Genomic DNA, 142,375 nt, shown 5'->3' with positions numbered 1-142,375 from the left:
GTGGAAATAGACACAAAGAAATAGTGAAGAAAATAGCAACTTAAAAAACAGAATTGGCCTAATGATAAAAGAAGCACAAAAATTCACTGAAGAAAAGAACTCCTTAAAAAGCAGAACTGACCAAATGGAAAAAGAGGTACCACAGCTCAGTGAAAAAAATAATTCCTTAAAAATTAGAATTGTATAAGTGAAAGCTAATGACTCCATGAGACATCAAGAAACAATACAACCAAGTCAAAAGAATAGAAAAAATAGAAGAAAGTGTGAAACATCTTATTGGAAAAACAAATGACCTGGAAAATAGATGGAGAGATAATCTAAAAATTATTCAACTACCTGAAAACCATAATCAAAACAAGAACCTACATTTCAAGACATAATTAAAGAAAACTGCCCTGATGCCTTAGATCCAGAGGATAAAACAGAAATTAAAAGAATTCACTGGGCACCTCCTGAAAGAAATCACAAAATGAAAACTCCCAAGAATAGAATAGCCAAATTCCTGTTCTCCTAGGTCAAAAAGAAAATACTGCAAGCAGCCAGAAAGAAAAAATTCAAATATCATGGAATTAGGATCACACAAAATTTAGCAACTTCCATGTCAAAGGAGCAGAGGACTTAGAATATGATATTCCAGGAGGCAAAGGAATTAGGATTACAACCAAGAACAACCTATCCCGCAAAACTGAGTATAATCCTTCGGGGGAAAAGTGGATATTTAATAAGTAAAGGAATTTCAAGCATTCATGTTGAAAAGATAATTGCTGAATGGAAAACTTTACATTCAAACATAAGACTCAAGAGAAGCATAAAAAGATAAACATGAAGAGTTATCATAAGGGATTCAATAAAGTTAAACCATCTATATTTTTATATGAGAAGATGATGCATGTAAATCTTGAGAACGTCATCATTATTACAGCAGTTAGGAGGAATCTACATAGACAGAGAGCATGAGTGTGAGTTGATTATGGTGGGATGATCTCAAAAAAGTGAAGGGGTGAGAAAGAGGGATGCATTGAGAGAAGGGGAAAGAAGGAGGAAGAATGAAGGAAATTTTCCCACATGAAAGAAGCTTGTAAAGAAGAGCTTTTGCAGTGCAATGGAAAATGGGGGAGCAGGCAATGCTTGAACTTCACTCTCATCAGAATTGTTTCAAAGAGGAAATGTATACATACACAAACACATACATTCAGTTGGGTACAGAAATCTACCTTATCCAATAGGGAAAGAGGAGAGGAAAGGGATAGGGGAGGAGGATGATGGTGATAAAAGGGAGGATAGATTAAGGGACAAAATGGTCAGAAGCAAAACAGACTTTGGAGGAGTGACAAGACAAAAAGAGAAGATGAGATCTGGAAATCTGATCCCATTTTCTCTTGATCCTACTTACAAGTAACTGATTTTGTTCAAATAACTGCTTTTGTCCTATAGTTACTTAAATCATGGGTAATAGGGTATGTTCAGAAAGGACCAGTAACTTTGGTGTGATGACTGCCAAGCCCTTTTCAGGACTCTTTTTACCTTTGGTGTTCATCTATTCCACCCAACTCTTTACATGTGGCTCCAAGAAGCTGCAGCATGCACAGTGGCCACACCCTGGTAAACCATTTCTGCAGACAGGCCAAACCAGGTTGAGGCTAACCAAGGCGTCTCAAACCCATTGGTGAGTTAGGGGAGTGTCTACTCCAACCATGTGGATACTTCCCCTGGTGGAATGGGCAAATGAGAACAATTTGTTCCAACAGACATGAAGGCAGCTGAAGCAGGTGATGTGGAGTGCTTAGAGCTTGGTAAGACCCCAAAGATGCCAAGGTCATCCACTGCATCCTGAGCTCATTCTGACTCTGTCCTGCCATTGGACTACAATGACTCTGGAGGAGAGAGTGAGGCTGATGACTTTGTGTAACTCTGCCTCAATTAAATCCAATTTATGTATGAATCAAAAGATATCACCCACACCATTTTACTATTATGCCTCGAAGTCCTGTGGCAACAGGCAAGTGATGAAGCAGCAGGGGTGGATACACTGGGAGCTGTTGTCACAACCCTCCACATGGGCGAGCCAGACCATAGGGTCATTCTTCTCACTGGAAGCAGCATTGGGACTTGGCAGGGTGTCTGATCGCATTGCTCACCTCCTGGCACGAGGAAGGGGGCTAGAAAAGCGTCCTAAACGTTGTCTGCTTACCCAACCCTGGCCTGATTACCATGGCAGGTGGGGAATCTCACCATGTAGTCAAAAGACAAAAAAATGTACAAAATGTACAAAAACATCTGCAAAGATGATTCCACTCACTATTAGCACCTGGAACGTGTGCACAGTAATAGACAACACAAAATCCAGTAGACCTGAAAGACGAATTGCTCTTGTTGCAAGAAAACTCAACAGGTATCGCATCCAAATAGTAGCCCTGACTGAAACAAGGCTGGCAAATGAAGGCCAGCTTCCTGAAGTTGGAGCTGGATACACATTTTTCTGGAGTGGCCACAGTGAAGGGGAGCACTGTGAAGCTTGAGTTACTTTTGCAGTCAAAACTAATCTAGTCAGCAAGGTGGTATGCCTGCCAAAAGGACTGAAGGACAGGCTCATTGCAATACTATTGTCACCTGCAGGAAAACCATGCCATCATCATCAGTGCCTATGCTCCCACCATGATGAACCCTGATGAGGTCAAAGAAAAATTTTATGAAGACCTAGAGATCCTTATCATCAACGTACCAAAAGAAGGCAGACTTATAATTCTGGGGGACTTTAATATTAGAATAGGCTCAGACTATCAGACTTGGCAAGGAGTCCTACGGAGGAATGAAGTTGGAAACAGTAACAGCAATGGCCATTTACTGCTGAATACTTGTGCATCGCTTGACTTTCTCATCATCAACACTGTTTTCCATTTACCTAAACACAATAAAACTTCATGGATGCATCCTTGCAGCAAACACTGGCATCTAATAGACTATGTGACTGTAAGAAGAGACAGACAAGATGTGAGAGTAACAAAGGCTACGTGTGGTGCAAAGTGTTGGATTGATCATATTCACATTCATCCAAAGTGCCACCCCCAAGATAAAATGACTACCAGAAGAATAAATGTGAACAAATTAGAGCTCTTCTCTATATGTGAACAGTTTGTTGCTAACTTGGAGGGAAAGCTGAGCCAACACACAGTTGGCAACAGTGGAACAGAAAAGGAGTGGGCAGCTCTCAGAGATTTAGTGTACAGCACTGCATTTGCTCATGTGGGTCAGAACACTTGCAAGCACCAAGACTGTTTTGAGGAAAATGAAGAGGAAATTCAGAAACTGCTAAATGAAAAATGAGAACTCCACAGGATTTACCTGTAGGATAGTTTATCCGTCTCTAAGTAGACAGCATTTAATTCCATCAAAAGCAAAGTACAAGCAAAGCTTAGAGAGATGCAGGATTCCTGGCTCTGTAACAGGACAGATGAAATTCAGTTCTATGCTGATAGTAACAATCCAAAGTGTTTGATGATTCCCTGAAAGCTATTTATGGACCAAAAACCTATGGTGCATCACAACTACTCAGTGCTGATGGAGCCACATTGATTAGTGATAAGGACATGATCTTAGAGAGATGGGCTGAACACTTCCATAGTGTTCTTAACAAACCATCATCAATCAATGCTGAGGCCATTAACCATTTACCTTAGGTTGAAGTCAATCCCTCCTTAGCAGAACTTCCAACTGAAGGGGAGGTTTTGAGGGCCATTAGGCTACTTTCATGTGACAAAGCACCTGGTGCTGATTCTATTCCAGATCAGATTTGCAAGGTGGGGGGGAGACCATTGCTCATACAAAAGCTGACTGAAACTTTCTAGGTTATATGGCAAGAGGAGGTTATCCCCCAGGAGTTCAAGGATGCCTCAATTGTCCATCTCTATAAAGGTAAAGGAAATAGATTGTCCTGCAACAATCCCGGGGGGTTGGGAGGAGATCTCTCTCTCAGTCATTGCTGGCAAGATTCTTGCTAGAGTCCTCCTTAATGGACTGATGCTTCACCTGGAAGGTGGTCATCTACCTGAGACCGAGCGTGGTTTCAGAAAGGTTGAAGGAACAATCGATATGGTGTTTGATGCCCAACAACTACAGGAGAAACGCCAGGAGCAGAACAGAGGTCTGTACACAACATTTGTAGATCTGACCAAGGCCTTTGACACTGTTAGTCATGAGGGCTTATGGAAAATTATGTCAAAATTTGGTTGCCCAGAGAAGTTCATCAATATTGTACTGATTTGTTTCACAATAGCATGTGGGCCCGGGTTCTGGATAGTGAACAATGTTCTTGTGCCTTCCCAGTCACCAATGGAGTGAAACAAGGCTGTGTGCTTGCTCCTATGCTTTTGAGCATGGTATTTTCAGCCATGTTGTCAAATGTTTTCAATGATGATGAACATGGCATCAAGTCAGCTAGTGTACTGATGGTAAATTCTTAAACTTTCTGAAAAGGCTATAAGCCAAGACTAAAGTGGAGGGAGTATTGGTGCATGATTTTCTGTTTGCCAAAGAAAAGTTTGGCAGAGAAGAGGTATTAGACTGACTACTAAACTGAAGGTCGATAGAGCCATTGTGATGACCTCGTTGTATGCCTGTGAAACATGGAAAGTCTACCAGCACCATGCCAGGAAACTGAATCGCTTCCATTTGAACTGTCTTAGGAAGATTCTGAAGATCACCTGGCTGGATAAGGTACCAGACACTGAGGTTCTTGCTTGAACTAAACTGCCAAGTATTCAAACTATGCTTCAGAGAGTACAACTCTGATGGGCTGGCCACCGCTGTTCGAATGCAAAACATATGCTTGCCAAAAAGACTTTTTATGGAGAACTTTCATGGGGCAGGCAATCACATGGTGGCCAGAGGAAGCGATACAAGGACACTTTCAATGTCTCTCTCAAGAACTTTGGATTTGATTGTGCAACATGGAAGACACTGGCACAGGCCCACTCAGCATAGTGTGCCCACACGAGTAAGGGTGTTGTGCTCTATGAGCAAAGCAGAACTGAAACAGCACAAAGGAAACGTAGGATGCGCAAATTTGGAGTAACCACCCAAATGTTCCCACAGACTATCTGTGCCCAATCTGTGGTAGAGCATTCCAAGCTCGTATTGGTCTGATCAGCCACAGTCAGATACACTGAAACTTCACTTTATCTTGGTGATGCCATTTTGGTCCCCTTTGAGAATGAAGGACAACAGCCAGCCAACTTAAATCATGGGTTTTTTGTCTGTGAACTTAGTTCTGAGGTTAGTTGCCTTGTAATGTATTAAGTTTTAAAATCTAGCTCTTGCTTCAAGGAATTTTAGGGAATGTGGGTGAAAGAAAGGGACACAGGCCTGATATTTTTATTCCACCAAGCTATCCTTCAAGATGTCTGGTTCGCTGTCCAAAAGTCTGGACTGCTGTCTTGCACTTGGACTCAAAAAATGAGGACTTCTTAGTTTCAAGGGGTGGGGATGTGGGGAGGTTTCCATTGCTAGCCCCCCATTACCAAACTTCCAACCAATCATATTGTTCCCTGTGCCTCAGCTTCATAACCAATCATGTTGCTGTTAGTCTTGTGGCAATTAAAAGCAAGAACTGTAGCTTTAGAGATTCTCCTATAGGGTAATGGACCTGATTTCACTTTTTGAAACTCAATTCCTGCAAAAAAAAAAAATAGAAATATATTGCTAGTACTTTTGGGGTTCTACCATCAGTTGGTTTCGTAAGATGAAATCCAAAATATCCTGAATTTCCCAGGTGGCCTTTTACTGTGTGCACAGGTTTTCCCCTTCAATCCCCTTACTTCAGGGGATCTCTTTGAAGTAGATGCATCTACTGGACGAAATGCTCACCTGTGAGAGTAAAAGTTAGAAAGCTGTGGCTCAAATACAGATAAATAGAAAAGAGAGAGTCAAATAAAAGCTGGAGTCCCAACGGAGAACTCTCCTTGTGGAAAACTCTTGATGTGGGCCTGATATAGGGGAGGTGTTTATTAATAATCTAGAGTGCAAGGTTCTCATCTTTTCATAGTGACCATAAATGTGATGATTAAAGAGGCTCAAGAAACATAATTTCTGGGTAATTTAATCATTTTATCAATAAAGCCAATGTTATTAATAAAAGGGTAGTTATTTGGCCATTTCTCTTAAAGTATAGAGCAAAGACCATCATGCAGGCAGGCTCACAGTTTATAGACCCTTCAAAGAGCAGGTATTCAATGACGGGCTTTGAGTGACTTTTTGTCACCCTAGGTCAGCAAAACGTATCCCTACACCCAAACCACCCACAGTCCTGTGAAAGACTTAGCTGCTCCAATTAATACAAAGGTACAAGACAATCCCAAAGGGCTCATAATGAAAAAGTACTACCTATGTCCAGAGGGAGATAACTGATGAACTCTGAGTGCAAAGTGAAGTATAATTTCCTCACTTTCTAAATTTATTTTTCACTTTTTGTGATATGGCTAATATGAAACTATGTTTTACATGATTTCACATGTAAAACTGATACTGCTTGCCTTCTCAGTAGGTAGGGTAGGAGCAGAAGGAAGAGAATCTGGAACTCAAAATTTAAAAAAAAAGAGAGAATGTTGAAATAAAGCAGTAGCTAGTAAGAAAAAATCCTAAAGAATTAGTGGCTAAAACAGTAAAACTTTTATATAATTTCATTAAAGAAAATTTCAACAATGAGAAAACATGCCAAAATGTTGGTGATGCAGCCACTTAGGGAAAATGTCTCTAACATCTCTAAACACTTATTAACAAAAGAAATAAAAAACAAACCAATCAACTGGGGATGCAACTGATGAGGGTTGGAAGGGGGTGGGGGGTGAGACTCCCAAAAAGACCTGAGTACCAGGGGCAAGTTTCCTAGAATGAAATCATGGCCTCAAGCATTCTTGAGGTCAAGGTAAAGATTTATTATGCTTTTCAGCAGGCAAGAGTTCTTAGGGAACTTGCAACCTTAGAAGGGTACAGGGTAAAGTTTATATAGGATATTCTATAGTAAAACATGTGCCAAATATACTAACTAGGTGATTCAGGGTGGGATGAGAGAGTGGTTAAGGAATGGCTAGTCCTTAAAGGAACATGCATTTTTGGAACCTGCTATGAAGGTATATTATCCAGAGTTCATTGGGAAATAGACCAAGGGAAGGGGCCTACATGGAGGTGTGACTTTAGGCCTGAAATGTCACTAAGTCAACTAGCCGTCAGGACTAAGGAATACCAGGCTGCTCTCATCAATGTCTTGTTAGACAAACTAGATGTAAGGGAGTTTACGTGTGTCTAAGTCTAGGATACATATGATTGGTCAGTGAGTAGTAAATGTCATTATAACCCAGTACACAGCCAGTTCAGCCAGGACACGGCTGGTTCAGACTACTAAGTTCTACAGGTGCAGCTGGCTACTGTAGCAAGAAGGGAAATAACAGTTATTGCTGGGGTAGGCTGTGTCTTTGGGCTGGAGAGAAACTGCCTGGGATAGTGTTTTGAGGCTAAGGAGAAATGTGATTTTTAAAGAGAAATGTGTTTTTAGAATTGGGGTCCAAGCACATGCATCCAAGCACCCCATTACAACCAAAAAAAAAAAACCCAACTCTAGAAAACCAATAAATTTTAATTCTAGATAAACTCCAAAACATAAATTCTGATCATCAAAGGAAAAAGCAATAGAATTGAAAGCAAAAACCCATTAAATTAACAAAGTTAGATTTTTAAAAATAGAATACATAAATGATCAGCTAATTTGATTTTTAAGATAAAGGAAAACCAAATTACAAGCATCAAAAAGGAAAAAGAATTCACAACAAAGGAAGAAGAAATAAAGGAAATTATTAGTCAGTCTAGTCACTCAACCAAATGCCAATAAAACAAATAACAATGAAATTAATGCATATTTAAAAATATAAAATATCCATAACAAGAAAAGAATTTTAAACTACTGAATCTCAGAAAAAAGAAACTGAATAAACTATAAACTCCCAAGGGAAAAAACCCCGGGATCATATGGATTTACAATCAATTCTATCAAACATTCTTCCAATTTCAATATTACACACATTGTTTGCAAAAATAGGAAAAGATCCTATAAAAGTCCTTCTATTATAAAAATATGCTCTTGATACCTAAACCAGGGACAATAAAAACAGAGAACTAAAACAATAAACCAGTATGTACCCATCAACACAACAACTTTAAATAAAATATTAGTGGAGGATACATCAAAATATAAAAAAAGATTATGTGATTAGTTCAATATTATGAAATATAAACACATAATTGATCATATTAAAAACAATAAAATCATATGATTGGATTAATAGGTGCAGAAAACATTTTGACAAAAATATAGTTCCCACTTCTATTAAAATTATTTTTTTAAAAATTATAGTAGAAAATGGCAGAGTAGGTCAGAAAATTTCAGGCTCTCAAGATCTTCTACATAAGAAGGTTGAACATAGAGCCAAGAAAACAATTAAGAGTAGGGACAGAACTGGGATCCGCTTATGACAATCAAAGAAGACCAGAAGAAAAATCTCAGGACTAGATTTCCTCCCTGTGAAGAGTAAACACTTCCACACTAAGGTCAGCTTTAACAACAAGCCACAAGGTCTGAGGTTAGCTGGGTTGGGATGCTGCCTCACCATTCCACAGGAACTTTTACCCCTGAGGACAGTGAGGGGAGTTGAACATCTGACCTGGGGAAGATCGAGGGGACCTCTGCTGACAAGGAACACCAGACCCAGATGTGCTGCAGAGAGCTGTGGTGTGGGAAGCAAAAGGAGTTCTGTCTCCACAGGATAAAACTCCACCCAGCTTTGAGTGATAGCAGAATGTAAGTCTAGCCAATGAAGAGCGAGATGGGAAATTCAAATTGGGAACAATATAAAAAGTGTTGCATTTGTCTGAGCAAGCGTTCTCTCCGTTAGGGAGGACCCATTCACTAGAAATGTAGGATAATTGTTTAAAAGAAAATGAGATTTTTTTTCCTGGCTTCACAGTGAGTAATGTTCTTTGTTTAGTGAGCATATTTCTTACAATCTGGGGACTCGTCCAGGATCTAGCATCAGAAATGGGGAACCCCACTATGGAGAATGGCAGGCACCCCATTAGTATCCAATGGCTGGAATATCCACAGGTTGAGTCTCCCCTCTTCAGACTGCTGTCTTCCCAGGACTATTTTTGGAATCACTGTGAGCCGAGGAATGTGAGTAAAATAATAAGAGACATATAATTGCAGCAATTCAGGAGACCTTGTACATAGGTCAAAGTGAGAAAATTGACTATTTAAGTATCACTTTGATGGTTGGAGTATCTTACAGGTCTGAGAGCTTCTGTGGTAAAAGTGAGCAAACTGAAGGAGGATGACTTATCCAGGTCCTGTGAAGAAAGAAGGGAGAAGCTACAGTGAGACTGTAAGATAAAAAAGGTCTCATTCCAGAGAGGTAGGATGAGAACAAGGAGATAGTCCAAAAATAGTCCCTTAGTGGAGGGTGTGGAAATATCTTAGCATGTCTGTGGTGCTGGGGAGGCAGAGATCTCAGGAAGGATATCCTTTTGAAATTGGCTAAAAATCAGAGTAAACTACAACTCTGAGTTTTCTTCTGACTGGTCTGAATTAGAATTTTGTAAATTGGTTTTCTCCAGTACGCTGTCTTGTCAAATGTCTTGTTTAATGTCTTGTCTCTGTGTTTGAGAAATGTTTCATGTTTTGTGGTGAGAAATTTCTAAGGTCTTTAATTAGAGAAAGAGAATATTGGGAGAGAACTTCTGTTAGGGGTGTAAGCTCAGTTTCATGAGGACAGTCTTGGGCAGGTTAAAGTGAGGACCTCTAAATCTTAGAGTTCTCATGAGGTCCCCCAGAGAACAGCTGGGGATTGAGGCGAGAAACACAGGCTATCTTGTGTATTTCCACCTCTTCTCAGTTGGAAACTTGCTGGGGAGAGCATCCCACCCTTGAGATTGGCCTGTGGTCTGAGCACACTTGTTGTTGACTAGCTAGGGGCTGAGAGCAGGCATGGTATTCATATGCAAACTATGCGGCTGGGAGAGCTTAAGTAGGGACAGGAAAGCCTGAAGGCATTCTTTGCATTGAGGGGCCCTTAGAGGGAAGAGGGTCCCTCCCCTCTTCCACTCCCATCCTCTTGCTGTATGATCCTTGCCCCTTGGGAGGAGGAGGATTCCTCTTTCCTGAGGAAGAATTCACCCTGCACATGTAACCAAGGCCCTGAATAAAGCCTAACCCTTGTTCGACTCTGGAAAGTCTCTTCTCTCAATACGTTTATCCGGTTGGCCACCGAAGACCAGTGAAAAGGTAAGAAGGCTCGGGTAGTCCATCGGCCTCTAGGCCGAAAAAACTCCCATCTTAGGCTTTCAATGGAAGATTAAGATTCTTCCTTTTGGGTTTCAACACTAGCCAAGTTGGGATGCCAGACTAAAAGTTAATAATAAATAACTGGCAGCCTTTTAGAGCTGATAAAGAATTAGAACCCAAGCAGCACAGAAGAAACAGAGAGGGAAAATAAGGTAAATTTGCAAAATAAGGGGAGAAGTGTGGTTCTCTTGGTGTACAAATTGTTAGGCATTTAATTTAACTTAACTCCTAGCTTTTTTGGTTTTTTTAAGGAACAGAGAAACTGGATGAAATTGGTAAGTGTTTAATTTATTTGAAATATAAAAGAATTTGGGTGGGACAGCAGCTAGTCTATATGCCTTCAGGATCATGGGTCACTCCCTCCTCCCATCTTACTTCAGAAGATTTGGGCATGTTAAAGAGTACAAGGTCAGGGGCACTGAAAAGGAAAATTTGTAATGATGGAAAGTTAGAAGTGATTATGTCTATCCCCTTCTTGGAGGGATCTATGGGAGAGTTTTATTGACTTCAATATTGGTGTTGATTATGGCAAAGATATTGGTTCAATTAATTATTAAACTCCAAAGGTTTCTGCTTGGGAGGAAAGCAGGCCACACTTTATTCAAATTCCTTAGGCCTTTTGTTTGGGCTCAAACTTTTTTAAAAAACCTGAAGGATAGGAGTTATGAGTTGAGATGCCTAAGTGGAGGAGGGGTTGTTCAGAACTGGAAATATACAGCCATGTGTCTTTTGGGGGAAAATGTACAAATTTGGATAATATTTCCTTGTAAAAGGCCAGAGGTATTGGACTTTAAGATACATATATGTATATATGTAAATATTAATATATATGATATATATGTAATTAAAATACTTACATATTGTTATTTGGCCTTACAATTGTAAAGCATTTAACACAAGTTCCCTATTCTTGATGGCAAATTCCTATAATCAAAAGTCTTGTAAGCATAATACCAGATCTATTAAATAATAGCTTGGTGGAGGAACATCTGAAGTTATATAGTAAGACTGAATTATTAGGCTTAGGATTTTAGCTCAACAAACTATTTAGCCTTGACATCTGTTACCGGTATTCCTGTATAAGTTAGAGTCCTTTAATTCTTAGTAATAGTATGGAGATAATTAAGTCAAGGGCTTGTGAAATCAGCATATTATTCTTTTTTTGCCTGAAACTTTTAAATAGTATTTTATTTTTTCCAATTACATGTAAAGATATTTTTTTTAACTTTTTTTAACATTAACATTAATTTTTATTTTTTAAATTTATTTATTTTTAGTTTTCAACATTCATTTCCACAAGATTTTGAGTTCCCAATTTTCTCCCCATCTCTCCCCCTTCAAAACACCATGCATTCTGATTATCCCTTACCCCTATTAGCCATCCCTTTTATCACACCCCTCCCTTCCCTTCCCACACACCACACATCCCTATCTTCTTTCTTTTCTTGTAGGGCAAGATAGATTCTATACCCCATTACCTGTATTTCTTATTTCCCAGTTGCATGCAAAAACAATTCTCAACATTCATTCCTATAACTTTGAGTTCCAAATTCTCTCCCTTCCTCCCTCCCCACCCATCCCCACTGAGAAGACAAGCAATTCAATATATGTGTAGTTATCAGCATATTATTCTTGTCTCTATTAATGTTAAAAGAAGAATGGTTTGTGGTCAAAAGTTGTATAGAAGCATAACACGACCAGAAGCTGGAACTGTTTTATGACTTGATATGTACTACAGCCTGCTATTAAATCTCATTCTCCTGACAGGGGAACAAATAATAGACAATTGGCCAAGGTTCCAATTTTGATTTTATAAGGATAGCAGTTTTGTAGGAGAATGGACATCTGGGTTTCTATGGGAAAGTGATGGGAAGATGCTGTGCTGAAGACGGTTTGATGAGCATGCAAACTAGAAAATTGCATCAGATGTATAAGATGGAGCTTCTAAATGGACAATTCATTGATTTACCTTTTTCTTTTGAGTCTCTGTATATGTAATTATAAAAGTGGACTGCCCCCTTGTAATTTGTCAACTCCCTTTGAAGGGGAGATAGATAAGGGGATGAATTCATATGGAAAAAGAGAGTAAGGGAGTATGAAAGATGTAGAAATAAAATTTGAATAAAAAAGGGGGAATTTGTGGGAAACAAAAGGAGGGATTCTGTTTCCACAAGATAAAACTCCACCCAGCTTTGAGTGATAGCAGAATGTAAGCCAGAAGTTACTAGTTCTAATCAGAATTTTGACCTAGCAGAGCCATGCTTCTGATGAAGCATGCTTACAAGCTGTTTGAAGGGGAGCCCATCAAGAAGGAGAACATGAAGCAAGAGGTTCAGGAGAATACATCTAGCCAATGAAGAGTGAGGTGGGAAATTCAAATTGGAAATAATATAAAAAGTGTTGCATTTGCCTGAGCAAGTATCCCCTCCATTAGGGAGAGACCTGTTCACTAGGAACGTAGAATAACTGACTAAAAGAAAATGAGAATTTTCCTGTCTTTGCAGTAAATATTGTTCTTTGTTTAGAGTAAGCACATTTCTCATATTTAGATAAGAAGAATTCAGCACATGTCTGGTGAATACAGAAGCAGTGGGACTAGCCTCTGCTGGCTGTGGGCACATACAGGAGGCTGGAGGTCTTGGTTCAGGTCAAGGTCAGAGGGGAGAACTGAAGAGGATCAGAGGCATCATTTTCCATAATCTAGAACCAGAGGTGATTATAAAAACTAAATTATTGCCAAAAAAATGCATAGGCAAAGGAGAAAGAATCCAAACATAGAGAGCTACTATGGGAATACAGAAGACTGGGGTCCACGTTCAAAGGAGTACACTGAAGCAAATCTTTCCCAAAGAGTAATGCTAAATGGTCACCTGCCCAAAAAGAATTCATTGAGAATTCAATTGAGAAAAGACTTTAAAAATCAAATGAGAGAAACTGAGTAAAAATTAAAAAGCAAAATAAGAATAATACAAGAAAAATAAGATTATGAAAAGAAATTCAACCAATTAGAAAAAGAGACCCAGAATCTTAAGGAAGAAAATGACTCCTTGCAAATCATATTGGGCAAGGGAAAGCCAGCAAAGTTATAAGAGATGAAGGAACAAAAACCAAAATATAAAGAATGAAAAAAAATAGAATAAAATGTGAAACATCTCAAAGGGAAAACAACAGATCTAGAGAACAGATCAAGAAGAGAAAACATAAGAATGATTGGACTACCTGAAAGTTCTGATCACAAAAAGAATCTTGATACAATAATACAAGAAATAATTAAAATTGTCTGAAGCATTAGAACAAGAGGGGAAAGAAGAAAGTAGAAATAGAAAAAATCCACCAATCACCACCTGAAAGAGATCCTACAAGGAAACCTCACAGGAATATTATGGTTAAATTCTGAAACCCCCAGATCAAGGATAAAATAATACAAGCAATAAGGAAAAAAATTTACATATGATAGTAACACAATTAGAATTACACATGACCCAAAGCTGGCTATGCTAAAAGGTCGCAGGTGTTGTAACGCTATACACTGAAGAGCAAAAGAATTGGGCCTCCAGATGAAAATATCATACACAGCAAAGTATAATTCTGAATGAAAAAAATGGACATTTGATCAACTGTCAGAGTTTCAGGATTCTTGTTAAAAAAAATCTTGAATTCAATAGAAGATATGACATACAAGAGACAAGAAAAATACAAGGTACATATCAATGACCAATTACAAGGAACTAAATAGGAATAGCATGTTTACCTTTTATGTATGGAAGACATAAAATCTATGACTAAGACTGTTATTGGTAATTAGGTAGCTTATAAGAAAGATCCAGGTAGACACGAGTATAATATGACTTTAAAAACTAAAACCTTTCAACAATAGCTAAAAGAGTAATTATCTTCTACAAAATGAGGTGCGAGAAGAAGAACCAATACAGAGTAGATGGGGGTCGGAAGCCGTTAGTTCTGGAAACCCACTTTCATCAGGAATGGATTTAAGAGGGGAAAATACATATATATATATCTGTAAGAGTATAAAAGTCTTCTAAATTCAAAAAGAAATAAAACTTTAAGTGGATAGGGAGTGGAGAGAGGATAAAAGAGATCTTTAGAGGGGAGGGTGATGGAATAGATTAAAAGGTGGGGTATAGAAGACTGTTTAGATTTAGGGGAATGGGAGGATAAGGGAGAGAGTTTTAGAGGGAAAGGGGACAGAATAGGTAAAAAGGGTGTACAAAAGGGTGTTCAGATTTAGGAGAATGGGAGGACAAGAGAGGGATTGCTGGAGTCAGGGTAGGTTAAGCAATAGGAGGGTAGCATGTAGAGGTAAAGTGGAGGAGTTAGGAGAGATAGGAAAAAAGAGATATGCACAAACATAAAACAAGATTAGTATTAGAATCTCTTAGGGAGAGTATATATTTATGTATGTATGTATATATGTATATATATAAATATGTGTGTATCAATACCTGTATATCCATATCCATGCTCAACTGTAGGCTTGGGATGGTAGGGAGGTGAGAGGAAAGGGGAAAGAACAAAATAAAAAGTGCATGGCAGAGAACAAAAGAAAACCTACAAGAAAGCAAGGCAAAGATGGACAGCTTTCAACACAACACACAGTATTTAACATGCAGGCTTTCTTGAAATGATAAATTATTGCTATATATTCTGAATCTTCTTCTTTGTTCTGTTGTGCACATGACAGGTTTTTTTCTTTTCTTATTTTATTCTTAAATTTATGTTTCTTTTCCTTTTCTTGTTGTGTATTTAAGTTTCAATATTTGTCTAAAATAAAAAAATTTAAAATTTAAAAAAATCATAGGAATAAAGAACCTTTCTTTAATAAGTATTATCTACCTGAAAATCAAAAGCCAACATTATATGTAAATAGGAATAAATTGTAGTCCGTTCCAATAAGATCAAGAATGAAGCAAAGATGTCTACTGTCACCACTATTAGACATTCTAGCTCTAGTGATAATATAAGAAAAAGAAATTGAGTGAAATAACAAACAAAAAGATAAAAAAATTGTCACCTTTTGTAGATGATATGGTGGTTTATTTAGAGAATTCTTAACTATTAACTAAAAAATTAATTAAAACAATAACTTCAGCAAAGTTGCATGATATCAAATAATCCACATAAATCATCAGCATTTCTGCATATTTCTAACAAAATCTAATAGGAAGAAATAGGAAGAAAAATTCCATTTAAATAACTATGGAGTTTTTAAAATACTTGGACATCTAGCTACAAAGCTGTACAATAGGAACTACCTGAAGACAACTATAAAACACTCTTTACAGAAAGACTGTCCTAAATAATTGGAAAAATATTAAATGCTCATGAGCCAATATAGTAAAGATGACAAGACTACCTAAATTAATTTACTAATTTAGTATCATACCAAACTACCAGAGCATTACCTTACAGAAAAAGAAAAAAATGATAACAAGATTTATCTAAAGAAATTTTCTCCACAGACCAAGTCACCAAGAAACTTAACAAGAGAACAAACTTATGAATTAACTAACACTAAAGAACAATAATCCCTAATTCGTTCAACTCTGATAGGCGGCACAATCCACCAATTTATGCTCTAGGAATCACCCTATAATTTCTCTGTTTATGTTACAGTATCTACTTGCACACCCTGCTCCTGCCATCACCCTATCATTCAGTGGCAACAAACAGCAGTCCTCAATTCTGCCCCCTCACAAATATAGAAGGGGAAGTGTAGGATAGTCATGGATAGTATGCCAGGGCAGCAGTGCTCAGCTAGAGCACTAAAGAACAAAAAGAACTAGGGCAGAGCATTAGCATGCATGTGGCAGTTACACCAGGCTTGAAGCAAAGGGGACTGGCATACATCTGAGGCCAGGACACCAAAAGCCCTTTGGGGGATGAGACTGAGGCTAGTGAAAAGTGAATCTTCTAATATGGAAAAAGATGGCTTTGATATTGAGCCCACTGGGGACTTGCCATCAAAGGACAAGTCAAAAAGTGAGTGATCAGGTAATATAAAGGTAGAAAAAATTCAAATTACCAAAAATTTTAGGCGAAAGAAAACTTAGTTTAGGCAGATATATCAACAGAGAAGGTAACAAAACAGAGAGGGAAATGGCCATCAACACATCTGAATGACTGAAAACATCTCTATCTAAATACTGCAACACAATGGAAATTGAGCCAATTATCTGATAAAATACAGAACCCTGTGACCAAAAGAACATAGAATGAAGCAGGATTTTTCAAAATAAGTCAAAAGGGAACAAAAGGCTGAATTTATGGCCTTCATAATAGAAATAATTAGGTTAGAAAAACTTGAATCTATGGTGTTCTCCCTAAAGAAGTATAAGAGAGAATAATTGATTGAAAATATAAATACCCTGAAGTGAAAGACAATCTAGAAGAAGAAAAATCAATAATATTAAAAATGTACTCTCAATAGAAGCATAATGTACTAAATTTTGAATACAGGATAAGCTGAGACAACTTAAGAATAATAGGCCTCATGGAAGGAAGGAAAACGTGTATATTAAGAACCTACTATGTGCCAGGCTTTGTACTAAGTACTTTACAAATATCTCATTTGATCCTCACAACAATCCTGTAAGGTAGTTGCTATTATTGATCCCCAATTTACATTTAAGGAAAGTGAGGCAAAAAGAGGTTAAGTGACTTGTTCAGGGTCCCACAGTCAGTAATTGTCTGAAGCCAGATATGAACTTAGATCTTTCTGAATCCTAGCCCAGTTCTCTATCCTCTTGGACACGTAACTACTTTTACATGATAAATCAAAGCTCAAAAAAGAACATGACAAATAAAAAAAACCTGAAAACCATAATGCAAGAAATAATATAAGAAAACTGTCCCAAACTTCTGAAAACAGAAAACAAAGTGCCAACTGAATGAATGGGTCAAAAAACAAACACAGAAATAATAATTATATAAACGGCAATAATAATGAAACAGGATGCCAAAAGTTCTGAAATGCTATCCTTTGGGAAAATTATATCTCTAAACACAATGTGAACTAAATAGGTATTAAAAAAATAAAAGCGAACAAATAAATAAATCCTATGTAAGCACAAAAGAGAATATATTGACAATTAAAGAAGAAAAGAAGCTGGAAACTAAAAAGACTAAAAACAGTTAACAAAACTAAAAGCTGTTTCTTTCAAAAGATTTACAAAATTGATAAATATTTAGCCAACTTGATTACAAAGGGGGTAGAAAATAAAATTAAATAGCAATTGAATAACATGAAATCACAACAAAAACTGAAGAAAGAACCTACTACGCTATCATATGCTAAAGAAATAGAGGAATAGTTTTTAAAATATAAGATACCTAAGTTGATAGAACACCAAATGTAGAAATGAAATAATCCAATCTCAGAAAATGAAATAGAATTAGTTATAAAAGATCTACTATGGAAAAAAAATTTCCTGATCCTCACATATTTCTTAACAGAAGAATTCTATAAAACCTTTAAGGAATAATGAGTAACAATACAACACAAATTTTTCTCAAAAATGGAGAAAGTACTCTGTCATACTCTTTTTATTAGGCAATCATAATTATTCTAATACCTAAACCAGGGAAAGATAAAACAAAGAAAGAAAACTTTAGAACAATAACATTGTCACGAGACAGGAGAAAGAAATCAAAAGCATAAAGATAGATGAAGAGGAGATCAACTATCTATATCTACTGATGACATTATAGTTTACTTAGAAAATCCTAGGGAATCAAAAGATATTGAACCAATAACTTCAGCAAAGTTGTAAGTTACAAAGTAAGTCCTCCAATAAATAGTATTTCTGTATAATAATAACAAAATCTAATTACAAAAATAATAATAATTAGTAATAACATAAGTTATTTAGGAAAGAACTCCATATTTAAAAAAAAAAAATCTATCAGAAAAACTAGAAGTCTGGTAGACCAACATCTAATATCATGTTACAAAATAAATTAAAAATGTATGTATGACTTTAATATTATAGATAATAATATTTTAAAAAACTAAACAGGAGATCACAGATACATTATTTTAGTCAAACAAAGGACAGAGGCAATTACAAAAATAGACATTTTAATTACATGAATTTGAAAACCTTCTGCATAAACAATAACAATACATTTAAGATGGGAAGAGGAATGCTCTAATGGGGGAAAAATCTTTCTTTGAAGTTTTTCAGATATGAATTTGGTATCCACAATCTATAGACTACTAAATGTTTGCGTCTGTATGTAACCAAAAGCCATTCTCCAATCCACAAATGGTCAAAGCATATAAAATAACAGTTCAAAGGGGGCATCCAGCAATGTGGAATGGTTGAACAAAAATTATGGTATATGAATGTAACGATGCCATAAAAAATAACAAAAGGGATGGTTTCAGAGGAGCCTGCGAAGGTCTCTTTGAAATGATGCAGTTAGGTAAGTAGAACCAGAACACAGCATGTAAAACCAAGCAACAATGAAAGTCCTAAGAATCCTGAGGAGCAGCAACATTTCCCAGGGATCCCTGTGTCAGCCTGGGAGCCAGGGCTTCCTTCCCATGACCTATGTCTTCTGCCCGATGCCCATATGTGGCCTCTCTAACTGAAATTTCCCAGGGAACCCTGCTCCTGGCCTAGGATCTGTAAGTCCCTCACTCCTGAGACTTCCAGGGAGCAAGCCACTTGCAGCTCCAAGGCCTTCTTCTGTGCTCTGAAGGCTGTTCAGACTCACTCAAGCTCTCCTTTCCCCTGCTCTTTCCTGCTGTGAGACAGGTACTGGTCTTCACAGATTACAGTATGACTATGTGCCACAAGTTGGGATATGAAAGAAGTCTACGATTATTTGCCTCCCTCAATGAACCTCTCTCAAGCCACTAATATGCCTAGATTCCCTTCTCAATGAGTAGTATATTCCTTTGAGACTTCCTCCCATTTACACTGTATCTATCTTGCATATACCTTGTTTGCAAAATATACAGTCAATTAGACTGTAAGCTCCTTGAGAATAAGGCTGATGTTTTTGTCGTTCTTTGTATTCCCAGTGCTTACCACAGTGCCTTACTAATGCTTGTTAATGATGAATCCAGAGGACCAACGATGAAAGATGCTACCCACCTCTTGACAGAGGGGGGAGAGACTCAAAATTCAGAATAAGATATACATTTCTGGACATGGACAATGTGGAATTTGTTTTGCTCAACTATCTATATTTGTCATAAAAGTTTTGTTTTCCCCTTTTCCTTTTCTTCAGTTTGGGAGTGGGGATAGTAGGGAGAGAAAATAAATGCTTGTTAGTTGAAAAATAATTTGTTTTAAAAGGAAAAATAAATAGGGATTTGACCCAGAATAAAGATCATGAAAGTGTTTTATGAACTACTATATGTAAGCTTAAAGATAGATACAGTTTTAGCCTGGTATTCTGTCTCTTTGAGGAACACAGAGAAACTCTCCTCTTGACCCCACTTCCTGCTTTCCTTTCTGGCTGGAATGGTGGGAGAAAGGAGATGCTAGAGAAGTATGTTCCTGCCTCTCTGTTTGACGTTCTTATACCTTTATTCTTAATTATTATTAGTGTATTATTATTATTTTATACTATATAATTATTATTATATTATTATTTATTATTGTAAATATTATTAGTATATTATTAGATACTATTTATTGTTTTGAGAAACTTGTAATTTCATTCAGTGTATCAGAACCTTATTTTAAATTATGTCTTAATATCTTAGAAAGTTGCCTTGAGCCATAAGAAGTTTAGAGAGTTGCTGGGACCACAAGGCTGGTCTGGTTGCTCAGTCAGTAATATCAAAGAGAGAGTATGAAACCATGTCCTGACTCAGCAAGTTAACACTCCAGGCACCATGCCACACTGTGTTTCAAAGCATTTATCTACTATGTGTCAGGAACTGTAGTAAGTTGTGGGGACACACCCAAAAAAAGCAAAACAAGCCCCTGCCAGCCAGGGAGCTTACTTCATGTTGGGGGAGAAAACATAAACAGGTATAATCAGGATCCATATAGAGGTATATACAACATAAAAACAGATTAGAAACAAGGAAACCTTAGAGGGGAAGGTCCTTGGGAAGGCTTCCTGTAGAAGTTTGTGGCTGAGCTAAGTTCTGAAGGAAACCAGAGATTCTAAGAGGCATAAGTGAGGAGGCAGACTCCAGGGCAAGAGCATGGAGATGAGAGGCAGCTAATAGCAATGACATTAGTGTAGCTCAATGCTACAAAATTTAGGGAAATTTAGTGGAAGACCGGGAATACAGGAGAGAGCCAATTTACAAAGAGCTTTAAATGCCAAAGGAGTTTATTTGAATCTTATTACAGTGTACCACTATGAAATGTAAGATGTGAAAACTTCAAACAAGCATATGTAAGTTGGAACACAAGAAGTTGTTCGTGGTGAACAATGACAGCAATGATTTACAACACAAAACCTACTTCATTCTAAACTTATCATTTTAGCATTTATTTGAACCCTTTCTTATTCACTTTTGTCTTCAGTTACTCCCCAACCACAGAGGCAGCTTGGTAGTGCAGTGGATCAAGGGATGGCTCTGGAATCAGGAAGACTTGAGTTCAGATGGTTACCTTCTGGGCAAGTCACTATGATGAGTTTAGGGTGCACCCCAAGAATGCTGGGGTGCCACCTAAAATGATGAGGAATGGATGTGTGGGTTCTAGTGTCTTGAAAGAATTCAAATTCACTTGAGCAGTCTCCAGAAAGGTTCTTATCAGGGTGACACACCCAAGCAGACTTGCTCCCTTTTTCCCCCTATGAATTGATCGGTTTTGTTGAATTTTTTCCTCTTATCCTTTAAAAACATTTGTTTTAAGGGACAGCTCTGGAGAAGGAGCTGGGGAATTGAATTTAGGCAATGTAAAAACAAAAGATGTAGATAAAAATCTATTTAAAAGGAAAAGTAATCACATACCTTTTAAAGGAGAAATCCACAATTACAGAGAAATGGGGAATTATCTCTTGGAGTTTTAAGATTTCTTTGCTGCAAAAAAGTTGTTAATTCAAAGCATAGTAATTAAATATACTGTTTATGTGTTAAGCTATGATATTTTTGGTTGCATTATGCTATATCTTCCCATGTCACTAATTTGAGGGTCCTGGTGCAGATTCTTTGCTAATGTTCCCTGGTAAGTTCAGGGTATACTCCAAGAAAGTTAGGGTGTCACCTGAAATGATAAGAAATAAGACAGGTGGATCTTTCAAGACAGGTAGCTTGAAAGAAGTCAAATTCACTCAATCTCCAACTTAAAGAAAGGCATTTATCAGTGTGATGCACCCCAGGGGGCCTGCTTCCACATGGAAGGCAGAATCTGAAAAGGCTCTACTCCATGTGGGGGGCAGAGCATAGGTGGTGGGCCCTGTTCTCCTAAGGAAGGCAGTGACCCTTTCTGTAGGAGGCAGAAGCGATTGGTCAGGTTAAAGGTCTGGTTTAAATACAATTTGGGGGACTAGGAAATGCCCAGGTAATCCAGAGGTGTCTTTATCATAGAGATAAGCAAAGAAAATAGGAAAGGGGGAGGGGGAGAGCTGTTCTGCAATATCAGGTAAGGGGGTGCTTTGTGAAAGCACACAGTTAAGTCTACAGTGGGAGGCTTCAATGCATAGTGTTCTTCGATCTCTTTTCTGACTGGTCATATCCTGCATCTAATATTATATCTCACATTCTGCACCCTGCCTGCTCCATCTGCCTTGAGCACTTCTGTTTACCTCACCTCACTAACTAAACCTGTCTGCCTGAGTCTTCTCTACTGTAAAATGGGGGTAATAATAGCAACCTAGGGTTGTTGTGAGGATTAAATGACATCATAAACTTTAAACTTTGACTTATAAACTTTAAGTGCTATATACATGCTAGCTATGACTTTTAGTTGCCTTCTTATCTGGTCAGTCTCTTCACTATCCTCTGTAGAGGTAATCCCACCTCAGAACTTTTGCTTTTGTTTATTTCTTAGTAGCACTTTGAGCATTTATCTTTGCTCTTTCAAAACTCAAAAAAATCTGCTCTCCATATTTATTTACTATGACCCAATTGTTAGCTGATACTGAATTCATATAGTGTGCTTCTCCTTGGCCTTCTCTTCCTTCTGTAGGTATTCCTTCTTTTTTGTCTCTATGTTATTGGGGAGGAGGGCATCACCTCCATGATATCAGGATCCTCCTCAAGAGGAAGGACAAAAACAACTCCCCTCCTTCCTTTCTTCCCTCCCCTCTTCCTTCCTTCCTTCCTTCTCTGGCTCTCATTCATTGACCAACAATAAGTCCCAGATCCACTTGGTCATTGTTTGGGCCCTGATTGACTCAGCATGAATGTAAACAGGAATTGTTCTATTTTGGCCACAAAACCTAAGGGTCTTCCTCTCCCAGTTTGATTTTTTTCCCCCTCTGGATTTAGTTAAAGAGGCCATTCTTTGCCTCATTAAATTTTTTTTTAAATCTATCCTTAATCACTGAATGGGTGTTGCCTCAGTCCAACTGAGACCTTAACACCTTAGCTTTAAAAGGCCCAGTAAGGTCTGATGTGTATCTGCCACATAGCTCCAGAGGAGAAAGTGAGGTCGGTGACTTTGCACAGACCTCCCTCACTTAAATCCAGTCCACTTGCATGTCATGGCATCACCTCCATGATGTCATGGCCCTCTTCCAGAATGCAGGCCAAACAACAATAATCTTATCACCTAAAGGCTTTTTTCCTCTTAAAAGTCTTCTAATCTGATCTGCTCACTTTCTGCCTCCTCTTAATAATCTTTTTCAGTGTTGTAAAATGCTTGGTTGTTGTTGATTTTTTTAATTTGATAGTTCTTAACATGGCTTTGGTAGTCTTTCACTGATACATGCTCTTGGCATATCAGTTGAGTTTCACCATGGCCTCTCACATTTTTCAGTAGGTTCTTCTTAAGTAAATTGTGGTGAATCTTTAAGAACTCTCTCCTTATTGGAAGAGATGATGTCCTGACCTAGTGAGGGGTGGAGCACAGTTGGCAAGAGCAAGAGAATACTAGGCTTCTTTGATCTTTTTTGAACATTGAATTGCTTCAGGTGCTCTGGGCTTTCAGATTGAAGAGAGAAAATGGAAGAAGCCAACCCCTCTTCAGGTTACTGGGTAGACATGAGAGAAGCTGGCAGTCTTCATTACGTTCCTGTTGCCAGTTAGCTATTTTGATTTTTATTAGCACTTTTATGATCCCCTTAAAGCAATTTATGCACCAAAAACCTATGGTGCATCACAATTACTCAGTGCTAATGGAGCCACATTGATTAATGATAAGGACATGATCCTAGAGAGGTGGACTGAACACTTCCATATTGTTTTCAACAGACCATCATCAATCAATGCTGAGGTCATTGTCCATTTACCTCAGGTTGAAGTCAATCCCTCCTTAAATGAACTTCCAACTGAAGAAGAGGTTTTAATGGACATTAGGCTCTTTTCATGTGGCAAAGCACCTGGTGCTGATTCTATTCCAGCTGATTTACAAGGTAGAGGGACCATTGCTCATACAAAAACTGATTGAAATTTTCCAGGTTATATGGCAAGAGAAGGTTATCACCCAGGAGTTCAAGGATGCCTCCATTGTCCATTTCTACAAAAGTAAAGGGAATAGATTGTCCTGCAATAATCATGGTGTGGGGGGTGGGAGGTGTTCTCTTAGTCATTGCTGGCAAGATTCTTACTAGAGTCCTCCTTAATAGGCTGATCCTTCACCTGGAAGGTGGTCATCTACCCGAGAGCCAGTATGGCTTCAGAAAGGGCTGAGGAACAGTTGATATGGTGTCTGCTGCCTGACAACTCCAAGAGAAATGCCAGGAGCAGAACAGAGGTCTGTACACAACATTTGTAGATCTGACTAAGGCCTTTGACACTGTTAGTTGTGAGGGTTTACGGAAAATTATGTCAAAATTTGGTTGCCCAGAGAAGTTCAACAGTATTGTAAATCAATTTTATGATGGCATGTTTGTCCAGGTTCTGGACAGTGGACAATGCTCTCATGCCTTCGCAGTCACCAATGGAGTAAAACAGGGCTGTGTGCTTGCTCCCATGCTTTTTAACATGATGTTTTCAGCCATGTTGTCAAATGCTTTCAATGAGGATAAACACGACAACAAGGTCAACTACTATATTGATGATAAGTTCTTCTATCTGAAAAGGCTACAAGCCAAGACCAAAATGGAGGGAGTGTTAGTGCATGATTTTCTGTTTGCAGATGATTGTGCATTCAATGCAGCCAGTGAAGTTGAGATACAACCAAGTATGGATCAATTCTCTACTGCCTGTGCTAATTTTGGCCTAATAATTAACACCAACAAAACACAGGTGCTCCATCAGCCTCCACCACACCATCCATACGTGGAACCATCGGTTACAACAAATGGAGAAGTTTTGAATGCTGTGGATAAGTTCACTTACTTTGGTAGTGTGCTTTCCAGGGATGTACACATTGACAATGGGGTTGACACACGGTTTGCCAGAGCTAGTTCGGTGTTTAGGAGGCTCTGAAGAAAAGTTTGGGAGAGAAGAGGTATTAGACTGACTACCAAACTGAAGGTCTATGGAGCCAACGTGATGACCTCAATGTTGTATGCCCATGAAACATGGACTACCAGTTACCAACACCATGCTAGGAAACTGAATCACTAGCATTTGAACTGTCTCAGGAAGATTCTAAGAAAGACCTGGCAGGATAAGATTCCAGACACTGAGGTCCTTGCTTGAACTATGCTTCAGAGAGTGCAACTCTGATGGGCTGGCCACGTTGTTCAAATGCAAAATGCTTGACAAAAAGACTTTTTTGGAGGACTCACATGGGATAGGCAATCACATGGTGGTCAGAAGAAGTGATACAAGGACACTTTCAAGATCTCTCTCAAGAACTTTGGATTTGATTGTGTGACATGGGAGACACTGGCACAGGACCGCTCAACATGGTATGCCCACAGCAGAAAGGGTGCTGTGCTCCATGAGCAAAGCAGAATTGAGACAGCACAAAGTAAATGTAGGATGCACAAATTTGGATTATCCACCCCAAATATTCACATGGACTATCTGTGCCTAATCTGTGGTAGAGCATTCCAAGCTTGTATTGGTCTGATGAGCCACAGTTGGACACACTGAAACTTGAGCTTATCATGGTGATGTCATTTTGGTCCTCTTGGAGAACGAAGGACAACAACCAATACCACCAATTGTCAGTTAGTTACATTAGAGACTTTAGGTAATTTTCCCACCAAGTGAGATTTGAGACTCTGGTTTGAACTGCATTACTTCTTGCTCAATGGGAAAGCTCCTTTGCTCTGTATTATCTGGTATATATCCTCCTATATATACCTTCTCTGTTTTCTGTTTTGCTATGATTTTGGATAAATGGGTTTCTTTGCTATTCATTATGGAACTGGCATTTGGTGTGAAAGTCTTAATACAGAGATTAGGATTTCTCTCCCTACCCCCAAAATGAGAAACAGCAATCAGAAGTTGATTGAATCTGATCGTATCTCTTAGACTAACAATGTTTAAGGGAGCAGGCAGATATAGTTCTAGCTGGGTACTCTCTATCTCTGAGGAAGGCAGAGTGGTTTCTGGCTCCAACCTTCTATTTTGTCTCCTGACAGGAATGAAAGTCTACCTTGGAAACTGATCAGGAGAGAAGAGGCTAGAGATGTGTATTCTGCTTCCCTTGAAGCCACACAACACTCCAATGCTGTAGGTTGGGGGAAAGTCTTGCTATATGCAGTACTTTTTTTATACATAAATGAAATCTCTTTGGATTTCTAGCAATGCACATTGGTTAGACTGAGTCCCTTCCCCAGAAGGAATTTATGAGTGTAACTCCTGACACCAAGGATTTCATCCAACCAATGTGCTGAGCCTTATCTTGCTTACTTGTGATTGAAATATAGTTATCCACTGAAGTTTCAATATATCAAGGGTTGGGATAAGAAATTAATTGGGTATTTTTGGGGAGTTCTGCAGAAGCAGTAGGTGACAAAGTCCAGCAGACAACATAGAGAATATGACCAAATACTTACAATAAGGTACTGTAAATACCCCATAGAAGAAAAAGAGAAAATTAAGATTTCTGGTACAAAGAAAGGGTCAAAATGTTTTATGTAGATTTTCCAGATCATGGAGATACTGTGCCCCTACACTCTGCAAGTGGAAGGGATAAATGTAATCAGATGTGCTTGGGGTTTGCTTAGCCTAAATTGATACAGTTTAAAAAAGCTTCAATCCTTTGTTATCTCAGTATAAAAAGAACAGCCCCTGTGAATTAGTCCAACCATTCTAGAAAGCAATGGAATCTAAGATAAAAAAAAAACTGCCAAACTCTTTGACTCAGAGATCCCACTGGTAGGCATATATATCAAGGTCATCAAAATCAGAAATAAAAGTCCCCAAAGGAAAGTATATGTAGAAGTTCTTTTTGTAGTGCCAAAGAATTGGAAGCAAAAGGAGTACCGATTCTTGGGAGGATAGCTGAACAAATCATGGCATATGGATGTAATTGAATACTATTGTGCTATAAGAAATTATGAATGTGATGGCTTGAAAGAAACCTAAGAAGACTTGTACAAATTGATGTAGAACGATCAGAACTAGGGGAATGATATACAATAATACTGAAAGACAAATAAGTTTGAAAGAATTTAGTACTCTGATCAATGTGATGACCAATCACAATTCTTAAGGACAGATGATGTAGAGGGAAAGCAGAGGTGATGTGAGAAGAGAAAGGTTTGCGTATTCAAAACAAACTGCAAAAGTGAAATCAAATTGGATATGGGTGGGGTGGGGATGGGGTGAGAGATAGTGAGGAATTCAGGATAATTCCTAGGTTATGAACCTGAAAGACTGGGAGAATGGTGTTGACTTTTGTGAAAGAAGTGGGGAAGAATTTAGGGTGGAAGATAATGAGTTTGGTTTTGGACATATTCCATTTAAGATATCAGCTAGAAAAGTCTTAAAGGCAGTTAGAAGAGGGCCATAATGACTCCTTGCACTGAGGGAGCAGGCTTTTAGGAGACTCTCTCCACCTAGGAACTGAGATAGTTGCAGAAGTTCAAACATAAACTTGAAAGTCTTGAGCAAAGGCTCTTGAAGGTTTCGTAAACTGGACCTTGCTGTTTGTAGCCTCCTTGTTAATGATTCACTGAGGCATTGAACGAATGCCTCATTTTGTCCTAAGAGAACCTAAACTAAAAGGGGAACTGGGTTAGAGGCAAGCTTATGCTTATTTCAATGACAGCCCATGAGCACCAAAGAATGAAGATTAAACATGCTACTCATTTAAAAGACACATGTAGTTTTGGACACTGCTAATGTGGGAGTTTATTTTACTTGACTATATATCTATTGAGGAATTTTTAAAATTTGTGTAATCTTTTGGGGGGAGGAAAAGACAGATTTATTAAAAAAAAACTTGTTACTTGAAAAATAAAAGTGACAATCAGAAAACATATATGTTATATATACTATGTAACATGTAAGTTTTATTGAAAGAAAGCAAAAAAAATCCAAAATAGAAACCTTAGAAAATAAATAATACCTTCCAAAGATCAAATTAAAGAGCAAAGATAACATTAAATTCACAGCCACGTACAGTGCTAAGCATAAGCTACCTTCCTTCTATGTTTTTTGGGAGGTGATGTTGGGTAGTACTTTAGTTAGTTTACTTATTGCTCTTTTGGATCACTGGTGGTGTGGTTCTTTCTGTAAGAGTCTGTTACTCCCTGGGGGGAAGTTTCTCTCACCCAGTCACACAGTAGTCTTTTGTCTAGGCTAGGGGGCATAGAAGAATGTCTTTGTCCAGTAATGTAGGAATCTGTACAAAAGTAGAAGCCAGCCTTGATTCAGTACGTGTAGCAGAAAGAACAGTATACTTGAAATCAGAAGACACAGGTTTTAACCCTAGCTCTGTTGTTTATCCTTTGTTCTCAAAGAGGACAAATGTGTGATGATTTGACCTGCACATGAACCGGATTTAAGGGAGTCAGAGCTGCAAAAAATTCTCAACCTTGCTTTCACCTTCAGTGTCATCCAAGTCCAGAGGCAAGACAAAAATCAAGATGACTGGTGATGGCCCAGGAGGCAGAGGGTGACCTTGCCCTTTCCAAATTACGGACTTTCCCAGCTTTCACTTTGTCTGAAGCAATGCTCATTCAATGACTAGGACTAGGTAAGAATTGAGGCAAAAGTTGGCCCAATTTACCAACACAAAACTATCAATCTGGGAAGGGAAGACCCTTAGAGTTTTTGGCCAGAATAGAAAACAATTGCTATTTATACTCATTCTACGCCATCAAAACCTAAAACATGAGGCACAAAGTTGGGGGCTATTTTTAGCCATTCAATGAGAACCAAAGTGATTTGGGTTTAATGGCTAGTCATATAGCTCCACTAGAAATATAATAGGTTTTTTAAAAGCCTGTTTTTCCAGAGTTATTGTTCAAGAAATCATAAGCAAAAATTGAGGACAAAAAGTAAATTGTCCAGCTTTTTGAAAACAGAAACAATAATAGAAATAATTAAAAAAAAAAAAAACTAGGCCCCCAAATCCCAAAATGTCGTGCTGTTTTTTACTATCTGTATGACTGATCTTGACAAATCACTTAAACTCTCTAGGATTCAATTTCCTGTCCCTAAGACTCCTCACAGCTATAATTTATATGATCCTAGATGTAGAAATACACATGTTGAAGCAATCAATAAAGATTTAAAAAGTGTTAGTCTTTATGTTGATCAAAATAAGGGTAGACCTTCACTCAATAGTAATTACTATATTAATATATTTAAACATCACACAACTTCAGTAGATATGTTATCTCATTCATATTGGTAGACTGTACATGGATGCAAATAGCAATCAATCTATTCCTCCTCACGTTTGTAAGTGTTCTTGTCCTCCCAAAAATCTGCCACAGGGGTTCACCCAGTGTTCTCTAGATCTTTCTTCGTAATCTATGTTTTTACTGATATTTTCCATTTCTTACATCACTATAGTATTCCGTGTAACTTTCTCTCTGAGAGAGCCATCCCATATGACAAATAATATATTTTGGAGAGCGGGGAAAATCAGCACAACTGGTAGATATATTGAAAAAGTCTGAATAGGTGCATTGTGTAGCACCTATGGACCTCCTACCTCTAGGAAAAGATAGGTCATGCACTGCATCCCAGGTCATTACCAGTCTTCTTGTCTTTTGTCTTGCCACAGGACTGTGAAGACTCTGGAGGAGGGAGGGAAGCTGATAACTTCAAACAACTCTGCCACTTAAACCCAATTTATACAAGAATCAATTATCACCCATACCATTTTATAGTTTCTACCTACCCTCAAAGTCCTGTAGTAACAGGCAAATGACAAAGCAGCCAGCTTGGACACAGTGGGAGCTGTAATCATAACCCTACACATAGGCGACCTAGGCCATAGAGTCACCTTCTCAGTGGAATGAAGTAGCAGTGAGATCTGGCAGTACCCTAAGTGTCTGAGCAGCTTTTTTGAAGGACCACATTGCTAACTTCCTGGCATGACAGAGAAAGGGATAGGAAAGGTGCCCTAAAAATTATCTGTTTTATCTAATCCTGGCCTGCTTACTGTGGAATGTGGGGATCCCCTTCTGTGGTTGAAACAAAAAAATGTACAAAAACTTTTGCAAAGATGATTTCACTCATCAGAAATGTGCACATGCTTATGGACAATATGAAATCCAGTATATCTGAAAGATGAATAGCTCTTGTTGGAAGCAAACTCTGCAGGTATCGCATCCAAATGACAGCTTTGAGTGAAATAAGGCTGGCAAATGAAGGCTAGTTTCCCAAAGTTAGAACTGGATACATGTTTCCTTCTGGAGTGGCTGCAGTGAAAGGGAATTCTGTGAAGTTGTTGGTTTTGCCATCAAAACCAACCTGGTCAAGGTTGGCTGTCTACCAAAAGGAGTGAATGACAGTCTCTTAACAATGTGATTGCCACTTGCAGGAAGTGCCAGGCCACCATTTTCAGTGCATAGACTCCCACTATGATGAACCCTGATGACATCAAAGAAAAATTTTATTAAGACCTGGAGACCCTCATCATCAATGTGTTGAAAAGGGACAAGTTTATAATTCTAGGTAACTTCAATGTAAGAGTAGGTATAGACTATCACGCGTTGAGGGGTCCTTGGTAAGAATGGAGTCAAAAACAACAACACTATGGTCACTTACTACTGAAGACTTCTTCATCTCATGACCTTCTTATCACCAACACTTTCTTCCATTTACTTAAATGCAATAAAACTTTATGGATGTACCCTCACGGCAAACTGGCATTTAAGAGACTGTGAATGTGAGGAGAAGAGACAGCAGGATGTGATGGATGGGCCAGAGTGCAGGACTGATCATGAACATTTTCTCTAAGCTAAATATTCACATTCAGCAAAAGTGGCAGCGCCAAGGTAAGATGCCTACCAAAAGACTTAATGCCAATAGACTGGAGTGCTCCTCCAAATAGGAAGAGTTTGTTGTTAACTTGGAGGGAAAAATGAGGTAACATATGGTTGGCAATAGTGGAGCAGAAAAGGAGTGGGTGGCTTTCAGAGATTTTGGTGTATAGCATCCCATTTATTCATCTGAGTCAGAACACTCAGAAACATTAAGACTGGTTTGACGAAAATGGGGAAATTCAGAAGTTGCTAAAAGAAAATAAGAACTCCACAGGGTATACCAGTGGGATAGTTTATCCATTTCTAAGAAGGCAGTATTTAACCCCATCAAAAGTAAAGTTCAAGCAAAGCTCAGAGAGATGTGCTCAATAATATGGCAGATATAATTCAGTTTTATGAAGATACTAATAATCCACAGCATTTTTATGATGCCCTTAAGGTTATTTATGAGCCAAAGACTTTTGGTCCATCTCATTTACTGAAGTGTTGATGGAGCCACATTGGTTAGTAAAAAGGGCATGATTCTGGAGAGATGGGCTGAACACTTCTGTAGTATTTTCAACAGTGTCATCAATGCTGAAGCCACTGACCAAAAATTTATCTAAGGTTGAAGTCAATCCCTCCATAGCCAAATATACAACTGAAGAAGAGGTTATGAAGGCCATTAGGCTCCTCTCCTGAGGCAAAACACCTGATGCTGATTCTATTCCAGCTGAGATTTACAAGATGGAGTCCACCGCTCATACAAAAGTTGATGGAAAATTTCCAGCTTGTATGGCAAGAAGTTACCCCTTAGGAGTTAAAGGATGACTCCACTGTCTATCTCTATAAAGGTAAATAGACAGTCCTGTGACAATTACAGGGGTGTCTCTTCCTTGCCAGTCTACCTTAATACACTGATTCATCACCTGGAAGATGACAATCCACTTGAGAGCCAGTGTGGCTTCAGAAAGGTCCAAAGAATATTTGATATGGTGTTTGTTTCCCGACAACTTGTGGAGCCAATGTGATATTCGCAGTGCCTATGGTGCCCACGAATATCCCAGAGCAGAAATACAACCGACTATCCACATGGAAGACAGAACCAAAAAACATTTATTCAGACTCCAGAAAGCCAAATCCATCACAGTAACAAAAATCTATACACAATAACAATGCAGAGAACAACCCCATCCCCAAGCCCTCCCCCAAACCAGCTCCATTAAACAATCACAGGTAGGCCCCCTTAAACAAAATCACAAACAAGCTCTTTGACTCACGCTAGCCAGTAGCCTGCATCCTTCCTAGCTCTGACTGGATTCATGACCAAATTTCCCTCAGATATGCTCTAGTTGGATCTTCCTGTTCTACCCATTCAGCAAACTCCTACCACCAGAGGCTCCATGTGACCCAGGCAAGTCACATAGGCCTGTTAATGAATGGGAAAGATCTTCCCATTTAAATTACCATTACACAACTCCAGAAAAAATGCCAGGAGCAGAACAATGGTCTATACACAATGCTCCTTTGATCTGACAAAGGCCTTTGATACCATCAGTTGTCAGGTCTTGTGGAAAATTGAGGCAAATTTTGGGTGCTTGGAGTTCATCAACATAGTCAATTACTATCTTGACCACCTCATAACTGACTGTTAGTGTAGACAAACAAATACAAGGTAATCTGATGGAGGGAGGAACCAAGAGGGTGGGTTCCTATCACTCAATCAATCATTGATTTCACTGACTCCCCATCAGTCCCCTTGATTCCAAATGACTCCCAACTGTGCTCAACAAAAACAGTTCTTGCTCTCAAAGGGCTTATCATATACATGTAAATAAAAAGATACATATATATAGAAGGTAATTGTAGAGGGAAAAGCTCAAGCAGCATCCAGGACGTGTAAAAAGCATTTGAGCTGAATCTTGAAAGAAGACAGAGGTGCCAGGAGGCAAGGGGAAGAAGAGGGAGAACACTTCGAGCTTACGGTAAAACACAGAACAAAATGTGAGGAGCCTGGAAAGGCAGGAAGGGTGCGGTAGAGCCTTAACAGCCCAACGGAGAAATTTAAATTTGATCCCGGAGGTCTGCCAAAAAGCGTTATTCAGTAGCTCTTACTGTGCTAAGTGCTGGGGATGCAAGAAACGGAAAGACTCGGGTCCTGTGAATGTGACAGGCCTGGAAAATCCCTGGCCATAGGACGGATTGGAGAGGATCACGAAAGACTCTGGGTAGAAATCTAGGGGATCTACGAGGCAGAGGTGAGGAGAGCGCACTCCACGCGTGCGATACTGCAGACAAAAAAGCAAGCTCGCGGGGGTGGGGGATGGGGTGCCGCCTACGGCGGGAGAGGGGGCCAACTCGAGGGATCCCTCCTTGAGGCACGTCTAGGTCCCTTCCGACCGTTATCGTCCACAAAGGGACAACCATAGAGGGTCCCCGAAGACACGCGTGTGAGGGCCAGTGGGTGACACTCACGGGGTAGAAGAGCCAAAACGAGAAAGGGGCGCTACTGATGGCTGACCCAGGCTCTCAAAGTGGAAGACAGGGATCTGCAAACACTCCCAATCCGAGCTCAGTACTCGAATGACCACGGCCAGGGCCACACTCGGCCTCCGCGTGACCACACCGTCCCACGCCCCAGGGAAGGCACGCTCCAGGTGCGCAGAGGGCGACGCGCCATGAGTCACGCTTGGGTCCCTGAGCGCGCCTCGCTCGTTCATGCACTACGCACGTACGTACGTGCGCATGCGCTCTAGCACCATTGAGCGGCCCGTGGCCCCAGCCTTGTCCCGCCCCGCCCCGCCCCGCTCGGCTCCTTCCACCCTCCCCTTCCCCCTTTTTACTTCTTTCCCCTTCCCATTCCTTTCCTCCCTCCCCCTCTTCCCAATCTGTGATCTCTGTCCTTCCTCCACCCCTCCTTCCTCTCTCTCCCTTCCCTCCCCTTCGTAGCAGGGCCTCTCCCTGGCCTCTCCCGCCCCTTCCCCTCCCTTCCCCAATCGGCTCTCCTCTTCGTCCTTCCTCCTCTTAATCCTTCCCCGCCCCTTACTCTTTTCTCCCCTCCCCTTCCGTCTACTCCTCTCCGCCCCACCTTCTCCTCCTTCCCCCCTTCCTAATTTCTCTCTTCCCTCCTCCTCTCCTCTCCCTCCGCTCGTCCCTCCTCCTCCCTCCCTCCCCGCTCCCTCCTCCCCTGAGGTCTTCCTCTGCCGGACGAACGGCGTGTTGCTGCGTCATCGTCAGTGGCCGGTTTGAATGAGACTCAAGAGTCGCGCCGGAGCCGCCGTCGCCGCCGCTGCCGCCGCCGGATCTCACGCCCAGCCCGAGCCTTACCGCCGCCGCCGCAGCCTCTCCTGCCCCCAACTCGTGTTCCTTCCCCTCCTCAGTAGCCCCCAGTCCCGGCCTTCCTGTGCCGCCGCTTCCCTCAGCCATGCCGCTCTTCTCAGGTGAGCTCCCGCCGGGGCCTCTTGGCTTCGCCTCCACCCCAAGGCGGCTCCCCGGGGCACTAGGCCTCCCTTGGGCGGAGGCCCCCGCTGAGCCCGGACTCTGGGGTGGGGGAGGCGTGTGCAGCTCCCTTTGCCGGGGCCTCCTCGCCTCGGTCCGGGGCCTAGGCAGCCGGTCCGGGGCCCCGGCCTGGGGGGGTGGGGACGGGGGGAGGGGAGGCCGAGGTGGGGAGGGAGCGGGCCTGGCCTCCCCAGCGAGGTGACTTTGCAGAACGCTCCTCGATGTCCGTCACACCACACACACCACCCACCCCTGGACACACACACCGCCCGGGGCCGTCGCGGAGGGAGCGCGGCTGCGGCCGTAGGGCTGAATCCGCCCGACCCAGCGAGGTTTTGGGCGTGCCGTGGCCGCTGGGCGTTTGAGTTGGCCCTTCCTTGAGCCCCCGGCCCCCGCAGCCCCTCGGGGCGCGATTTTCAGACCCCCAACGGTACGTTCCTGCTTCATTTCTCGGTGTTTCCTCCTCCCTCGGTCATTGGCCAGACCTCCTGGGGGATAGCCGTGGTCTCTGCGGGAAAACCTTGCTCCTCGACCCGGTGACCCGGGATACCTTATTTTGTCAGACTCGGTGTTTACCTTGGCACGTGCCAAACCAGCCTCATTTAAAATGGCAGCAAGAAAAGTTTATGTGGCTTCTTGCTGATGGTCTTGGGTCCTAACGTCTTATCCATTTGTGTCTCCCAGAATTTTAAGAGTTTGGCCTCCCCTTTGGGAAGGTAGGATCCGAGGACCCTCGGTATCAGGGCCGCCCCCTGGAAAAGGTGGGGAGGTAGGAGGGAAATGAGCGTGAATGGGGGAGCTTGACGTGGCGGTGCCCTCACCAGGGAGCACAGGTTGTGGCCGGCCTGTAGTGCTGCCCCCGAGCCAAAGCGGGGTTTGGGTCCAGTCTTCCCGACTAAAGCCACCTTTTCTCCTATTGAATCACTTAACTGTATTTCTTAGGACTTCTTAGGAGCCCCTTCTTAGCTGTAGTAACTTAAATCTCCACATTATCGAAGACATGCTGATCAGAGGACCTGGCAGCCTCTCAGGATCACTGTGTGATAAAGATTGTCATTCTCTGTAGAGTGTGATCGTTGGGGGACTAGTAAATTAAGTGGTACGGATTCTCCCGTTCCTCTCCTGTGTCACCGTCATTTCTGTGCATTGTACGTCAAAGTACTAGAGTAGCATCCCGTGCTGGAAGTTGTTGAAAAGGTAATAACAGAAACTGAGATGTTACTTGCTCTTGAACGTTTACATACAATATCTTACTGAAGCTTCGCGACAACCTGTGAAAAAGATAGAATTTTAGCAAACTGAGACTCAGAAACAAGACTTTTTGCCCATGGGTATAAACCTTTCTAACCCTGCTTTTTCAAGTCCAGAGCTAAGTGCTCTAATCCAATAGTGCTGCAAATCTGTTTTCCTTTTTTCTTTTTAATTAGGGTGTTCTTAATTTAATAAAGCTTAATAATTTTTAGTGACCAAATCATGTGCTTTGAAATCTGTTTAAACCTGTTTAATTCCAGTTTCAAGTAAGAATTCTGAATTTATATAAAGAGGTAAATACAAATTTTTTATAAAATCATTTATTTTATAAGTCTAAGGGGAACTAAAATGAACAGACACTTTTTAAAATATAATTGCTCCAATTTCAATTTCCCCTAAAGTGAAGATCAAATAAAACATTTTTGAGGGACTAGTTAGTATATTCTATAGAAAAACTAGTATATATCTGGCAATTGAAAAATAAATGCTTCTTTGTTGGTTTGTTTTAATCGGCAATTTTTTGCTTTGTACATAATTTTGTCATTTTAAATTTACATTTTCAAGACATTTTTTCAAAGTATTTTTTTAAGGTCATTTTACACCCTTCTGACTCTCAACAGACTTTTTGTAGAGGTGTGAACCATTTGAGTTCTTTAATCGTTCCCCTGCACCATTATTCTTAATGATCTAAAATATCATATAATATTACAACTGTATAAAACCTGCTTTCTCCTAAGAGTTTTCCTCTTTTACTCCCTCCTTCTCATCCTTGCTATGATTCCTCCCCCAACAATATCTGCTGTCTCCAAGTATCATAATTTGCAAGAGTATTAGAAATTTCTTTGGTAAATATTATGATGGATTGAGTTCTGTGAGAAGGTCAGTTTAATGCAGATAAAAGAGTACTAGACTGAGTCAGTAGCCCCAGATTTTGATATAGGCCAGCAGTTCTCAAACTGTTTCATCTCAGGACTCCTTTTATTTACAGTCCCAGGAAAGCTTATGTGGGCATAGGCTGTGTGGACTTTGGGCTATTTAAGCAATCTGGTTTTGAATTTTCTTGTCATTTTTCTTTTTGCTCCAAAATTCTGTGCCATTGTGAATCAGTACAATTGTGTTTTCACTTACAGTTAATGTAAAATGGGGAAAAGAGAAATTTGACGGTGTGGAACTGAATACTGATGAACCTCCCATGGTATTCAAGGCTCAGCTTTTTGCACTGACTGGAGTCCAGCCTGCTAGACAGAAAGTTATGGTGAAAGGAGGCACTCTGAAGGTAAAAGTCAATAGTACTGTTTTTTCCCAATACATCGTAACAATAATTAGTGTTATTGGTTGATACTTGGAAACATTTCTTTGGTATTTATGGGTATTTGTTATATATTTCATTCTGGATGTATGTGTAAAATGTAATCTCCATTCTGGATTTATGGTGATGGTGAATAGGATTATAGATAATCCCAAATATATCATACAAGTATTATTTTGTAATTTTAAAAATTAAAATACATATCATCTTATAGAAAAATTATTTTAATGTGTTTTTTGCCTAGTACTAAAATTGATTTACCTTTTCTAGACCAACAGCCACAAAACCATGGAGAAAAAGCAAGCAGTACTTGCAAGACCTATGAAAAATCCATATGAGACTTTCTCTGTCGTGCATATCATAGCCTACCCATTCCTTTTTATCCTTTGTGATTCTTCCCTAAATAGATAACCATTGTACCCAGAGGACATTCTTTAGGTGTCTTAGTGGTTTCTGGATATCAGTGCAATACTTGGACTATAGTCTGTATGTGCTGTTTCTCCCTTTTACTACATGAACAGCTCACCTCCTTTTCAAATCATAAATATTTTTATGTGACTTCTTACCAACAGGTCATTGTTGGTAATATGCTGCAGCTTATTTACATGTGAGTTATAATATTTTAGGTATCTTAGAGCACATGTTTTAGTCAGCATAGATGTGATATGGAATAGTACTTACTATTTCTATTATTTATTCTTTCTTCAAGGAGTGCACATAAATTGCCATTTGGTGCTCTTGGGCTGTTGGTTAGCCATCTTTGCTTACTTGACTATAAATTACATGGTAATAGTTATTTAAGTAGAGGAGGTGATGATGTCTCAAGAAAGTTGAAAGTAATGTTCAAAAATGTGGGTCGCTTCTTAAGTATGTTAGTAATATATACAAGTAATGGAGGGAAGCTCTGATACAAGATAAATAAGATGCACTTTCTCTTCAAGGACTCTGCAGTCCAGATAGTGATTTCTAACGTCTGTGAACAAAATAAAATTTTAAATCATTGCAAATAAGTGCAGATTAACATAGAAAACTGAGTATCTAAGCACATTTGGGAATTAGAAGTTTAAATTATTTTCGTATTAAAATCTGAACTGGTGTAAACTGTAGGGCAATACATATATATTGGTTGGGAGAAAAAGGAAACTTGTTTATTTGAACTTTTGATTTTATTGTGTATGGAACTCTCAGTAAAGAAATTCTTTCTATCAGTGCATATTGGCAACTCGTCTGCAACCTCATAGTCCAAGTTGCTTTTGCCATCTCAGAGGTTATAAAAAGCTTGCCTAGGATCACATGGCCAGTACTTCTGTTAGGTGTCAGAGAGATAACTAGAATCCTTCACCATGAAGCTAATTCTATCCACTATGCATGACATCATAATATATAGTGCTTTACATAGGGGCAACTAGATGGCTCATAGAATAGCTAGGTGGCACAGTGGATGGAGTGCCAGAACTGGAGTCAAAAAGATGTCATCTTCCTGAGTTCAAATCTGGCTTCAGACACTTACTAGCTGTGACCTTGAGCAAGTCATTTAACCTTCCTTTGCCTTAACCCAGTGGAGAAGGAAATGGCAAACCACTCCAGTATCTTTTCCAGGAAAACAGCATGGACAAGTATTGGTGTGCTGTGGTCCACAGGGTAATAAAGGTTGGATACAACTGAATAATACAAGGGGATGGATACGTGTGTGTGTGTGTGTGTCTGTGTCTGTATCTGTCTGTGTTCGTCTGTGTGTCTGTCTAATTGGCAGAAACTCCAATAAATTCATGAACAGTGTTTATGTTTTTATTTCTATTTCAAACTACATTTTCTCTTTTAAAACTAGAGAATATCCTTAGACCTTTGAAGAAAATACAGTAGTGGGAAACAATATGCTGTAAACTTGAACTTTTTAATAGCTACATGGTTTCTATTGGGAATATAGGAATTCAAGAAGGAATTGAATATATTTTTTGGTAATAGTGTATTATTGAAAGTGAAGTTAGGAGTGTTAAGGGTAATATCTTAGATTAACTCATGTTTTCTGTACAGTAGATCCCTTTGTGTCAACGTATGTACTGACTAATTTCTTGATTAATGCTGTGAACATGTGAAAGAGTTCAGCTTGGTTCCCAGAGCTATATTTTTAGTACTTAAGAAATTAAAACATATTTGGGGGGGTGGGAGGAAAACCATATTTTTATTTGCTGAGTTCAAGGCAGAGTCTTTTAAATAGTTAGCTTTTGGAATGGTACATTTAAGCGCAATTCATTAAATGCTAATTTTTATTTTTCGTGTTGATGTGAGCCACTTACTCGTATGAACATCTCTGGACAATTTTCATTTAAAAATCTTATCTCTCAGTTTTCTTAGCATCAGTGTCTTTGAATTCTTGGTGCTATTAGAAATGCTGAGTAATGCTGAGTTCTGTGTAAGAAGGCAGAAGAAGAGAGATGTTTATATTTGAGGAAGGGGGTAGAGGAAAGGAGATGTTTGGGTGAATAGAATACCATCTCTACTTCTATAGGTTTTTGCTATTTTGTTTTAGAAAATCCACTTGTAGAATTGATAGCTAACAGTCAGACCAATACTTTAGGGATTGAAATTAGTTGGATATTGTGATAGACATAGATGCTAAAAATTAAAAATAATTATTTTTCCTTTAAAACAGGATGACGATTGGGGAAACCTCAAGATAAAGAGTGTAAGTACTAATAAGATTTCATTTCTTAAGAAAAAGCTATTTCATCATTAAACAGATGATTGAGATACAGATATGAAAGAAACAATAAGGATCATTTAATCTAACCCCCATATTAAGAAATCGAGGTCCAGAAAGGTCAAACAATTTGCCTAGTTACAATACTTAATGGCAGAGCCAAGATTAGAACCTAATTTTCTGGTTCTGTTATTTATTATGTCTCTTCAGTTTAGTTTTCTTAGAAAAAGGCAAAGAAGAAATAAAGAAAATAGTAAAATGCATTTGTCAGAATTTCTGTTGTACTTTGTTTTATCCTTATAAGAGAAAAAAGGTTACCTAAATGTATAATGTAACTATAGACTTGATGGATTTCTAGTACATACACCTGATATGCACACAGTCCATGTTTCCTTATAACCCTGCCAAAATCAGTTTCCTGAAATGTTAGAGATCCTTACTGTGTGGGGAATAGAAGGCAGAGTAACCTACTAGCAGTTGTGACAAATTGGTTAAAAAATAGAGAAAAATCTAAGGAAATGGAATGTTGTTGAAGTTTTAAAAGTTGATAATTAGATGCAGAGATGTAAAAAGGTAATCTTTAAATGCATTTTAAAGAGTAATGATATCAGATATCGAGTATGATTTCTTAATCACTGGTTCATTTATAATCTCCACCCAGATAACTTTGAATATATCACCCCTAGGTTCTCTCTTGAACTCTAATCTGGTATTATTATACCAGCTGGCTATTGTGCATATCAAAGTTGATGTCCTGAAGGCATTTCCAACTCTGCATGTCCAAAATAGAATTCATCTTTGCCTATAGCCTCCTCTGCTGAAGTTCCGCAATTATTGTAAAGAGCAGCATCATCTTTCCAGTCACTCAAGTGCAAAATCTTGGTGTGGTCTTTCCTGTCTCACTCATTCCATGACTACTCAATTGCTAAATCTTTTTTTTTTTTCTTTTTTGTATTTCCACAACATCTCTTGTATATATCTCCTCTCCATTCAAACATCCAACAATCTAGTTTAGGCCTTCACCTGAATTATTGCATTGACCTTCTAACTGATAACTTTATGTCATCCGTTGACACTTCAACTCATCCTCTGCACTGCTACTAGTGATTTTCTAAAATTCCAGAATTGGCCATTTCACTCTCTTAATAGAGAGTGGCTCCTTGTTGCCTCTTGGGTTGATTATAAATTCCTCTTTGACATTTACAGCTCTTTAGAAGCTGACCCCTTCTTACCTTTCCAGTCTTGTTATGCTTATTTCCTTCCATTTTTCTGATTCAGTCCTATTGGCATTGTCTGAACACTCAGTGCTCAATCCCCCGTCTACATGCTTTTTCACCTTACTGCCACCGTAATCCCTCCTCACCTACACCTCTTGGAATCTCTAGTTTCCTTTAGGACTTTGCCCAAGCACCACTTTTTTCATGAAGCTTTCCTGGTACCTTCAGGCACCCACTCCCAAAACTACCTTGTATTCATTTTGTATTATTCTTTAAATAGTTATACTGTGTGTTTTCTCTCCCATTGGAATGTAAGCTGCTTGTGGTTAGCACAGTGCCATAGTGTGTTTATTGATCAGCTGAATCAAGTTTATGAGATTGAGTCAGGAGTGTATAAATAGGATAAGTTATCATAGGAAAAATGACATTTCCTATTTCCGTATGGTTACAAATGCATTCATTTAATGTGGTTGAAACACCATATTCTCTAGGATGAATTAGGTGCTTGTTTATTATGACATTAAGTGCTCTACAGTTAATTTCGGTTCTGCATTATGGCATGTAAAACTGAAGAAATACTTTAGAAAGTGATGACATCTGGTATTTAGTTTTTTTTTAAAGTTTGTAAAGCACTTTATATACCTTATTCTGTTTTAACTTCATAACAATTCTATGAGATGTTTACTCTAGGAATTATATTGCCCATTTTACAGATGGAGACAGGCTTAGAAAGGCCTATTGAGAAAAGCTAGTAGTTGTCACACTTAAGATGTGAGCCCAGGTTTCTAAATAGAGCACAACTTTTCAGTCCACCAAACTAGGTAGATTGTCCACCATGAGGCAGATTGTAGAAAATAATATTTATTTATTTTTTAAAAAAATAAACAGAATTAAAAAATTTTTTGATAGATAATACAGCAAGCTTCTCTCCAAGTATCTTAACTCTTGATTTGATTTACCTTCTAGCTTTAATTTGAAACATCTGTGTTTGTAATTTGGTCTGAACCTTTGACTTCATCAATGTCTGGAGCTCCTGCTAAGGAGCCTGTCAACAACCAGTGCGTATCAGCACCTGTTTTCCACTTTATATTCTTATAGATTTGCTTGTAGGCCCTGAATAGATAGTGACTTGCCCAGGGTCACACAGCTATTATTTGTCAAAGGTGTAAATTTTGGATTTCAAAAGAAGAGTTGTGACTAAAAGTAATTCAGCTGATCTTACATGACTTATATGTAAAAAGGGTTTTGGAGATGATTCTGAATAAGGAGTTTCAAAAATATTTTAAATGGTAGCAACAACAAAAGTGTTTAACCTCTCAAGGTGGCTGCTTCAAAGAACAGTATTCATTTGGGTATATAAATTCTGATATGCTTGTTTTAAAATGAATAAAATTAAAGCCAGTTTATTACTTTGTTGGGTACATCTTACAGTCATTTTATGCTGTTAGGCTTATGAGCTGTACATGTTTTCTTTCTTAATAGAATATAAATTCTTTGAGAGAAGCAGTTTCATTTTTGTCTTTGTATCCCCAACATCTATCTAGCACAATGCCTAGTACATAGTAGCACTGCATAAATGCTTATTGATTGGCTATAATGGGAAAGTAGATTTAGAAGTTTATCAGTCTTATATTTTTGTATTTTTTTATATGAATTAAGTATTACAAACAGGTATAAAACCTTCCATTCTAAAGAGGGTCTAAAACTTTTCTTTAGAAATGGCAGGATGTTTGATATTTTTCGAATTCTAAAGGTGAGATTTCCTTTATTCACTTAAACTTAAGCGTAAGACTGTTTTAAGGGCTATGAATATTACTTACCAGATGTTTGTCATATCCTTTAACTTGAGATAATGGTCATAATTTTTATATGGCAATAAATTGCCCATTTTCCAATTAATACTTTTGTATTAGAACTGAGATATAGATGGTCTGTATGTTAGACCATTTTAGGAGAATTTAAAGTTGTTTTCAGAAACTCTGCTGGGGGGTCAAAAAAGTTTTTAAAAGCATGATTCTTTGGCATATGATGCAACTTTATTTATGAGTGATACTTGATAAAATAGCTAGTTAACCCAGATAAGTGTCTTTAGAATGAATAGCAGTTCATTCTATCCATATGTGAATTGTAGTAAGATTTTGAAAACAAATAACATTCTAATAACATTTAGAAACATTCTGTTTCTAAAAAAAAAAAAAGTATATTAGGATTTAACCACTGCAAATGGCCTGCTGAGTATGTGTGGAGGTGAATACTTTCTTTGAGTTGGCCTGGTTAGTTAGATATTATTTTGTTTTTAAGTTTAAGTTTTATTGTTGCCTTTTATTTTTACAGGGTCATTTTTTTTAAGAGTCTGTTCCCACAGTGATCCGTATCTTGTAACAAAGGAAAAACCCAACAGACGTAGGGACTGTTGGTCTCAGAGAGGATGATAATGCATTCCATATGTATACACTCCCCCACATTTGAGAAGAGTGAGGTGTGATGTGTTTCATCATCAGTTTTTTAGAACCCTGCTTTGTCATTAGAATTAATTGGCATCCAGCTGCCTTTTTAGCATCATTTTACATTGTTCTAATTAGCTTAGTTTTAGAGAAAACTTTCATATGGGTTACTATTTTCTGGTTATCTACCTTTCTCTTTTCTTGCTTAATTTAAGGAGTTTGATGTAAGGAAAATTATTGTTTTTATATGTTGGTTATGGAGTATGAAAACCTGGGTCATTCCATGTGGCTTCTAGCAGTACTGATTGAGAAACTATCTAGTTGTGAATTTTTTAATTTGGTGCAGTAAAGTTTTTTTCATCTTTTTAAAAATTTTTATTGATATCTTTTATTTTTATAGCACCTTTCCCTTCTCCCCATCCCAGAGAACCATCCCTTAAAACAAAGAATAATAAAGAAGAAAAAATAAGCAGTTAAGCAAAACTAACCAACACATCAACCAAGTCCGGCATTATATGCAGTGTTACACTCCCATAGTCTCCCACCCCTGCACAGAAGGGAGGAGGAGGGCAGGTGATGCAGTAAGTTTTAGTAGAAAATAGTTACAGTGTTATATGGTACAGAAACATTTCTCACCTGGCAAATTTTAATATGCTATTTTATCTTGATTGACATAACTTGATAGATTATATTTTTTATATCACAGTTTTACTAAACAGATATTAGAGTTGGAGGAATCTGCCATTTCATATTTTTATGTTTTAATGTAAGCCTTGGCTGGGGGTCTGATTGAGAAATGAGCAAAATAATTTCTTCAGGTTTTCATACATTAGGAAAAATCTTATTGTTTGCCTTTGTATTTTACCATTTGAGTTATCTATAGTAGCTTGACTGTTAATGAAGATTTTAGATACTGGTGAAGAATGAAAATCACTTTATTGTTTTGAAATTTTTGTATTTGCATAAGCCTATGTGAAAGTCAGCTTGGAAAGCCTCTAGTTCCCACATTCAACCAAGAAGGTTTACATTTGGGTCCATTTCCGATCTCAAGAGAAGTAACATGTTTAGGTCTTCATTTCCTGTCTACATGTTTGATTGGGCAGCGTTACATATCCTCCAACTTGCAAAGGCCCCTGATGGGACCAAGAAATGATTATGGATCTTCACATGCGTTGTAATTGCTCTAGAGAAGTGCATTTCTAATACTTATTTTATAATTTAATTATCAATCCTCATTTTTCCTGATTTATAACCCAAGAGAAAATACTAACTTGATACAGTATTATCTCTTATTAATATGCATTATAGGAATGTGAAGTTGAGTAGTGAGAAAAATAGGACATACAATTAATTTGGTAGTCACATTTCAAACAGTGGTCACAAGAAAAACTGATCATGTGTTGCATTTTTTAACTCCCTTCTCTTCATATTATAGTTCTAGATGCATGAGATGATATTGATCTAGATGTACAAGTTATGCTTAAACCAGAAATGAACATGCTTTGGACTATAGGAAATGTTTAAAGAGATACTTCTGAATGTAGATATTTAAAGTGAAACTCAGTTCAAAATTAGTTTGTACTGCAGCGAAGGTCCTAAGCAAAACAATATCTAGATGGACAAAGAGTGTAGAAGGAAGAGTAATAGATTAAGCCCAATGTCGTCTGGACACGTTCACTTGAATATGTGTCAAGTTTTGTTTAATTTTAAATCCATTAGGAGCAAATGATTCCATGTCTTTCAGCATTTTCCCTTTTCACAGTGTAACTTCTAGTAACTCTGTTGTGAGTATTACTTTATCTTGGGATTTCTAAAGTTCTTGGTTTATCGTAGTGACCCTGCCAGAGTCTGCTTTCTTAAATTTTATGAACTTAATCTTATTGTGTATTTTTTTTCTTTTAGGGTAGGTTTTTTAATTCTTTCAAAGTAATTATTTACTGTGGGAGATACTTCCACCAAAAATAGCTATTTTTGTTTTGGGCATGCTTATCTCTCGTGTAATATAATATTTTTAACTTAAACTACCTCAGGTAGTTGTGTGGAAGAAAATTCTGTTCTTTGCATTTTAGTTACAAGCCTGTCAGAAATAGTTGCTATTAATTTAGATGATTGTTAATTTAGTTGTTTCAGTTATGTCTGACTCCTAATGGTATTTTCTTGGCAAAGATAATGGAATGATTTACCATTTCCTTTTCCAGCTCATTTTACAGATGAGGAAACTGAGAGAAAGTGGGTTAAGTGACTTGTCCAGGTTCACACAGCCAGATTTGAATTCAGGAAGATGAGTTTTCCTGACTCCAGACCTCAACCTGTATATGCTGTGCCACCTAATTGCCTTGTAATTTAACAGTATGTCATACAGGACAATAGTCTTGTCATAGTCACATTAACTTTCTGCTTACACTGGAGAGTCATTTTTCTAAAACCATTTAATCCTTCTTCAAAATTGTCTTTAAGTGTTCTTATTTCCTTCTGGTCAGATTCAAACCCAGAAGATACTTCTATTAATCTAAGTAATTAAAAACGTTTTCCATCTTTTAGCCTCATCATGGCCCTCATCTCTTCAGAAACAAGTCCTTCCTAGACAAACTGGACACTGGGTGTAGGAGTTGATTTAAAACGGGTTAGGCTTTTGGCAGGTAGGTGGTGCAGTGAATATAGAGTGCCAGGCCTGGAGTCAGGTAGATCTGAGTTCAGATCTAGCCTCGGACAGTAGCTTTGTAATATTGGGCAATTCACTTAATCCCATTTGACTTAGTTTCCTCATCTGTAAAATGAGCTGGAGAAGAAAATGGTAAATCATTCTATCTTTGCCAGGAAAACCCCAAACAGGGTTAGGAAAAGTTGGACATGACTGAAAACAGCTGACTGACAGCAAGGCCTTTGGTGAGGCAGGAAAAGGATTTAGTGCTGGATATTGTTTTGAGAATTGGTAGTAGGGGAGTCAAGATGGTGGATTAGCAGAAAGAAGTATAGCCTAGCTTACCTACCACACTTCTTCCATAAAGCAGAATCCTGGGGACAGGGTCTGGCCAAGAGCATTCTGTATATAGTATACTCTAGCACCCTGGGATTGAGAGAGGGCCAAGACTGGACCTTGGGTCAGGAAGAGATCCCAGAGGATCCCTGAACTAACACAGGGTGCAGGAATGGGTGTTATCTGGGAGCTCTTGCATCCACTACCCAGTTTGTGGTCTAAGATCCAGGGCAGACTGGGGAGGGGACCTGAGTGAGACATGAGTTCAGAAGCAAATAGTAGCTGTTTGGCTCTGATCCTAAAAGTAGGGCAGGGACTCATTTCTAGCTTCTACCAAAAGCCTGTAGTGGAACAATCAGGATGGCCTGCAGTTCAGTTGCTTTGAAACCGTGGAGCCTCCCAGTATTTGAGATGAGCAACTAGGAACGAGGAAAAGACAACAACATAAACCTGGGTCAGGAATTGACAGAGCTTATACTAGGAGAGCAGTGAGCCAACTTTGGTGAAAGAGAACAGAAGCCCAGTCCAAAGGACCCCCCCAGAAGTGCCCAGAGCTCAGCCCTAACATGAAAGTCGAACTTAAGAAGTCAAGTTGGAAGAATAAGCAAACCAAAAAAGAATACCACCATAAAGAACTATTTTGGTAACAGGGAAATTCAAGATACAAACCCAGAAGAAAATGATTCAAAAAACAGGCTTCATCTCAAAAATAATGCGAGCTTGGACATAAGTTCAGTGAAAATTTCTAGAAGAGGTAAAGCAAGAGTTAAAAAAAAGATAAAAGTGTGATATTAAAAATTAAATGAGAGTAGTAGAAAAAAATGGAAAATGTGAACTCTGGAAAACATGAAGAATTAACAGTTGGCGAGTTTGCGCCTATTTTGTAATAGGTACAAAACCTTAATCAAGAAAGTTTAGCCCACTGAAAATTCGAATTAATCAAATGGACGCTAATAACTCCTTGAGACATCAAGAAATATTAAAAGTCAAAAACAAAAAATAGAATGAAATGTAAGGTACCTTACAGCAAAAACTAATGACCTGGAAAACAGATTGAGGAAGATAATTTAAGAATCATTGTACTACTTCAAAGCTATGACCAAAAAAATGAATTGAGCTGCACTATATCAAGAAATTGTAAAAGAAAACTGCTCAGATCTCTTAGAATCAGCAGGTATATTGGGTAAAATTTAACAGAAGGGTAAACTGAGGCAAGTCTAGCAAGATGACATTTATTAGCAGAGGCATACTGTTTGTCAGTAAATGAGTCTGGCCTTTCTCCATTTATGCCAAAGATATAAGCAAAAGGACAGTTACCCTTTTATAGGTTTCGGGGTGTACAGAAAAAAAGAAAATGGTAGAAACAGCATGGGATTGGGAAGAACATGATTGGTTACACAACTGAGGTGCAAGGAATAATATTATTGGTTGAAAGTTTGGTAATGAGGGCTAGCAACGACTTTTTCCTTCCCTATTGAGACTAAGAAGTGATTATGAGTCTAGGTGCAAGACAGTGGGCCAGACTTTTGGACAGCAAACCAACATGCTTGGTGGTGTAAAGATATTACACCCAACTGCTTTCTGTTCACAAGCATCCCTCAGGGTCACTTAAGTTTCTTTAGTCAAGAACAGATCAGTGATTAGCAAATGAGCAGGATTTTTAAACTTAACCCATTACAGACCAGCTGCATTATGAATTAGGTTTAGAGATAAAAGAACCATAACTTAAAGCAGTTACAGGACAAAAGCAATGAATTGTAAATAGGATCAGTAAAATGATATAGATCAATCTTAATCTTCTCAAGGGTAAAATATAAACAAAGAATCCACTGATTGTCTTCTTAAAGAAACCCCCAAATAAAAACTACCTGGAATGTTGTAGCCAAAATCCAGAGCTCCCTGGTCAAAGAAAAAACAATTTAAACATCCATAAAGAAAGAATTCCAAGTACCAAAGAATCATAGTCAGGTTCATACAAGATTTAGCAGCCACCATAATAAAGAAATGGAAAGTTTGGAATATGATATTCCAGAAGGCAAACTGATTTTTGCTTACAACCAAGCATAACTTACCCAGTATGACAGTATACTCTTATAAGAGAATTGATAGTAAATGCAACTGTTAATGTTTCTCATTCAGCTAGATTGATAATTAAGTGTTTCCTGTGGGCTAGACACTGTGCCAAATGCTGATGTTATAAATTCAAGAAATGAGATGCTCCCTAGTCTAAATGGGGAAAGACTACCTATGCATCAAGGGGAGTTGGAAAAGTGAGCAAAGGATGGGTCCCTGTTACTGCTGAGGAGGTTGAGCAGTTTGGGGAGTGAGTGAACTGGGCGTAAAAAAAAGTAAGCATGAGTGGGGTTCCCCTGAAATGTTGATCCTGGTCAGGAAACTAGACCCCAAGATTGAGTCAGATTAGCATAATAAAGTTTCAGATTAGCATACTAAGCATTATGTTTCTTACTATTTCAAAAAGGGGAGACTAAATTTTGTATTTCTACACTTGTAAAAACAAGAGAAAAAGTAAAGTAAATGAAAGCATTTCTTAAGCCCATTCTGTGTACTAAAACCTGAATATGTTCATTATGCTAAACCCTAGGTATATGAATACAAAAGTACTGAGTGATAGCCTAGTACTTTTCTTCTTCATCATCTACTTAAAGCCATTTAATGGAAGAGACTGCTTCTGGCAGCTAGGGAGGAGTATTTGGTTTTGGAAATTTATAGAGATGGAGAATTAGGGTCATAGTGATGTGGACTGATTTGATTATGATTCTGGAACTAGGAGTAGTAGTTAAGTAGGAGATGGTGGAAGGTAGCTAACTGAATATATCTAGGAGTAAACATGATTGGAGCTGGTCTAGATATATCGGGAGTTGAAAAGGTTAAGTCTTTGGGTAGATAGATCAGAGGAGTAAATGAAACTTAGTAGAATTAGATTAAGGACTAGCGCTATGATTTGATTTCTTTACAAGACCTATTCAGTACCTTCGCTCTAATTTATGATCTTACTTAGAGCAGAGGTCACAACTCCAGGCATGTGGGCTTGCCACCTGTTATATTTTTAAACAGTTGAAAATAATCAAAAGAATATTTTGCAATATGAAAATTATATGATATTTAGATTTATTCCCATAAGTGAAGTTTTATTGGAACATGGTCATTCTGATTCATTAGTTGAGACAAAGACCATATGTGGCACTCTCATTGTCACATTGCTGCACTGAGCACTACAAATCACTGTGACACAGAACTATTAAGTGCCCACAGATTTCACTGCGCCATGACATTTTAATTTAATTACCAGTGCATATCCATCATATCAGAACAAGAAAAGAAGAGGAAGGTAGACTTTGAATGTCCTGCTTTTAAGGTGCAATGGAGTTTGGCAAAGTACTGTATTGCACAGCGATACTGTAACTGTGCTAAAAGAATACAGTATTCATTGACATTACCAGAGTAAGTACTTAACACAGTATTCCCAACCACAGGAAAACAATAACGTCAGAAAAATTTAGAAAATTTAAAATGGAATCACAATAGAATTATTTGACTTTTTTTTTTAAATGAGCTTATAACCAAAGTAAGTTTCTGATTGGCTCGTTTGTAAGGAAAGTAAGCAGAACTGTTTACTGTTATGTTTGATTGCAGCAGCAGAAGAGATGTGTTCAGAGAAAATAAAACTTTTTTAAGACTGGTCACCTTTTGACTCAATTAAAGTAATATGCTCATGGATTGGTATCAATATTTGGCAGTATCTGACTGTGAGAAGACAGTTATTTTCAAAAGATGGAATATGTAAAAAATCTCATCAGTAATAACTGAAAAGTAGTTGTGATCAATTTTGTTCATAGGGAACACTAACTTTGAACCCCAATTAGGCAAATGTTACCATCCTCCCCCCAAAAAATTCCATTCTTTTCATTAGACTGGTAATAAAAAAAAAGTACTCAATTATATTTTAAATTTCCTCAATAAAAAAATTGAAAGACATTTTGTTTTCTTATTACATAAGTACTTACACAGTAGTCTTGATTTTGCCTCTTGGCCTACAAAGCCTAAAATATTTATTATCTGGCCCTTTACAGAAAATGTTTGCTGACCCAGGCCTAGAGCACTGAGATGTTAAGTGGCTCAGGGTTGCACATAACCGTATGTGTCAGAGGCAGCACTTGAACCCAGGTCTTCTTGGCTCCAAGGTCGGCTCTCTATCAATTATGGTACTTTGCCTTTCACTTAGTGAAACTTAAGGAATAAAATTAGGGAGAGAAATGGGAATATTTTGACATTTTGGTTTATGTCTATCTTGTATCTATTCATCCCCATCCAGCTATACTTTTCTTCATTAGAGGAAGGGTATAGTGCTTGCTCCAGTGTGCCCATCCTAATTGACCATAAACTTACTTTAACAAAAATTGTGAATGATAGTGAGGAAAGAAAATAAAGCCTTGGATCAAGGGGTAGTTGGAATTTTGTGGCATTTATAGAGAAGATTGAACTTAATTATGTATCCAAAAAAATGCCACCCAAATAGGTATTTTTTGACATATCCACAAACTTTTATTTCCTAGGATTATAAATTTAGAGGTGGAAGGTATCTTAAAGATCATTTAGTCCAATCTCTTTCATTTTACTGCTGACAGGCAATTTTGTTCCCTCACCCTGAGGATAAAATGGCTTAGGGTAACATAGCAAGTCTGGGATTTGAATTCCTTCCCTCTCACTGTTCTCCACCATTACGTTACACTACTCTGTCTTAATATTTTACAGGGGAAAATATTGATAGCATTAAAGCTTTTCAAAGAGTACACATTCACTATATGTAAAGAATACTTAAACACATACTATTACGTACCAATAGACAACTTTAGGCAGAGACCGAAACTAGTTTAAATATCAGGAATTTTACTGCTTTTTTGCAATCTTTCAAAAATTAATTTCCAGGTATAAAAATAATGGCATGAAGATGGATTTTTAATGTTAAAAAATCATCTTATGACTAATGAGATGATACTCTATTTCTAATTTTTTTCTATTTTTATTCCCTTTCATCTCCTTTTACTTATTATCCCTTGACTCTATTTCCAATCTGCTGTTTCATTGAATCTGTTTTTAGCTTTTGCTGCTTTGCAGAAGTTTACTTTACTGCTTTCACTCAGCCTACTTAAATTTAAAAAAAAATGGAGGGCATTAATGTATTTGAGGTGCATGAATTTTTCTACTGTGGCATGAAATAGTATGTTACTCTTGGCTATTTATTGAATAGAAACATGCCCTTAAAGTTTATTAAGCATATGTCAGCAATCTGTAGGTACTTGGAATCCTTTTTATGTGATCAGCCTGGTGTTTTAAATAATTAGAATACAATTTGTGACTTCAAAGGAAGTGATTCTCATTTATGAATGGAAATAATTCTTATTTTTTATGTTAAAATTTTTATGTTAAATTTTTTTTGTTTTTTGTTTTTTATGTTAAAATTTTTAGCCTTCCCCAGAAGTGATCTGCTAGTTTTATAGAAGTTACTAGCTTCAGAAAATGATAGTATTTAATAATAATCATTTAAAGAGCTCTCCCAAGAGAAACCAGTGATTTCATTATTGTTATTATTTTGTAAACAGGGAATGACTCTGTTAATGATGGGATCAGCAGATGCTCTGCCTGAGGAACCTGTAGCTAGAACTGTTTTCGTAGAAGACATGACGGAAGAACAGCTAGCATCTGCTGTAAGACATTACAGATTTTATAATCTAATTGGATCACTGCTTGTCGGCACACATTTATTAAAAATGGGTTTCAGAAAAATGACTTCTGACAGTTTTGAAGTTCTGCTTGGGATCTGATAGTTAACGGTCAGTATGTGTGTATTCAACAATCCATAGGATTTTATTGCTTTTAAATTTGGGTTAAGCCAGACCTAGTGTTGCCACGTGCTTTCTGAGTTTAGTCTGCTTCTCTGTTCCATACTTCAGTAATTTTTTTTTTTTTACAGTTATATAAAACTAGTTCAGATTTTTAATTTAAATCTTTCTATCCACAGTTTGAAGTTCAGTTCTCTGACAATTTTTCTTATAAGCATATATGTATTTGCTACTTTTTAAAGATATAATCTTTTATATTTTATTATATCTGTATGCTTAAATAAAAATTAATCTCAGTTTAAACATTATGCTTTAGACTCCTCTCAGACATACACATTTATTACTACCTTTATATGTTGTGCTTTTTACATTTTTTTAGTTTGTATTCTGTTTTTTTTATTCTCAGAATAACCATGTAAGACAATATATTAGGAAATTCAGGCACAGAGAGATTTCAGTAGACTTTAGGCTATACATCTAAAGAAGGGTAATGTTGTGACTAGAGCCTTAGGTTTTCTGACTCTTCCTTCTATCAGACCATACCACATTCAAGATTTGTATTCTGACTTGTTTCAGAATACCAGAAAAAGTGGAGTATTGATATAAGGTATGATTATATGAAGAATGTATTCTGATAAATTCAGCTACAAATTGAATTTTTAAAAAGCTAAACTTTTCTTCCAACTTTTATTATAAAATTAGAGAGATAAAGGTAGTAAAACGGTATGCTAGGAGTGCTGTTGAATTGCCAGAATTTAGACTATGCCCCCTCACTGCTTCTGGTATGCCTGGGAACATGACATATTTTTCTGTGCTTGTTTCTATATACTTAGATCCTAGAGTTGATACCTTTTCATTTTGTCTAAATATTTACAAAATCTAACAAAATTGGACTACATCATCCAAAGACACTATTAGAAGCTGACATCTAACACATGATAGACTTGTGGCCCAGAAATCTGTTAGATGTGAGTTTTCTGGTTCTTTATGACAAGTTAGGAGTGATCTGGTCAAATTTATAATTGCTTAAAGCATGTAAAATGGGCTTGATTTAAAATGAGGTATGCATATATTTGGTTTAGCAAAAAACCCCCAACAAGCCTCAACTCATCCTTATTTAAAGGCATAATAATGCTGTTTAAGAAATAAGAAAATACCATTTCAAGATACACAAATATCAGGGTGAAATTTTTTATGGAAGAATGTAAACAAATACATTTAGTATAGGGTCCCTCATGTCTTTATCTTTATATTCTGTGTGTATTTCTAAGTGTATGTAAATGATTTTGGCAGATGGTATGCCATTACCTAAATAATTTCACAGTCAGTCGCAACATTTTATCATAAAAACCTTCAAGATAATAGCCATTTAATTGTGGAAATGATGCTAATTTTGTCGTGGACAGTTTACAAAGTATTTTTACTATCATTGGGATGGTATATAGCCATTATATTTTGAAATAGGGATTAAATAATTGTTATAGGTTGGCAAATTGTTGGTCTTTACCTCAGGCTATGTGGTAATAATAATTTTAGATATTGTTCATGAAATTAATTTAATGCTTGTCTCATCAGATGGAATTGCCATGTGGATTGACAAATCTTGGTAACACTTGTTACATGAACGCTACAGTTCAGTGTATCCGCTCTGTGCCAGAACTCAAAGATGCCCTTAAAAGGTAAAGTTAAAGTTAGAAGTATAACTTTAAAAACAAATATTCCTATCCTGTAAATAAAATTGATATTCAACTTCTTGGAACATATGGAGTATTTAATAAGTGAAGATCAGCATTTCCATCAGTTGGACTGTTTTGGGTAAAGATACAGTTTAAAAATACTGGGTTTTTTTTCCCTCAATGTAGCTTAGCTTTGACACCCTAAATTATAAATTCTAAAAATAATGTACAGTTCTTGGGAATAAATATTCTGATAAAGACTAGCATTGTTTTATGGAGGCTTGCACAATATTGTATTACAGTAGAACTGAGAAGAATGAGAGAAGAATTGTACAGAAACGTACCCATTGCTGTAAAATTCTCACCTTCTAAGGCAAAAATAGATTTTTGCATAGTGATTTATTTTATTCATCGCTGCATGATCAGGTTAGGGACGACTGGAAATACTGAATGCTTTATCTTTATTTGTCCCTAACTTGGCTTTTGCAAAGACCTTTTTTTGTCAGCAATATTTGGTTGGGAGAGTTCATGGCTTAGATACGTAGTCATCAATGCATTTATTGTTATTTGACGTAGCATGCTAATAAATTATATTGCTCAGCTCTTGAAGTAGTTTGATAATCAGTGAATTGCAAAGGGGGGGAAATGAGACATGCCTTTAAAAAGACTAGTTAAGAGAACAGAATGGAGAGGAAAAAATAAAATAGTAATAGTTTTACTTTAATTGTTGTATATCATCTTCAGTGAATCCTTAACAGCTTTTTGAGAATGTTGGAGAGAGGGCTATATACTGATTGTGGGGAAGAAGAAAGAAACTAGGTTGAACAGAAAGATATGCAGGACTGGCCAAAACAGCTGTATACATATGGGAGAGGCTAGAGTTATAAAAACCTATAACTTGTGAAATATATGAGGGATGACTTCCTAGAAGATTGGTAGTCCTGGTCTTAAGTTGTAAAGCTAGGAAAATAAAGATTTCTATACCTTAAGTTGCATAAGGAAAAAAAGCAGGTCTCTTTAATGTGACTGTTTGAATTAGGGTGATAAGTACACTTAACCTAACATAGAACCATTCCATCACATGCTTTTTCCTTTCTTTTTGGTCAGCAGCATTTTCATGATTAAATATCAGTGCTCATTTTGGTGCTTGGAAAATTGAGACTAAGTTAAGACTTCTCAATTAGTTTCCTAAAATTTGAAAATTTACATATGCCAGATATTGACAGAAGGTGATTTCCCATGTAATTCTACTAGCTTTTGATATCTTAATAACATTCACTTAAAGGTGGCCAGAAAATAGAAAACAGTGATCCCTCAATTTTATTTTATTTTTTTATGGCTTCAATGGTGCTACTGGTCTAGTAATAATACATAAGTCCACATGATAAGCACACACACACACATACACATACATATGTATGTGCATTTTATTTATATATATACACATTTATTTTCACCGTCTCATGACTAACTCCACATCTCTCTGTAGTCATTTTAAGTCACCTGTTATGTTCACCATAGCCAAAGCATTCAACACCTAGATTAGTCCACTGGTGAAGAGCCTTTCCATACTTAGCTGTGCTTATGATGGAAAAGCTGACAATCTATTGCTAGGACTGTACTTTTGACCTTTCTAGCTCGGTAGATCAGCCAGAATTTAAGCTTCATTAGTGTGACCTTTGAGAACAAAGAGTCACCACTTCCATACCAAAATAAAGTCATATTGGTAGATTCTCTGTGGGGAATTTTTGAAAGGGACTGGGAAAGAAGTTGTTGGGATGGGAAGGCTGAAACACGATGGGATCTGTACCATATGTGCTCATTTGTATATGAGATTGTAGATTCATTGAACTATTGCGTCTCTTCTAATAAGCAACTCGAGTGCTAGTACTTAGGGTATTTTTGGCTTCAAGCAGTGTTACCTTCTAATAGTCTCAGAGAACAGATAAGATTTGAAAGAAACTAAGTACTTTTACTTTCATAAGATTCTTAGGTGTGTCTTTATGTCTTGAGATAGGGAGAGGAAAGGAATAATTATAGTTTTAATCTATCTTTTTCTTTCACATTCTTATTTACACAGTGTGTTAGAGGATGATGAGGCAAGAAAGGAAGAAGAGAGAAAAAAGGGAGGTCCAAAGGGAAGGTGGAGGGGCTTAACTAAATTGCTATAATTTTTATTAATCTTCATTGTAATTTTTATTAATTGATCCTCATTGTGAGTGACAGATTAAAGACTACTATTGTTTGTGTTGTTTAATACTTGTCTCAAATGTCACCACAGGTATGCAGGTGCCTTGCGAGCTTCAGGGGAAATGGCCTCGGCACAGTATATCACTGCAGGTCAGTCTGAGGCATGTTGTAATGGAGGATTTCTCTGAATACTTTCTACCTTTCCTGTACTTAGCCTGGTGACAACCACAAAACAGTGCTCTACGAATATCTGATTTGTTTAGCTAATTATGTTAACAGATGAGACACTGGAGTTGCTGTCCTAGATAATACATAGTTTTTTTTAAGTCATTTAGATTACGGTAATTGGAGGAGTGTTGCCTAGTTCCTAGACCAGTGCTTTCTGTATTATTTTAAATGAATTTTCTTTTGGCAAGAAACAAAGTGGAATTTTAATGTAATTATATTTTGGGAATAACAGATCATTATAGTATTATAGTCCTTGGAATAATTTTCATAGATTCTAGAAAGTTTTCAGTCACCAGGTGCTTTCTGATGGAAACCCTCCACTTGTTAACACAGAGCCCTGTAGGCTTCGAGTAAGAACTCACCTTTTTCCTCCTTTCTATGGAGGGCACCACCATCTTCCCAGTCACTCAGACTTGCAACCCTGATGTCGTTTTCTGCTGCTCACTTTTACCTTATGCATACAGTTCATTGACAAGTTTATTTTTTTCTATCCAAATGGCATCTGTCAGGTATCTACTTCACTCACACTGCTGCCATTCTGGTTCAGACCTTCACCACCACTTGTCTGGATTGTTCTGATTATTCTAATTAGACCTCCCTTCAGATTTCTCCCCATTCCAATCCATAGTCCACACAGCTACCAAAATGATGTTTCTAAAGCATGACCTAAATAGTTCTTTTAATGCTCAGTTCAAGTCCTGAGCAAAAGGATGTGATTTAAAAAGTCTTTCCTGGTTCCCCTAGATGCTAATGTCTTCCCTCCTGAGTTTCCCTCCCATCTATACTGTATCATGTTACATGTATCGAGTTCTTTACTGTCTCTGTTAGAATGTGAGCTTCTTGAGTTTAAAGAACTGTTTTTGTCTTTATATCCCCAGCGCTTGCCAGCATAGGACTTAAATGTATTTTGATTGGTTACTTTTTGCTGCACTGATTCAGAAGGTAGTTCTAATTGTTTTAAAACTAAAGAAGTTCCTATGTTTAAAGCAAATGTCTATATTAGAGACACATATTTGTACATGCATGTACAGATAGTTCTCATTTACGGAAAGTGGGGCGTTCTGCAGACCTCCCCTTCCCCTTGGGAACTCCTCTGCAGCTCTATGCCCCTGCAGCCAGATTGGCTTCAGCGTTTTGGTTCTGTGTAGTTGGAGGGGCTTCAGGGCCTGGAGCAGAGGACCCCTGGCTCAGGGCTGCATTACTAGTGCTGCTGCTGCCACCCTGGCTTCACCACCCCTGCCTTGAGCTCCCTATGGGGTTCTGCTGCTCACCTGCAGGGGAGTGAAATTTGTGTAATGTGAACTTACAGAAAGTGAGAGCTGTATACTTGGGAATATTAAATAATTACATGTAGTTTAATGTGTATATAAATGATCTGTTAGGAAGCAAGATTCTGATCACAGTTTAATTTTAATTTAATTTACTCCTGTTTTCTACATTTCTAAGAGAATATATTTTTTTTAAGCCCTTAGAGATTTGTTTGATTCCATGGACAAAACTTCCTCCAGTATCCCACCTATTATTCTACTGCAGTTTTTGCATATGGCTTTCCCACAGTTTGCAGAGAAGGGTGATCAAGGACAATATCTTCAACAGGTAATCAGTGTAAGGCTGTTGTGGTTTTTCAATTAGTAAATCTTTGTGAAGTCACATTACTTAAAAACAACAGGGAGATGTCTTGATGCTTTTCATGTTATTTGAGTATGTTTGGTAAATATGAGAAGATAACATAATTCAGAAAGTTATCTCTGGCTTTTTTTCTTTAAGGTCACAGATTGAAACATAAATTTATTTTATCTTAAAGTAAGAATCATTATCTTCTAGATAGAATGTACAGACTTTTGCAAGAAATTGTAAGAAGGTAAGACCATAATCATTGCCTAGGTCTTATTCATAATCGTTATTGCATTTCCATTTATAGGATGCTAATGAATGTTGGATTCAAATGATGCGAGTGCTACAACAAAAACTGGAAGCTTTAGAAGGTGATTCTGTTATGGAGGTAATTGAGTTATAGTAGTGATTATAATCTTTAGTTTTGTCTCTAATTTGTTTATTTTTTTCCTCCAGAGGCTTTTCTTCATCTATTTTTTTGCAATTGAATGGACATTTACTTCTTTATTCTTTTAACTCTTTGTTCAGAGTGCCATTCAAAATGTATGTCCAACATCTACATGACCAGTTCCTGTTCTCAACATTTTTTACATCTTTCCATTCCCATTTACATTATTGCTTCTTAGCTGCATTTTTGAAATAGCTTCCTAGCTTCTCTGTATTTCTAGTCTTTCCCTGTGCTATTCTCATACATTAATTGCTCGAGTAATCTACCTAAATCACAGCTCTAATCACACCACTCCCTAGGTTCAAATTCTTTGGTGACTTTTTATGTATAAGACTCCAAAATGGTATTTACGTTTTAATCTGTAATTTTGACCTGTACCTGCAAGTAGTTCCTACATATTTGCTGTTCTGCAGCCAATCTACACACTTTATCCATCCTACCCTTTCTCACTTCCATTCCTTTACTTACTTTATAACTACAATTGATTAATTAGCTACTTTGCCTGTTATCCTTATAAGGCCCTCAGGGCTTCTTCTTCCACGAGACCTTCCCTAATTTTTTTCCCTTTCCTTCTCCCTACTTCTGTCAAGGGTATCTCATAACTCTCATTATATTATTCTAATTTGTAATATAATTATTTGCTATTTCTTTGTACTGTCCTACCATAAGGACAGGGGACATTAGGGACATTCATCTTTAAGAGCCCAGCTCTCTTTACCATTCCATTCATCCAGTATTTGCTTAATACATGTTTGTTCAAGTGGACAGAATTTTAAATGCAAAGTATTGCTTATGTGTATTTAGTAAATAAGTTGAGTCGATTCTCCTCATATTTTTGTAATTTAATGCTTTTTCATAGGCAATGTGGGTTGGATTGATGCAGGTAAAAATCTGTAGAAAAATTATATTTATAAGTAATGTTATTAAACATGGTTGTAAAGGGGGAAGTGTACTTTAGTATACCTTGTGTAAAGTAAAATACAATATTTATTTGATTATTCTTTTATTTGCAGACAGACAATACATCACCTGCTGCAGCAGCCCAAGCACCTTCTAAAAAGAAAAGTTTAATTGATCAGTTCTTTGGTGTTGAATTTGAAACTACGTATCCTTAAGAAAGATTGATTTCAGAGACAGTGATTCACTAATGCAGACTTGATGAAAGGAGAATAAGATGAAGAAAAGAAGAAAAAATTGAATAGGCTGTTACGTTTGAGGAAGGCAGATTTTTTTGAGTTGGCTTCTTTGTTTGCCTGAAAGGGAGGGGTCATATAATAGCAATTAGGAATTTGGAAAAAGATAAACATTTCAAGCATGGGAAGTTTTGGTAAAGTTCATTGAACAGTAATATCTTTTTGGATCATTTTACCGATTATCTTGGTGAAAAACCTGTTTTTCAGTTAACATAAAATAGTTTGGATCAAAATAGGTGGTAAGTTAAGAGTTTGTGGCGATTGGGAAGACTTGAAAAAAATCTTAATACTTTTAGGGGGGAAATGGATATTTTGTTTTGATATGTCCATTTTTCCACTTAAAAACCGATAAAGAGAACTGCCTAACTTGGGGATTACAGCTGGCACTTACACGTTCCTTTTTGTTTTTCCAGTTTGTTATTTCTTAGCAAAAAGGAAGCCTACATACTTTTAATTTTATTGAGACAGCTGAAGGAGCAGAGAGAGAATTGATTTGGGGCAATTTAAGGCTGCCTGTACTCCTACACCGTGTTACTGTGAACATTTTAACAACTTTTACTCACATCATTATAAATTTAGTGAAAATATTATTTTCTAGAGCCATGAAAGGATTGCTTTTTTCTTTCTGTTATTATGAGAAGTATAAATGATTAAGATGATAATAAGGAATTGAGGTAGGAACTAGATTAACAAAGGAACATTGGATATGAAACCCAAAATCTTGAATTTTAAAAGACTGGTAATGTCTAATGCTGATAATATCAAAATCAGCAATTTTAATAGTGTAGTGGAAAGACTCTGGGTTTTGAGTCATCCATAGATTCTTGTCTTAGCTGTGTGGTTAACTGGCTGTGTAACTTCAGTCATGTCACTTAATCCCTCTGGGCTCCAGTGTCCTCACCTTCCAGGGTTGTTGTGAGGATTGAACAAAGTAGTGTATAAGGTGCTTTGTAAACTGAAAAGGCACATCAGTGGCAATTATTTTTATTGTTTATTTAAGCATTTAACAGCTCAATTCAGCAAGTATCCTATGACATGTACCTTAACTTATTCCATAAAGCATGAAATGTACAGAGGCTGAGGAAGAGGAAGCCACCAAAGGGAAGGAGAACCAGCTTCAGCTCAGCTGTTTTATCAATCAAGAAGTCAAGTATCTGTTCACAGGACTTAAATTGGTAAAAAGAAAGATTTTTGGCACTGACTTGGCAGGCTTCAACCACACCTCTTAATTATGCAAAAAACCTATTCTGCATATCTGGGCTTGATTTTCTGATAGTTACATGTCATCTCTGCTCCTGTCATAAGGCAGTCCTTAGATCAGTTCTGTGCAAAGGTTTGGGGCTCCATTTAGTTGGTGAATGAAAGTAAAATACATGGTATTTTTTTCTCATTAACACCATTATAATTGTAGGCAGCATTCCTGAGCAAGGACTTGGGAACAAAGAAATAGTGGTTATGCTTAAAATATTATAAAAGCCAACACAAGAATTTTGAAACATTTATAATAGTAAAATTTTTGTATATTATTAAATGGGCATTAATTATAAAGGCATATATCTTAAGTTGAAAAGCTGTCTTAGAGCCTGTATGTATGTAGTTCAACATTTATTAAGAAATTACTTCTAATAGCATTTAATCAACCAGGCTCTGCTTTAATAACTTTTGTTCTTTTGTCAGTACCAAATATATTAAGAGGTAGCTTTTTCCTTTTTCCTTTTTTTTTTTTTTTTTGGATGGTTCTTGTTATTTGAAAGGTTAAGGTCTACAGTATAGAATTTTAGATTTGGAAAGAATCTTAGTGAGCATTCATTGAAGACTGAGGGTCAAAGGTCAGACCATTTTAAGTGGCTGAACAGGATTATAGCAATTTATAGCAACTAGATCATTTTCAAAACAAAACATGGTCCTATTTAAATACTTGGAGTCTTTACCAAGAATTTTTGAGTTTTTTGAATCTAGTCATCTTCATCTTCTCTTTCTTTAGCATCAGTTTTCTTTGAACAGAGAAAGCAGTCTCCAAGGGGCATCCTCTGGCGCAAGGGATGGGAGTGTGGGTGGTGTTGGGTAGGAAGCTGGAGTAGAATCATCTTGCCTTACCTTGTGGATTGAGAGGGTAGCAATAGGGTTGGGGAAATTATGCATAGGCTTTTAAATTGTTAGCTGTCTGTTGACATGTACCCACTATCTCCGCAAGTCATTTCGGGGGCCCTGCTGCAATGATTGATGAAAGGTGGTGAGAAATGAAATGTAAGGTATTAATTGGAGAGAATAATCAAAAAATGAAGCATAGCAAAATGGGGACTAACTTCAGAATGGTGTTGCTGTTTCCTTTCTAATTTTATAATAGGGAAAACAGGTCTGCTTGATATATTTAGGTTATGATTAGTAATGATAGGTAGAGTACAAGAATGATCATCTTAAATCAGATTTAGTAGGCATACCTTGATTTATTAAAATGTTCCTGAGAAGTTGAATGATACACTTTTAATTTGGTGAATATAATCACTTTATTCTTGGCATCATAATTTCAGAGTTGCTGTTTCCAATTTGTGATTTCTTCATTTTGCCAATGATTTCCTAATGTTAAAATTTTTCTGCCTTTTAGTCTCTTCAAAGTAGCTAGGGAGTAGTTAGTATTTGTAGGTACTTCAGTTAAAGCAGTTCCATTTGTGTTGTGGATAATCCTGTAATTCAGGGGTGTGGAACCTGTGGCTTTGAGGCTACATGCGTCTTTGAGGCTACATGTGGCCTTCTAGGTCCTTGGTTGCAGCCTTTTGACCGAGTCCCAAGTTTATTCTGTGAAGTTTGGATTCAGTCAGAAGGTTGCACTTCAGGATCTAGAGGGCTAATTCATTTGTCTTATAAGTTTGACCTTTGATATAGTATTTTCTTACAATAGAACATTTGTGTACCAGTTATTGTTTTTGATTTGGGAGGAAAAAAAACTTCCTTCATCTATAAAACATTGTCAGGAAAGCAGCCATCCTCATTCTTTAAAATACCTTTTCAATTCTATCATATTCTTTTATAGAGACTTCAGGAAGAAATCACCAAACAGTCTCCAACATTGCAAAGAAATGCTTTGTACATAAAATCTGTGAGTATAGTGGATTTAGCTTTGAAATTTTTGCAATTTTGTAACATTGACAATTCTCCAGGGTAATAATACTGTGTTTGGGTAAATCTTTCTCACCATCAAGGAGTAAACAACTTGTTTTTTTAAGAAGTGAATGACTAATACAGTCTTTTGAGATGTAATGCCACTTCTCCTTTTTCCTCAGTCCAAGATTAGCCGGCTGCCTGCTTACCTTACTATTCAGATGGTTCGATTTTTTTACAAAGAGAAGGAATCTGTGAATGCCAAAGTTCTTAAGGTTAGCTGATATAATAAATTATTTATATTGCCAAGACTAACTTATATTTGGGCAAGTGGAGAGAAAAAGAACTTATACCTAAAGACCTTTTCCCTGTGGGAGCAGTTTCTTCTTTGTCTTCCAGTTCACAATCCTCATGGAACAATTCATCTAGAGATGTAAGCAAGGGAGGAAGTGGGGAACGGTGTGTGCCTGTGTTTACATACATACATACACATATTCCAGCTTCCTTTCTACTGCCCTAGTCATTCAACTGCCTCTCATTTGGGGACCCCCTGTGCTGATGCCACAATGGAAGGGGGAAAGGGACCGTTTATAATGCCAAGAGCAGTGTGTTCCTGGAATAATAAATTGGAACTCAGAATGCATTTTTCTGTAGAATCAATGTTATGTTATATTTGCAGGCTGTGTCTCATTCAAAGAACTTTTAGAGCTCTATTTGTAAAATACGTGACGGTCAAATCCTCCATAAAAGCATCCTACTCAGATACCTTATCTTGGTTAGGAGGTGACCCTAGGTCCATGAAGGATTTGCTAGTAGAGCTTTGATTTTGGAAGGTCCTACCAAGTTATAAAACCCTCAGATATGTGCACAGTGATGGGTTTGTGCGTGTATCTAGTCTAAGAACCTAACTAACTTGTGTTTGAGAGATTCATCACCACTTTGGCCTGTAGGGTAATTGTTGTTATTGGGTTTTTTTTTTCCCCAAACTGTAGCATCTCCTAAAGACCATCTACTGAGATGTAGGGGGATTGTGATTTGTATTGGTGAATAATATACCCACCAAAAGAATACCACATATTATTAAAATATGGGTCAAATAAGCTTTTGTGAGTTGACCTAAGGACCTAATCCTGTGAATGATATTGTTTGAATAACTGAATAATAATGTTTTTGTGGGAAAATTGCATATGCCCAATTTTTTTAAGATGGGGGCAATCTATGCTGATAACCCATTTTTTGGAACATGGCATTTATCTTAAAGAATTGCAAATGTGTGTAGAATACTAATTCTCTTATTTTAGTAGTTTAAGATTGGGAGGAATAAAAGGTAAAATGATGAAAATTCCTTATTTTAAGAGGACAGAATCTAAATGCCACTTTGACTAACCCCAAGGAAATAAAATTCCAAAGCAAAAAGAATTATCTTCCCAATCATTTATTCTTATTTTTGTGCTTTTCCCCAGATGATTTTTATGTTAAGCTTATGTTTTATTTTAACTCTCAAAAGTATAAATTTTAAATATTTTGGTAAGGTAAGCTCGTATTATCAAAACTTGAACCCTTCTTCTCCATTCTATTTCTGTTGATTTTTTTTCCAACAGTTTTTACAGTATCCATTCACCCTGCCCCCCTCCCTGACTTTTCCTGTTTTTATTCATAGGATGTTAAATTTCCTCTTATGTTGGATGTATATGAACTATGTACACCAGAACTTCAAGAAAAAATGGTCTCCTTTCGGTCAAAATTCAAGGATCTAGAAGACAAAAAAGTAAATCAACAGCCAAAGACAGTAGGTTTATTTTTTGATGTTAGTTTAATATTTAAAATTCAGGGCCAACAACCACTGGTAACCTTTAAATGACATTAGGTGAAACCTAACCTAAACTTAGAAATTGAATGTGCTTTATTTATATGATTTATATTGGTAAATATATCTGATATGCTTTTAAAGTTTTTTTACATTCTTAAAATAAGAGACAAGGACTATGAATCTGGTATTTGGTCATGAGGTGTATTCCATTCCTTATAAGTACAATATGTTTTTTTTTTTATTCCCATACTATCTGCAGTTTATAATTTATGTCTCCTTTCTTCTGAGGTTCTCAAAGCACTTCACAGAAACTCACTTAGTCCTTTCAACATGCCTGTAAAATAGGTATGTTATGTTGTTTTTCCTTATACAGTATAGGATTATCCCCATTTTTACAGATGGAAATGAAGGTATAGAAAGTTCATTCACCCAAGGCCACTGAGCTCCATCTGCTGGAATGCCATTATCTTTAAAATCATAATTTTCTACAAATTATTGATCATAAAGTGGTCTGTTTTCTTGGTATATCTATATTTGTATAGATATCTGTTTATATGTTGTAACTGTGTGTGTTTTGTTCTTGTAGTTTTTATATAATGAAAATATACTTAAACCTAAGTCTTTTGAAGGTAGCATATATACCAACTGAACTCAACTAGATTGTATAGATTGAGAACTTTTCTTTCTTGGAATATAAAAGACTATTCCGTAGACATCTTCTTCACTATCTTAACTGAAACTGGTTTTGAAGAAAATTATAAACAGTCTGAAACTGTGATTTGGCTGCCAGGGGTTTTGTTTTGTGTTCCTCTCATTTATTGATTAACTTGGAGTTTGGGGACATGTTCCTCATCCCCACCCCCACTTGCCTACGGGTAAATATACTGTGCCTCTTCCAATATAAATAGTGTATTTATGTTTCCTGTTTCCAGCCAGTGGCCATTACTATGAAATAACATTTTAAGTGCTTTGAGTTCTTGGATGAAAGGTATAAAAGAAGTAATTTAATTACATCTGTTTCCATTACTAAAGGAACCTGATTTTACCACTTAAAGGAGAATTTGTTTTCACAGACTTGATTTGAGGCAGGACAGTTATGATACCTTTATTTGTCCTGTGTAAAAAAAACCCCAAAAACTATACTATCTTCCAGAAATACTAATAATATTTATTGGACTATGGTTTCCCAGTCAGGTGGTTTATTACAAACATATAACAGGATTCTTCCATTCTAGACCACTGGTTGTTTTTGTTGTTGTTGTTGTTATTGTTATTTTGGTTTCTACTTGATATTTGAGAATATTAACCCTGGTAATTTATGATTCAGAATCACAGTAATATCTTTTTCTTTACAGTCTAGCAAAAGTGGTGGTGCACAGAAAGAAGTTAAATATGAACCATTTTCTTTTCCTGATGGTAAGGGAAACTTTTTTCTGATTGCTTCTGTATTTGCAAACAAAATTACTTACAGAGGTGAGCTACCTAGACTAACCTTACTTTTGCTTACTACTTCCAACATGGATTCTGCATTGAAGTTAAGAGTCTCCTTTCCCTTCCCCCACATCATGCTTATTTCCCACCTTTGTTGACATTAACAAACTAAGAGGAGGGGCTATCTTCTTATCCCCTCCTTTTGTATCTTCATTATTTTTTGATAGCTTTCAAATAAATGCACTTCTGTTTTATTGTTGATTAGTAGTGTTATAGTGGACAGCTAAGTTGCAGTGACTAGAGCCCAGAACTTGAAATCAGGAGGATTTGAGTTCATATCCTGTCTCATACTCTTCTTAGCTGTGTGATCCTGGTTGACCTCGCTAAACTTTAGTTTTCTTATCTGCAAAGTGTGAATATTGGCACACACCTCACCAGGGTTGTTGTATGAGATGAGATAATATGCAAAGCGCTTTGCAAATGTTGAAGTGTTAAATAAATGTTAGCTATTATTACTTATAGTTAATCTGTGTAAGTTACTTCCCTACCTCACTGTGAACTCTGTGAGGGAAGATCGTACTCCTTCTTAAACTTGGTATCTTCCCCTAGCTTATTAGTGCTTATTAGTACATTGTAAACTCTTAAATTAGGCAGACGTTGTTTGGATTTTTGTTGGCCAGTTTCTGTCTATCACTTTGTTTAAGACGTCTTTCTCTCATGGCTTTCTTGGTTAATTTGATACCTCTTCCATTTTGGTAGTCTCTGTCAGAGGTTCAGACATATGGGCTGTGGGGCCCACGTGGCTCATAACACTTCCAAATATGGCCTGAACTAGATTAAAATATAATCAGGAAGTATTTAATAAAACATATTAAAAAAAAGAAATGGGAGCGGTTTTTCTAAGTAAGTATGTGGCCTGCAGAGATTCTTATATATAGTTTAGTGCCTCCTGTTTCTATTTGAGATTAACACCACTGGTCTATACTTTATGTTCTAAGTTCTCTATTGTTTTGTATCAAAATGCTTATGATGATGGTGATAATAATAGCTAACACATAGTGCTAATTTTGTGCCAGGCTCTGCTAAATACTTCACTATTATTAACTCATTTGATCCTCTGGGATGTAGCTACTATTGTTATTTTACAGATAAGGAAACTGAGGTAGAAGTTAAGTGACTTACCAAGGCTCACACAGCTAAGTTTCTGAGACTGGATTTTAAATTAGGTCTCCCTGACTCTAGGCCCATCACTGTTTACTGTGCCACCTTGCTCCATATATTCATTTACTTTCTCATCTCTGTGGGTGCACTTTTCTTTTTTTTTATTTTAGATATTGGCTCTAACAACTGTGGTTATTATGACTTACAAGCAGTGCTAACACATCAGGGAAGGTCTAGTTCCTCAGGCCATTATGTATCATGGGTGAAAAGGAAACAAGGTAAAATATTCCATTTTTTAAAACCGTAAAATAATTTGTTAGAAATTATTGGTGTCTATTTTCAGATCATTGAAAGGACTTTTATAATTATACCTCTCCTCTCTCTTTTGTTATTTAGATGAGTGGATTAAGTTTGATGATGATAAGGTCAGCATCGTTACACCAGAAGATATTTTGCGGTTATCTGGTGGTGGAGATTGGCACATAGCATATGTCCTATTATACGGGCCTCGCAGAGTTGAAGTAATTGAAGAAGAAACTTCACAATAACTGTCATCTTAGCTGTCTCTGACTAGGTGTGGAATAAATTTTGTTCGTTGATCATTTTCAAACCCCAGAACTTTAGAAGAAATTTTAGTGGTTCTACATGGTTTCCCCTCATGTGGAGCCACGAGGGTGAAATCAGAAATTTGTTCCATGTTTTAACAAACAAAAGTAAAAACAGGATTCGCAGAAAAGAGTTTTGTCTTTGGACTCTGCTACCCCTCTATAAAAGTAGCAAGCAGGAAGACTTTTTTTTAAAGGCTTATTTCTTGTGTAATTTTTTTAAAAATTCTAAATGGAAATGCCTTTCAACCACTACCTTCTGTCCTAGTGTTTTAATTTCTTTTCTGCCTTTTCCAGCCCAGGATTCAGCAATCAAATATTTATTGCACACCTATTATTCCATCATTTGTTGTTATTCTTGCATGGTTCAAACCACCATTCAATAGCTGCCCATCCTTTTGCCTTATCTAACAAAGTGTTGCCAGAAGGTGGAAGGGAGAATGTTGCCCTTGTTGTGTGACTCAGTGCTGCTGCCCATAGCCCATGGAGACATGGCTACAATCAAGTGTTTGTCCAGCCTGACCTGCTGACTCAGTCTGTTCTGTTGCTGGCATTTCATGACTTCAAAATAAATTGTGATCAATAACAGTACGTATGACTACGGTTTTCTGTGTTTTTAGTGTGTCTGTACATAATCTTGTTACTGTTCAGCACAGTTATTAAGCTCTTAAACAAACAATGGCTATTTTTTTTCCCCAAGAGGGTCTTTTAACAGAAAAAGGTTTTTTAGGGATTCATCATTTTTCAGAACATTTGACTTGCTCCATCTACATCCTGATTTTCAGTTTAAAAAAAATTACAAATAATCATTTCCACAGAAGTTGACTACAAATAACTATGAGGATCTGGGTTCATTTCTTGGAAAAGAGACCATAAAACGTCTTAAACTTGTCATAGCAATGATGTATTTGAGGTACATTGTTTCATTTTAGCCTCCATTTCAATAAATTTTAATTAGCTAGTCCTTCACTTAAAAACTTTCTTTAGGCTCTAGTGCCTAGGTTCCCAAAGTGGGGGATACCACCCCTTGGGGGGGGTCCTGGAACAATCCAGGTGTAATTAGGGGGGCATTGAATAAAAATAAGGGGGTGGTGGAAGTGTAAGGAAAGAAGAGACCATTTGTACATTTTAACTGTTGTATAGCAGTTAATCGTAGTGATTATATTATTTTCCAAATAAACATACAAAATGCAAATTATAACCCATCAGTGGTCAAGTCTGTTGACATGTCTTAGAAGCAGCTGTTGGCAGGCGAGCAAGTCATGTCACGTATTGTCGGGAAGTCTACATGCATTGGCAGGAATAGGCACATGTAATGCCTTCTTTACAATTTATACTATATGATTCCATGACACAATACTGCATCATCAAAATTTCAATGCAGGAAAAAACCCCACAAATTTAAATTATTATATTTAAGATGCACCATTTTAAAAAAAGATTTCTTTTGAAATGCCAATTTAAAAAAACAACATTAAAAGGTTGAAGAAAGTAGATTTCTGGGTGGGGGTGCTGAGTAACTTTTTTTTTAAAGCAAGCAGTAGGCCAGATAAATTTGGGAACCTCTGCCCTAGTGAAACTGATTCCTTAGTGTTTTTTGCATTTCCATTTACCTCTACTTTGATTAGTCTCTTGACAAAATACGTCATTCACACTCAAGTTACTTTTCCCTCCAAAAATATTTCCCCTTGCTAGGTTCATAACTATGCTGGGATGGTGCCTTAGCCCCAACTGGAAGTTACACCCCTTCTCGGTGGATTAGGTGGGTGGTGAGGGATTTACTTAGCAGCAGTCCTGAGGACTTTGTGTTTGTCCAGGACAACTAACAACTTGCATTCTCAACTGCGGCCAGGGAGCACTTTGTAGAAGGACTCAGCAAAGGAGAAAGGAGAGGATGAGGATTCTAGCATCCTTTATTCAGTCACAATGAGGATGAGAATAAAATCTCCCTGTGAAACTTTGATCCACTTTCATTGCTATAAAAATTCCTGCAACCAACCCTATTCCATACAAGATTCTTTTCCCTGTTTTATGTATTTTACATTAAGGCTAGAGCAATATTACATGCTTTACAGTGAGGTAAAGTCAAATTTGTAATGGGTGAGGTTCCCATTTGATTCTGAGAACAACTTTGTGGCTGATAAAAGGCAGATATTTTTCCTACTTGACAAACAGAAAGGATTCATATAAGAACAGAAAGAAAGCATATTAAAGGTAGAACAGGACTGCCAACGTAGGTGTTGATAGCTAGGAGACTACATTTTACTAGATAAGGTTACTTTAGTTAAGATGACTGGTTCAAATTGGAGAATTTAGTAAACTAAATTTGTTAATTTTAGCCATTAGCGTTTCCTATTGGAAAAGTAGGTTGAGGCTTTATTTCATTTGATGATATAAAATGTTTCTCTTTGTTCAGGAGGTCAGTGCAGTCCCACAGTGTAAATACAGATGTTAACCAAGTCTTTAAATAACTGCTCTTTTACTTTGTGTTAAACATTTAAAGCTACCATGTGAAGACAGACATAGGAGGATTAAAAAATCAGCTTACCTCAAGACATACAAATCTAAATTACAGTGCTGCTGGAGTAAAGAGCAAGAAATGATTCTGGCTAATGTCTTCATTTTGCAGATGAAAAAGGTCAAATTGAGAACTTAGTGATTTGACTAAGGTCACAGAACAGAACAGGGATTGGAAGCCTACCCTGGAACAGTTAGAAGGGTCATCTGGAGGATTACCTGATTACTGTCACTGCCTTCATAATTGTCATGAAAGCCAGGGGCATTCAGATGTTACCTACTTCCTACTTCCTTGCCTTCAATATGACCATTGTTTTGGGAACCATGTTGAAAGAGCTGGTTAATTTAAGAGTAACTAAATGGAAGTGTTTACAGAATAACCCAAGTAGCACTTTGCAGTGAAGAAACCAGTCTAACCTGTACTGCTAAAGAGCCAGATTCTGTGGTGTAAATGTTAAATGGTATTTACTATGGGAGCCCTAATAAGAATCTCTTAACCTTTATGTAGGACACATTGCCTGGCAGGTCTAGATTTTGTATTTTACCACTGAAAATGTGGGCTTACAGGTTTACCCATTTAACCTAGGAAAAAAACTATGTACATTAATCTATGGCTATTTCCCTGTCATATTAGTTCTCTTTTTCACTCTTCACCATTAGATACCTGAGGAAAATAATCTTATAAAATAGGTATTTGCATGCATGTTTTGTAGGTATGATTATCCAGTTAACAAGATAATTAGAGTTTTCCATATTAAGATAAATACTGGCCATTGTTTCACTGTCATTAAAGCATTAACCAACTGTACACAAATGATATAAAAAAATGTTTATTGTTTACCAAAACAAGTGGATCTCTTATCAAATGCTGCTTGGTAACAAAAATCGTATCACAGTTTTAATTAAAAAAATATAATAACAAATAAGTTAACTACTTGTTTCAGTGTCATTAGTTAGACTTTCTGCAAGGTCGCTTAATCCAGATTTATTTAATGCATTAATGAGATTCTCAGGTGTAGCATGTATCCTCTCTTGGTCCTGCCAGGCAACCAACAACTGCTTAGCTCTCATCTTCATATCTTCACTGTCAGACTCAATCTGTCTTATATCAGAGTCTTTCATTTCTAAGTATGGAGCCAGTATTTTCCACTGTTCTCCCAGCTTGTTAGCAAACAGCTCTATTTGGTCCCCTGTTACAGGTTTGTCAAGCTGAACATCAGGACCTAGAAAAAAAGTAGGGAAAGTTAAACAAGATTCTGTTTCTCAAGGGCATGCTGAATTATCTTTTCTATGTATTCAAAATAATGGTGACGCCATGTGCCTTACTGACAACGATTTGTAATAGTCTACAGCAGAAGGTAGAAGGAAAAGACTAATAAGCAACAGGAGAGACACCACCATTCATTTTTAGCCTAATCTTCAGGCATACAAATTGAACTCTCTTAAGTTTTTAGAAATCACAATAATTACAGACATGGTATTCTCTGAAAGTTAAAGCAATTGATCTAAACTAGACTCTTCTTGCGAAGATTAAATCAAGTTTTCATTATAATCAGTAAACTTTATCTTAGTCTCAATTAAAAATAGGCTTTCACTGCCTTAGAAATAAATCATTTCTATTTTTTTGTGTAAATTTTTAACCATTACTTTTTACAAACATAAAACCTCTAAAAATTAATTTATTGCACCAAATGTACTTAAATTTTGGTTTCTATTTCAAGGTTTTCTATGAATAAAACCTCTCAAGTTCATTTGGGGGGCTGTTTATAATTTCCTTACTAAAAGAAATGAGCATGTACTCGAGATAAAACGAATTACTCCAAAGCAACAAGCTCAATGACAGAATAGATGTGAAATCAAAGAAAGTTTCAGTTTTTAACAAGAGCTGAAAAGACAAGTTAACACTTACTCTCATTATTTTCCTTCAGTAAAGCATCATTATCTTCCTCATCTTCATCTTCACCTGTTTTTATTTCTTCAGAAGGAGGCTAAAATAAAAAAAAAATAGTCCTTTTAAAGTTAAACAAAATGTACAGAAATTTTGAAGCAGTGAAAAAATATGCAGTCAGGAGACAGAATTCAGGATCTTTACTCCATAGTTAGTATACTGTATAGTGTATCTCAGTAAAGTAAAAAGATGTTGTAGTGGGGAGAAGGGGCAAAACAGGAGTTACACTTGAGTTTTTCCTTTTTCCAAGAATGACCTTTGAACTGGCAAAAACTGAATGGTTAGTAGACCAAGTGGATTTTAAGACTACTCACAAATCAGCTCAAGTTATTAAGTCTATCTTAAAAGTACTCAAAGAATAGCAAATGTGATCTAGCTACCCACACCTAAAAGATAATCATGTAAAAGAGGTGAAAATCCCACTGTATTTTGTATTCTGCCTTGGTCAGACCATATCTGGAGCACTGTTCAGTCCTGAATCCCACATGTTAAGGGTACTGGAAAGCAGGAGAAATGAGAGGGTGGCTAGAATGATGAAATGGTTTTAGGGAGCAATTAAAAATTTGTCCTGGAAAAGACTTAAGGGGAGGGAAAGAAGAGATTCAACAAATACTTCTTGATTCCTACTAAGGTGGGGATAAAAAAAAAAACCAAACAAATGATCAAATGTATCTGCTGTTGAGGACATGAAAACTGTCCTCAAGTATTTGAAGGGTAGTTGTGGAATAACCAACCACCTAATCATGTTTAGCTATAGGTTAGAGTAAATGGCCTTTGAGAATCCCTCCCAGCTCTTACATACCACAAACTTGCCACTATATGTACAAGGGGGATTAGGTTATTTTTAAGTTATCTGTCTCTTTAAGAGATAGGTAAATTAAATTATGGTGCTACAAGAATAAACAGGTTCATATTGTGTCTAGAATTGACTGGGAATGTAAGATTGTTGATGACAGTATATTTTTGCTATGGCACAAGTGTCTGGTACTTGGTAAGTATTTAATAAATGTTTGTTGAATGAATGGAAAGCACAAGGTGAATGAAATATATGGATATCTCAGTCATCTGAATCTATGCTAGAGGCACAATAGACAAGTTATGTGATTTCTGCCTGAATTTAAGGAAACAAAAATAAGTTATTTGGGTAACATTTGTAACAACAGGACCATAATAATCCTAAATGATTTTACGAGATTTTAAGCTCATAGTGTAATAGGTTTTCAATAAACATATAAATGGCATATAATAGCATAATCATATAACTAGCATCTTAAAAGCTGTTTTGAGGGCTTTGCAAATCACTATTTAAAGTACTTAAGTGAGTTATCACTTTTTATTTACACTAATGAAACAGAAATTTGGCCATTAGGTAATACAACTCTTAATACACATGGAGACGATCTTAGGTGAGGAGAGGTTGCAATCTGCACTGCTGGAGGTAGAACCCAAAAGGATGAAGCCACAGATTCTTCAAGCAAAAGACGTAAAAAGTACTATAGATACTGCAAATTTAACACTTGAAGGAAAATGATAAAGACAAAAGTACTTACTGGCAACTCCTTGGCTAGTTTTATAACCATATTTTCTAGATATTCTGGTAAACTTTTAAACTGCTGGTTGGTTGGCTGGAAAAAGTGAGGACTACGACGTGCTAACAGCCTCAGGGCTCTCCATCCATAATTGGAGTTGTTCACAGCCCTATAAAAACAAAATGGATGATAATTTCATCATTTATGGTTAAAATTCTAAAGTACATTGACACTCCTCATTAATGTCAGAGCTGAAGCACTGCTCTGTATCATAAACCTGTCTAATGCAGAAACATCAATCTGTAATGCATGTTCTATTCCTATTAATTTACAAGAACAGAAATGACACTTTAGAATCTATAGTCTTAAAGAGATGCACTATATTTTTCAGAACACATTCAACTAGATTATTTTAATTTCACTTAATCACAGTTTTAATTGAATACCTAGGTGCTTCTGCAACTACTTCAGTTCCTAGCTGCAGTCTCCCTACAGCCCTGTCACAGGGCAGCAGTCACCAAAACCCTCCTTCAATTGCCTTTCAGACAAATTGAAATGGCAAGACATCTTAAATTCAGTATGTCCCAAACCAAAGGGTCTTCTTTCCCTTAAATCCATCCCCTCCCCCATTCCTTTCTTCCCTATTACTGCAGAAGGCAACCCCATTCAGTCCCTTAGGTTCACAATTGAGGAGTCATCCTAGATTTCTCACCATCTCTCCCCTTCACACCCCCCCCCCCCCACCTGTTGGTTTCACCTTTTTAACCTCTCTCAAATATGACTCCTCCTCTCTGAACATTTCCAGCAATCTAGTGCAGGCCCTCATTATGCCTTCAATACTGCAATAGCCTGCTGGTGGGTCTACCTAAATCAAATCTCTCTACTCCAATCCATCCTCCATTCAATGTCAATGACTTTCTCAAAGCTCAGGTCTGGCTATGTCAACTTTCCCCTCCCCCTTCCATAAACTCCAGTGGCTACCAGTCACATCCAGGATCACATACAAACTACTCTGTTTGGCATTCAAAGTCCTTCATAGCCTAGCCCCCTCCCTCCCTTTTGTCTTTCTTACACTTTACTCCCTAACACATACTCTTTGATCCAGTGACAATGATCTCCCGGCTGTTCCAGAAACAATATATTCTATCTCTTGCTCAGGGCATTCCCTCTTGCTGTCTTCCATACCTAGAAAGCTCTCCCTCCTCCATGCTAACTCTGGGCCTCCCAGACTTCCTTTAAATCCCAAATAAATTCCTATCTTTTACTGGAAGCCTCCCCCAACTCCTCTTAATTCCTCTTAATGCCAGGTTCCCTTGTTTTTATTATTTAACAATCTGTCCTGTATATATCTGTTTTATGTTGTCTCCTCTGTTAAGACTGTAAAGCAGAAACTACCTTTTTTTCATCTTCAGTGCTTAGCACAGTGCCTAGCACATAGTAGGTACTTAATAAATGTTCAGTGATTAACTGATTAAAAAAACCAAGTTTAACCATACTTAGCTAGATTACATTCATATTTTTAATGGTACCTGCAGAAATGAACTGTCAACTTTGAGAAATTCATATCTGAAATTGAATTTTGAATCCTAGTAATTTAAGCACTGCTACTTCATAATTATCATAATATAATGATTTCCTCACTTCCTTTTCAATATTACTAACTTCATTTTTACAGATAAAATAGGACAAAAACAGCTAAAAGCCACACAGCAACAGAATAAAGCACAGAATTTTATTTTGATTTAAATCCAAGTCCATCAGAATATGCTACTTCCTAAGAAGCTATATCAGAGACATTTCAGTGTTGTACACAACAGTGCTCCTGAAACACAGTAAGGTGTAGCAGCAGAGAAATTATCTAGAGTACAGGAAAAACCAAAAAGCCTAATATTTATGTGGCAACTCAGTTTGTTTTCTTCTAAATCACAGGTTTCCAACATGGGTGACACTGCCCCCTGGGGGCACTGGAATGAGGGGAGGAAGGCAGACTGGGCAGTAGTAGCCTCGGGTGCAACTGGGGAGCGTTGAATAAAAAGGGAAAATTAAGGGGGCAGTGAAAGCATAAGAAAAGAAGAAAATTTTGAAAAACCATCTGTACATGTTTCATCTATTATGTAACAGAGCAGTGATTACATTATTTTCCAAATAAACACACAAAATGCAAGTTACAATCCATCAGTGGTCAAGCTAGCTGAGAGGTCTTGCAAGTGTTGGCAGGTGAGCACTAGAAGCTGCATGTGCGTGGGCAGGAATATGTGAGTGTAATGACTTGTTTACAATCGAAAACTAGATGGTTACATGACACAATATTGCATCATCAAATTTTCAATGCAAGAAAAAAATCACAAATTTGCAATAAATTATTAAATTTTAAAATATTTTCTATTTTTTGAAATGATAGAAATTTTTTTAAAAAGCCAAGAAAACAGATTTCCAGGAGGAAGCTAACTTTTTTTTTTTTAAAGAGGACAGCAGGCCAAATATGTTTGGAACTCTCTGCTCTAAATGAACTCTCTAAAATGATATCACAGTCAATTATCCTAATGGAAATGAACTGTTTTAATGCTCATCCGATCAGTTCTACATTTTTCTTATTAGCATATAGTGCTTAATAATGCTACCAATGATTTAAATTTAAATCTATTAACAGATTTAAGTGTCTGCTATATATAAAAAAGACTTAAGTGCCTAGTACAAGGGAGATAATTGTGCTACTAATACTCTGTCTTGTTCAGATATCATATTGAAGTATTATGTTTAGTTCTGCCTGCCACATTTTAGAAAGGACTTTGTTGGAGCATATCTACAGGAGAACTAGGATGTGGATGAGTCTGAAGGCAGATACTGAACAATCAGTTAAATGAACTGGAGGTGTTTAACCTGGAGAAAAATGGGACAGACTTCTTTGAAGAGTCACCATGTGGAAGAAGATGCTTTACTTACCCCCAGAAGGCAGACTTGAAAGTAGTGGATAAAAGATGCCTAGAGGCAGGTTTCCATTAAATTAAAAACAAAAACTCCCAAGCCTTCCTATTAGAACTGTACAAAGGGGGAATGGACTGCTTGTGAGTAGTGAGTTTCCCATCAGTGGAGGTCTTCAAGTGAAGGCTAGATAATTACTGTTTGAACATGTCACAAAGGGTATTTCTGTTATGTTTAGTCTGGACTACACCCTGGCAGGTCTATGGTTCTGTGATTTCTGCTCAAGAAGTTTCCTTGTTACCAAAAGAAGAAAATACAAGTTTTTCACGTTATTCTTACTAATGCATTCTACTTTCTAGCCAAACCGGCTGACGTCTCTACTGCTTTTCCTCTCTACCTATCTTCTCCCTAGCCTCTGTCATCTCTCAGAGGTCTTTCCTGACTCCCTCAGTTGTCACTGCCCCGCTGCTACCCCTGATTACTTTGTATTTATTCTGTACTGACTTATCTGTGCACACAAGCTTTCTGTCCTATAGAATGTAGGCTCCCTGAGAATGGACATGGCTTTGTTTCTATTTCTGTATTCCTAGTGCCAAGGATGGGGGCCTATTACATGGCAGGTCTTAGTAAAGCTTGTTGAACTGAAAGTGAATGAAACTATCATACGAAAGACAGATCCAAATCACTGAGAATAAGAGAAATTAGAAAACAGAACAACTCTGAGGTTTCATCCCACATCTAGCAAATTGGCAAAGATCATAAAGTCTAAGAATAGTGAATGTTGAAGGAACTGTGGACAAACACATCTAGTGAATGTGTGAACTGGTCCAAAAATTCAGGAAAATAGTTTGTATTTAAGTAATTAAGAATAGTATAATTAAAATGTATATATTAACATAATTAATTAAATGTATATATACTCTGCCCCCCAGATCCCATTACTAAGCATATAACAACCACCATAGCCACAACAATGATAATGATAATATTGAAGACAGAAATAAAGGTTGCATATACACCAAAATATGTATTAGAACTTTTTGTAATAGCAAAGAAGTGGAAACAGAGCAGATGTCCAACCACAGGGGAGTAACTAAATAAACTACATATGAACATGATATTACCATGTCATAACATAAAAGAATAAGAATTTAGAGAACTATGGGAAGACATATGAAGAACACGGGAAGACATATGAAGAACACGGAAAGACGTAAACTGAGGCAAAGTACGTGGAACTAGGAAAATAATAAATACAGTGATAATAATCTAAAAGTAAAGAATTTAAAAAGTAAAATACCTCTAATTATAATGACTTAGACTGATCCTTAAACTGAAAAAATCCCCTCCCCTCCCTTGCTTCTTTGCAGAGGTGGGTGACTTTGGGAGGAATATTACATCAGTCAACCTGTTTCTAAGTTTGACTTGTTTCTTCCCTACCTCCACATTTTTTTTATTATTTGTTATAAGGGATGTGTTGTTGGAGAGGGGAGGCAGGGAGGAATACATTTGTAAATGATATAAAAACAAATGTGCTGATAAAAAAAATTTTAAAAGAAGAAACTGAATTATATAGGACACTGAGCTAGACCCTTGGTGTGGGAGGAAGAAGGTGGGGGATAATACAAAATGTGGATACATATGTTATCATGCCTGTCAACTTTATGGGGTATAAGAATTAAGAATTAACACAAAATAGGTAACTATAATACAAAATAGGAATATATTATTTTGCACCTCTCTCACAGACATACCATTATATTAACTTGGAGGGTAGGGGATAAAAAAAGCCATTACACCAAATGCAGTGGACAAGATCAGAGCAGGGTTTATAGAGGAAAAGGGGTCTGAGATGGGCTTCATAAGATGGGTAGGAATACAGCAGGAGAAATTCCTGGAGGAAGAGAAATAAATGAGTTATTGGATCTAGTGATTAGGTCATTATGATTCCAGAATTAGCAGTTTCAGCATAGTGGTGAGGATGGAAAAATTGCAAAGGTTTGTCAAAGACAGTGTAGATTAAGGCATATATTCAGTAAGTAAACACATGGGAGGCAGTAAAAGATGGTAGAAATGTCAAGCTTTTTTGAACTGAGAACTGACCACATCTCTGAAAAAAGATGAAGAAGCCAGCAGAGATGGAAAAATTGAAGATGCATTAAAGGGAAGCAGATCATTTGAATACGGTCTTGGGAGAAGTCTGGAAGACTGAGATGTAGTCAAAAGGAATATAGCCTTAATGAGGATGTATAGATAAACATACTCTCAGAACTGGAAGGGTTCTCAACAGCCATCTAATTTGTATGTGAATAAGAATCTCTTCTCCAAAGCAGGTTACAAGTGGTCATCCAGCCTCTCCTTGGAAACATACAATAAGGAAGAAACCCCACTACCTCCTGAGGAAGCCTAGACCACTTTGGATAGCTTTTGCTGGGAGGAGATAGGCAATCAATCAATCAACAGGTATTAATTAAGCTTAATATTTGCAACCAGTATATAAATATAATGAATGAAATAATGCCGAATTTGAAAGGAATGCCTAACTTCCCCATTCTAATGGTGAATATAAGCAGTACATATATAAATATATAATGAATAACATAAAGAAAATTAAGTACCAAACACGTAAATATAGGGCAGTTTGAGCTGGAGGGGACTAGCAGCTGGGGGAAGTCCAGAAAGGTCTCATGAAGATGATGCCTAACCTTCATATTAAAGGAAGAGGAGTAAAATATTTCATTCTCATTAGGATGCCCATTAAATATAAGTACTCAGAAATAGGAACTAATACCATTAGAGAGTTCATTTACAACAAAACAAATTGAGCTGTCATATAAATGTTAGGTTTTTTTAAAAAATGTGCTCTGGGTGAATTTTCTTCTTTGCTGCTACATCTTACCGTGTATCTTGCCAGGTTTCAGCGGCAATACTGTATATAATATGCTGAAATGCCTGTCTCTCTTATCTCTTGAGTGTTACCTTTGCACCGATGTTCCCCTGCCCCCTGCCATGGCTACAATGTACTCCCTCTTCCTCTCAGTCAGTGGGAATGGCCAGTGCAAAGGCTCAAAGATGGGAGATGGAGCGACATGGAGGAGGAACAGAGAGAAGGTCAGTTTGGTTATACTGCAAAGTACAGGAAGGGAAGTAATAATCATAGAGGCTGGACAGATAGGTTAGGGCCAGGAAGCATGGCGTGTGGATAAGCATCCTAGAAGGTCTGGCTTCAACTGCTGTCTTTGTCACATACGTGCCCCAAGGTTACATAACCAACCAGCCAACGTTTACTAAATGCCTAATACCTACCAGGCACACAGCTAAGCTCTAGAGATACAGGGACAAAAATGAAACAATCCTTGTTCTAGATAAACTTACATTCTATTTTGTCAGGGGTGACAAAATGCACATATGTATAAAATATATATAAAATCTAAAATTTTTGAGGAGGGAAGGCATGAGAAGCCAAGGAGATGAGGAAGATCTGATTTGGGAAAGATGACATGTGAACAGTTATGAAGAAAACAAGAATCCCAAAAAGCAGAGAAGTGAGATAGCGTTCCAGGAAAAAGGGAGACAGTCAGTGAGTGCAAAAGCCTCAAGACAGGTGGTGCAGTAGATAACAATGCTGGGCCTGGAGTCAGAAGACCTGAGTTCAAATGTGACCTCAGACATTAGCTGTATGACCCTGGACAAGTCATTTAACCTTCCTTTGTCTCAGTTTCCTCATCTGTAAAATGGGGATAATAACAGCATCTATTCACAAGGTTGTTGTGAAGAATAAATGAAATATTTATAAAGCTTATTATTATTAATAATAGAATTAGAAGGATAGCTTGGCTGGATTATGGAGTGAAGGGGAGGGGAATACTGTATAATAGGACTGGAAAGGTGGTTTGAATCAGGTTGTGTAGGGCTTTCAAAATTAAACAGAGAGAACTTATATTTGATGTTAGATGCAACTGGGACGCTTTGGAGTTTACTGCATAGAAAAGTGACATGGTCAGACTTAATTCTTTAGGAACATCTCTTTGACAGCTGTCTGGAGAATGGACTGAAGAGGGGACAGGTGAGGCAGGATAATAAGTTGCAGATGCATAATGATAGACACAGCAATTTCCTCCCTAGGAGTTCCCTATACCAACTGTATGTAAGCAGGGTTTTTGTTATCCTTTTTAGAGTTCAGTTTCTCAGGATCCATGGCCATGGCAATGTCTAGTTTCCAGATGTTAGATAATAACTCCTAGAATAGCCCCAAGGATTCTAGATAGTAGTTCTTAGAATCATAGTGACAGACAGTCCTACTGAGGCTGCACAGTGAGATAAGGGGTGACGTAATGTGATATTTACTATGCTTGCACAGAATGATGATATTGATAAAGTTAGCTTGTGAGCTTCATGTTGGCCAGATGCCTTCTTTGTCTGTTGCCCTATAGAGCAGATGGGCACTGGTCAGTGAGTGGGGGGAAACCACGGATAATATATAGAGGAATGAATGTACCTACCTCGACTGGCCCCCGCTGAGGCTTGAGGGGATTTAGGGGAGTGCATGAGCTGTGCCTGTCTTGACTGACCCCACTGAGATGTAGGGGAATTGCTCCCCTTTCTCGCCTGCCCCTGCGAGAAGGATGATTAGGGAAAGCTATAGGAGCTAGTTCTCCCAGCAACCACTGGAGAAGACTAGATTAGAATAAAGCTGATTATTAACCCCTTGAACCTGTCTGACCAGATCAAGAGTGAACCTGTTAGAAGCTGGAATCCAAAAACTCCAGTGCCTCCCGTGTGTTATCTGTGAAACACCAACAAAATCACAGGTTTGGAACAAGGAAAAAAAATTTTTTAGGAAATCTTACTCTGTACCAAGTCTGAATTAAGCTCTCTGTAACTTTTATCCACTGCTTTGAGTTCTACAACTCTGCTCTTCCCTTACCATATCCATCCCCTCTCCTACCAGAAAAAGATAATCCTGTTCTACGTGATAACTCTCCAAATACTTGAAGAGCCATGTCATTCTCCATTCTATTACTTCCCCTCCCCACCAAGTATCCTATCCTCCAAGCCAGGGGTCAGCAAACTAAAGCCCAATGGCCAAATCTGGAGCACCACCTGTTTCTGGACGTAAGAGTTATCAGATTTTTAAATAAAGTTACATTGATGTAACTTTTAAACAAAGTTAAAAAATGTAAAAACCATTCTCAACATGTGGGCTGTAAAAAATTCAGGCAGCAGGCCAGATTTGGCCCTTGGGCCACAGTTTGTCAATCCTGGCAATCATTCCCTCCTTCAAATGATCGTCAAATGAGATGACCTTGACATCCTTTCTCATCCTGTGACCCTCTGCCAGCTTACCAATGTACTTACTAAATTATGGTGTCCAGAACTGAATAAGATATTCCAAATGTGATCTGACTAGGACCAACTGTCAACTCTTCTGTCCTGGATAATAGCCTGCTAGGTTTTTCTGACTGCCTTGTCACAATGATTGTCCACACTGAGTTTGCAATTCACATTCCCCAATATTTTCAGACTATTTGTTATGTAATCATCATGCCCCCATTTTATACTTTTGAGGTTGCATTTTGAATCAAAGACTTGGTTTTTACACTCAGTTCTGGATACCACATTTTAGTATGGACACTGACAAACTGGAGAGCATCCAATTGTGAAGGGGACTAGAAATTATGCTATAAGATTCAACAGAAGGAAGGTGCTGGGGTTATTTAGTCTAGAGAAGAGAATTAAGGATCAGGAGATGAGGGAAGAATATGATGACTATTTTCAAGTACTTGAAGGGTGGTCACATGGCAGAGGGATTAGGTTTGTTATGCTTGATCCCAGAGGGCAGAACTAAAAGCAACAAGTTGCAATAAAGCTGATTTAGACCTAACTTTAGGAAAAACATATCAATCATTAGAGTGGTCCCAAAACCAAAAGCAGGTTTGCCTCATAGAGTGAGTGACAGGTTCCCCTCACTTGAAGGTCTTCAAGCAAAGGTTGGGTATTTGTTGGGGATATATGGTTTGGTTTGGGGCTGTGTGACTTCCAACACTGGGACTAGGTGATGAGTGAGTGAATGATATTACTACTGGGAAGTTTTAAGAAATAGGATGGGAATTTTAGGGACTGGTCTTAGCGAATTAGGAAATTAAGGCAGCTGCTACCAATATGTACCTGCTGGACATAGCTGGCAGCTTGAGATGGTGCAGTCTATGTGGAAAATATGGGGAATCTCTAAGAGAATAGTAGAATGACTACTAAGTAGCAATGATGGTGCTTGGGAGGTTTCACACTGAAATTGCAGAGGGAAAAATTAATAGCTGCAGACTTGGGAGTGGCCAAAAGTCTTAATGTCTCAGAGTCAGAATAATAAAGATTCTAGGAGTTATGTTCCTCAAACAAGTGCTCAGTTCACCAGAGTATATTACTCTGTATCACTTAGGCATTTTAAAAATTTCCAATTGTACCTCCAAAAAAGATATCTTCTTCTACATGAAGGGAATCACCTATACTCTCAGCCTATGTTGTAAAATTTTCTTGTTAGGACCAGTTCTACCCCTGCCTGTTTAATAATGATTATAGATGGGAGTCATCTCACTGAGAACATGAAACAACGCCGACATCCAAGACATCATTACTCTAATGATTTACAAGATGCAAAGCTTTGTCTGGAGACCTAAACCCTACTAAGATGGAAGGAAATTTAAAATTACACCATGAAAAACATTACTTACTTATATTCGTTTTCAACCATATTTTCTGGGTCTGCCTGTTCAATGGCTTCTTCAAAAAATTCTTCTAAAGTTGGCATGTACTCCCTGTACATTAGAAAAGAATTCAAGATTTCTTATTTTTAATACTGTTTCTTTTCTATATCTGCCTTATTTTTTCTCAAAGGATATCTTATCTTACTGAGAAACTATGGAAATGGAAGATTTTGATTTTATCTACAGTTTTACAACTTTACAGACTCTTTTTTCTCCTAGGTACAGGGGCTCATAGCCAGGGGCCTGTGAAATTTAAAAAAAAATATTTTGACAATTACATTTCAATATAATTGGTTTTCTTTGTAATTGTATATATTTTATTCTATGCCTTTAAAAACATTATTTTTGAGAAGAGGCTTCAGCAGACTGCCAAATGCATCTGTGGCACAAAAAATGTGAAGAACACATGTAAATGTCCCCAAACAAGCTCTCTATTGGCTTAACAAATATAGATATTTTTTTCATTTTGGGGGTGAAGAAGAGGGCCAAGGAGGGGGATAAGAAAAGGAAAGAAGAATCTGGAAATCTTTTTTCCTAAGCCCAGATTTTAAATGGCACAGTGAATAATTCAACTCTTGTACAACCTAAGAGCCGTGAAGTTTCTCAATACCCTGCCATTCATAGTCTTTCAAATTTTGAGGTGAGATATCAAAATATTTTCCAACCTGCAATTTTTTTTTTTATCATTCAGATTTAATATTAACCACACTAATGTCAAGGGTTTATCTTTCACTCTATTTTCACTCTATTTTAGACCATCAATCATTTGGACATTTTATAAGTAAAATTCAGAAATGTCACACTATCAAAAGAAAATACTGATGTACTAGGTAAACTAAGTAAATTAGATCTCAGGACCATAAATTACCTTCAGAGATAATAAGAACACTGAGCTTTCCCAAAAGCAAACCAAGCACTTCACTCTATGAATCAGGTACAATTCAATACCACACAAATCCCTAAGCTACTTTGCCCATCATCAGACAAAGGTGGAAACATCGGATATAAATGGTTCTGAAAATCCAGGTCTTTGTTTGTTTTCTTTTTGTTATTGCTGCTCACAACAGTATCTTAAAATTTTGTTCTTGTGTGGTTCAAAGCTTAAAAAAGGACTGATGCTACCAGGAGAAAAGTCATGACTTTACTCTTGTTAAAGTTACACTGAAATAGGACAATTTTCACTTGCCTGGTCTCTGATTTACAAGCTTCCATGTTATCAGGACAGAGATTCCAAAGTCTTGTCAGTTCCTCGCTGAAAAGCAAAAGAGGAAAATACCCCTATAATTATCTCAGTCAAAAAATACAAAGATATCAATGTAAGCTTAGGTCATCTTAAAATAGAGACTCATTAAAAATAAACAAAATGTACAGAATGTGATGCTAAAAATAATCGAAGTTCACAATGGGTCAGAACCATGGCTTTTGAATGCTTAAAGTTCCTATGGAAATACAAGTTTTCAGTCAATCACACTGATAATATTTTTATACTAAGCAGTGAAATCATTTCTCCCTATGCTACCTTTCTGGGAGAAACAGAACAGCAGGTAGAGTATTTGAACACATGAACTCTTCTCAAACATATCCATGAGCATTTACTTGTTGAGAAGCACAAGAAGCACAGGGATCAATCAAGACAACCTGGTACAATCGAAGTGAGGTGACTCGATGTGGCCCAAAATTCATCAAGACACAGTGCAGAAAGAATCCACAGACTTTCCAAGTAACCTCCAAAAATCAAAGTTTAGACTAGGTGCAGGAGCAGCATGATAAGGAACATAGGTTATATTTAGCCACTCTTATAGAAACAAACAAGTGACATTTGGCAACAACAAACTATAAAAATTCTATAACGGTACCTTTGAAAAAACAAACATATCAAATATACAGTTACCAATTCTGGCCCAGATATGAAGACAAGCTGACCTACTTTCCCATCAGAATTTTTTTGTTGGGTCCTTTTCCCAGGAAATCTTCCGGTGCTGTTCTCTTTCGTACAACTCTCGGAGGCTTGGAGTCTGATGGTCTACGGCAAATAGAACGCACACTATTTTTGGAATTATACGTGGTTAGGAAAAGTGAAGAAATTTTAGATCTGATAAGGAAATACTTTTAGGACACTTTTCTTAAGATTAAAAAGTTTTACATCAATGCATTATACTGCTTTAGATGAGGAAGTACCAAAATTTGCAATCATATAAAACAATTCAATAACTAATAGGACAGTTTTGTTTTGGGAATGTCTGAAGTAAGAACTAATGGGCAAAAAGAAATGAGTTAACCCATTAAGGTAAATATAAAATATAAAAAGATGCACCCATACACCATTCTTCCTATCTCCCAGTTTTAAAACCTCAGTGTTATCCTTGTCTTCTCCTTCTCCCTCACCTCACATATTCAATCTGCTGCCAAATCTTAACATTTCTACCTCCATAACAACTCTCAAATCTGACCCTGGTTCTTTACTCATACAGATACCACCACTGTAGTCCAGGTCCTCATCATCTCTTGCATATACTATTGTAATGGCCTCCTAATTGGTCTCCCTGCCTCAAGTCTCTTCCTGCTGCAGTCCATCCTCCAAATGCTGCCAAAATTATTTCCTTAAAAGCAGCTGTGACCACATTACTACTCAATAAACTTCAATGGCTCTTTATTACCTCTATGATCACATGCTATCTGGCTTTTAAAGTCCATCACAACAAGACTTTAACCTAGCCTTCCCTACTCATTATAGATTATTTCCCTTCTTCTACTTCTTCTACTGAACTAAGGGTCAGCCGAACTGGGCTTCTTTCTATGCACTCTCTCTCCCACCTCTGTGCCTTTGCAGTGCCTGTCTTCTGTGCCTATAATACCTTCCCTTCTCATCTCTAACTCACAGAATTCCTCTCTTCAGGATATAGCTCAAGTACCACTTTCTAAATGAAGCCTTTCATGCTGTCCCTGACTTCCCTTCTTTCCCTAACTACCTTATATTTAATTACATTTATTCTCTCCCTGTCCTTTCCTCATAGGAATCTTGGACTCTGCTCTTGGAACCAGCCCAAACTACGCTCTTAAAGGTGAGCATTTGCCTTATATGGCATAGATCTAGGCCTCCACCTCACTTCCCTGCCACCAACTCCAAACCACACCCCTACAGTAAAGGCCCTCCCTCTTTCAGGCCTCCCATTAGAATGATGAATATAGAAATCACGGAAAGACTTGCATGAACTCATTCAAACTGAAATAAGTAGAACCAGGAAAACTCTTCACATGTGTACATGTATGTATGATTATAATCAAAGTAAATGGGGAAAAAACCCACCACAAAACAGCTGAAGATGAATGATGGGAAATTGTAAAGAACAACTTGTCCTCAAATAAATCAGAGGGCTATCTAGGCAATGTAAAAACAAAGGATATTAATATAAAAATCTATTAAATTTAAAAGGATGTAAGCTCCCTGAAGGCAGATACTATCGTGTTTGCTTGTATTTACATTTCAAATCTCTTGGCACACAGTAAACACTTAATAAATGCTTATGTTCTCTCTCTTTTTCTCTCTGACCTCACACATTCTGTTCCTCTACCTTCCCCTCCTTGCCATCTCATTTTTTCCAAAAGAATGTAAACTCCTTGGAAGCAAGATTTCATTCTTAGTGTTTGTATTTTCCAGGAACTAATCCAATGATTCACATAATAAATCCCTGCTGACTGATATATGCCACATACATATCAGTTATATAATATATGTCTATAAAAGTCCTACTCTCATGCATTAATGGGGCATGCAAGCAATCCTGATTTCTTAGAGGCTATGCCAGTTGAATACAAGCTTTTGGTAGTTTCTACCATCTTTAATGGCTTTGAGTACCAGTAACAGAAAATGCCTGTTTTCTGACAATGAACCTAATTAAGTTCAGAGGGATTCACTAGAAGTAAACTTGTCACTTGGTAAATTCCCTGATCATCGAGACACATGAAACAGAAAAACACAACATGGCCCTCAGTTCAATGCAACTTCTTTAGCTTCTGTGGCAGGATGGCAGAAAAGGTGAAAGAGAGTACTATGTATCATAAACTTTAAACTGTTTATAAATATGACTGTAACTGCTGGAGTGCTAAATATGAGACCCTTGTCTGATGACTTACAAGGGGATGTTCTACTAAAGGAAATGATTCATATCATTCAACTGTCTTGCTACAACTGATCTTAGAAGACAAAAATGAGGATGCAGCTAAACAGATGAGTGCCTCATATGCTGTTCTCTCTGGAAAGGCAGCTAAGAGTTTGCACAATTTTACTGTTGTGTCCAAAGCCAAGAAGAAACAATATTTTACACCATATTTCAATATTTGCAAAAAAAAAACCATAATAGAGATAAATGTAGTTTATGCACCAGGATAAAATGGAAGAGAAATTCTAGAAAGCATATGAGAAGACCTCTCCAAATGAAATCAACCTATGCTTGAATACTTAGTAACACAAATGGCACAAGGCAAGATGGTACAACATGCTGGAAAATATGGCTCAAGATTAAGAACTGAAAGAGGCTAATGGTATGTAAAATATCCACAGGCCTAACAAATATGTATCAAGAATATTTTCTTCCAGAAGAGACCTAGAAGGTGCTAAACATATTACACAGATGTTTTCCACATTATGTTATTCAATTCTTAGCATGAAAAATGAAATTAACTATTTTATCAGACTGGTTACTAATGTGAGAGTCATGTTCTAATCCATAAAGTATCTATAGCCAGACTCTCAAAAAATAGTGGAGAGAAAATCAAGTTTATAGAAAGTTTGTTAAAACCAAATTAAGCTCGATCATCCTAAGAGAGGGGATGAAACTGGAAGCAGGACAATAAACACATAAAAATGGAAAAGAATGTCAAGACTTTTATACCAAGTTGATGCTATATGGCTGAGAAACATGGAACAGGAGTGTTCAAAGAATTATAATCATAGATCACTCTACAACTGTGAAAAGCATAAAATGTACATATGGCTAGGTTGTAGCACCTTAGCAACAAAGAACTATCTACCAAGATGCATAAAAGATCAAGAGATGTATGACTAAAAGAGGAAGTGCTCTAGTCATATAATAAAAACAAGGAATAATATATGGATACTCCATGTGTTCTACTAGTATCAACATTATGTCAAGACATCCAGAGGAAAAGGTTTCTAGTGTTTTGGGTAGACCCTTTGTAGAGAACATAGTGAGAGGTGAGAGATATAGAAGAGTTGCACAGAATGAGAAGATATGGATGGGTTGCAATCTTGTCTTGCTTGTGGGAGTATTTGTATTTATGAGAACACAGATGTATAAAAGTACCTATGTACAGATACGGAAATGGAAAAATCATCATCTTATCCAATTTCTGAAAATACCTTTAGATACTTTTTATTGTGGTTTTTACCTTTCTTTCACAAAACTTGGACAGCCTTCATTTTTCCATGAGTTCCAATTTTCTTCAGTGTTTAATATATGCTGGAAAAAATACACAAATATGATTAACACCTGAACAAAGGAAATACTTGAAATTCTATATGGTAGCAAAAATAACAATAACATAAAATACATACCTCTACCATTTTTGAAAATCTCTCTCCATCAGGGGGGTTTTCAGATAGTAGCTGTGATCAGAAAGCACACACTAAGCTTTCAATAACTTTCTGCATCATATGAATGGTTTACAGGCAGAGACCCCATAAAAATGTTTGTGGCTCCCGTACCTGAACTAATGTTATCCTTATTTTCCTATATGAGGCTGAAACTGTTAAATCTAGTTCATAAACAGAGAAAACTCCAAATTTCCAAGACTTTGATCACTGATGTCTTGTACTGAACTTACTTGATAGACTGATTTTGTAGTATCTTCAATCCACAGGGATTGCTCATCAGTTAGAACATAGTTTGAACTGGAAAAGAGAACAAACGAGCTCAATGTAAGACAAAGATGTCAAATTCATGGCCCACAGCACTCCCTAGTGAGGCCTGAGCAAGATTAATATGTAACTGGGAAATAAATTTAACTATAAGAAATAAAAATACAATAAAACAAAACAATATTAATATATGGTTTTCTAAGTCAATATACAGTCTACAGGGATCCTTTATATTCAGTTTATGTGACTCCTGTTTCTATCCGAGTTTGATATACTGGCTAGGACGGTTTATATTTGCTTTAACATATATGTATATGGGTTTATATATGGAACAAATCCCAATAATCCCTAAGTATAAATCATTACTGTAACAAATACGACAAATGATTCCTGGAAGTTTTCCTAAATTTATTGCATTCTGTGAGGTGGCATGGTATATACTGTACAGACAGCCAGTCTTGAAGTCAAGAAGACCAGGCAGGATTCAAGTATTGCCTCTGATGCACACTAGAAGTGTGTGATGAGGCAAATTGTTGTTTTTCAGTCCTTTCAGTTGTATCTGACTCTTGGTGACCCCACTGGGGTTTTCTTGGCAATGACATTGAAGTGGTTTGCCATTTCCCTCTTCAGCTCATTTACAGATGAGGAAACTTAAGAAAACAGGGTTAAGTGACTTGCCCAGGGTCACAATGCCTATTTGAACTCAGGTCTTCCTGATTCCAGGCCCACTGTTCTATTCACTGTACCACCCAGCTGCCCCATGATAAGCAAATTTTCTTAGTACCCCCACCAGGCAGATTTCTAAAATTCTAAGTTACAAATGAGTTGCTTCTCTAGTTGTTTTTTGTATTGGAGAAAGGAGTTTACACACTGGAACTGCATCACAATAATAAAATCAAAGACTAGTCCACCCCACTGCATTCTTAAAATAGAATATAAAATTTATAGTTATCATATATTTGTGAATACTATATTTTATTTTTTATTTTCTGTACTTAATTCATAGCCATTATTGCTAAAATAGTCAGAGAAGCAACCAGAGCATAAAGACACAATTTACTTTTCTAAGTATGCTGTTGGTACTTAGAAGAAATCCTGTTCTTCCTCTTTTCTGTAGGAATGAAAAGAAAATATACAAAAAAATGTACCTGCCTCTGATAGAAGCTGAGGCTGTTTACAGCAGCTCAAAAATAATAAACATTCAACCATAACAATTTTAAGTATAATTTTATTATGTTTAAGTGGTTACTAATTCCTATCGATAGTCTAAGTCAGGGGGACTGCTCAGTTGAGGAAGCCAGCAGGGGCAGTTAAACTCTTTACCAGTGCTCACAGTAATACTACACAGGCTCTTGCCTGCAGTACAAATAGCTGTGAATAATCATTCTCTCATTTCAATTATAGACATGACAAGAGGGAATTTGTTTAACTGAGGTTAGAAATGCTTATAATAGAAAATACTTCTTGATTACATTTTATGAGACTGAAATATGTAAATAAAGAAGGCTAAAAAACTACCTTATCTGGAGATAATCTTAGACTTTTTTTTTTAGTTAGCTGGATCGCCAAATTCATGACTACTGAGTTAGGCCATGAACTGGGTTGGGATATAAGGCGGGAGTTGCTATGGAAGAGGTATGAATAAGGCCCATAAGAGAAGACAAGCTGAGGTAAAAAAAAAAACCAAACAGCGAGACTACTATTCTGACCTAAGTTGGGTAGAAGAAGGTATAGGGATATAGGGCTATTCCTTAAGGCTAGATCTAGAATATTCACCTATCATTAAAAAATGTACTCTCCCAGAAAATTTGGAGATCCCCACTGCTTAAGAAGGATATGAACAGATTACATTAAAAGATAAGTGTAAAATGACATACTACAGATTCTTAGTAGGAATATGTATTTGGCCTTTGGTTCCTGGATCTGCCCATTTACTGATGTGATCTTTTCCTGGAAGTACTCAGATCCTGGTATTAAATTTCATGGGTTCTCCAAACCAAAAGTAGTCACCAGTTTCTACCTCACCCTTTTTGGGAAAAGGAAGAGTACTTCAGATCAATGATCAATGACATATATAACTAGCTCTAGAGAGCTAGTTCCTAAACTATCTAGGGTGGGAGAAATGACCCAAATAGAACAATAACAAACATGTACCATAACCCAACCCTTAGAAATCCATTTCCTTACAACAGCAATACAATTTTGGATAAAAAAATCCCTGTTTTCTAGTTATTCTGGCAAGACACCCTCAATTTCCTAGTGATTAAAATAGCAAATATCCACTGCAAACATATGGTTGCTCTGTGTCCCTTATTCATAAAGGGGACTCCTGGATACAGTAGAAAGAAAAAAAACATGAGGCAACCTAGGTCCAATGATATTTACAGCTAACCTCACTTTGTAATTCTAGTTATATTTTTCAGACTTCTGTTAATAAGTAATTCAATAATTACAATAATCTTACCTTTTGAATTTCACTTGCCCCTTGAGGTACTGAAATAAAATGAGATACTGCAGAAGGATGTGACGACGAAAATTACTATCACTCAGCTGTAAATCCATAAGCTGTATGCACACAAAAGATAAACACAGGAGAAGAACAACAATACTGACTTTGTGTAGCATAGCAAAAGTCAAAATTGGCCTAAATTTATAGCTTTCTGCTACAGAAAAGATGAATAATACACCAATGAAGAATCCATTGAGAAAATATATTGGCCTCTTTCTTATCATATATGGTTATTAATGGCTAGCAATTTTTCTTATCCAGAGTACTGAGAACTGGGCATAGACTGAGCAGAAATCTTAAGTTTCAAATGAAAATCAACAAGTATGAACTTCATCTTTTAACATAAAAGGAAACCAGGTAAAATACAGTATCTGTATAGATGGCTAATGGAAAGATTTAGATGTCTAAAAATAATGCTTCTAAATAGTCCATTTCATTTCTGGATAGCTCTAATATTTATGTAGCTTTTTCTGACATCAAACCTACTACTTTCCTCTTTGTAACTTCCTCCCACTGCTTTTGGTTCTAATAGGGCCAAAGAGAACTTCTACACCTTTCTCCACATGACAAGTCTTTAAATAGCTGAAGACAGCTCTTATTCCTCCTTCCATCTACAAGTCTTCTCTTCCCTAGCATAAATATCCCTGATCAATTCTCATATGTTAGGAACTCAAAGTGCTTCGCCTTCTTGGTTGCCTCTTTCTGGATGACTTCCAACCTCTCTTATAGTCAGTTTAAGATTATTATTATATGCCCTTTAGCAAGACTTATACATGGGCCTTAATCTCTTCCGTAAACCAACAGAATTGAATAGGTCTATAATGTACCTTCCAGCCCTGAAGTTCTGTCAATTATGAATTCTGGCTCTCTACTAAAACAAGTATACTTTAAATGCTTTTCTTATAAATGAAAATAGCAAGACTTCATTATTTACTTTGTGATAAGAGAGAACTTTCAAAACAGGACTTAGGCTGAAATTTAGCTATGAATTATCTGTGAACAAAGGGTTTGCCACATAAACTGTGTAAATAAGAATAAAAGGAAATTAAACAACCTAAAATTATTTTCAAGCACTTAAGAAACAAGCACTTATATTTAAAAAAGCAACTTTAAGTAGAAAATATCCTTGTTTATTTAGTGTAGATTTCTAAAGACTTTCTTAGCCTAGTTTAAGTAACTTGGAAGCTCAAAAGAAATTAATATTAAAATGTCTTCTAGTCCAATTAAAAAAAAACCCAAAACACGAAATTGAACCAATCTTTCCTCGACATGTCCATCCTGCAAGTTCAAATTAAAACTATTTACATAAAATAGAAACTGCAGCTTTCTTCAGATTGTACTGTCTAAACACAATTACTTAACACATTTAACCAACTTAAATATAGTATGAAACAGATATCAGGTGGTAAAAAGTAAAGACAATTTTTAAAGTTGGATATTTGTGAAAATAAAGGCTTTGTACCTTTTCACTTGTTAAGAATTTTGAAAAATATACATGTTCTCCTCCTGTTTTCAATTCTTCTAACTTCTTTCTTGAGGCCTGAGTATCGTCCAGTTTATAACTTTTAAAAACAGCCAAAACCTCTTCAGAATACTGCAAAATGAAAATACTAATGAATTTTATCTTCCCAAGTCACCAAATAATCTGTTTCCTTGTACTTATTAGAAAAACAGACATTTCCTGGCAACTGACTGCTTATTTATATATTATAACATAGAAAAAAATGATTGAGATAGTTATCAATCAAATAAGATTTCTCACTATTTTAAAATCTTCCCTCCTTTAATTTCTTATATAGTTAGGATATAGGACAAACTGCAGAAAAGCTTTGATATTTTATATATATCCTCTGATGAAACTGTTTCAACAACTGATGAAGTAGAAGAGAACCCTTCATTTGGAGTCAGGAAGAGGTGGGCTCAAATTCTACATAGACGTGTGATGCTGGGCAGATCCCTCAGCCTCTCAGGAGCTCATTTCACAGCATCCATCCAACTCTATATCTAGCATCTGATGAACTATTTTACTCTAATATTTCTTGTGAATAAAATATAAAAGGAAAAAATAAACAGCAATATCAAATCACCTCTAAGTATGGTAAAGTTGCTGTTAAACCATCCCCCCTTCAGTTTAATTTCATCATTAAGTAAAACATTTCTTGAACATGACCATGAGAATGCTAACTTATATTTGCATAGTGCTTTTAATTTATAAAAAGTTTTCACATCCACTGTCTCATTTGATTCTCCCAATAATTTTATGAATTGGACAGAATATATATTACTATATTCATTTTCCCAATGAAAAAACAGAGAGGTTAAGGTGGTCCAAGATCATAGAACTAGTAAATGGTCTAGCCCAATGCTCTTTTTATTATATTCACATTTTTGCTATAACTAGAACTTTTAAATCCAAAACAAATTAAAATCATTCCTTAATATATGTCATGTGAACAACAGCTCAAATAGTAATTACAATTTAACTTCTGAAAACTACAAAAAATTGGAATAACAGCATGAAATTAATGAAGCAATTTACCTTGAGAAAAGTTTTCCATGAAATCTTCTCATAGCACTGCACAGGATTTCTGAAGTAATCCTGAAGGGACCAGAATTTTCTATATAGGTTGTAATCAATTGGAATGGAGCTAAAGAAACAAACAGTATATTAATAATATCGTTCTATTTCTTTAGAAAGTATTTAAGGCAAATAAAATGACAGAAATGCAAAATTGAAAAGATTATGGAAGTCACTTGGTCCAACCAGTCCCTGAATAAGACTCTTCTCTAGAACATAAACCAGAAGTGGTCATCTAGGTTTCACTTGAAGAAAACCCTCAAGTGAATGGGGAGGTCTTCACAGCTTCCCAAGGCAGCCTGTTTCACTTCTGGATAATTCTAAATGTTAGTAAGCTTTACCTTAAATCAAACCCAAATATACCTCTGTGTTTCACACTGAATTTGCAGTTCACCAAAATCTTCAACCTTTTCTCAATGAAATACTGTCTATCCATGCCCTCCAGAGTTTATGCTTGGATTTTTAAAAAAAATCAATTTCAGAAGTATAAAACTTTACTTACATACAGACACATACATATGTCTGATACAAATCACATTCTCCCACCCCAGCTCCTTTTAAGACGTCGTTTTTGTATTTATACAACCAACATCTTACAAAGTAGCTTGTACATTAAGTAGGCAGGCTGTAAGTTTGCTGTAGTAAAATGGATCAAGGCATAAACAGAAAGTTAGATTATGGGTGCAGCTGCTTATTTTCATCTTCAGTATAGAGCCTGTGGCTATAGCCATGGTGTAATGGATTACAAAGGCCTTTACTCACAATCATGTGAGGTAGGTGCAAATTAGGAGGAATGAGGGGAAGAATGGAAGGCCAGATTTGTGATTTCATGGGTATAGGGAACACCTACTGAGCAAACTTCTTTTGCTAAGGCAGACTGGCTCTTTGAGAATCCTTAAGGGGAATTTAGGGCAATGTGTGAGAAGTCACACAACCACAATGTTGGAAGTATAGTACTTGAACTCAGGTTTTCCTGACTCTGAAGCTACCTTTTAATCCATTATACCACACTGTCTCTCAAAACTATTTAGTATTATTACCCTCTTCCCACTTTACAGATGAGAAAACTGAGGGTCAGAAAGGTTAAATGACCTACCCAGGATGATAGCTAGTAAGTGTGAGAACTAGGATTTGACTGAGTTTCCTGATTAGTGATCTTTCCACTACATTATGCTGCCTAGTGATCACAGAATCTAAGGATGGGAAATAACCTGCAGAGGCTGTCTACTGCAACCTATAGCTCAGTGTGAATCCCCCTCAACAACATTCCTAACAAGCAGAAATCCACTTTTCACTAGAAGCCCTACAGTAAGAGGGAAACCGTTAATTTTTCAGATCATTTCACTTTTAAAATTCAAAGACAGGCTAGGATTATGACAAAATTAAGTCCTTACTTTTGTAAAGCTTTTTAAAAATTACAAAAATACCCACTCTTTGATTGACTATTCTACATGTCTGCGGTGCCAAAAATGAATTTATATACAATATATACAATTCTTTTAAATGTAGTATGACTATTAAGTTTTTAATCAAACATTCCAGAACTTACGTTCCCTCCAAAGTGGCTACCTTGGAAGGCCATGTACTTATTCAAATGCTGCTGACACTCCTCAAAACATTTTCCAATCTCCTCTCTTGATGCTTACAGAACAATTTGGATTTTTGTTTTTAATAGTCTCAGTGGAGGCAATTTTTTTCCTTTGAAGATGGATTTTATTTTTGGAAACAGTCAATGAACATTTGAAACAAAATCTGGTGAGTATAGTCATTCAGACTGTAGCTGGGTCCTGTTATTTTCAGTCCAAAACAAGCTGCAACTATAAAGGAATAAGAATGAATTTCTTGTGTGTTTCTGAAGGCAATACCAAAAGATGAACTCCAAAAATGTTTTGAGCAGTGGTAGTATCATTGGAGTAAGTGTATAGCCTCCTCAAGGTGACTACTCTAAAGGCTAGCACTCATTTGGATGTATAAATTCAGGTATTTCATTAAAAAATCAGTCACATTAATTCAATCACACCATGCACAAGGAACATTAGGCAAGCAAAACTCCAAATCCTTAAGTAAAAAAACAATATTTGGTGAATATATTCACACCCACATTCAGAATCAGAATTTCAGCGCAAAACTCCACAGTTCCTAGAAGTCAAATTTTCAGTAACCTCGACTATCAGGAATACAGCTATAAATAACTGAAAATAGCCTGGAAGAATTATGAAGTCTATGCACTTTACTCTTTAGGAAAGGTATGAAGACCTTGTCAGACTCTGCTCTAGAGCTCAGTATCTTAGAATGATATGTAAATTACGAGAAACAATTTAAGCAATTTGGTTGAACGCGAGTTCTCATTCAAGAGCCAGGGTAGAAAAGAGGTGGACCTAAGAAGAGAAAAGAACTATACAAAAGAAGAACTACTTTTTAAAAAAGCACAACAGTCTGGAGTCATTTACTAAGCCCTGTGAACCCTGAAATCTACCAAAGGTATTACTATATTGCTCATTATAAAAAAAAAGTATGGTATGGTAATGAATGAATGCTGGAGCTACAGTCATGAGGTACTGAATTTAAATCTCATTTTGACACTTACTACGTGATCATGGCAAAGTCAATTCATTTCTCAGGATCTGGAGTTTTCTCAACTGCAAAATGGGATCATAATGCCTATAGGACCTACCTCACTGGGCTACCTAATCTGAAAATCAGGGAAGGTTTGCCAAGGTTTTGCAAATCTTACCAGCACTACATAATATCAGCTATGACGATGATGATGATGAAGAAAATGACCTGCCTTGAATTTTTAAAAGTTCAATTGTAGCATTGTGCCAAGGAAATAGAAATTAGAGGACCTAGTTCAATTTCTGGTCTTGAAGTTTACTTACTACCTGTGAGCTTTAGGCAATTCATTTAACCTCCATGGGTCTAGTTTCTTCATCTATAAAATAAGGGGTTTAGACTGGACAGCCTGTGAGAGTTCTTCCAACTAAACTTTGTTTAAGTAAGGTATAATACATTTTAGAAAGATTTCATCAAAAATGATTTTTAAATAAATTTTGACACAAATGGTAAATTTATCTTAAAAATTCATTTATATGAAATAGTACCCAAGGAGCTAGGATATTAGTATTCACAGTACTTTTTGATGCAGACTAAGTTTGAATTAGATTTTGACTTTAATATCACACTCTTAACTCATACTGAGCTTTCAGTCCACTAAAACACTCAGACTTTTTATGAGTGAACCATTATTTGGCCAGTTTCCCCATCTTTTACTTGTAAAAATGATTTTTTTACACCAAGCAAAATACTTGACAATTATATTGCATATGGCATGCAATTTGTCTTGGCTGTGTTGGAAGACTGTGGGAGACAGAACATAAGAGCTTTAGATGGAGAAAGAACTATGAAGTTGTGAGGTTTTCTGAAATTGTGAAGGAGATCAGATTTAGGGGAGGGGAAATTTGTGAAGATCACAAGTCTTCCTTAAAGAGATGAAGGAAGAAAAGGGAAAGAGCTGAAAAACAAAATCACAGTTTTGAATTGGAAGAGATCTTAGAGGACATTATCTAGACTAATCTCCTCATTTCACAGTTAAAGAAATGGAGTCCTAGAAATTAAATGATTTGTCCATAGTCATACTGGGACTATGTAAAAGAGGCAGGATCTGAACTTTAGTCACAGGATAACATCCAGATCTAGGAGAGCCTTCAGGGGCCACATAGTCTAACTCCATCATTTTATAGGTGAAGAAAATGAGGCATAGAGAGGTTAAGTGATTTGCCCAACTTCACACAGGTAGGAAGCATCAAAGGCAGTATTTAAACTCATGTTCTCTCACTTCAGAACTGCTCATTCCATGGAGTACTATGCTGTCTCCCACATTCTCAGATTCCAGAACTCAGAACCAGTGATCCTCTTTCCCCTCCAGGCCCTTTCTGCCTATCTCAAGGACCTAAGGAGGACTCACATAGGAACATAATTGTCAAGTGTTTTGCTTGGTGTAAAAAAATCAACAAGAAAAAGATGGGAAAACTGTGGCAAAGTAATGGTTCACCCAAAAAAGGTCTGAGCGTTTTAGTGGACTGAAAGCTCAGTATGAGTTAAGAGTATGACATCAAAGTCAAACTCTAACTCAAACTTAGTCTGCATCAAAAAGTACTGTGAATATTTCTGGAAGACACGATTTAGGAAGAAAACTGATAGACTAAGTTAAGTTAAACAGCATCCAGAAGGGCAAAGAGGATGGTGAAAGCATGCCAGCTAAGGATCAGCTGAAGGAACTGGGTAAATTTAGCTTAGATAAAAAATAGCTGTCAATGTATCTGAAAGTCTATCATGTGGAAGAAGGATTACAATTGTTCTGTTTGGCTCCTGAAGACAGAGGAACTCAGAGCAACCGGTGGAAGTTTCAAAGAGGTATAGATTTAGTTTTGATATGCAGAAAAATTTCCTAATGATGAGATCTATCTGAAAATTCACTGGCTTCCTAGGGTGGTGGTCATTTCCCTTTCAGTGGAGGTTTTCAGTAAGCAAAGTCTAGGTGACCATTCTGGGGTTATGTTGTACAAGGAATTCCTGATTAAGTGTTCTTGATTAGAACAGATGTTCACTGAAGTCCTTTCCTAATCCAAGGTTACCCAGAGATATTTAACTGACTGATACTAGAGTTGGGAATGAACTCTAAGTTAAACTTTCTTTTTTTGTCATACCATGCTGCTTCTCAAAGGAGAAATGGAAAGAAAACAAACTCATCTGCTTTTCTGCTCCTTCCTAACAAAAGCTCTCGATGGGAAAAGGAGATTGGAATGATTGGTTAAGATGATGGACAAAATCAACTTCCCAGTCTGTTCAACTAAGGATTTGGAACAGATGATCTCTAATGTTTCTCCAAGAACTAGAATTCTATGATTCTAAGTCCTCATTTATTCACAACCTTGTGAGGAAAATGAGGGACTGATTGGGATTGGGGACAGGAAGGGCATCTACCAGAAAAGCTGATGCAAAGTAAGACATTCAAGACTAGTCCAAGGGTAGATGCACAGAGGAGATTAATTTAGAGCAATGTTGCTATAATATTGGGGAGCTGAAGATGCCCTATATTTCTTTTTGTTTCCTTTTATAACCCTGGGGAATCCCTTTTGAAAATGCAAAAAGTCCCATGAGGGGACACACATTAAACAATTATTAACCTACACTCAAACTACTGGAACAAGGGGCTAGAGGGTGTGGAAAGATACAGAGAGCTTGAGAAACCAAAGTGGCAATTTTTAGAAGTCCTTTGAAAGGGACCAAAGACAAATCTCAGCTATTTCACAATGATGTGGCAGTGGCTGGGTCATGACATTCAAAATCTTTTTAGAAGTGCCACAAGTTGCCACTCCCTATTAGTTCAGTAATAATATTAGTATAGAATCTATCCCCCTGTTATAACAACATTCCTATGGAAACATATGAGAGTAATAAATAAAAAGTGTCATATTAATCAAAGATATTATTATCTCTGACATTCACTACCCAGGCCACATTACAAAACTTTAAGGTGATGGTGTGTGTCTTTAGCCCCCTAACACCTTCCCTAAAAGCAATTTTTCCTCTGCTCTGGTTCTTTATCCATTCTAGTACTTGGCAAGATGCAAAGGTCATAGTGTTATAATAAAGACAATAATAAAAGTTCCCCAAACTCACCAACTTGTAGGAGCTTCATCATCTCCCATTTCTCCTTCCTCCACTTCCATTCCTTCATCTCTATCCTCAATGTGCTTTAAAAAGAAAAAGACAACGCTGGTTTTAAGGGACGTGAACAATGCTAGAATTCTAGACCACTGTATTTAACAGGCAGCCACTATTATGGCAGTTTGGAGATCATAAAATATTATAAGCTATTGTAGGCACCTATTAGAGTTATAATAAATAATGCCTAACACTTCAGGGTGAGATGATCTTTGAAGTATCATGTTAGTTTGGCATGCTAAAAGGCTATAATGTAGTCATGAAGAGAAAAAGATGATTTAAGCTACACTGAATCCAGATTTATATGTTCCCTCCTAGTCCCCAAGTTCAAGACCATGATCCATGACACGAGTCATTTCCATGCATGATGAGTAACAAATGCCCAGTGGTCACAGTCATTTTTTCCTCCCTACTTCCACTGTTTGGGATTTTTCTGATATTCTCCTTCAAATTTTTCTAGCTGCTTCCTGGAACCACTACCTCTGTCACCACCATCCCCCCCATCTCCTTATTTGACTGTCCAAGGTAGTGTTTTCAGTGACAACAGGGCTAAAAGCATAGGGGAAGCTATGGAACTGATTTTTGTTTTACAAAACATGGACCAGGAGAGGACAAAAAAAAAAAATCTCCATTAAAAAGCAAAAGTATTAGAAGTTAAAAGAGAAAAAAAGTTGAAAGAGAAGTAACCAGTTGCTAGCCAAGGAAAAAGAATTGTTCCCTGGAATTTACAATGGGAAAAGGCTTGATCTTTTTTTTCCTCATAGACCATCCTAACCTTCAAAATGGATCCAAATCCAGAAGAAGGAATTCCTGGTTTCCCAAGCTAGAGCACTAAATGGTTTCCTAGAGCAATAATGTATATGCTAGTATAGACTCCATTATAACTATTAGTATAATACTACAGATTAGGCACCTGAGCTATGCATCAAAATCAGTCTCAGTTTTCTAGTTTGTTTTTAATAGTGTCCCCACCTGAAGGATAAGTGTACCAGAAATTTCCAAGTTTAAGACTAATATGCTATAAATCTTTAAAAAGAAAATTTGCTAATGCTTAAGTAATGTAATACTTAATTAATGCTCAGTAAAAATGCATTTCCTAATTGATACCAACCCTCCTTTAAAAACAAACTTGTAATATTCAGCAAGCAAAATTCAAAACAGTTCTCACCTTCTGACCCAAGGTGCTCTCTTGTTCATTGGTGTTGAAAACAGTGACATTTTCAAGATTAAACTGACTTTGTAAGTTAAGGCCTTTTTAAAAATAAACAAAAACATGTATGTCATAATGAAAGAGCTTATTGGTATCAAAACACTGAAAGACCCAAAGTACTTGTAGCAGGAAAGGCAAAGATGATATAAAGTTAAAACAACAGCAAATTAATCTAAAAATCAAACTACCATCTTTACAGACAAAATTAAAACTAAGCCACTGGTCTGCAAATCCCTTTTGAAATTTACTTTATAAAGAGGTATCTTCAATGAAAACCTGTTAGTTCTTTAACTATCTACTTTTAGATAGTGGACAAGCTTTAGAAAACCAGAAAATACTAAGAGTAGCTTCTCTATGTAGATTACCAATTCTGGAGTGAAGAGAGATTACGAAGTATCTGAAATATAATGGAAATGGACTGCAAACAGAAAAGGTTGAAAAATGACAGGGTGTAATTCCTATTTTCTGAAATTCCTTGCTGAAATTCCTACTTTCACTTTATACTCACCTCAAAGGAAAAAACAAAAACAATAATACCTTTCTCACAGATAATACCTGGCTCCATTTCCAGATACTTGATACTTTGATGAATTCATGATTTGTACTGAGTAATGGAGCTCACCTGGCTACAATTATCTTATCTTGTCATCTTGTGTGATTCTTGTCAAAGTTTTTTGTTAAATCGTGCATAAAAGATTTACTCAACATACCTAGAAGCTCCCCATCTTGCCCACTTTTAAGACATTGGGGGGGTGAGTGGGAGGAGGAAGATATCAAAGAATGAGTTGGAAAGGCACCTCAGAAGGCATCTAGTCCAGCCTTTGCTTAACCAAGAATCTCTTCTTATTACACAGACACCAACTGAGCACTCAAACCCTTGACTGAAGACATTTCATGGGAGAAACTTACTATCTTGCAACACAGTTCATTCTACTCCAATTGTTAGGAAACTTTTATTTATGTAAAATCTCTTAAATTTTCACTTCTTCCTAACGTTGCCCAGTGGGTCAAGCAAAACAAATGCTAATTCTTCTTTGGCATAACAGCTTCTTAAACACTCAAAGACAGATGTTATAACTCCCAATACAAACAGACAAAACCTACCAGTTTCTTTAGCTGATCTTTATGTGGCATAGTCTCAAGGTCACTCTCATTATCCTGGTCAATCTCCAGTTTTATCAGAATTTTCTTAAAATGTGGTGCCAGATCTAAATACATTATTCAGATATGATCTACATGAACAAACTAAAGAGGGATCATTGCTCCCTTAGTCATGACTAATGCTTCTTTTAATGTAACCGAAGATCATATCGCTCTGATGACTCAGAATTTGCAGTCTACTAAACCCTCTCAAATCTTTAGATGAACTACCTAATCATCTTGCAGAGATGATTTTATGAATTCAAGTATAAGACTTTATATTTCTCTCTTTAAATTTTATCTTGTGAGGCAGTAAGTGGAGAGAAGGTTGAATTTGGAACCAGAAAGAATTTAGTTCAGTTCCTGTCTCTGACACACACCAGTTGAGTGCTCATAAGCAAATCATTTAACTTTTCAAATCCCTCAGCTATCTAAGACTTTAGGTTACAAAGCAGTTGGTCATCTGTATCGAAAGAATTAAATTTCCATATCAGGAGGTCTATGTAGTTGAAATGCATGTAGATGAAATCATAGGTCTGGACAAAAAACAAAAGTATTTCATCTTATGAGTTCTGATTCAACATTTTTGACTGTCTAGGTATTTTTAGATCTTAACTCTGCTATTCAGCATGTTTACTATACCAATTGGTATTATCTGTGCATCTGATGACTAATCCAAGTTAATGATAAAAATATTAAACAAACACAGGCGCAAGTATAAATCCCTAGGGCACTTCATTAGAGACACTAAACTATTTGACTACTTGTTCAACAGTCTGATCATTCAACTATCACCTAGTAGTCCTCCCTATCTATCCTTTAAGAAAATTATGAAGAATTTGTCAAATGCTCTTTGCATGATGAATCTACAGTGTCCCAATGACCTAGTAACATGAAAAAAAGAAAGATTAGTTTAGGATAATCTATACTTGAAGAAGACATGTTAGTTCTTTTTAATCACCACTTCCCTTTTAAAATATTCAAATGAATTCCTTGTGCTCAGAAATTGAAGTCAATTTTGCTGAAATACAAATTGCAGAATCTGTTCTCTTTCTTTTCTTTGAAAAGCAGAAGGTGGACCCTTCTAAGATTTTTCAAAGATCAATGACAGTAAATAGCTTAGTAATCACATCTACCAGTTCTTTTACTATTTTAGGTTACAGGTCAGCTGTATTTGATGTATTTGATGAATCATGAACATCTATGGTCATTCTTACTATCTCTCTGTTATATTTGGCAATGAGTTCCCTATCAGTCAATTCTGTTGTCTTTTCCAGTACAAATACTTTTCTCCTTAACAGAAAAAAGAGAAGCAAAATTAAGAGTTAAGGAGAGACGCTTTCTTGTCTGTTATTATTATTCCAGACTGCTCCAGCAGTCTTATCACTCTTTTCTCCAAGGTAAATAACCCTCTCCCTTTAGCCTTAATTTTCCAACAGCAGCCTATCCTTTCTTTGAGCCTTTTCTTTTCCTCAATTCAGCTAACTCCTATCCTCTTTGCCTTCACCAATCTGAACGTTAGAATTTTTGTCACCATTCTTAAAGAACCATAACTTGCTTTTGCACTCTTCCTTTACAATTTGCCTCTACTTAATTTACATTTTAAAAATACACATGTTAAAAATTTAAGTTGGTCCATGAGTTGTGTGTATCTATATTATCATCTTTAAATAAACCATCTTTTTACTCCTCATCAGAAATGATCTTGTGTCTTCAGAATATATTTCTTAAGAACTTCCCGTTCCTCTTGGACTGGTTTCCCCTGTAGATATGTCCAAAGAATCCTACCTATCTTTGGAAAGCTACTGTGAAGTAACCCTATCTTGAAACCTATTTAGACCATGTCAGACCATGCCTGAGTTTCCTCTTCTTTTCTATTACAAATTTGAAATGGTTTAGTAATAATTTTCCACAATGTCCAAAACCACTTACTCTCATTGGTGCCTCCATCTTTTAAAAGATCAAGTTATCATTTAATTAAGAAATCAACAGTAGCTCTGCTTTTGCCAGAAATATTGTGTTTCCAATAGCTATCTGTTTAAGCTTCTCACTAATTGTGTACTATGTTGCCAGGCCAGATTTATGATCAAAATCATAAGGCTCACCTCTGACAAGGTGGTCTTTAGTATTCTTTGTTGATAATATTACTTGTGTTTCAGCTTCTTATCTTTACCCAAATGCTCTCCACTATGCTGTATCATCATCTTATTCCCAACTCCCTGGTTCCTAGAGTTTCTCAAGAGTATACCTATATCTACATATATAAATAATGTGATTTCTTCCTGTCCCTCTTACTACGATGCTTTCTGAATTAGGTGTAGCATTCCAGAACCATATTCCAGTCAATAGCCTGAAAGATCAATTTACAGCCTTATCCATCTCGATGGACTAATTTAACAGGCCACCTATCTCCCTGCTCAATATCTTATTTGTGTCAACATTCAAAAGATTAATGAAGAAAGTTATCTCTGTATTCAAGTCTATCATGAGATTATGGATGACTATGACGTATGTACATGAACATCTTGTCTGAAGAAAGCATTTAAGGCTGCTTTGTTGTAATTGAAGTGTTTTCTTGAAATCACCCAACAAAGTAGTATCTGATTCTCTGTATCTCAGATCATTTTATTACTACAAGATGTAGTTCTGTATTTTAAAAAAAGGTGCATGAAAGGGTAAATAGGAAAGAGAAATCCTAAGGGACTTGCTAAAGTTGAACTGTTTACATTCCTGCATGGAAAGCTAACATGTGTAACTCATGAAACCTTTCTCAGGATTAGGGTAGTTGGAGGGAAAATACATACACACAGACACACACACACACAGACACACATACACACACACACAGCACAGGCTGAGTTGAATATGAAGGGATGATATCTAAAAATGAAAATTAAGGGGTGAGAGGAAAATATTAGGAGAAGAAAAACAGAGACAGAATGGGGCAAATTATCTCACATAAAAGAGGCAAGAGAAAGTTTTTACAATGGAGGGGAAGAGGAGGGAGGCGAGAGGAAATGAGTGACCTTTACCCTCACTGGATCTGGCTTAAGGACGGAATAACATACACAATGAATTGACTATTTTACCCTATGGGAGAGCAGGGGAAAGAGGATGGGGGAGGGAATGACAGAAGAAAGGACAGGAGGTAGATGGAAGCAAACACTTCTGAAAAGGAACAGGGTCAAAGGAGAGAATAGAATAAATAGGGGGTGGAATAGGATGGAGGAAAATATAGTTAGTCTTTCACAACACGACTATTATGGAAGTGTTTTGCACAACTACACATGTATAACCTATACTGAATTGCTTAGCTTCTCAATGAGGGTGGGTGAGAAGGGAAGGAGGGAGAAAATTTGGAATCCAAAGTTTTAAAAACAAATGTTAGACACTGTTTTTACATGCAACTGGGAAATAAGATGTGCAGGCAATGGGGTATAGAAATCTATCTTGCCCTACAAGAAAGCAAGGGGGAGGGGCATGGCGGGGGTGGCAGGAGGGCAGATTGGGGGAAGGAGTAATCAGAATGCAAGCCATCTTGAGGTGGGGGGTAGGGAAAAGATGGGGAGAAAATCTGGAACTCAAAATCTTGTGGAAATGAATATTGACTAAAATAAATTAACTTTAAAAAGTGAAAAGAAAAACATGGACACACACACACAAACACCTAAGAAAAATAAAGTTAAAAAGCATGCTTCAAAAAAAAAAAGGTGCAGGTGGGGAACCATGTGGAATATTGTATATGCTATCTGATATGGTTCATGTATTTTGTTAATCGACCCTTTTATATCTTTAAAAAAAAAACACCTTTGTTATTTTTTTCTCACTTTTTTTTGGAGGCAAGTAGGGTTAAGTGACTTGTTCAGGGTCACATAGCTATTTAAGTGTCTGAGGCTGGGTTTGAACTCAAGTCCTCCTGATCCCAGCGCCAGTGCTCTTATCTACCATGCCACCTAGCTGTCTTAAACCTTTGCTATCATAAAGGATGACCTGATAGGTGGGAGAGGGAGGAGGGTTACATTAAAAAATGTATATGATATAAAAATAAAAGGGAGCAATAAAAATAAGATATAATTTTTTAAAAGTTGTAATCTAAAGTGTGTCACCCTTAATCTGGTGAAATAAGTTATTTCTTCTCACATTTTCGTTGAGGGTGCCTTCAATGTCTGTGTAGATTCATTCTCAAAATGATTTGAGGCCAATAAGAAAGGGTTTAGATAGACTAGTGGCTAGCAGTGTCTAAGTGCTTAGCTTTGTTTTTGGTAAATACTATCTGATTATTTCTATTCTTCCGAGTTTCCCCCTTCTTTGAGGTATCTTGAGAACAGATTCCCACAAATGCTATCACCCTATGAGCACAGGTTTCTTCTGTATGAAGGTCCAACTGCATCTCCTTAATCCTTCAGCTGAAGTGTTTTCTGCCACTTCCTCAAAAGGCACACTGAATACAGAGGAGAGTGTAGTCCAAAAGTAGGGGTTTCACTATTGTGGAATTACAAAAATGTTGACCCACTTGTTTAAACTTCATCTCTTTTTGTTATTCTTTCAGTTTCAAGTACAAATCTTCTTGGTATAAGCTGGTTTCCCTGGAGTTCATCCCTAGTTCTCTGTAGGCTTCAGCACATAAAGATGTAAAGGTTCATAAACTGTATATTTGGATAGCTCATAAGCATTCCTCAAGGAAGTGAATAAAAGAAATGCCAAAAAGGAGTTCATTACACATCCAAGGAAGTAAGAAAGTCAGTGCATGATATATCAAGTCATCTTTTCTTGAAGTGCTCAGGGAAAGCATGAAGAAACAAACGCAGCTAGATAGCTCACTTGATGGAGTGCTAGGCATGCAATCAAGATGATCCAAGTTCAAATCTTGTCTGAGATTCTTACTTACATACTAGGCACATCACTTACCTGCTCTCAACCCTCAGTGTTCTTATCTGTAAAATATCTATGATCCTATAAAGATCACAATGAAGATTACTACAGCTTATACAATATCCTTTGCAAAGGAGGAGTGAATAGTGATGTTCTACAAAGAATATAATGAGACTCTAAATTAATTAACATATACTTTCGTTTTTGATGAAGTCAATGGAGAATAGTAGAAACCATGTTTGAAAATTTGGTTCAGGATCCATGAATATATAAGCCCAAAAGCTTAAGAGTCTGACTATTCAGATGCCTCAACTACTTTCTTACTTCCTTAGAAAAAAAAGTAGTAGGGAAAAAATTACGTCACAGAAATTTTGAAGATATAAGATAATGGATGTGAAAATATTTTTGAAAATAAAGGTTCAATTAAAATGAAAGACATTATTTTAACTAAAAATTTCAACAAAAGGAGCCAATGGTTTTACTTTAGGAAGAAAAGGCATTTTTTTCTATAGGCTTTATCTACCAACAAAACAATAGCAAGCAATAACATTTCTACTATGCCTTTTAAGAAATTACACAATTATGATTAATAACTTTGTTAAGGTTCCATTACCAGGAACAGTAGACAACAATAAATTTAACAATTGTACAAAAGTCAGATATTAAGTCCTTTGTTCCAATTTGTAAAAATCTCACCTGATTTTTCTGACAAAGGAAAAAGTCTGGCCAAGAAAAGCTGAATCCTTCCACAGAACACTGTATTCTGGGACTTTGACAATCTTCTTAGGAGATCTAAAACAATATATAGAAATGAAAGCAAAATAGAAACAAAGGAGGACCTTGTATTTATTACAACCATACCAAAGTGCCTAGTTAACTACATTGTCAAAGATATTCTTCCATAAGCAGCAGTTCTCCAAGTGTGGTCTGTAAGGTCCCCCTATTTATTCTTATCTAAAATAGCATGGATGTTAGCTTTGATTAAGATACAATTTATTAGTAATCAATGCCATCTCATTAATTTTATCACTTACTTCCCAAAATTATATGCAATGCATTATGATTAACATATACACAGAAAAATAAAATGTAGTCCCTATTCTCAAAGTCATTTCCCTTACTGTTTCTATTTATCTCAGGAGCAAGAATTGGAGTAAATGGTCTGTGGAACACTTTTCCCATGGATTAAAAATGTTTGACAACAACTACCCTAGGGGAATTACTCTAAATCTCTGTAATGTTGAGGGAATTTGAAGATGTTCCCTGCCCCTTAATAAGTCTATAGGACATGCTTTGAGCTCTGGCCCAGCCCACAGCTTGAGTCACATGAAGTCCATGGTGGAAGGAGCTTGATGAACAGGTGGAGCAGGAAGGGTGTAGCTGAGAGAAAGAGCAGGCAGAGCAGAGCAGCTAGGGTGAGTGAGAGAGGGAGTGATTTTGCCTAAGGAAGCTTGTTGGTGGGGAGGCCTGGAGGGAAAGCTTGGGGTTGGCCATGCTCCCTGCTTTGATAACAGGTATAGATTTCTTTTACCACGGTAGAATTGGCATTCTGGTATCTAAATAAATATTCTGGCTTTGTCTTTGAGGAAGAGAGTTTATATTTTGCAAATTTACCCTGGAAATACGCCTGCATATCCATAGTGGCTGCTGTGAGTACAGCATTGGCGCTATAATCTCCTGAAATATTAAGGCTGTTAAAAGTATTTTTAACAAATAAGAAGCTGCAAAATAACCATAGTAAAAGCTGATATTTTATATAGTGCTTTAAATATATGATTCCAAACAACACGATGAAGTAGGTATTATTATCCCTATTTAACAGAAATCAAAAAGACTAATTGACTTGTTTATGGTCACAAAGGTAGTATGGAAACAAGATTCAAACTCAGGTCTTTTCTGACTCCAAATCTAGTGCTCTTTCCATTATACCTCGTTGTCTAGAAATAAAACTATGCCATATTTTGCATGTCACTATCCAAATTTTCAAGGTGTAAATGCTAAGATTTTTGTTTCTTGTATTAAATAATTCCCGCAAATCTAAATGCAATCATAAACAGGATAACATTTCTACTTTTAAATGTTTTTACTTACCATTGCACATGCGCAACAAATAGTTTTTTCCAGCAGAATAGAATGTATTCTGTAAATAAAAATACTTATTATTACATGGAATTTGTAGCAAGTTCCATTATCTTTGTAGCAAGTTCCATTAGCAGTCTTCTACAAATGCAGCAAAAGTAGGAAATCTCGTAACTAAGTTTGTTCTTCAATTACAAAAAACTTAATTTCAGAAATACAAGAGCAATGAATAAACTTATTATTAACAAGAGCTTCGTTTAACTGCTTTTGCATGATCAAACTTCATATTTCAGCTTTCTGCAGGGATATGATTCTCACATGACTCTCTAGGAATCTAAGAGTAATGCAAGTTGTCTCAGGACAACCAGCAAAATTTACACAAGGATAATCCTTTCCATCACTGTCAAATATGTGATCTTTTGTCTCAAAGTAGAAGTATAAACAGAATTATGTGATATACTGTTATAATACTGGAGAACGTCCAGAAAGATAAATAAGAGGGGAAAACAGAGTTAATAAAAAAGAGAAACAAACTTACAGATTTCCAAGTGGCAACATTTTTCTCCACAAAGGTGAAGACTGTATCACACTGATCCAAAGGAAGACAATCCAAAACATCTCCCAATAGTACAAAAGGTGTAGAAGCTGTACAAATACCTTTAAGTGGGGGCATATTTCAATTAGAAAGTTTAGAAATCTGCATGTTTATACAATCTATTAAGAATAATGCAGAATTTTTAAAAACAGATACTTAAAATACTCTTAAAAAGAGCACAGGGAGATTTCAATTTAAGAAAAGAATGGAAATAAGATTCCATGCTACTTCTTAGCCACCTCTCTCTTCTATTCCTACTTTACCTGTTCCTTCCCCCATTAGAATGCAAGTTTCTTGAGAACAGAGATTACCTTGGAAAGGCAAGAATATGCCTGTATCCCTAGCACTTAGGGCATTCTCACTCTATCTCCTCTTTCTATATATGTCTTTCATAGTATTATCTTTTAAAGTCAATGCTATTAAAAAATCCTCAATGAACAAACATTATTTAATCAGAAAACTTTCCTCCCCAAGAAATCATACTAGTTATATGTATATATATATATATATATCTATCAGAATTCAGTCGAGTCCAATTTCAAGTCCCAGCTCCACCACTTTCTAGTTGGTAACTCTGTAGCAAATCACTTAATCTCAATTTCTTTATCTGTAAAATGGAGATGACTTTTTATTTATCCATACAATGGATACACACATGTACATGCATGGATGCAATGTCTAAACACACAACACACACACACGTATAAACACACACACATACACACAATTTTGAACTGGACCTGCGAGGAAACTGCTTCTACTAATACAAACTGGCACTGCCCTGAAATTTAAGTATTAAAGAGTTGCCTTGGAAATTTAGAAGTAAAGTGACATGCTGAGGTTCCCAGAGCCCATGCATTAGAAGTAGGACTTGTACACAGGTCTTCCTGACTCCTAGGCTGATTGTCTCTATGCACTAAACCATGTTTCTCTAATAACATTTACCCCATTTACCAAACCAGGGTGTTGGGAATCCAATAACACTATGTAAATATGAATTGCTGTTACCTTTTACTATCAAAAAAAGTACTTATCAAAAAGTACTCACATAGCATTTCCTATCTGCTTTATACTGTTCTAGAGAGGTACTGTGGTATAAGGAAAAGAATAATGATGGCCTTAGAGTTAGGAGATCTGGATTCCTGTTCCAGATCCAGCATTATTAGTTATGTATATAAATGTGAATTATTATAAGGTAGTGTGAGGAGAAAAGGAAAATGTCTGAGACATAGTTGCCCCTACCCTTGAAGAGCTTACAATCTAGTTGGGAAGAAAAGTTCAATATGCCAGAATCAATTAGGGAACAAAAAAGAATATTATATAATAATAAGTGATAATAATAATTACAATAAAAAGTGATATTATATAATTGATGAGTTAATTGCAAATTGATGAAAAAGGAAAGATATACTAATTTAACACCTACATATGAAACTATCAAAAAATTAAACATTATGAAGAAATCTAAAACATGTTATACAAGAGTTATTTTTTTCTCCAAGGAAAAAATTTTTGCCTTTAAATTACAACTAAATTTGACACAACCCTTCATTATAAAATTTAAGTTCTCAAGCCCTGACAAACTGAAGAAATTAATTATAAGAGCTAACTTAGCAGAACTGCAAATAAAAAAAATTAATGTCATTTCCCCCACAAAGGTCACATGAATACGAAAATAAGCATTTACTTATTATTACCACTTATTAATTGTATAACATACATTGGACTTGAGGCTTGCACTAGTCAAAACAAATCAGGAAGCATTTATTAAGTGCTATGTGTCAAGTAATAGTCCCTGCTCCACAGAAGCTCACAGTCTAATGGGAAAGACAACATGGGAACAATTGAATGCAAAAAAGATATAGCCAGGATAAACTGGAAGTAATTTTGGAGGGAAGGCACTAGCATTAAGAGGGACTCTGAAAAGGTTCCTTGCTGTGGGATGTTAGCTGGAACTTAAGGGAAGTCAGATAATATTTGAATAGGGAATATTTTTCATAAACACATGAATTGGTAAACATACATACCTAAATTCTGTACTAAAAATGGAAAATACTAACTATACTTAATATCACAAATTTAGTTTACTGCTATTGTTAAATACCACTTTTCCCTACAAATACTACAATTCTTTAATGAACACATATTTAACCAGTTAAAAACAAAAATACAAGTTAATTGCTGTGATTCAAAAGTGGATTACTGAATGACTACTATTCCACAAACATTTATCAAGAGCCTACAACATGCAAAGCACCATTCTAAGTGCCAGGGACATAAAAAGATAATAATGATACAGTTCTAATTCTCAAAGTGCTTACACTTAATTGGAATGGATAAAGGCACACAGACAGATACAATACAAGGTTTGGTATGATAGATGCAAAAGGAGAGATCTAGGTAAAGTCCTCTAGGAAAATCTGAGGAGAAAGAAACAACTTTTGGTGAGTGTGGAGGGAATCAAGGAAAATTTCATATAGGGAGTGACACCTGACTTATGATTTGAAAAAAGAAAAAGGATGTTTAAAGACATGATAAGGAAATACATTTTAAGCATGGAGAACAGTTTAATAAAATTCATAAAGGTTAGAGATGGAATGTTGTTGGAGAATAAAAGTATTCAAGTTTGACAAAAACAGATTGTGTGAATGAATGAATGGAAAAACTTTTAAGTACTTATCACATGCCAACACTGTACCAAGTGCTCAGAATACAAATTAAAAGAAAAAAAGAGCTGAAGCATGGTGTCATGGATAAGAGCAGGCCTGAAGCTAGGAAGACCTAGGTTCAAGTCCCACCTTCTGACATACGTGGCAAAATCACAATGTATCAATTCTTTAAACCACTTTTTAACACTAGAAAGTTGCAAAGAAAATACCAATCTGCATTGCTAGAGGGATGTTTCTTCATTTGAGTTTTCTGTACTTATCAATTAACAGGTCCAGTCCCAGTCCCTATTCCCTTACTAAGCATTAAGTATTGTTCAAGGTATCTCCCAAAGGTTCCTAAAGTGGGTGATACCACTCCCTGGGGGGAGCTGGAATGATTCAGGGGGATGATAGATAGTACACCTAGGTGCAACTAGGGGAGGATGAATAAAAATAAGGGGGCTAAGGGGGCGGTGGAAGCATAAAGAAAGAAGATAAGAAAATTTTATAAAACCATTTGGACATGTTTCATCTATTACGTATCAGGTAAAGTTGTAGTGATTATATTATTTTCCAAATAAACACACAAAATGCAAATTACAACTGATCAGTGGTCAAGTCTGGCTGACAGGTCTTAATAAGGAAGTGTGGCAAGTGGGCATGTTTTGAGTTGTTGGGAAGTCCAGCATGCATAGGCAGGAATATGTGAGAAAAAAAAAACCAAACATGTTTACAATAAATTATTAAATTTAAGATGTATCATTTAAATATATTTTTTTTGAAATGACACAAATTTCAAGAAAACCATTCAAGGATTAAAAAGAAAGTAGATTTTGGGGCCCCCTATTCAATAATTTTTTTTGGAAATGGGTATGGTAGTTCAAATAAGTTTGGGAACCTCTGTGCTAGAGTTATAAAAACAAAAGCAAAAAAGGTCTCTACCCTCAAGGAGCTTAAATTCTAAGGAGGAAGACAACTCACTTAGAAGAAAGGTGACTAGGGAAGGGTATTTTGGTTCTGAAAGATAATAGGGATTGTGGGTGGGGCTATATGGTATTAGACTGACATAATCCTTCTAGGAAAAAGAGCAGTTACTTTATCCTAGTTCCAAAACTGAAGGGGAAAAATGCAGAAAAATAAGGCTGGAAAATAAAGGTTGAAGTCAGAATAAAGAGGTTCAGAGTATCAAGACTTGGAGTTTTATTTAAGCAAGAACATCATCAACATCGTCATCATCACATTTACAGTTATCCAAGTTTTGCAAAGCACTTGACATATTTTATCTCACTTGATCTTCACAACAAACTTAAGATGTAGGTGCTATTATTATCCCCATTTTACAGATGAAGAAACAGAAGCTCAGAGAGGTTACATGAACTGCCCAGGGTCACTCAGCTAGGAAGAGTCAAAAACAATTAGAACTTAGGTTTTCCTGATCCAAGTCTCGTATTCTAAACACTTTGCCACCTACTTAGCTGCCTCAGATTTATGTTATATAATCTCACTGATGTTAGGCAATCCTTTTATGCTTCCCTCATTAATTCACTCTCAAACTCACAACAGCTCTTTCAAACTTTTTCATCCTTCCTCAAAATTTCCATGGCTCCTACATGCCTCATATTTACTGAAAAAAAAAAAAAAAATTCACTAAGAGCTCCCCTTTTCCTCTCCTCTTCATCACACATCACCCAGATGCCTGTCATTATCTTTTCTTACCCAGGTTTATCCTTCTAAGGTGTAAAAGTGATCTCATTCCATCCCCTCTTCTTCCAACAGACAGCTCCCTCTATCATTCCCACTCTCTCACTTATCTTCAACCTCTCTGTCTTGTCTACAAACATGTCCATGTCTCCCCCAATTCCCCAAAAACCTTTATTTGATCCTTCTATTCTTGCTAGCTATCATCCCGTATCTCTCCTTTTGGGGCAAAACTTCAAGGCTATCTACAATGGATGCCTCCACTTCTTTTCTTCTCATTCTCTTTTTAGCTCTTCTACTGTCTGGCTTCTGACCTCATCTTTCAAATGAAATTGCTTTATCCAAAGGTACTAATGATTTCCTACTCGCAAAATCTAATAGCTTTTTCTCACTTTCTTCATCCTTGTTGACACCATTCAAGCACCTTCTTCTTGATATTCTCTCTTTCTTTTCACTAGATTTTTGGGATACTCTCTCCAGGTGTTCTTCTCACTTATCTATGACTATCCTTTTCTGCATCACATCCCAGTCACACCTACTAAATGTGAATGTCTAGCCCTAACTTCTCTATTGACTTCTTGTGTCACACCTCCAACTACCTATTAGATATCTTGTACTGGATATCCTGTAGATACCTTAAACTCAACATGTACACTTTTTCTTCTACCTCACTTATTTGATTTTTAAAATTCCTTTTGAGCTCCTTCCAGGATGATTTTTTTGGGCCTGAGATCAATTCATATTTCTCTTTGAGGCTTTGCATGGTAGGCACTGACATTTTTATCCTCTTTGGAGTCTGTGCTTTTATCTTCCTTGTGGCCATAGTAGCTTTCTACGATCAAGGCATTTTTTTGTTTGCTTAATTTCCATTCTGTTTCCTGCCTTTTAAAGTTGAGCTCTACTCCTGAGGTGGAGGGGGTACTGGGCCTGGAGGGCTGGAACACAGGTGGCCTGAGGAGCTAGGGCTGTGAGGACCTTGCTTGTTTATCTCTGTTGGAATTAGGGGCCTCCCATTGGACACCACCTACACTAGAGGTTGGGGGCTATCCCCTTTACCCAAATGAGACAGACCTTTCCTGCAATCCTTCTAAGTTATCTTGGACTGGAAAACTGGTTTACCCCATTCTTTTCTGGGTTGTCACTTCAGAATTCATTTTGAGACAGGATTTAGTTGTTTCGAGGGAAACAGAGCTCCACTTTCAGATTTTCTCTGCCATTTTAGTTCCACTTCTTAGCATGTCCAAAACTGAACTCAAAAATCTTTTCCCCCAAGCTCTCCTTCCATCAAACTATTCTACTTACTGTCAAGAGCACAGTCATCCTCTCAGTCACTCAGGCTCACACAATTTATGCATTATCCTCAACTCCACACTCTCATTCCCCATATTCAATCTGTTGCCCACATCGGTCAATTTTGCCTTCATAACATCCTTCATATATGTCCCCTTCTCTCCTCTGACACCGCCTCAACCCAGGTAAAGTCCTCATCATTTCATACTTGGACTACTGAAACAGGCTGCTGATTAGTTTGTCTGCCATAAGTCTCTCACGGTTCCAGTAGATATTCTACTAGACAGTCAAAGTGATCTTTCTAAAGCACGAGTTTGACCATGCCATTAGTCTCACCTCAATAAACTTTAGTGGCTCCTTATCACCTCTAGGATCAAATACAAAACCCTTTGTTTGGCATTTAACACCCTTTCCAGTCTATTTACACCTTATCTTTATGCCATCTCCTTCCTCACCCCTCTCAGTACACACAGTACTCTGATTCACTGACACAGGACTCCTTGCTATGCCTAAAATAAAATATTCCTCCACCACGCAACTGCAGAAATTTTTACTAGCTGTCCCTCATACATGGAATGTTTTCCTCTCCTCATCTCTGCCTCCTGGCTTTCTTCAAGTCCTAGCCAAAATCCTACCTTCTACAGAAAGCCTTTCTTAATCTCTTTTAATTCCTTCTGCTAATTATTACCTGTTCAGATATTTACACGTTGTCTCTTCCATTAGATTGTCAGCTCCTCAAAGAAAGAGATTATTTACCTTTTTCCCCCAATCCCTAGCACTTAACAAAGTGTCTAGCACATAGTATAGGTACTTAAGAAATGATTATTGACTGAATATTGTCCAAACTCTGATATGTAGCTGGATGAACAATCCATAGAGCACATTCTTCACAATGCATATCTTGGAGAGATACTGTAAATGGACAATGAACTGGACTCAAAATTGTACAAGAGGAAAACAGATTGAATTGTTTTTTAATCACCTCAAGTTTTAAGGTCCACCTTTTTAATGATACTATTCTTCTGGTGAGCTTGTATATCTGTGAATTCTATAACAGTAGTCCCAGAAGAACTGAAGTTGAGGATATGGAAATATACACAGTCAGCATGGGCAGGCTGCCACATTTACAAATGAAAAATTTCTCAAAAATCGTGTAAAGGATGAAGCTGGAGACATATATGACCAAAAAAAAAAAAAAAAGATAACTGAGACAACCTACATGCTCAAAGCCACGTTTTGCTAAGAGAATATAACAAAGGGTTCCAAGCACATAAGTAAGATTCCCTGGCATCAACTGCACATTCATATATATGCCACAATTTAAAAACTGGATAAGACAAATATGATTAAGTATCAAAATATGTAGCATGGGAGTACAATGAAGGTCAGGAACTGGAGAGAGATCAGTGTAAATCAGTATTGCTGGAATTACAGAAGTGGCATTTGAGATGGGCTTTGAAGGATGGGCACATGATTGGAAAAGATGGGGAGAAAGGAGGAAAAAAGTTTAAAATCAAATATCTCAGTAATCAGATTAATCTACGAAAAATACTTACCTTCAGTGACTCCCCCAATAGCAAGAGAAATAATAGCCAAAACATTTTCACATGATGCACGGGTTATCTACCAACAAAGGAATAATTTGATGACTTTAACTATTTTATTAAAAAAATATCATTTCTCATCATATGATTATTTTAATTACAATCCCTTCAGTCAATACTTAACATATACGCAAGACTTTTCTGCCACTTCCCTACAAAACCAAACTATCCTGATAGATTATCTTCTTACTTATATTAAGTGTTAAGCACCACACAACTTTTTCAATTTATTTTGTTGACACTGTTAAACTGTTTCAGTTGTGTCCAACTCTTCATGATCCCACCTGAGATTTTCTTGGCAAAGATACTAGCTATTTGCCATTTCCTTCTTCAGTTCATTTTACAGATGAGGAAGTGAGGCAAACAGGGTAAGTGACTTGCCAAGGGTGACACAGCTAATAAGATTTGAACTCAGGAACATAAGTCTTCCTAACTCCAGGCCTGGCACCACTCTTTTTACTGAGACACTAGCTGCCCCATAATTAATTTATTTGGCTGTTAGCAAAATAGTACATAGAGTGCTGGACTTGGAATCTGAAGACATGAATTCAAATTCTGCTTCCAACACTTAATATAGCTGCATGCATGAACAGATAAGTCATTTAACCTCTCTGACAATGTTTCCTCATTTGTAAAACAGAGCTAATACCACCTATAGCATCTACCTCACATAATGATTAAGAAACTCAAATGAGCTTCGCAAATTTTAAAGTTCTATATAAATGTCAACTTATTATCCAATCCCACAACAAAAAAAATATACATTATAATAAATTAAAAGTTATGCTAGTCAAAACTCAGTAACGTATCAAAAGACAATATAAAGTCTTCAACCACTTTGGTATACAGAAGTTCAACATTTTCTCATTACACAAGGTTTCAAAAGTTAACTTACATACTCATGCCAATATCACACAATATGATTTCACAAAATATACTTAGAATATGTTAATTTATTATAAAAAACTATTTTTTAACTTCAAAAGTATAAAATGACCAATCATGTCATTTGGTCATTTTGCTTAAATATTTACTAGATTTTTGCAGGAGTTTGTTGGGAAGTATCTGTTGTTTTAAAACAAAACATATTATGTTCAGTTCTAAGTACCAGTTTATTAGAAAGGACACTAAAAAGTTGGAAGGTGTCTAGAAGGGCAATGGAGATAAAGAAGGGTCTTGAGTTCATGCCATTCTTAGGACCAGCTGAAGGAAGTAGAGATGTTTAGCTTAAAGAGAAGCACTCTCAAGTCTTTGAAGGGCTATCACATAACAGGGATTAGACATATCCCATTTGACCTCAGAAGACAGAACCAAAAGCAAGGTGCTGAAGTTTCAACCAACTGAATTTAGGCTTGATATAAGGAAAAATTTCCAAACCCCTAGAGCTATCCAAAAGTGAGATGGCCTGCCTTGGGAAGTAGTGAGTTCTTTCCTCACTGAAAGGCTTCTAGTAGAAAGCCTGGATAACCACTTGTTGGGTATGTGATAGTGAGGATTTCTTTTCAAATATGAGTTATACTAAATAGCTGTTGAATTCCTTTCCAAATTTAAATTCTATGATCAATGAAAATTTTTCTAAAAGAGTATGTTTAATATAAGAAGCAGTCTATGGAAAAAAACCACCAAAAAAATACATAACATGAATAACAGTATGCTTAGATCTGCATTCAGATTCTACTGGTTCTTTCTCTACAAGTGGATAGCAGTTTTCATCATGAGTCCTTTGGAACTTTCAAGTTATTCAATCACAGCTGATCATCACACAGTATTGCTGTTTCTCCTGGTTCTGCCTCATTTTACTCTGCATCAGTTCATGTCTTTCCAAGGTTTTTCTGAAATCAGTCTGCTCATCATTTCTAATAGCACAGTAATGTTCCGTTACACTCATATATCACAACTTGTTATAGATTTATATTTCTCTGGGATTATGTAGCCACTGTTTTTTTTCCCCTCTTTACCTTAACAGCAGTGATTGTAACATAGTTACATGAAACTTAGAAAAACTCTTCCAAAATTTAAAGTGGGGCTTATGCAGTTTTAGAAGGCTGTTGTGAATCTATGTTGGCATGTGATTTGAATTAAAACACGTCCATAATCACAAAAAACAAGTGCCCACTTGGAAAACAACTGACACCTAAAGACAACAGTACTGTAATTAAGCATCAAATTCTTAGTTCACAAAAGCATAAGTAAAAATATCTAAGAACTGTTTTTACTTCTAAATAAAATGTACTTCATTTTGGCAAAACATAACATTTTTGTTCTCTCTATATGTACATACAGAGATGATGTGGAAAATATAATCTTTTAAAAATATTATATAAATAATTCTTGCTATTCCTGACAGGTGCCTTATAGGTGAGAACTCACCTTGGTATTCTAACAGAAAAAAGGTAACTAACCCAGTCTCAGCTAGACTTTTTTGGTCACTATAAATTTATTCCACTGCTGTTCTCATTAAATGAGATGCCCTTTCCTTTAACTACATCTTGGGGTATATATAAGTCTTTGGATATACTTTAAAATCTAAAGTTTCCTTTGGATGAGATAGTCTAACTTACTGTCTTAAGCTTTTACAATGCCTATGAGTTGTCAAACAGTGGGTACTGACTCAAACTAGTTCAGAAATGCCTATGTCAATTATAACACAGTTAACTATGAGAAACTGGCCCAAATATATAGCAATAAGTAATTATCATTATGGACCTGTAATTTCACAGATATGATAATTTACTTCACAGAGTCAGGTCTCACACACACACAACCCATTTATCATATGGAATCTTAAGCATAGTTCCTGAAGCCCAGAGAATTTAAATAACTTGCTCATGGTCACACACATAAGCAGGCTATGAACTGGGGTCTTTCTTCTTGACTCCAAGTACAGGACCTAGCACTGTATCCGCTATACCAGGTCTTCTTAAACGTTTTCCACAGGCAATGCCTTTTTGTGTTTTGGCAGCATTTAGGCGCACTGCATGGCCTGAGGGCACATACCATGCAAAGCGTACATGCTGTGTGTTCAGAACCAAGGTTGCAGTGATATTGCTCAAGGCAACACCAGCAAGTGCTGCCAGAAACACCTCGGATTCATTACACGTTTGATTTTTAATTAATTTTTGGCCACAGTTTGTTCAGAAATCGTTTCCCGTTGCCAAATTTTTCAAGACCCACAGAGTCGGAACCCACAGTTTAAGAACTGCTGCACTATACAATTTGGTCTCTTGTCCTACTGAGTTATTTTTCAAAATGGCTCTCATCTTAAACTAAACTATTCATCTTAAAACAGAAGTAACTTTTAAATGACAAAATAACTCTTTAGTTTGCCAGCAAAATTTTAAGATTTGGTAACAGAAAGGTATACTTACAATTTCCTCTTCTAGAATAACTCTGAAAGCTTGATCAAGGGTACATTTTTTCTCATTTTCACTATCAAAAACAAAAGAAAACCTGTATTTTGTTAAGAGCTCAGAAAAACACAAAACTTTGATATGTACTGCTGATGAAGATGGATGCTCTTACCTGCCAGCTAATTGGCTGAAGGTGTTCAATAATGGCTTGATATTTTTGTTGTTCAAGGCTTCTCTGGCAGAATTCTAGGAAAATAAAAGTGATAAATCTGTGGAAAGATTTTGCTGGTTGACTGAAAAACAAAGTATCTCCATACATAATTTCAAAAGGTACTCTTATAGAAAAGTGTTGGAGGAAAACATCCTGTTGAGCTTTCCTTAAAAAAGACTTATTATCCACCCCTTTTCTTCTTTACTATGCTATCTCTGTCGACCTCATAAAATTACAGCAAGGAAAATGATCTGTAAAACATAAAGTACTATATATATGTGACTTTTTAAAAGGAACGTCAGTTCAAAGAGGAGGGCTTAAGGAAATTATGACAATGGAATAATTTGTGGCCACAGAGGAGCACATAAGAGGCTGGTACAACTCCATGGGATACTGGTAAGTGTGAATTTTGGAAGGACAAAAGATGAAAAGGAGGATGAGAATAATTAAACAAATGCCAAAAGAAAAACACAGTCCTATGAGAATAGCATCAAGAAAGCTCAAATATAGCATAACCCGAGGCTTGCTATAAATGCCAAGAATAAAAAGCACATGATTTTGGGGAGTGTGACAAGTGGAAGAAGAAAATAAGGAACTTGTTTTTTGAAATGCTACACTGGATGGAGGGTACAATGATACAAATGGTTAAAAGAAGGAATAATTACCCTTTATAGTTTTTTCCTCTAAAAGCGATTTTTCAGATGGAGAAATACATGGTTAGAGAGTAATCAAAACCCAAGACAAGAAAGGAGAGTGTAGAAGAGTACCTAACTTCCCTCAAGGAGTTTGAGATAATTGAGCCTGATACTTCACACCCTACAATATTCACTGATCTTGACTCCTGAACCTCTCTCTATGTATAAGTAATCATTGAAATGAGGTGAGTTTTCCAAAACTGGTGATAACCAAACAAGTTGATTTTTCAAAGATGTGAAAAAAAGATCCTTCAATTTATGGGCCAGCGACTTTGATGCTGATTTACAGCAAAATCCTAGAATGGTTATATAAGGGAGAGTTTGTAGGCATTTAAAAGGGTAGGCTGTGAACAGACTAATTTTTGTGTGTGTGAATAGACTGACATTATTTAATTTTGTTTTTCTCACAGAATGATCAGAAAAATAGACTGCTAGATCAGAAAAATAAAATAATAGTTGACAATACTTTAAGGTTTGCAGAGTGTTTTACATACCATATCTCTTTTGCATCTCAAAACAACCCTGGGAGACAAATACTAAAGATATTATCTTTCAAAAATTTTTTTAAATTTTACTTTAAATTTTTTTCATTTAAAAAAAATCTGCTTCTTCTTCTTCCCACCTCCCCTCTTTAAGAAGAAAAAGAAAAAGCCAAGTAAAGGTTTATTATCTCTACTTAATAGATGAGGAAACCAAGGCCCAAGATATCAAGCGACTTGCCTATGCTCACACAAGTAGCAAATATAAGAGGTAAGATTTAAAGCAGGTCTTGCCAGATTCTAAGTCTAGAAGCATGGTATAGTGGAATGAACCCTGGACTTAAGAGTCAGAAGAACATGGGTTCAAAACCTACCTCTGACATTCATTAGCTATGTGACCTTGAATAACTTCCTTAACCTTTCTAAGCCTTTTATACTATTTATAAAGTAGAGATAACAGCAGTATATAGCTCACAGAGCTATTAAAAGAATACATATAAAATACTTGGCAATCACTAAAGCGCTACATAAATGTTCATTTTTAACCATTATTATTACTTTCTACAATACCATGCTGCTTCTCTACACGCAGAGGAATGGTTAGGTAGTGGAAATTGGGAAAGGCATTTGAAAAAATCTCTCAGTATTCTTGTGGACAAAATACTGAGATGAACTAAATAATACAGTTAAATGGAAACAGGGTTGGCTGAAGAGCTCAATTCAAAAAATGATAGTTATGTCAGCCTGTAGGAAGATTTCTAATGATGAGCCCCATAGTTTGTCTTTTGCCTTTAAAAAAAAAAGTTAACAACTTGGATGACGATACAGAAAACATTCACATCAAACTTGCAAGTGGCTTAAAACTGAAAAGCATATCTAATACAATGGGCAACACAATCAGGATCTAAAGAAATTCCAACAGGACAGAATTAAAGGCCATATACAATAATGTAATAGGAACAAATGGAAAGTCATGTTTTGATTCAGAAAATTGATTATTCAAGTACAAATGAAAGAGATGTAGCTATGAATCAGTTAATGAGAAAATTGGGATTTTTAGTGGATGGAAATCTTATGTTATTCAACAATATGACATAGTAGCCAAAACATCTAATATGACTTTAGGATGCATTTAGGGAGTGAATCCTATACCACGTCCTCTTCAGACCATACTTGGCAAATTATTATCCAGGTTTAAATGAAACATTTTAATGATGTCAAGTAGGAGTGTGTGGATGAGACTTGAAATTGAGTCATATAAGCATCAGAAGAATAAATGGGGGATGTTTTATTTAAAGAGAAGACTTCAGTCTTCAAGTGTCCAAGGATCACAGAAGACAAATTAGGATTCTTTCTGTTTTCTTCTGGAGGAAGAAAACTAAGACCAATGGGGCGAAGTTACTGAAATTCAGTTTTTTTAGAAAGAACTTCATAACTTAAGAATATCTAGAAATGGAATTACTGGTCTTGAAAGGCAGTGGAGCCTTCAAATGAAGGCTGGATGATCACTGGTCAGGGATCAGGGAAAGGTCCCAATCTGGTTAACAGCTGGGTTCATTCCAACTCTAAAAGTCTGTGATTCAAAAATTATTTTTTCCAATGTAGACTACATAGTAGCTGTAGGTGCCAATACTGGGTCTACAACTGTGACCTTGGGCAAGTCATTTAACCACTTTATGTTCTGGTTTGGACTATGGAATCACAAAAATCTCTTCCAGATCTCAAATTCTGACTAAAATTCTAAATATCATACAATTTCAGAGTTGGAAAGGATTTCAGAAAAGACCTAGTCCAACTTATGTCTGAATAAAAATTCCTTCTACAACATTCTTCAAAAATGGTCATCTAGCTTTTGCTAAAAGACCTCCTGTGAAGGAGAAGCCACACGACTTATTGAAGCAGCTCTCATTTTTAGGAGTTAATATGGTTTCTCACTTGTTTTGTTCTCAGAGAGAAAAAGTAGTAAATGTGATATAGTTCAGGAAACTCAGTTTTAACCAAAACTGTGGGGCAGGCCTGAGTGGCAAAAGTAAAGACATAGCACTGCTTTACCTAGGGTTGGGGGTGGGTGGGAGAAAGGAGTGGAAGAGGGATTTAGAGTCCTTCCAAACACTCTAATTTAGGATAAGCTGACACTTCCCAGGGACTTCTAACACACCAATCGTGAAGAAGCCAGACAAGCCTTTACACAAAGGCTGTTCAAATTCCTTTGATGTCTACACTTATGGATTCATTAGTCTTTCAAGCTGTTTCTGTCTAACTGCATGCATTAGTCCCTCTGGGGAAAAGGAATCCATTTGGCCAGGCAGTATCATTCTATTTCTTTACTGATAATGGTGCATGCACTGAGGTTCCTTCCAAGTCTGAGGCACTGGTGCTTGAAAAAGCAACCCACCTCCACAAACATAAAACCATCCTAATACAGCAGCTAAGAAAATCTAAAACAAAGGCACACATAATATGATGCACAAAGGAATTACTTCCACCAAAGCTGTTGTCCAGTTCAGCTGTAGCTGTCCAGTTCTGTTCATGATCCTCAGTTTCTGACGATGGGTAGAAGAACTATACCACAATCTGTAGGTAGGGGACCATGTCCTCCAAGGAGAACATACAGCAGGTCACCTCAACAGAAAACAGCCAACTGGTGCCCAGTCACTGTTTCCCATAAAAGGTTGTGGACCTGAATAGGAATCCTCTTTGGAAGAAGAAAGACTCCACACTAATGGTCAAAATCATTGACAAATTATATGACTATCTCCCTGGTAAGAAGGTGCCAATCCCCAATCCCACATCCCTCTACTGGAGGTTATTCTTCCTGTGGCTAGGTACACCTACCCCTGAGTATTATGGAAAGAACCCAACTCCCCTCATGCTGCTAAACCCACCATTTTTCTTCAGACAACTTAGATACATTTATTGTTCACCACCTCTTTCCCTAACATGGGGATATCTGAGGCAGGTCTGCTCCCTATGCCCCAGAAAGTCCAGAAGAAGATCCAGCATCTAATTTAACATTCATGGTGAACAAACTGTAACTGGTACCATACTTGCTCTAGATGCCAATGGTAGGAAAACTATAGAGAACCATGTTATTTTGAATTATATAGGCAAACTCAAGAAAGTAGGCCGGATCGACCTGGGACTGTGGGAGCCTATCATCTTGTGGGAGATATTTTGCTAGGTCCTTTGCTGAATCTATTGCTTTTCTTTTTGTCCTGTTACCTTCCAGATCAAGCCCACACATCTGCTGGCCTTTTATAGATCTTCTGCCTTTGCAGGAACAAGGCAATCCTAGTCTTATCCTCTTCAATGTGAAGGAACAAAACCAAAACAGTCTCGGTGGCATCCCAGCTCAGTTCTGATTATCTGGCAAGGTCTTGCCTTCTGGCTCAGAATAGTTTAACCAGACTGAGGTAGCAATGAAGACAAAAAGTGGTAAGGCAATCCAAAGACTGTCTCTTGGTTCCATTCCACATTATAGCCTTGGTTTCCTCCAACAGGCTCTTAGAGGTCAGTCATCTTAATCCTGGATGTGACTCTTCTCCACATCATGTAGCCAACTGAAAAATATGCTATTGGGTATTTCCACAATCCAAACTATAGATGCGCTAAAGTATTAGGGAAAGGGGGATGGGGAAAATTCAAAGCAAAAACGTCTAGAACTGCTGTCCAAGTATCCTATTAGTTATTTATTCTATTTCAGAAAATCTCAGGTGTTCTCCCACCCCAGGATGTGTTCAGCAGAATTTCTCTAAAATGAGATATCTCCTAGATCTTGCTAAATCATTGTTGGGGTCAATATCTTCTTCCAGGGTGATTCCCCTATGGGACTTCTAGGCCAGGACTATATATAATCTGTAGGCAGTGTCTAGTTGTAAAAATAGATCTGTATCTTATGCCTATATGAAAACATTTCCCTAATCTTAAATGCTACATTTTCTTAACCAGATCTGGTCCTTCTGCATCATCATTATCCAGAATAGGAAAGGAATTCAAAAGGATGTATTAACAGATTTTAATTTCCTACTTGTTTTGAATAACAAGAGATCAGCTGTTTCACTTTCTAGTCTCTCCACCTCTTCCTTACCTGACTGACTTTTCATTCTCTTTACTTCATCATATAGCTGGGTAACAGAGGTTGGTTGTTCAATTGATAACACTACCTAAGTGAGGCAGATGCCCCAGTATGTTAGGGAGTTCGTAGAAGCCAGATGACAGTGTAAGAGTTGATGAAATGGCTCATTCCTCCCTTCTATGAAGCTGGCTGAAGGTACTGAAGATGTTAAAGACCCTGCCGATGCCGAGATCATAGGTTCAATTTTCCTATGTTTCGAGTTGAAAATGTGGGTTTGGGTGTACATGCCTTAATCAGATGCACTCTATAAGGTAAATTGATTTCAGTTTGGGGCTCTCAATGTTGAAAGCTAGGTCAAGTAAAAACTCAATAAACTATACATATGAAGACATACTTATAGTCCTAAAAGGTTAAGAATGGTCAAGGAGATTTCTGACCCTGTCTGAAGGTAACTCTTCCATGGGACATGAGTGGAAGTTGCTCTACTCAAAATATTTTGTACCCTGGGACCTCATCTTGTGTAACCATCACCCTTCATCAGTGGGTCCCTTGCCACCTTTGATTTGATAACACTTTGTTATAAATACCTGGGCAGCTGGAGGTTCTCCAATCTAGACTATCAGACACATAATGTCAAGGATTTAAAGTAAAAGGTGTTGTAATCTACAAAATCAATTATAAAATTTCAAAATCTAAATCACTGAATTAGTAATTCAAACAGTCATCTCCTACCTTTTTTCACTTGAACACATCTGAGTTCACTGAAACTGTCAACTTTTATTTGCTCTGACACATGTAGAATAAAAGGTTCTATGCAACTTTAACTTTACAATGAACAAAAACAATATTCTTTATACCATATTAACTCAAATGTATGTATCCAGAGTGCAATCATATACCTTTTTTTGAAAATATGTACGAACACAGCTTAAACACTACTGGAAAAATCTCTGAAACTTCATTTATTTTGGAAAGCTCCTTCAGACTTTGAACAACATCTCATACACAATAATTTAGCTAATTTTCCCTGGGTTGATTTTTCAATGATTCCTCTAAACCCCCAATTCCTATCACCATCCATACTTATAGAAGTAGATAAGAGGTCATTGGCTTTACATTTTTCTCTCTCCTATACTAAAGACCAATGGGGCTCTGCCCCTTCCATCCTTTATGTAGTATCAACAAAGTCCTAGAGCTTGGACTTCTATTGCAGCTTGGAATATCAACTCTACATTGAACTGCTATTAGTGCTTATTTAATTTCATGACCTACATACTAAAATTCTCTAATTTACATTGCCCTGTAGATACACGCCAACAGCTTTTTAGTACTGTTAAAAGAAGAAATGTCTATTTGTAATCCTGTTCCCTATATTTACTATTGTTTTTCCTCTTTCCCTAAGCCATCTCCTTTTCTCCTTCACAGAAAGGCACTCCAACTTTAAAAGATGCTTGGCCACAGAAAAACGAGGAATCCAGAAGTCTTCTCCAACCTGAAATCCATACTGCTGGCTTAATGATTCTTGTTCTTAGATGAATACTTTCAAAATGAGGCTGTTGAATTTATTTCGAGTTATGCATCCTTCACTGACAAATGAGTTAGTCCAGTTCCAGTACTCAAAGAACAGAAATATAGCTGCACAAACCATAATCTAATGACATGACTTATTAATACTACACAAACCATGCCTGGATCACATCTTCATTTTTTCCAATGTGAAACTCTAGCTTTCTTCAAAGCTCAGCTCAGGTGGCTACCTTTTTCTTACACAAGACCTTTCCTGTCCCTTTTTCCAAAAAACCTGTTAGCACCTTCTTCTGTATCTTAAAATTACTTTATGTACTTTGTAACTATCTGTGAACATGTTATATCTCCCCAGAAGGAAGCTCCTTAAGATCAGAGATGGCTTCTTTTTCCTTTGTATTTTCATGACCTAGAACAAAGTTTTGTACATTTTTTGGCACCCAGACCTGTAAGGAACTCATCATCTAGAATCTTGAGTTAAAGATGAATGGATCACAGATCTAAGGATGAAAGAAAGAGGCCATTTAGCTCCAAACCCTCATTTTATGGAGAAAATTGAGGCCCAGAGAGGTTAAGAAACTTGCCCAAGTAGGACATATCATTGCCTATGATTTGGTTTTTTTCTTTTTTTAAAATTAATTTATTTGCTTTCAGTTTTCTACAATCATGACATCACTACATTTTCAGTTTTCTACAGTCACTTCAATAAGTCTTAGATTTTCTCCCCCTTCTCTCCCCAAGACAGCATGCAATCTTACACATATTGTTATTATACATATTACATATGTTATTATACATATTTTCACATTAGTCATGTTGCATGGAAGAATTAAAATGAATGGCAGAAACCATGAGAAAAACCCAAACAAAACATAACACAAGAGAAAATATTCTGCTTCATTCTGTGTTCCAATTCCATAGTTCCTTCTCTGGATGTGGATGACATTTTGCCTCAAGAGTCTTTTGGGAATGTTTTAGGTCCTTGCATTACTGTGAAGGGCGAAGTCTACCAGAAAAATTCCTCACACACTGTAGTTGTTACTGCGTACAATGATCTCCTGGTTCTGATCCTTTCACTAAGCATCAGTTCATGTAAGTCCTTCCAGGCCTCTCTGAAGTCCCACTGTTCATCATTTCTTATAACAATAGTATTCCATTACATTCATATACCACAGCTTGTTCAGCTATTCCCCACATTGCCTATGATTTGATCCTAGGTCCTTTGACTTCATAACCAAGTCATTTCCACTGTACCAGGCTAACAAAGCCTGGCGACTCAGTAACTGAGAGTTTAAGGGAGTTGTCTTGGGACTGTAAGATTAAATGGTCTGACCACAACAGCAAGTGAGCAGGACTCAACACTGGCAGTTTACATGACAGAGTACATAGTCAAGAAGACTTGAGTTTAAATCCAGTCTCAGATACTAACTAGCTGTGTGACTCTTGACAAGTCACTTAATCTTTGTCTGCCTCAATTTCCTCATCTGTAAAGTGGGGATAATAGCACCTGCCTCTCATGGTTGTAGTGAGAAGAAAATTAAACAAGTTGTAAATAGCTTTACAAAACCTTCAAACTACATAAAAGCTAGCTATTTTTTCCTAAAGCCACGTCCACTCTCAAAGGCTCAGAGAGGTTAAGTGAAAAGTGGCTTTGAGATCAAAACCTGTCTCTTATGCTTACTATTACCTTGTGACACTGGGTAATCAATCAATCAACAAGAATTTATTAGTCATTGTTTTTTACCATCTTCTCTCCTGTTCTTAGCGAATTCTCTTCATCATTTCCCACCTGTCTGCTTTCTTGGATTACAGATCATCTCCAGAAACTCATCATTCTTCAAGATGAAATCAACTCTAAAACTCCCACTTCCTAAGTACCCTTGCTCCTGTGTCACTCCCCCTCTGAGTGGAGAGGGTGGACATTGGAGAGATACTCCCAGGTCCTCCATCATTTAAGAGAACCCAGAGAATTCTTCTCACTACTTTCCATCCATTTGTTCTTCTGGACTTGATCATCTCCAGAAACTTATCATTTTGCAAGCTGATATCTACTCTGAAACTCTTGCCTCCTCACATCTTTTCCCATCCTGGTTGCAGTTCATCATGGCCCCAACTGGGTAGCTTACCACCTTCCTCCTCAGCTTTTCAGCTTCTTTTTATGTGTTGTTTTCCTCTGTTAAACTGTGAGCTCCTTGAGGGACTATTTCATACCTTTGTCTGTATTCCCAGTACTTAGCACAGTCTCTGACACATTAGCAGGTCCTTAATAAACACTTACTATGATCCTAAGGGGAAAGAATACATTCATTCCATTAAGCAAGCAAGTATTTATTGTCTACTATTGTCTACTATGTACAAGGCATTATGTCAGGGGCTAGGGATTCAGATATGGATATAAGATCACATCTACCTTCAAGAAGTTTACATTTTACTAATATTTAGCTGGACTGCATCCAAAGTTCTTCTTTATATTGAGCTAAAACCTAACTGTGTATTTTGTACTAATTATTCCTAGTTTTGTCCACTAGTGTCAAACAGAACAAATCTAATCCCTTTTACACAGGAAAGTCCTTCAAACACTTGGAGAAAACTAGCAAATCCCTCCATTTTTTCAACAGAATCATAGACTTTGAGACAGAAAGGACTTTAGAGACCATCAGGTCTAAAAGGTCTGTCTCCCCAGTACTTAGTAAAGCAATTGGCACATAGTAAATCCTTGCTGATTATCAACTTACTCACTCTGAGCACTATTCCTTCATTAAAACATTTTGAGAATTCATTAGCTATATAGGCACTGTGAACACACCATTTAATAAACCCTCAATCTAAACATATTTCCCTTACCTTATGAAATTTTTTTGAACTCAAATATAAGACTTTTTCATTCATCCTTCATAAATGTAATCTTAATCTTAAATTTCACGTTGCCAATATCAAGATCTTTTTAGATCCTTAATCATTTAAAATGCTAATTTAGTATCAATTGGAAATTACATAGCATTTTAAGGTTTACAAAATCTTTTATGTATATTTTCTTATTTGATCTTCACCACAGAGAAGCAAATGGAAAGAGCACTGGCCTTAGAAGACCTGAGTTCAAATCTTGTCTCTGATGCTACCTATATAACATTGCATATTCAATCAATAATCATTTGTTACACATCCACTAGACCACACAACTTCTCATTTTCATAGTAGACACTTAATAAATGTTGGGGTGACAAAACCACTGGTGTTACAAATGTACCAGAAGAATACATGTAGTAATTATTAGTCCCTTAGCAATTTCTAAACTGTTCATTCTGATTTTTGAGAAGAATTACTCGGAATTGTAAATTGGTAAAGGTCTCAGTGGAAACAGAAGTTGATGATAGTACTGTTTTATACGCAAGAAGGAAAAGGCAACTGGAGATTTTTTTTTTTTGAATACTATGTAGGTTAAGCAGACCCTATGCAGCTCTGAAATACCACCAAGCATGAGTAAGCTAAAAATATACAATCTGACAAGCATTTATTAAGCTCCTAAATTTTCTAAAAGTATTACATTTTGGGGACATAAGGACAAAAATTGAAGAGTTCTGTTCTCAAGAAGATAAATAGTTGAAAGCATTTCTTTGGTGACAGGGGTCAGGAATTATGCTGGGAATACAAATACAAAAAATAAAACACTCCCTGCTTCCAAAGCATTTATATTCTACTGGTATGTGTGTATACAGTTATATATTTGCAGATACAGAATATACAACATTCATTACACATTCTATATTTGAATGTATATCATAAATACAAAATAAATTGGGAGAAGTCACTTAACCTCCCTGGGCCTCAGTTTCCTAAAACTGTAAAATAAAAGAGGTGGGCCAAATGCTCTCTGAGGTCCCATCCAACTCTAAACCTACAATCCTATGACTTGCCCATGCTCATACGCAGCTAAGGACCTAGTTCTTTTAGACTTATGTCTAACACTCTTTCCACTATACCTAACTGCTTCTAAGCTGTATGCCTTTTGCAAACTTAATAAACATGTTTATATGTATATATATTTATTTTTTATTCGTCTCTAATAAAAATATTAAATACAGAGAGACAAAAACACTCTTTGGGCACTCCATTATAGACATTCTTCAAAAATGATGATGAACCATTAATGACCTACCTTTTTAGTTCAGTCATGCAAACAGGTCTGAAGTCACCTAAATACTTTATCATCTGGCCTATACGTCTCCATCTTATCCACCAGGAGAGTATGAGAAACTGTCAAATACATTGCTAAAATCTAAATAAATTACATTTAAACATTCCCTGAATTTTCCAGGCTAATTACCTGTCTAAAAAGGAAATGAGGCTAAAATGGCATGCCCTGTTCTTGCTGAAGCTACACTCACTCTTTGTGAACATTACTTTCTTTTTCAGGCGTTCACTAACCATCTTTATAATAATATATGTCTAGAATTTTGCCAGGAGTCAAGGTCAAACAATGGCCTATAGTTTGCAGCTTCCTTCATCCCTTTCTTGAAAGGGTATTTGCCCTTCTCCATTTCTGTAGCATCTCTTCTATTCTCCAAGATCGGTTTTAAAGTGGGTTTTATTGATTTTTATACATCACAGTCATTCCTGAATGATTAACTCTCTTTCCCTTCCACTGAACCCTTCCCTATAACAAACAATTAAGCAAAAACAAATGAAAGTCACCATGGCTGACAGCGTATAACATTCTGTACCAAGATGCTCTCTATCTCTTTACTTCTCTTTGTTTTCAGCTCTCTAGGAGCCATTTTTGTTTTGTCCTTTCCAATCCACACACCATTCTCCTTGACAAAGAAAACAAAAGCAAATTAAATGTTGGATAGCCCTTATTCCTCTGTCATCATCACCATCATTCTATCTCTTCTTAATAGTAATACTGCCATGGGAGGATACAACAGACCACCTAAACAGAAGGAGCAAGTAAATGAGTTTGGGAAATAGGTCAAAGCTGGGTATTGACACATAATACAGTAGTGATGACAGACTTCAATTATCAGTTCATCTTCCAGCTGTCTCTCTTGATGTCCAAAAGAAAAAAAGTTAATAAATTACTGACCAATCAAAATGTAGAAGCAACAAGGTACTGGACTTGAATCTAACCAACAAGGAGTTTGCTGAAACAGAAATGAGGGCAACTTTGTAGGTGGATATCCCTGCATCTCAGAATTTCTCCTAAGGAAACAGAAAGCTTATCATAATTTCATATGAACCTTAGATTTTGAGAAGCCAAACTTCAGAATTCAGAAAGTGAATGCCCTTACCTAAAATTCTATGGAGAAAGCTCAGAAGGGATTTAAAAACAAAATGCTGAAGACACAAAGAGAAAAGATTGCAATGAAGAGAGAAAAGAATTGTCTAAAAAGCCTGTGTGGATTCACAGGAAAATAACCAATCAACCAAAATAATTGATTATATAAAATAATGACCTAGTCCCATAAGAATAAGATTAAAATACAGAATGAGTTATACTGTACATGTAAGTATATAAATAACATGCTAAGGACTACAAAATGGGTTTTTAAAAAATTATGTTGAGAAAAAGAGGAGGCTCGAATAAGGGAAAGGATCATTGGTTAGGGTAGATAAGATGATGTCACAAAATCACAGAATTTGAGAGCTGGGACATGTAGTCCACTTGACAGCAGAAAATATGTCCTACAAAATGATCAGTCAGCCTCTGCTTGAAGACCTCTAAAGGAGATACACACCAGGTCTAGACAGTGAATATGATTAAGTGGTTCCTCTTAGAAGAACTACAAATGACTAGGGGATCGATTTTAAATAGTAACTTGGAAAAAAGAACGCATGGAAAATAACACCAATGTCATATCTACTATTTCCCCCCTCCCCCAAATCATTTTGCAAAGAAAACATCAGCATGTAAGGAAATTTATACAGTGACAGCATAAAGGATCAGTTTTTTTCTTTAGAGCTCCTACTTCTGCACCAATTTACATGACCATGTAATTAAGTATGTTAATTACTCAATCAAATCTTGTACAACAGGTATGAGTCATCTAACAGCATTAAACGAAGAAAATAGCTAAATAAGCAGTGGGATGGTGGGGGGAATCGCCCTAGTTTAGGTAGGTATAAGATCTGGGTTTGAGATCCTGATCCACCAGAGGGGACAATGAAGAAGTCGCTGAACCGACACCTCAGTGTCCTCACCTGCAAAGATACCTGTGGATCTTCCTCGGTGGAGGGAGTGTCCAGTAAAAAGAAAATTTGACATAATTGTACATACACAGGCGCCAAGTCCCGGGGGTGGGGGTGGGGGGTGGAGGGGGTGTGAGTGTGAAGCGCTGTCACGACGGAGCTAGGCGGAACACCTGCAGGTTTTTCCCAGCGGGCCCTCTCCACACCCACTCTCAGTCCACGAGGAGATCTCCCCCAGCACTTCCCCCGCGTCGTGCTGCAGCCTCTGCCCACTTCACACGTTATTTTGTGTCATGACCTGTCATGTCCCATCTACCCCCCGGCACCCAGCAGGGTGCCTCAGGACACAGCAGACGCTTCACACTTTTGGAAGTCGGAATTTACCCTTGATTTTAGCCAAAAGCGAAAGGAAGGCAAACGAACCGCCGAGCTCACGATCGACGCTGGCGCGGGGCGGACGCGAGCTGTGGGGTTCTCAGACGCAGCACGTTTAAGTGACAGCCCCCCACCCCAGCCCTCAACTGTCTTCCCTCCTCAGGCACAGGCTGACCACCCACCCGCCCCCGGCGCCAGCGCTTTCCCGCCTCTACCCTCAATGGGGAGGCGGCGGAGGAGCTCTGCGTGGGGAACCAGGTGTGGCGAGAGTCGCGAGGGACACGCGGGGAGTGGGAATGCTGCCGCGGTTGGGGAGGCAGAGACGCGCGCGCTGAAGGGCCAGGTAGCCTGCCCCTCCCCCCAAAAAACCAGTAGAGAACGCCGCTGTGTACACACGTCCCCTGCTCTGGGTTCCTCCCCGTGGGAGAGCCGGTGTACCACGGAGAAGGCAGAGGAGAGAAAGGGGAAAAAGTGGTTTTCGGCCACCCCCTCCGCTTCCTACATCTCACCGTAAACCGAGTCTGTGCTTCGGGGAAACTGAAGAGAGGCGGCGACGGAGACATCTTCTCGCTTGCGCGTGCCCGCTAACGCGCCGTGGCGCCCCCTGATGACGCAGGGTCCCAGGCACACAGCGAGCTCCTTTGCGCGGCTAGAGCGGCACCGGGCGGTTGTGTGGGACGCATGCGCCGTCGGCGGAGGGGGCGGAGCTCTGGCGGAGGGGCCGGTATCGCTGCGCCGGCCGCAGAAGGAAGGAGGTGTTTCCGTGTTCTGCCAGCGGTGGTGGCGCGAGGGCTGTGCTCGCCCCGGAACACCTGGTGGTTGTGCGGATCCTGTCCGTTGGTATCGAGCGGGATTCGGAGAAAAGGTGTCTCCCTCTCGCGTTAGCACCTCAGTGATCCCTGTGGCGCGAGGCCCGCCCCCTTCCTCTCCAGAGCCCCGTTCGCCGCCGGAGAGCTCGGACGCGGTCCGGGCCGGAGCAAAAGTGGGCGAATCCCCCCTCCGGCCCACCCTTGTCGCGCTTCCTGAAGGGGCGACCCTGCTGCTCCCCTCTTGTCCCCGCTGCCCCTTTGTCCGTTGAGCTCGCCGTCCACCCTGAGGCCTCCCTAGGGCATAGAAGTGACCCGACCCGGGCTCTCGAAGTCGTCCCTAAAGCCCGTCCCCCGGGGGGCGCTAACAAGCCGGGAAAGCTTGGATTCGAATGAAGCCCCCAGCCTGCCTCTCCTTGGAGGGCCTCGTCACCGGAGGGACCCCCGAGAGATGGAGTTGGGGTCGTAGCTACTGCCGGTCCGCCAAGGCGTAGCTTGGGTGCAGTGCCAGCACCGGGGAGATCGTAGGTCCGGGGAGCTGTTGCTGGGCCGTTTGGCGCTTGGGGTGGGGGTGGGGGGTACGTTGGTCCTCTTTTTTCCTTGAATTCTCTCTTTCCTGTTGCTTCAGGAGACCAAGGGTGAGCGGGTTTGGAGTCAACAGGAAAAAGGACAGGGGGGTATTTTGTTTGCAGTCATCCGACAAGTCTGTGGTGACCAGATGTTTCTATTTCAGTGATTTAAAAAAAAAATTTGATGTGTTTTTATGTCTTAGTTACTTCCCAGTAAGCGGCTCTCCTTCCACCTCACCCTGTGGTGCCATCATTCCCTTAAAAAAAGTTAAGCAAAGAGCAAAACCATCTAATGTAACAGCCTGACCTAAAGCACATTTAAATGCTCATTCTGGCAAATGAATTGCTGGAAGGATTTACAAAAGAGGTTACAGGTGCCATAGCAGAGTTATGAAGATAAGAATTGAGGAGGGTGTGGATTCTTTCCATATTTTGCAGCATTTTTTTGAAGTCTTTTAAGTTGTTCATCTTAATTTGGTGTATGATGTCTAGTGTCCTATTTTTTCCTATCAGTCTTTGAAACAGCAGTTTATTTTTTCTTTAAAAATTTGCTGAACTGCTCTTTTAATTTTTCTTCCAAAACATTTTAGCCTAGCCTCCCATGGCTCCCCCTCCCCCACTATCAGCTGAGAATCTGGCCTCATATTTTCTAGGGGACAAAAAATTGAAGACATTTGCTGCCTTCTCTCTCTTCTGTGCTCTGCTTCTTCACCCCTGTCTCACATAATGAAGGAGCCTTACTAAAGGACTTACCAAAGGCAACACTTTAGTTGTTCAAGGGATCCCATTCCATTGTCTCCAACAGATTAATGTGCCCCCTCTGTCATCTCCACTCATATTTATTTTCAATCTCTCCTCTACTGCCTCATTTTCTTCTGCCTACAAACATCTCTCTGTCTCCCCTATCTTGAAAAAACCCTCACTGCTAATTACCATCCTATATCTCTTCTATCCTTTGTGGCTAAATTCCTAGAAAAGGCCTCTACTTTCACTTCTCTCTCTTCTTAACCCCTTACAATCTGGCATCTGATCTTATCATTACACTGAGACTACTCTTTCCAAAGTTACTAATCTCTTTATTTGACAAATCCAATGGCCTTTTGTCCATCTGCATTCTCTGTGACCTCTCTGCAGCCTTTGACATAGTTGATCACTCCTCATTGATACTGTTTTCTCTCTAGGTTTCCAGGACACTACCTATCTGGATCATCCTTCAGATCATGCCCTCTAATTGTGGAGATCCTTTAGAGTTCTGTCCTGGGCCCTCTTTTTTCTTTATATTACTTCGCTTGGTGATCTCATCAGCTCCCATGGGTTTAGTTATCTCATTGCTGATTCTCCAGTCTCCCATCACCAGCTGCCTTTCAGACATCTTAAACCAGATGTCCAGTAGACATCTTAAACTCAGTATGTCCAAGACAAATCTCATTGATCCTCTGCTACCTCCTACCTTCCATATTCTTGTGCAGGCTAACAACATTGTCCCAATCCCTCTGGCTTTGCAACCTAGGAGTCATCTTGTAGTCCTGTCACTCATTTCATCTCTCCCCCCAACTCCCCCACTACACACACCATATCAAATCTGTTGCCAAAGCCTGTTGGTTTCACTTTTGGAACATCTCTCAAATATACCCTCTTCCTTCTTCTGACATTGTCACCACTAGTACAGGAGCTCATCATCTCACACCTTGATTATTACAATAGCCTGCTGGTAAGTTGGCCTGCCTCAAGTCTCTCCCCACTCCAATCCATCCTCTATTCAACTACTAAAGTGATTTTCTTAAAACACAGTTCTGATCATGTCACTCCTCTTCAATAAATTATTAGTGACTCCTTATTGCCTCCAAGAGCAAAAACAAAATGTTCGGTTTGGCATTCAAAGCCCTTCATAACCTATCCCCCTTCTCTCTTCTTATAACGTACTCTCCTGCATATATTCTTTGATCCAGCAACACTGGGCTCTTGGTTGTTCTGATGAACAAAATGCTCCGTTTTTGTGGCTACAGGCACTCTCTTTAGCTGTCCCTCATGCCTGAAATGCTCTCACTTCTCATGTCCACCCACTAACCTCCCTGACTTCTTTTTAAGTCTCACCTAAAATCCCATCTTCTCCAGGGACCCTTCTCCAACCACTCTTAATTCCAGTGCCTTCACTCTGTTAATTATTTCTTATTTATCTCATATATAGATTGCTTTGTATGTATCTGTTTGCATGTTGGCTTTCCCATTACACTGTAAGTTCTTTGAGGGCAGGGATTGTCTTTTGCCTTTTTTTAGTACCCTGCCAGGGCTTAGCTGGACACAGAGTTGTTGTTCATCCTTCATTTTCAAATAGGGCCAGTGACATCATTGGGTGATGAGTTGTTTGAGCAAGTTAGGTTAAAGTGAAGACAGAGTTGCACAAAGTCATCAGCCTCACTCTCTCTTCCAGAGTCATCTAAGTCAAGTGGCAAGACAGAAGTCAACACAACTGGCAACAGCTCAGGATACAGTGGCATGTGCAGTGCCTAACTAAACTCTCAGCCCTCCACAGCACCTGCTGTAACCATCTTCCTGTCCCTGTTGAGATAAATTATTCTCATCTACCCATTCACATGCTTGGAGTAGATGTCCTCCTAACTCACCAACAGGTGTGAAGCCTTTTGGTTACTCTCACCCTGGTTTTGTCCATCTGCTGAGACACTTTTACCAGGGTGTGGGCAGTGTACCGTGCTATAGCATTTTGGAGTCACAGTGAGAGCTGAGTCGCAGGTGGACCCCAAAGGTGGATAAGCAGCCCTGAAAAGGGCCCAGCAAGCCCTCACACTAGAGGTGCTAGTGGAAGAATAAACTCAATGCAAATTGATTGATAGATTGATTGTAAGGAGATCTCACTAAGTAGGAGAGTGGAGAGAAAATTAATATAAAAGCATCAGTTTTTTTAAAAGGCTAAAGAGTTTGGTTAAGAAGTAGCCCCTTGTCTTACATGGAGTTTTATTACTGTTAATGGTTAAATTCATAATAAAAATTGTTTTAGAAAAAATTGTCTCACATTAGGAAATTATATGATTTTGTTTCATTGCCTGAGGTACCTTAAGTATGATACAGCTTCTTTGTCTTTCCCATTACTTTCTCCTTTGAGAATTTGAATTCAGCTGTGTCTCAAATCCTGACAGCCACTCCCGATTTTCTGGCATTTGCTAAAGAATTGTAAATTTTATTGCAACCTCTTGTTCTAAATCTGTATTTGACCTTATGCTTTAGGTGTGTTTCCTGTAGGCAACGTACTGTAGGGTCATACTTTTAAAATCCTCTTTGTAGGGGAATTGAATTCAGTTACATTAAATATTATTATTGTTTGATTTTTAGTCAAACATATCCTATTATTTGTTTTATGTATTTCACTAGTGTTAATCTAATTCTAGCCTTTGCCCTCATGCATACACCTCACTAAGCATAGTTTCTCAGTTTCTGCTATTATGGATAGAAAATATTCAAACTCTTTCAACTTCATCACCCTTCTCCAAGACTCAGAAAGAAGAGTTGTTTAGAGTTTGTCCAGTTTTTTCTTTCTCCTTCCACTCCTCCAGCTTTTTTTAAAATCTGTGACTTCCTCAATCAGAATATTCCTTTTACCTAGCTTGGGTTAATTGTTTATTAGTGGCCATTAATTCTTTGTCTTCTCTATTAAAATATGGGAAATGAAACAATCTTTTTGCTGAATTCTTCAAAATAATTTGAACATACTTTGAGTCAACACATTCATAGGTTTAAAGTTGCTTTACCTTTTTAAAACATTTTTTTCATGATGTAATTTCATATTAAAGGTACTCTCCAAGGTTAATTTGTAGTGTGGAAGAAAACTTTGTAACCTTCATTTTAGTTTCAAGCCTAATAAAAACAATTTTTGCTAATTTAGGTTAAGCTTTTTTTGCTTAGACAATAATCCAGACTCCTCATAACCTTGGAAATCTCTTGAACATAGTCCATTTTGGAGTTACAATTTATAGTTTCAAACAGCAGACAAACTTTTACAATCAAGATTGAGCAAGGGTTCAGAGTTTAGATGACAGCCTCTATCAAAAATAGTCACTTAATTTTTGGCATATCTTAAGGAATGATTTTCCTGAAACTATTCAATTCCTCTTTGACTGTAGGCAGTCCTATAGACCAGTCCACAGACCCCCTTCATAAAGTAACTTAATGCCCATGGACAAGAGAGGGAGGCAAGAAGTGGGCCACCCATCTATGGAGTGAGGGAGGGAGCACACGATTCAGGGGTGCGGGTGCCAGGGACAGAGAAGGGAAAGCATGAGGAGGAACCCTGGCTGGAACCCTAGAGGAAGGATAGGGGCCAGACATGGGCACAGACAGGAGAGGACAGACTACATTTGGGGGATCAAAGCCAGAAGGGTGGAAGATAGACACTGAGGTTGACAGGTGGGTGGGCAGAGTGAGCCAGAGGTCTCAAGCCAAGGAACTAATCCAGCTTCAGTGACAGTCTTCAAGTATTCTTTCTTCTGCTTTCACTTGGAGGGTTTTTTGTTTGTTTTGTTTTGGTATTTTGGTGAGTGGTTGGGAGGCAGTAGATAGCTAGTAAATCTAAAAGTGTCTGTTTCCTTTGAGGATACTCCTTTCAAAGACTCAAAGGTAAGCTCATAAGGTAATTCCATTAACTGAAGTAAGCAAAGCCTTCTCTTAATTTGAGCATTATCCTAATCACTTCAAAGAGGAGTCCTAGGATGATCAGATAGGCCCAGGGATGGGTTAGGAACTGGTTAGAGTTTTGATAAGAATGATAAATAAAAAACGATTTTAGTATACGACTGCTTCAGAATTCATAGTTAAAGACTACTAGATACTACCTGATCATCTTATTTATTTTGGGCTTTCACTTCCAGCTAATCGTTGGTGTTCTGACCTTTCCAGTTGAAATGCCATTCTCCATGTTAGAACAGAAGAAAAATATTAGTTAATTCTTTTTTCTCTATTATAAATTTAGATCAGCCCATCCATTCCCAATAGTTGTCCTATCCCTTTTTTGATTCTTTCTCCCCTTGCTGCCAATACACTCAATTTTCTCAAATACCCCAATGCATCTGTAATCGTATTTAGCTAGGAATTCCCTCTAAAAATGTAGATTACAACCCATCCATGCTTGCCTACTCTGTGGGCCTCTCATCTGTACTCTCTTAAATTCACTACAGAGAATTCACCTAAAAGAGTAGAGCCCTTGTTTAAAAACTTTAGTTTCTTCAGCATTAGTTCCCCATTTGTTCTGAACTTAAGGTTCTCCTGACATATTTTTTTAATGTGCTTCCTCTTCAATTACTTGCCTTTGCTTCTATTTTCTGTATTTGTCTTTTTAATTTCTAAGGTCAATGATGAGTTATTTCCATGAATGTCTATGTCAGTTTCTACAGAATACTTATATTTCCCCTGGCTTACGGCATTCATTTTTGCTTCTTTTTTCAGAATTTCATTTTAAAGAACTTCCCATCCTTCAGGGACAACTTTCCCTGCAAAAATATTAGGCCATTGAATGTTGATTTTTCGTGTTTTTTCTTTGAACCTTTTGAAATTTGCTTTCCCAAAATTTAGGTCATAAAATGCAGATCATATTGCATGGTTTTCCTCACTTTCACTAAGATAAACTCTTAAGATGGGGCAGTCATTTGCCTTTAAGGTCGATTTTTCTACTTCAGCAACATTTCCATGTCTTAAAATATTTATTGATTGAAGTGAATATCATTAAGGTAAGTGAAAATTTCATTATCTGCTTTGCTTTTAGGAAAGAATTCCAGCAGATGTCTGGATAGTACAAATTCCCCATGACGACAATATCATGTTTCTTTGCCAGGATTGTGATGTTCTGAAGATTTTTTATCTGATTCTTTTTATGTCCTGGTCATCCTACAACAATATTACTTTTGGTTTCCCGTCCTTTGATTCTCTTAAATACTCTTGATCATATTTCTTAGCTAAGGTTCCTAGACTTCTTTACATGAGTATATAGTTACAATATGTAATCAGTTAATCAACAAACACTTATTAGGCATCTACTCTGTGCTGGACACTTCAGGAGATGCAGAAACAAAAAATATTAGTATCTATATAGCTACCATTTAGATAGTGCCTACTATGTACCAGGCACTGTGCTAAATACTTTATAGATATTATCCCCTTTGATTCTCACAACCCTGGGAAGTAGGGGCTATTATTGTCTTTATTTTTACAGTTGAGGAAACTGAAGCAAACAGTAGTTAAGTGATATGCCCAAAATCACATAGCTAGTGTCTGAGGCCAAATTTGCACTCAGATCTTACTGTAGGCCTAGCACTCAATTTGGTCATCTATAGCTGCTAAAGATAAAAAGGAACAGTCATTGTCCTGAAATAGTTTACATTCTATCAGGGGAGATGATATGGCAATTATATGTGGACATGAGCATATACAAGAATACACACATGCACAATAAATATGTATATAACATATACCACCCTGGCCCCTACTGCCTGAAGGCCAGGTAGGTTACATATCACCCCACTCACAAGGATGCCCTCAAAGGCATGTTTCTTCAAGTGTAGGCAGTGGACCCCTGCACCCCTGTTCCATTCAACTACTGGTAATTAGATTAGCTTTTATGCAGAAATATTTACTTCCAAATATAGGGGCAAATATACAAACTTACTCTCGTAACACTTGGAATAACACCTTCTCCCTTTGTACTATCTCCATCTCGGGGAGGGGAAATGGATTAGGTTCATAGCTTTAGCTCAGTCCTCGTAGAGCACTGTCTCAGTTCCATGTCTAAAACCTTCCTTAGACTTGAATCCCAGGCATCTTGGCTTCTTAGGGCTTCCATGCCAGGCTGTCTGACTGTACCACCCTACGTGCAATCCTGGTTTCAAGGTCTCCGAAGCTCCAACTCCCAGATCCTTTGGGAATTGCCTCCAGCATTTGAAACAGAACAAATGACGCAGAATAGAAACAAATGCCCCCAGGTCTGCTTCCTGAGCCAGGATCAGAGAGAAGGAGCAGAAGAAAAGTTCTTTCTCTTTATCTGGTTCAGTTCATGGCACCCATGCTGTGGGTGA

General features: G+C 37.4%; 2 protein-coding genes across 12 annotated transcripts; one reads left to right on the top strand and one right to left on the bottom strand.

Moving 5' to 3' along the window:
- Window positions 1-33,050: 33,050 nt before the first annotated feature.
- Window positions 33,051-68,115, top strand: USP14 (ubiquitin specific peptidase 14). Of its 8 annotated transcripts, XR_011966067.1 has the most exons (17): window positions 33,572-34,251; window positions 36,691-36,836; window positions 39,523-39,555; window positions 51,830-51,934; window positions 53,645-53,748; window positions 56,027-56,085; window positions 57,629-57,759; window positions 58,085-58,165; window positions 59,239-59,330; window positions 60,479-60,593; window positions 62,450-62,515; window positions 62,700-62,792; window positions 64,178-64,306; window positions 64,616-64,672; window positions 65,683-65,743; window positions 67,090-67,197; window positions 67,316-67,521. XR_011966067.1 is itself a non-coding variant. In XM_072604353.1 (16 exons), the coding sequence occupies exons 2-16, from the start codon at window positions 36,753-36,755 to the stop codon at window positions 67,465-67,467; spliced, it is 1,413 nt and encodes a 470-aa protein (XP_072460454.1). In that variant the 5' UTR covers window positions 33,051-33,069; window positions 36,691-36,752; the 3' UTR covers window positions 67,468-68,115. The 8 variants fall into 8 exon arrangements, 7 of the variants coding, with proteins under 7 accessions (XP_072460454.1, XP_072460450.1, XP_072460449.1 ...); XM_072604353.1 differs by lacking the exons at window positions 33,572-34,251; window positions 64,616-64,672 and adding an exon at window positions 33,051-33,069 and having other exon boundaries at window positions 67,316-68,115; XM_072604349.1 differs by lacking the exon at window positions 64,616-64,672 and having other exon boundaries at window positions 64,178-64,285; window positions 67,316-68,115.
- A 2,740-nt stretch (window positions 68,116-70,855) lies between these two features.
- On the bottom strand, window positions 70,856-134,531 carry THOC1 (THO complex subunit 1). 4 transcript variants are annotated; one of them, XM_072604344.1, is made up of 21 exons: window positions 134,434-134,531; window positions 120,552-120,625; window positions 120,398-120,458; window positions 116,982-117,048; window positions 109,733-109,851; window positions 109,207-109,255; window positions 107,812-107,907; window positions 101,062-101,144; window positions 99,849-99,922; window positions 94,128-94,236; window positions 93,051-93,182; window positions 91,544-91,644; window positions 89,046-89,112; window positions 88,777-88,827; window positions 88,611-88,681; window positions 85,129-85,245; window positions 84,384-84,453; window positions 83,169-83,248; window positions 73,540-73,687; window positions 71,951-72,029; window positions 70,856-71,264 (listed from the first exon to the last, which is right to left on the bottom strand). In XM_072604344.1, exons 1-21 carry the CDS (start codon window positions 134,485-134,487, stop codon window positions 70,969-70,971), a joined length of 1,998 nt encoding a protein of 665 aa, XP_072460445.1. In that variant the 5' UTR covers window positions 134,488-134,531; the 3' UTR covers window positions 70,856-70,968. The 4 variants fall into 4 exon arrangements, with proteins under 4 accessions (XP_072460445.1, XP_072460446.1, XP_072460447.1 ...); XM_072604345.1 differs by having other exon boundaries at window positions 83,169-83,252; window positions 84,388-84,453; XM_072604346.1 differs by having other exon boundaries at window positions 85,129-85,224.
- Between the last annotated feature and the right edge of the window lie 7,844 nt (window positions 134,532-142,375).

This window comes from Notamacropus eugenii, chromosome 4, assembly GCF_028372415.1.
Source record: "Notamacropus eugenii isolate mMacEug1 chromosome 4, mMacEug1.pri_v2, whole genome shotgun sequence".
Lineage (NCBI taxonomy): Eukaryota > Metazoa > Chordata > Mammalia > Diprotodontia > Macropodidae > Notamacropus > Notamacropus eugenii.
Note: the sequence above shows the minus strand (reverse complement) of the source record. Positions and strands in the feature narration are given on the sequence as shown.

Excerpts from the sequence above, each read along its gene's own strand:
- THOC1 (XM_072604344.1), bottom strand. The coding sequence starts at position 134,487 with ATGTCTCCGTCGCCGCCTCTCTTCAGTTTCCCCGAAGCACAGACTCGG. Across the intron at positions 89,113-91,543 it reads GGGCAAGTGAAATTCAAAAG|TTCAAACTATGTTCTAACTG; the intron begins GTAAGATTATTG and ends TCTCTTTTCCAG. Across the intron at positions 84,454-85,128 it reads AAAAAAATTCTGATGGGAAA|CGAGGAACTGACAAGACTTT; the intron begins GTAGGTCAGCTT and ends TTTGCTTTTCAG.
- USP14 (XM_072604348.1), top strand. Across the intron at positions 59,331-60,478 it reads GGTGTTGAATTTGAAACTAC|CATGAAATGTACAGAGGCTG; the intron begins GTATCCTTAAGA and ends TATTCCATAAAG. Across the intron at positions 62,516-62,699 it reads ATGCTTTGTACATAAAATCT|TCCAAGATTAGCCGGCTGCC; the intron begins GTGAGTATAGTG and ends CTTTTTCCTCAG.